We start from the raw sequence: 141,673 nt of genomic DNA, 5'->3' as shown, positions 1-141,673 counted from the left end.
CAGAAGTCATTAGTTTTACAGAGAACATTTTACAGAGAACATTGGCATTCATTCCCTAATTACAAATCATCAGAAGTCATTATTTAAAACAGGAGGTAGTCAATAACATAGTATTACAGAATCATCATCATCATCTTGGACAGTTTCCAGCCAATGGCTGGGTATGTCGGGAACACGAGCCTCTCCATCGTGTTCTGTCTTACCACCATTCCCCCTCTTCCACCTTCGTCCAGTTCTCTCCTCTTCTCGTCACACATTCCTTCACTCCCTTCACCCATCTATCTCTTGGTCTTCCTCTGGGCCTCTTCCCCTCCAGTTGCAGATCGAACATCCTCTTTGGAATTCTTCCCTCATCCATTCTCTTCATGTGTCCATACCACTGCAGTCTTGATTTTTCTATCCTGTCCTGTACTGGTTCCTCCTTTAGTCTTTCCCTCACATACACATTTCGCAATCTGTCTCATCTTGTTACACTCAACCTGCTCCTCTGGAACTTCATTTCACTAGCCTGTATTCTACTTTTGTCGCTTTTGTGCATTACCCATGTCTCACTTCCATATGCCAATATGGGGACAAAGTAGGTTTGGTATATAATTCCCTTGGATTTCTGTGGCACCTCCTTGCTCCAAATAAGCCCCCTAATGCATTTGTAGAACTGACCTGCTTTCCTGCACCTTTCATTTATTTCCATTGCGTTTCCCCCCTTACTTTCAATCATGCTTCCCAGGTACTTGAAGTTCTCTACCACTTGTAGTTTTTCCCCTCCACAAGTTATATCCACATTTGGCCTATTCTTCTTCCTTGTTGTGACAATTATTTCACTTTTCTTTGCAGAGAAATGCATTCCATATTGTGCTGCCGTTGCCTCCCATACATCTAACTGCTCTTGCACCTCCTTCTCGCAATTTCCCCATAACATCAGGTCATCGGCAAAAAGCACTGCCTTCATTTTATGATCTCCAATTGCATCTGATACTTGCTGTAGGATTTCATCCATAACAATAATAAACAATAAAGGCGAAAGTGCACTTCCCTGTCGCAGCCCATTTTCCAGCTTGAACCATGCAGTACGTTCCTTCCCCACTTTCACGCAACTCTCACTTCCCTCATACATTTTTCTGACTTTTCGTGTTATCTCTTCATCTATCCCTTTTGCGTTCAGCACATCCCAGAGCTTGTCCCTACAGATACTGTCATACGCCTTCTCAATATCTAAAAAGGCCATGATTAAGTCCTTCCCGTACTCATAGTGCCTTTCCTGCAGTTGCCTTACCGCAAATATGAGGTCCGTTGTTGATCTTCCCGGTCTGAAACCATACTGCTCCTCTTGCAGTCTACTTTCAATACTGCTTCTTATTCTCTTCTCCAGGATCTTTTCATAGATTTTTCCACAGTGGCATAGCAGGGTGATTCCTCTGTAGTTCTCACATCTCCTTTTATCCCCTTTCTTGAAGATCGGGACTATAATTCCTTTCTTCCAATCCTCAGGAATTCTGTTCTCCTTCCACACCACCCTCAGCACTCTGTATAGCCACTGGGTTCCTACTTCTCCTGCTGCTCGTATCATATCCACTGTTACTTCGTCCCAACCTGGTGCCTTGTCCCCTTTCATCCTCTTTATGGCTTCTTCCACTTCATTCCAAGTTAGATCATCAATTTCCCCACTATTATAATCGTCTGCTGCCTTAGGCTCTCCATCGCTGTTAGTTACCCGCTTGGCGGCATTCAACAGATCTTCAAAGTACTCCTTCCAAATCTTTTTGAGCTCATGCATTTCCTCCACAACTCTTCCATTATTATCCATGATCCTCAGGCACTCGCTTCTGTCGTTCCTCTTATTTCTTACCATGGTGTAAAGTACTTTTTTGTTCCCTTCACTGTCCTCTTCTAACATTCTTGTCCATTTTTCCATCCACTTCTTCTTCTCCGCCCTTACTATGGTCTGTGCCGCTTTCTTGCTTTCCTTATATTTTACCCTAGCTTCCTCTGTTCGGGTCTGGAACCATTCTCTGAAGGCTTTGTTCTTTCGAAGTACTGCCTCTTTGCATATGTTGTTCCACCATGGGGTTTCCTTACTTCTCCTCTTTGTGCTAGTTCTTCCGCACACAGTCTCAGCTGCCTCAACTAGAGCCCTCTTAAAATCTCCCCATTCTTCTTCCACTGTTCTCTGATCTTCCTTTGGCAGCTTCTTCCTGATCAGTGTCTGGTACTGGGTCCTCCGTTCATCCTCTTTCAGCATCCATGTCTTCAACCTTTCCTCCTGTATATCTGTTGCCCTCCTATCTTTTTCCTCTCTCAGGGTGGCTACCAACAGCCGACGGTCACTGTCTAAGGCCTCAGATGGAATGACCTTAACATCTGTGAGGCTGCTCATCATCTGCCTATCCACTAGTACATAGTCTACTACTGAAGTTTGGGACCAGTCTCCACTGTACCATTTTGTGGCTACTTCTCTTCTTGTACCAGGAATTTGCGATCGCCAGCCCATTCCTCTTGCAGAATTCCAGCAACAATTTTCCTTCTCTATTTCGGTTCCCCCAGCCCTCTGGTCCCATTATCTCCTCGAATCCTTTCCTGTCTGTGCCAACATGTGCATTGAGGTCCCCTATTATAATCTGATTACCTCCATTTAGCTGCTTTTGCATGTCATCTTCAAATTCCTCCTTCTCCTTTTTTGTACACCCCACCTGTGGGGCATATGCTTGGATGATTTCAATGCTTTTTCCTTTCACTCGTACTCTGGCTTTTATCATTCGATCATTGATACCTTCCACCTCCTCCTGCAGACCCTCTCTGACCACTATTGCCACTCCATTTCTTCCCCTCTCATTCCCTATCCAGTACAGTTTACATCCTTTACTTAGTGGTTTTTCACCAACTCCTCTCCACCTAGTCTCAGCAAGTCCCAAGATGTCCAATTTCCTCCTTTCCATCATTTCTACAATTTCTTCTAACTTCCCAGTTAGAGTCCTTACGTTTAAGGTGCCCAGTCGTAAACCATCTCGTAATCCTTTTCCATTGCTTGGTCGGTTTCCTTTAAATCCGTTCCGTGATCCGAGGCATGTTCCCTTTTTAAGTATTACAGAATAATGTTGATAATTAATCATTGGTCATCCCAATACAGTAATCAGTAGCATTCATTTCCCAGTTACAAAGCATTATTAATTAATCATTGGTCCTCTCAATACAGTAATCAGTAGCATTGATTTCCCAGTTACAAAGCATTATTAATTAATCATTGGTCATCTCAATACAGTAATCAGTAGCATTCATTTCCCAGTTACAAAGCATTATTAATTAATCATTGGTCATCCCAATACAGTAATTAGTAGCATTAGCATTCATTTCTGTTACAAAGCATTATTAATTAATCATTGGTCATCTCAATACAGTAATCAGTAGCATTCATTTCCCAGTTACAAAGCATTATTAATTAATCATTGGTCATCTCAATACAGTAATCAGTAGCATTAGCATTCATTTCTCAGTTACAAAACATTATTAATTAATCATTGGTCATCTCAATACAGTAATCAGTAGCATTAGCATTCATTTCTCAGTTACAAAACATTATTAATTAATCATTGGTCATCCCAATACAGTAATCAGTAGCATTCATTTCCCAGTTACAAAGCATTATTAATTAACCATTGGTCATCTCAATACAGTAATCAGTAGCATTCATTTCCCAGTTACAAAGCATTATTAATTAATCATTGGTCATCTCAATACAGTAATTAGTAGCATTCGTTATTCAAGTGACACACTATTCAGAGCTAATCAGAATTACTCAGAACTCTCTTAAACTGGTATCATTATTTGGGACTGGTAATACATTTTTTGTTAGCAATGCATTGCTTTGGGTAATTATAGGGGAAAGCAAGAAGAGAAAAAAAATTTGCTTCTGGGTTGTTCCTGTAAATGAAAATGTGTAACGTCATTCGTCATGAGTCAGCTGTAGCAAGGTTATGAAACAAATAGAGTATATGTAATCACATTCATAAACGACATACATTTAATGAACAATTGCTTATAGCACATTAATTTCATAAATAATTTCTCCTGCAAAAATATATATAAAAAATGGATTATTAAGCTGAAAGAAGAAACGCATTTTATGCTGAAAAGTAGTGAACTTCGAATTAACAGGTAGTGAAATGTGTATAAAGATGTGTTCCATAGCTGTCCTTTCCAAAACCTTCAGTCATTATACTATGCAATATAACACCTGCTGTCAAAGCGAACTGCAACAAATACTTAAATAACTACATAGCATGAATACATAACTTCCACATTATCCTCATCTGTAAAGAAAAAAACTTCATTATCCATCACTTCATTATCTATATTATCATAACTCCATTATTATCATCACCTGCAAAGAAAAACTTCATTATCCATAGTAGCATATTCTTCATCATTATTAATCAGCATTCATTATCATCTGCAAAAAAATCACTTCATTATTCATTATACAACTATCCCTTATCTCTAGTATATTCCATCACTAAAACTAAGATGTGTAGTTCTGTCTGACAGCCTGCATCAATCGCCTCGTATTCTGAAAGAAAAAATTAGTTGAGACTGCTATTCTACGATGTGTATAGTATATTCTTGTTAATGCTTGTTAATTCTGATCCATTTACTCTTCATCACGAGGTATTGCATTCTCTTTCGTTCATTCCGAAGGTGAAATTCCCTTTTTGTTTAATTTATTTCTTTCACGCATCATTTCTTTCTGAAATTGATGAACAGAGATTAATGTCTTGCATTTAAATCATATACTCACTAAATAATGAATGGTTTATGGTAACATAATTAAGCATACAGCATAACATGACAGAAAACGTAATATGTCAAAAAAAAAATAGACAGTGTTCAAATGCAAAAATGTACACAGAATATCACAATGCAGCAGCAAAAAAAAAATGTGAAACAGTCACGATGTTGAGATATCATAGGGTAAAAATGTCAAAGTCAACTGGAGTGTGTTATATCTTAACTATTTCACAGTGCATACAAACAAAACATGAAACAATCCTATATATCTAAGAAAGACAAAAAATGTGACGTTCGTTGTGTTCAGCTTGTATGTTATGTAGTAAATAGAGGCGAGAATTAAAGACTTTAATGGAGAGAAAATTTAATAAAATTAATATGTCACTAGATAACGTTGCATAATTATTCATAAGATACATAAGTTTCTCTGGAAAAAATGTGCACAGTCTGATATGTAACGACAAGAAGAGCGACCTGTTCACCTTACCTTGCCGGGCACTTGCCAAGAAAAAATACGATAATCATTGGTAATTAGTCACGTGAATATAATTGCATAAGTGATCATAAAACTAGCAAAATGGCATTATAGCATGTTAAATCATAAAGTGTCTTCATTCAATAAAAGGTTTGATGTTTGACCAATGGTGGTTGCCTTTGGATTTTCTGGTTCTCAAAGTTTCGACGTGTACAACATTGGGGTGAGGAATGCTGCGAATCCGATATGGACCTGCGTATAGAAGTTCAAATTTACTGCACCTACCTTTTCCTTTGTTGGATAAATAGTGTGTACGTACTAATATTTTCTGTCCAATATGAAAGTCACGGCGTGTACAAACCTGTTTTTGCTGTCTTCTCCGGCGCTCTGCGGCACGTTTGATGTTGTTCAGGCAATGTCAATTATTTCATGGTGTTGTAGTCGACGAGATATAGGAAATGTTACTAATTCTTTAATTTTGTTGTGTGTTTCAACGTTTTTCAGTATAACAGACGGAATGGGATAATGCTTTGCTTAAAATGTGTCGTGCTGTTTGACTTGAAATTCATACATAAAACCGGACATAGTACCAGGAATGTTGTCGAAAACTGGAGCTTGCTGTAAAAGAATTTTGTGTAGTTGAGTGCGTTCTTCGTCTGTATTTGCACTGCTTTGTTTAACTTTATCAGAAATCATCTGCATTACGTCGTAGTCAGCTTCATCTGGAGTGTTATGTACGTACGTATCTGTGAACAATGTGGAATTACAGTCTATGTTACGTGATACGGAAATGACCTCTGTGCGATTAATTGTTTGTTCTTCCGCAGATAGTGAGTGCTGAAATTCTAAAGCCAGTTGTACATTTTCATCCTTTAACATTAAATAGGAATTCTGAAAATCAATAACTGCGTCGTGTTGTACTAGAAAATTCGTACCTAAAATAACGTCTGTTGTCAATAAAGGAACAATCCAAAAGTTTGAGTGAAATGTGTGACCTGCAATACAAAATGATAAATGTGTCTGTAATTTAACGTCTACTCCTTTACTCGATACTGCTCCTTTCACTTTCGTTTTGCCTAATGGTAATGTAGGATAGGTATTCTCTTTGTTACACTCGTTGAAAGTTTCTTCATTTATAACTGACATAGGTGATCCAGAATCGATTACTGCTGAAAATTTCGATGAACCAATTTTAATTTCGATGACAGGATGTGAAATAGTTTTTTGAACAACTGGTCTTTCCTGTAAAAGAGTGTCTCGAATGTCGTCAAAAGTAATAACATTTTCGTGAACAACATTCTGCGTGTCTAAAGTAGTGCTTGTGTTACTGGAAGATGCGACCTGTACTGTATCTAGTCAGATTCTATCTGACGTGTTATTATTTTCAGGAGGATGTTGTGGCATTTCGATTATTTGAACTGTTCTGTTATTTCTTCCTGACGTCTTACGCTATGGATGACACCTATTGTCTGGTTCATTCATGATAATATGTTGTTGCTGATGTTCTTGCTGCTGAAAAGATCGACTGTTATTAAACGTATGTTGATAATTGTGCTCATCGTTTTTACGTCTGTCATGATAGTCATTTCTATACGGCGCAGTGCGATAGGAATTGAAAAAGTGTGTTTTCTGTACGTAGTTATTTCCTTGTTGCTGTGCGCTACCATTTGTTGTACCTGGGACTATACGTGCACGCGGCGAAACATTAAAGTTTGTTTGACCTTGTAGACTACATTGTTGGTTGGGTATACTAACCGGTTGACTTTCATGCTGTTGCGGTGAAAAATGTCTATTGTTACCAAAATGTGGTTCCTGTTGCTGATAATTTTGACGACTGCTGAAAATGCTATACATACTGATGATTACAATTTTCTCTGATATTAAAGTCCTCGTGGTTGTCATTTCTGGAGTGTCTAAAGATAAATGTCACTTTCGGTATAATTTGTCTTATCGGGTTTTCTTGACTCATTTCTTAATCCTAGGTAGAGCAATAGTTAAAGAGCTGTTTTGATAGATGTAAAGGATAGTAGAAGAGAAGGCAGCAGTGCAGAAAACTAAAGATGAAACAGCACTACTACAGCTCGGGGCCCAATGCACGCTACGGCACATATTCATTAAAGTGTAATGAATCCCCTGAGGTCTATTACGCGCTGCAATTAAATTTTAGCTTTTGCGTTACAGGAAATGGCGGTAAAAATTCAAAAGAAAATTGCTGTATCCATGCTAATTCCAGTTTCTGCATTATAGGCAATGTTGATGAAAATACAATAGCAAATTGTCGTATCCAGTTTAAAGCTTGTTTCTGCATTACAGGTAATAACGGTGAAAGTACAAAAATAAATTGTCGTATACAGTGCAAATCGTGTGTCTGTGCTCTGTCATTATTAAATTCCTTAGATTTTCTTACAGATAATATTTTCTCGTAACCAACGTTCTCCTCACTGAATTTAAGAACACGTTCAGGTTTGTGTGAGAAACTGTTTGTCTGTGTCATTTCGGATTTCAAGTTGCGTAGCTTTTCAGATTTTAGGTCGCGTAGTCTCTGTAAATTACTTAAGTTACACTGACTACGTGAGTGTGACAAATGCTCGCAACGTGCGAATTCTATGACGTATCATCAACTGAAATAGTTTTCAATTCTGTTACTTTAATACTTTCGTCAATTTGGTTGTTGTGTCGTTCACTTTTATTATCGACTTCCGTATTCAGAGTGTGTGAAACTTCCAGTGACTCTAAATTAAACTCGTCGCGTATCTGTGTTGCGTTTGCTGAACATTGTTCAGTGACTGCATTAATTTCGTGTATCTGTGTTGCGTTTGCTAAACATTTTTCAGTAACTGCATTAATTTCGTCTTTATGTGATTCTGTTGTGCCTACACGTGTACTACTTAATTCTTGTGTAACAGTTCCAACTTCTTCATTACTGTTATTAGCACAAGCCTTAGTATCCTCACATAATTGTTCTTTAGTGTCCTGACATTGCACGGTAACGGCTGTAATCTGTTCACTAACTTGTTAGTTCTGTTCTTTAAGGTCGTCTTGTTTTTCGTTCGTCAGTTTGAAACTTTCATCAATTTGTTCATTAAGTTGTTTGAAATGGTTGTCGAAACTTTCATTAATTTGTTTGTAATGGTTGTCGAAACTTTCATCAAGTTGTTTGCAATGGTTGTCGAAACTTTCATTAATTATTTCGCTAAGTTGTTTGAAACATTTGTCTTGTCTTTCATTCTGTTGTTTGAAATAGTTATCTATCATTTTTTTAAGTTCGTTCTCTAACTGTAGCAATGCTGCTATAATTTGATCCGTAGTAACATTACCTACTCTTTTCTCTGTGCTGTTTAATGGCGTACCTGCAATTGTCACGTTTTGTGTATCCATTTGGATATTCCGTGATTCTTGAAAATGTTTACCAATCGGATGTGCACTATTGGTCAGTAAATCGGAATTAAATAAATCTGTCCTACTTTGAGTATCCTGTTCATTTTCATTACAAAAATTCGTCTGTTCGTTACGTGAATTTTGCAAACCGGTTGTGTTAAGCTGGGCAGCGCTCATTGCAACGGAACGCCCCGCGTCATCAATTGTCGTAAAATTAACAGAGGACGCAATTGAATTTATCTGTTCATCAATAAGATCAAAATCAACATTGGTGGTCGGTACGTACTGATTGTCACTAAATGGACGATTGTCATCATTACATTGCGTGTCACAATTACTATCGGTCAAGTTGTTTAATTCGGTTATTTCACTCATTATACTTCGCGATGCACTATTCACAGTCTTTCGCGGCATTTTTACAATAGTCACAATTATTCACAAATGAAATAAGCACAATGCAAAAAGCAACAAACACAAATACAACAGAGAGCAACGAATTGCCGATGATCTGTGGAAGAAAATCACAAAATTAGTAAAAGCGTTGCGCCAAATCCTAATTATATTTAAGTATATAAGAGCAGATATCTGACTACTTTCCAGAAGATTCTCAAAGAAATACGATCCTGGTCCGGATGTCGCCAAGTGTAACCTCCCCACAAAAATGAAAATGAACTATATTTGAATGTTCCCCGCAAATTATGTAAAAACAATAACCTCCCCGCAAAATATGTAAAAAGACTATAATTGAATGTTAATGGGAATAGAGCCAAATGTTGTTGAGCTCCCACAAAACATCGTTAAATTGAAATAAAAGCGACTGTACCTTCGCTACAAAAATATTGAAAAATAATGGCCCAATGTAAACTCGACACAAAAATTGAGAAATGAACATTAATCATTAAACCCACAATAATAGGGCAGCATCGCTGACCTTAGGCCCTGTGCAATAATTAATCTGATAAATTGATTGTGGGAGGAAAAGCATAGGAAATATTGTTTCAATTCGAATGATTCTTTTCTTAAAAACGATTGCTTTGAAAACATAATTATTATTGGGGCAATTCTTGAACAAATTAATTACAATTAACATACATTACATTATCAGATGTGCGCAATGCTGCTTCATTACCTTATTTTACAATATACCTCGTCCCGAACCGTGACCAGAGACCCATGTCGACGCCCGCCGACTCCTCACACACAACTCCGACCGAGTCCGACTCGCAACTGCGTTCAACTCGCAACTGAGCTGTTCCTGCCGACTCGCTACACGCAACTGAATTCTCGCGCAGTCAAGCGCGGACTACCAACGATAAATAACTCTCTAGTCAGAGATTCTGTCATGCCTCGCCATCGCTGTCAATGAATACACTGAATACATACGTGTTTCAAGGTGCAATTCAGTTACAACTGTGCAGCGTGATTTTCGTCGAGATTACTGCACAGTATCTCCTACAGCTCAAACTGTTCCATGACGATACCAGCAGCTTCAACGCTTATTGTTTATGTAAGGCGAATCCGCAGGTCGTTCCCATGCACTTGTTCAAGGCGCACAGCGCATTTAACATTTTTTGCATGTATTGTTTGTTCACTAGATGACGACTTCGTGGGGAGGGGGGAGGGGCGGCGAGGGGGGCAGAGGAAGCAAGCTCCGCCCACAGATTCGCCGAAAACAGGAAGGGGTGTGACGGAACAAGCCGTGCTTACGTCAGGCAGTGCTGACGCTAGAATAGTCCACCACATTATTACTGCACCTGGAAGTGAGACCACTTCGGCCTGCTTATAGTGAGTTTTTATCGCGATACTTCACGAGAACACGCGGAACCGCCTGAAAGCATTTACAGTGCGATGCTTTTTTGTTAGTCACCGCTGTACATGTTTACTGTAACGTCATTATATGTTTCCGATAACGGCCACAAGGGGCTAAGTGCAGTAATATTGTGGTCGGGTATTTCTCGCTTGTACTTAAAATGTTCATCAAAACTTGTGATTATTTTTCTAGCTTCACTACTTAGTGTACCCCTTGCACTTCTGCGAAAAAGGACCTGTGACGGGCCAGGAATCACTTTGTCACTCTCCAAGAGATGTACACTAATGGCCATTAAAATTGCTACACCACTAAGATGACGGCCTACAGATGCGTAATTTAACCGACAGGAAGAAGATGCTGTGATATGCCAATGCTTAGCTTTTCAGAGCATTCACACAAGGTTGAGCGCCAGTGGCGACACCTACAACGTGCTGACATGAGGAAAGTTTCCAACCGATTTCTCAAACACAGATAGCAGTTGACCGGCGTTGCCTGGTGAAACGATGTTGTGATGCCTCGTGTAAGGAGGAGAAATGCGTACCATCACGTTTCCGACTTTGATAAAGGTCGGATTGTAGCCTATCGCGATTGCGGTTTATCGTATCGCTTTGGTCGAGATCCAATGACTGTTAGCAGAATATGGAATCGGTGGGTTCAGGAGGGTAATACGGAACGCCGTGCTGGATCCCAACGACCTCGTATCACTAGCAGTCGAGATGACAGGCATCTTATCCACATGGCTGTAACGGATGGTGCAGCCACGTCTCGATCCCTGAGTCAACAGATGGGGACGTTTGCAAGACAACAACCATCTGCACGAACAGTTCGACGACGTTTGCAGCAGCATGGACTATCAGCTCGGAGACCATGGCTGCGGTTACCCTTGACGCTGCATCGCAGACAGGAGCGCCTGCGGTGGTGTACTCAACGACGAACCTGGGTGCGCAAATGACAAAACGTCATTTTTTTTCAGATGAGTCCAGGTTCTGTTTACGGCATCATGATGGTCGCATCCGTGTTTGGCGACTTCGCGGTGAACGCACATTGGAAGCGTGTATTTGTTATCGCCATACTGGCGTATCACCTGGCGTGATGGTATGGGGTGCCATTGGTTACACGCCTCGGTCACCTTTTGTTCGCATTGACGGCACTTTGAACACTGGACGTTACATTTCAGATGTGTTACGACCCGTGGCTCTACCCTTCATTCGATCCCTGCAAAACCCTACATTTTAGCAGGATACTGCACGACCACATGTTGCAGGTCCTGTACGGGCCTTTCTGGATACAGAAAATGTTCGACTGCTGCCCTGGCCTGCACATTCTCCAGATCTCTCACCAATTGAAAACGTCTGGTCAATGGTGACCGAGCAACTGGCTCGTCACAATACGCCAGTCACTACTCTTGATGAAGTGTGGTATTGTGTTGAAGCTGCATGGGCAGCTGTACCTGTACACGCTATCCAAGCTCTGTTTGACTCAATGCCCAGGCGTATCAAGGCCGTTATTACGGCCAGAGGTGGTTGTTCTGGGTACTGATTTCTCAGGGTCTATGCACCCAAATTGTGTGAAAATGTAATCACATGTCAGTTCTAGTATAATATATTTGTCCAATGAATACCCGTTTATCATCTGCATTTCTTCTTGGTGTTGCAATTTTAAGGGCCAGTAGTGTATTAACTTGCAACACAAGTGCCTGGACACAGTATATGAGTAGACCCATTGGCGACCAACTTGTACCGACTTCCGACGATCCACAACTAGGGAGCCCTCGTTCCATTCTTTGTGAACGGACTGTAGTCCATGAAGGACTACCCGTCGTACCAGATGAGAATTACCGCAATGAATTCGCACAGCGCTACTGACCCGTTCCATTACTGGCGTCCACGTGATTTCGCGGCATTCTTTTGAGGCGGTTTGTAAAAGACTCAATTTACGTGCCCCTCTATCCATGAACCCTGGCTAAAGCGCGACGTCGCTTGGCAACCGTTGTGAATGCAGTAATTCTAGAAGCCCTCGCAAAGTATGAGACACTTTTACCATATGTTTGTCGTTCGGCCGTTGGAGGGCACAGTGAACATTTGTGAAAAGTGAATGAAAACTCTGACGTTAAATGTAATAATAAAAAGTACCCCAAAGTTGTATGTGGATGAGTGTAAAAGATGAACGAAAATGATTTCATGTATGGCTATACATAGCGAAACCAGTGAACACTTTAGTTCCGTCGTTTTGTGAATGCCAAAGTCGTCTCTGAAATAATAGTTCTGCAACTGAAGGATTGCTCTACGTGAATCCTATGTCAATTTATAAAACTCCCCAGTCTTCTCTTCTATACTTAACACTTCTGAATATTCCACATTCTTGTGAACTCGACGCCAACCATCCTCTAGTTTCCCCATGCTCGCCTGTCTTAGTACTGTGCAGCGCCTGTACCACTATACTCCCGCAACACTAGACCCGCGCACCCTCGGCGACCTCTCCCAACGAGAGTACAGTCACGTTCTCTTAAGGACCTATTTACATGGGGATACTCAAATCACGTCTTCAGCTACTTAACACCCAAGAGACTGGGAGACTGGACGACTCGAGTAGCCGATCACATTCACACAGACACGAACGACTCTACCGTACTGCCAAGTCACTTGCGGTGTGAATAGAAAATTAAATCAGTTTCGTTGGTTGTGGGCAAAGAATGTATGTAGCGCGCTTTATTGTGAGCCGTGACCCCAGTAGCACAACGTCTTGTGACTCTGTTAGTGATAATGATACTATAATACAGTATTGTAACTAGTGCTGGTAGAGAAGGAGAAAGTTGTGGGTCCATCCCTACACTGAGAATAACATAAAATATAGGTTACAAGTTGCCTAACTGCTTGGGTGCATTGGCTGGGAAATATATCCGCATTCAAAAATTACGTGGGACGGGTTCACTTAATTTCAGTCATAAATAATACCACACCACAGTATTGTTGGATGCAGTGATGCTGATAGTTTGTTCATCAGCACTGAAACTGACTATGTAGGAAGGATATTTCATGCTTCAGGAACTAAACATTGGATTACAAATGAAAGATTAAACTTGCCGTTGCCTTCGAGATTACCAGATGATGAAAATGAATGTAATTCCCCATATTACTTTGTAGGAGATGAAGCGTTTCCATGACTCAACTTAATGCTACCGTACCCACACTCGATAATGTGAAGAGAATTTATTATCATAGATTAATTAGAGAAAGAAAATGTATGGAATGCGCATTTGGAAAGATGACACAAAAGTTCCAAGTTCTGAGCAGTCCTACTCGTTCTCTAACTACAGAAAGAGTGGTGACATAATAAAATCCGTGTACATACTGCATAATTTCATTCGAAAATATGAAAGTATTCAGTACAGTTGGGGTGATCAACAATGCAACAACTCCGCAACGCCAACAGTCAGATTACAGCCAAGGAAAGACTATTTAGCCAACTACTTTCTGACACCTCGTGCTTTCCGCCCGTGGTAGTGACAGTACTGCATCAAGAATAACCGGGATCTATTATAACTGTCTTTCTTTATAATTTTTTTATGTGTAATGTGTATTTTCGTAAAACTTATAGATGAATTTCTGTTAAGTTTTTATTTACGTATTAATACGTTATTAAAACCATTTTAGTTGCGTATTTATTACATTTATTGTATAGTGGGTGCTTAGTAATCGTTGATTAGCTTTTTAGTGGAGCGTATTTATTTTATGTTAAAAATTTTAATTACTGTTAATGAACTTATCTAATAATCGAGCTCCTTGGTTAGATCGTGCCATGCTCTCTCTGTCACCTCCTTCCTTGAATACTCTTTCAATTTGTAAATTTATAGTTCCGGATATTTCTCCACTTCTTCTACGAATTTCAAATTAAACATTTGTTCCTACATTGCGCAAGTCAGCGGTACGAATGCAACATGAGAGACTGTTAGACTCGGCGAGCAGCACGTCGGGTCGCATAGTACCCAAGTCGCGGCGACTCTGGGACGCCACTACTGTAGTATCCCCGTCTGCACGACCCCACCTAATTACACATGCCGGGTCTCTTGGTCGCAGAGTATCTCAGTCGCTCGGGGATCAAAGTATCCCCATGTGAATAGAGCCTACCCGACCTTGAAACCCGTCCTACCAGATCTAGCGAAACAAAAACTTCGTTTCCTTGTCTGGATCCTCGTCAACACCACTCCCCTCGATCCACATCCTAAGGCTTGGTTCGGGACCTCGTCCCCGTCACCCTCCTAAATTCCTCGAACAAATATCCAACCACTTAAAATCCATCCTAGACATCACACAAAACTTAAAAATCCCATGGTACCCTACTGGTGGCAATCTACACAAACTCATCACTTCACTCACCTGTGTAAATGTCTTAGACAATCAACACTTCAGGCTTTTATCTTTTAACTAACGCAACTTGCCATCTAGATTTTTTTATGATAAATTCCATTTTTAACACCACATAAAAATCGTTTGGCTAAATAGCGGCGAATTGTAACTGCTGACAGCCCATCCCCCCATCTCATCAAGGGTGTAATGGAGTTGTCGGAGTAGTTCGTTTACTACAAGTGGTTAAAGATACACTGTTGTGAAAAAATGAAAATTTTGCATTTCATTGGATGATTTCTTACGACTTCTGTTAAAGCCTAATTCAACAACTATTCTCATATCGGTTCCTGTGCTTCTGTCAGTGATGAATTTCGCGAAGGTACATTAAACTCAGTTGCTATTCCAAAACGTCTCACAAATGCGATTAGGACTTGCGCCCTGAGGACATAGTACGAACTTTATTGTTTACATAGATAATAATGATAACTTCGTGCGGCTCAATGACTTGGTCCAAATCTTTCTAGGGACTTATGGGCTTTGTAGTCTGGCCCCTTCAACCCCCACAAACCAACCAACCAAATCTATCTACTGGACTTACAGTTTAACGGTTAAATCCTGTTTCTTGCCAAATTTTATGATTCTAGGTCAACGGTTTTGATCATCGAGTTTGCGAGTAACAAAATGTGTAACACATACAAATGTATCTTTTGACTGCATTGACTTAGAACCTTAAATTTTTGACACCGCCAAGTACACTACTGGTCATTAACGTTGCTACACCAGAAGAAATGCAGATGATAAACGGGTATTCATTGGACAAATATATTATACTAGAACTGACATGTGATTACATTTCCACGCAATTTGGATGCATAGATCATGAGAAATCAGTACCCAGAACAACCACCTCTGGCCGTAATAACGGCCTTGATACGCCTGGGCATTGAGTCAAACACAGCTTGGATGGCGTGTACAGGTACAGCTGCCCACGCAGCTTCAACACGATACCACACTTCATCAAGAGTAGTGACTGGCGTATTGTGACGAGCCAGTTGCTTGGCCACCATTGACCAGGCGTTTTCAATTGGTGAGAGATCTGGTGAACGTGCTGGCCAGGGCAGCAGTCGAACATTTTCTGTATCCAGAAAGGCCCGTACAGGACCTGCAACATGTGGTCGTGCAGTATCCTGCTGAAATGTAGGGTTTCGCAGAGATCGAATGAAGGGTAGAGCGCCGGTCGGAGTGGCCTTGCGGTCCTAGGCGCTACAGTCTGGAGCCGAGCGACCGCTACGGTCGCAGGATCGAATCCTGCCTCAGGCATGGATGTGTGTGATGTCCTTAAGTTACTTAGGTTTAATTAGTTCTAAGTTCTAGGCGACTGATGACCTCAGAAGTTAAGTGGCATAGTGCTCAGAGCCATTTGCACCATTTGAAGGGTAGAGCCACGGGTCGTAACACATCTGAAATGTAACGTCCACTATTCAAAGTGCCGTCAATGCGAACAAGAGGTGACCGAGACATGTAACCAATGGCACAACATACCATCACGCCGGGTGATACGCCAGTATGGCGATGACGAATGTGCGTTCACCGCGATGTCGCCAAACACGGATGCGACCATCATGATGCTGTAAACAGAACATGGATTCATCCGAAAAAATGACGTTTTGCCATTCGTGCACCCAGGTTCGTCGTTGAGTACACCATCGCAGGCGCTCCTGTCTGTGATGCATCGTGAAGGGTGACCGCAGCCATGGTCTCCGAGCTGATAGTCCGTGCTGCTGCAAACGTCGTCGAACTGTTCGTGCAGATGGTTGTTGTCTTGCAAACGCGATAGACTACAATCCGACCTTTATCAAAGTCGGAAACGTGATGGTACGCATTTCTCCTCATTACACGAGGCATCACAACAACGTTTCACCAGGCAACGCCGGTGAACTGCCATTTGTGTATAAGAAATCGGTTGGAAACTTTCCTCATGTTAGCACGTTGTGTGAATGATCTGAAAAGCTAATCATTTGCATATCACAGCATCTTCTTCCTGTCGGCTAAATTTCCCGTCTGTAGTACGCCATCTTCAAAAATGTTCAAATGTGTGTGAAATCTTATGGGACTTAACTGCTAAGGTCATGAGTCCCTAAACTTACACACAACTGAGCCTAAATCATCCTAAGGACAATCACACACCCCGATGCCCGAGGGAGGAGTCGAACCTCCGCCGGAATCAGCCGCACAGTCCATGACTGCAGCGCCTTAGCCAGCTCGGCTAATCCCGTGCGGCACGTCATCTTCGTGGTGTAGCAATTTTAATGGTCAGTATTGTATGTGATGCAAATTTCAACTTGAGATCGCGAACTGTTCATGAGAAAAAGGGTCTTAGAAGGCCGACTGATAGACTACAGACAGATGGACAACAAAGTTATCCTCTCCTACAATGGTGTTCCGATACGATACGACATTGCAGTGCCTGCATTATTCTAAATTAAGACCTCAATTTCCTTTCGACATGCATCCATGTCCAGAAATACATTAAATGTATTCGCAATCTAGTTTCGTCGCGCAAACTGGTGTTTAATGTTAAAATAATGGCAACTCAGAAGTTGCCGGAGTAGCTTGTTCCTACAGGCGTTTAAAAAAAGATTTTTGTGAAAAAATGAAAATTTTGTTTATCAAATGGCTCTGAGTACTATGGGACTCAACTTCTAAGGTCATTAGTCCCCTAGAACTTAGAACTAGTTAAACCTAACTAACCTAAGGACATCCCACACATCCATGCCCGAGGCTGGATTCGAACCTGCGACCGTAGCGGTCTCGCGGCTCCAGACTGCAGCGCCTAGAACCGCACAGCCACTTCTGCCGGCTGTTTATCGTTGGATGATTTTTTACGACTTTTTTAAGGTCTAATTCAACAACTATGCCTCACATAGCTCCCTTCAGTTTTTTTGCAATGCACTGAAATATCGTATTTATCTGCCGACACCGGGCAAGCAACTTGCAAGTAAAATGCCTCACCTGTACGAGAATATACATAAAGAATGTACGAGTACCGATTGTTGGTGCATGGTTGACGACGTATGGAAGTTTGGGGCCAGACAGGAGTCGTGCAAGAATAGCTAAATGTTCATACGACCGCACGCGATAAGCAGGAAATTCTGGTTCGAATCCCGCTCCCGCACAAATTTTCACTGTCGTGACTCCATTCTACAGCTGATGGTTGTCCATATTCGCAACTGCGAATACATTTAATGTGTTATGGTTCCGTTTTTATCGATTGAGGCACTGGACCCCTAAAACATCGATGTTTTGTACAGCATGATCGGCGTGAGACTATACTTAGAAAAAACTTGCGATGGTCAAATCATGTTAACTTTGTACGTGGGAAGATTAGTAGTGGATTACATGTACTCAGTCACCTAGCAAAAATACTACTTTAAAAACTGCTTACTATGGAACATTACTAAACTGTGGCATTGAATTATGGGGCAGTGCTGCAGATACAGACGTCAATAGATTAATATTGCTGCAGAAGAAGGCAATTAAAATAACGCATGGTTTAGGTCATCATGATTCTTGTAGAGAGGTTTTTGTGCAACGTAAGTACCTTACAGTATATTCCTAGTATTTATATAAGGTAATTTTATTTCTTTACATTATCAAAAAGATTTTTTAGGCAAAGAATTAATCTAAAAATAACAGACCACAGCCCACACATCAGTGGTCACATATGGTTTAACAAATTTCCAAGAGACTTATGTGCGCATGATGGAAATATCTTCAAAAGGAAATTCATGATAAAGAAATTTGTATTCTTTCTGAATTTTCAGTTGAAAACATGTGATCTTACAGTGTTTGTTGGAAATTAGACATACCTTAATCGTATACCTACTTTTGTGGCTTTGTATTCTCTTTTGTGCGCTTGTATTGTAGTTTTGTTAATTTATATCAACTATCTGTTTTGTTCGTATTTTTAAAGAAACTCTCAAAATAAAACAAAACGAGGTACTGGCGGAAATGAAGCTGTTAGTCGTGCTTGACTAGCTCAGACGGGACAGCCGGCACGGTAGCTCAGCGTGTTCGGTCAGTGTTGGCTACTTTCTGTAGTAAAGAAACTGAGTGAAGGGATTAATAACGAACTCACAACGCATGTCATGTGACGTCCGCTCCGACCCAACACAACGAACAATAACGAACAGAATTTAACAACAACAAAAAAAGGAAGGAAGGACGGTAGAGCACTTGCCCGCGAAAGGCAAAGCCCCGAGTTCGAGTCTCGGTCCGGCACACAGTTTTAATCTGCCAGGAAGTTCCATATCAACGCACACTCCGCTGCAGAGTGAAAATTTCATTCTGGAAATTCTCAAAATATTGTATAACAACAACGACGTTTGCAAAAGTATTTGTTCACTCTATGCAATATAAATAAAGTAGAAAGTTAATTAGTTAGTTAGTTACATGTTCCTTGGACCATTTTGCACCGTAGATCGTAGTGACGTGGAACGAGTGATTTTACAGTCATATCGCAAATTAATTTGTGCATATTGTTATTTCTATATATATTTCTAAGCTGCTTTTTTCATATTTATACCTTTTATACATAACAAAAATAGAAATTATTCTACGGAATAAGAAACTTTCTCAGTTTGTTTCCAAATTTTACTTTGTTGTCTGTCAGACATTTCATATCACTGTGTAAGTAATCAAAACTTTTAGTTGCGGCATTATGCACCCCTTTTTGTGCTAATGACAACCTTAATATAGAGTAATGAATGTCATATTTCATTCTGGAATTGTAATTATGTACATAACTGTTCCTATTGAACTGTAGTGATTATTTACAACCAGCTACATGAGGGAATTAATGTACTGTGAAGTAGTACTCAGGAAACCCAACTCCTTAAAGAGATGTCTCGAAGGTGATAAACCGTTTGTTCCATAGATCCACAATGAGGAGATCCTCAAGGGTTATAGTTCATTTGGAAAGGTCAGACAGATTCCATATCTGCCTCATTCTTGTTCAGTCCTAGCTTTTCCTTTTTATATAATTATTTCGCCGTCTATGATTCGTTGAATTTTAATGTGTTTCAAATATTATAGAAAACTTCCTGGCAGATTAAAACTGGAAATATTACAGAGTTTGTTACCGTTCATAGAACCCTTTTCTCTTTGTTTAAGTCCCGTATCAAGGTGCTATGATATACGGTGAGACAGAAGTTTTTTTTTTTTTTTTTGTAATTTATTGTTGTTATATTTCTCGCCTTATGTGTACAGAGGTGCCGGATGTTCAGTGGAAGTTTTCAATGCCAGCAAAATACTCCAGACATTTCGGAACATTTTTCAGATGCAATCCGATGACTCAGATGACACTTAGCGTGAAAAGTGCACAGTGCGTGAAACTGGATTAGTAAAAGAGCAAATTGAAATTTTGACTGGGTTGTTTGTACATTTAAGATAAGCGCTCTAACCAACCGATTACGAAACCTCTGCTATCTAGCGTCAGTTGTTCGAAGTTGTTTGTGTAGTAACTTGTTAATAAATATGGCTGCTAAAACCCATGTGGATAGTAGTGTTGGTGAACGAAGACTTCGTCCAATATATGGTAATGTACGAAGACATATATAAATGTCGCATTGTTCCGCATTGATATAAATATCAGTTTTTTGGTGGATAATGGTAGTTTTGTATCGTGGTTCATCTGTAGAAAGTAATCGTGTGATATCACTAGACACAGAATGTAAACATAAATTTTCATATCTGAAAATAATGAATCTGCTGCCTCTAAATAATAGTAAAGTCATAATCATATACGCAGTTTAAATATTTGTCTCTAGTCGTATTATAATATCAGAGGATATATGCGTCTAATGTTTTCACAACTTAACATAGAAGTTGGCGGTTGGAAATGTTGCCATATACACAATTATTATTTCCGTTTACAGATTGGCTGGATATTGGCAATAGTAAGAAGGCACTGCAGGAAGCAGACAAAGTTCTGAAGAAGCAGCCAAATTTTCAATGTGCAAAGGTGAAGCCAGGAAATAGTTACATACTTTTCTTATGTTACATGGAAGTAATGAAAATGCCTACTAAATTTTGTATTGATGCTAGATAGACTCATCATTGCAGGTACTGAAAGCACTTGCCCTTCTGCGTATGGGCAAAAAAGAAGAATGCATCGAGCTTCTGGAGGCAGTTCGGGCAGAAGTTCCATGCGACGATTCTACTCTACAGGCTATGACAATATGTTACCGAGAAATCCACAGGCGTATGCATTTGTTTCTTACTGTGTTTCTGTGTGACACACTGCAGCTATCAGTCATACTGCACTTCACAGTAACTAGGCCTAAGTATTATTATTTTCCAGTGTCATTGTTTTAATGTAAAATTCCGGTGCTAGAAATTAACTTAATTATTTTCTGATAGACACATTTTAGATTAGTTTCTGTTGCCTATCAGTGTTTCAACAGGAAATTTTGTGACTGAATAAGTATTTTATAACAATTTCCGAACTCTTACAGCGGAGAGAATATGCGAAATTTACGAAGCAGCTACAAAGAAAGACCCTACCAACGAAGAGCTGCTTACACATCTCTTCATGGCATATGTACGTGTTGCCGATTACAAAAGACAACATCAAACTGCCCTTATGCTTTACAAATTGAAACCGAAGAACCCATATTACTTTTGGGCTGTTATGAGTGTGGTGATGCAGGTATGATGGCCTTAAGCCCTGTTTATATTTTGTTAATATTCGGTTATTTTAAACCATTTCTGCCTTTCTGTAATCAGGTTGAAAATACATACTGCATTTTTTTTCGTGTAAGCGTTATATGAAATGTTGAAGTTGAACCATATGAAGAAAAACTTGTTATGAATTATATATGTATGATGATATGTTGTACAGTACATCAGTAAACATTTTTTTTAAGTTGATGTTAATAAGTGCAGAGATCTTTGGCGCTTATTAACAAGTATAAATTATTGTATTTTAAAAGTATAATTCTATCAATTACTTTCAAAATACAAATTTACATGTTCATTTTATAAATAACACATTAAATTACAAGCAGCAGAATTCTTTAATTGGTATTCACATTTGTTACCTAATAATGTTTCTTTGTATCTCTTCAAGTCTTTGTTGGATAAGTTTTCACCAGCTGTTATAATACACTATGGAGCATCACAGCTTCAAAGCTGCCTTGATGTTTATTCACCGTGTTATATTCTATCATTGGATTGTTGTTATTCTTGTTTATTTTCTTGACATGGGCTTCTGTTTTTTACTTGGAAAGAGACTGCCTGTAAAGACACTATTAATGTTGATATATGGTATTGCCATTTGTATACATATTTTGTCACATTGAAGTAATTGCTCTTTGGAACTGTTAGTTCTTGGCAGTTCAGCGACACTATATTTACCATTCGGTAATTTAGTGTTTCAGAGGTAATCTGAAAATGTAATATTACTCTCGCTTACAAATGATTTTTCTCCTCACAAATGACAACATTACAGTGACATAATATATTTCAAATCTTACTCCCACAATGTGAACTGGTGTGCTAATATAACGTGTGTAGTTAATTTCACACCCTATTACAGGCCTACCTGGAAGTACTTCCAAAATTTTATTTATTTTCTGTTTTAGGCATACAAGGCAGATGACAAACTATCAAAGAGCATTGTTTTACCATTAGCTGAGAGAATGGTTGAAAAATTTGTGAATGAAGATAAAATTGAGGCAGAACAAGAAGTTCAGTTGTATCTTATGATTCTGGAAATGCAGGTGAGCTGTATGAGGTATAATTAATTATCAGTTAAGAACTTAAGCACAAGTCTTTGAATATTTTCAGGGCATAGACCTGTTAATTACTACTATAGATCACAAGTGATATCTGCTACTTGAAATCATTTTATTTACTGTACAGTACTCTACAAAGAAAGATATAGTATAGCTGATGACAGTGGGTTAAGTGAAATTGTTGAATGAATATGATAATGTCATCATTACAGTACTGATATGATGATACGAAACTGCAGCAAATTTGCAACTACAAAATCTGTAAAATTTGCACTGTAACAAGAAATATTATTCTTCCCGTAACCTCATTGTCGTGGCAAAACTGCAACCAAATTCTAACCTTTCAACTCTACCTTGGGGTACTCTACAGATCACTCTGTCACCACAACCTTCACTAAAAATAAAGAAGCAAAATAAAATGTGGTTTTTTTTCTGTTCTATAGATCAGTTTACTTTTTGAGTATTAGCTCGCATCCAGCCAAAAGCATCTTGTATGTACTGTATGTACCAGTTTGTACATTTCTCAGAAGGCGCACTGCCATTATCTTTTGATATAGGTCAGCTTTCCTTAGGACCAGACTAATACTAAAGTTTGTCATGTAATTTAATGTTCTGACCAGTCTCCTAAAATTTTCATAATATTATTCATTTATTAAAGTTGTGATTCATTTTACTTATACAGATATAAAAACTGAGATGATAGTCCATTAACTCCTTAATGGGAGCAGCATATACTCATCCTATGACCTTTTTTCATTGCTTAATTTTCTTACTTGTAAACTGTGGTTAGTTGATTCTCATACAGAGCATTAGAGCGTACTGACAGTTACAGCTTATTTATTGTCCTTTCTTATATACGTTAAATTTCTGATCCGTGTGTGTGTTTTTTGTTTTTGTTTTTTACAGAGAGGTAAAGTAAAAAACCTTGTTGTGACATTTTGAATTTTCATTGTGGAGAGCATTTAATACTGTGTGCAAAGTCATAGTCTTAACAGGCATAAAAGTCATTTATGAAACTGTCTGGCAGATTAAAACTGAGTACCAGAACAGGACTTGAGCCCATAAGGGGTACTGGCAGAAGCGAAGTGGTGGGGGCGACTGAGATTCGTCCCTGAGCAGCTCGATTAGTAAGAACATTGCCCAAGAAAGGCGAGGTATTGGTTTTTGAGTCCTGGTCCAGCACACAGTTTTAATCCTTCAAAAACCGCACACTCGCCTGCAGAATGGAAGATTCAGACTGTTAGCGAATTTGTAGTGATGAAAGAACAGAAGTATAACTTATGTAGAATTTTCTGAGCTATAAAGTACCTGTGTGGGGTTAACAAAGTTCAGTGTATTGTATCAGTTATTGATCATATCCGAAAGATTTGAAAACTTTGACATTTGTTTGCAGGGAAAATACAGTGAAGCACTCGATGTTGTGACTGGCCCACTAGGTGAAAAACTGGTATCATATGTGCATGTCCCGTACAAGAAAGCTACTCTCCTCATGAAGTTGAAGCGTTGGCGACAGGCCAATCTCCTTTTCAAGCTAATGCTGAAGGAAGAGTAAGTTTTAGTGCATACTGTATCAGCCGCAAATGGCATTGTTATCTACAGTTTCCTATCTGAAATTTTTAAGTTGGTGGAAATGTTACAATACAATAATTAGGCGTTATGTAATCTGTATACAATTGTAGTCATCAAGAATCGCATCTGTTTCATAAACCAGCACCTAACATAGTGTGATTCAAGGACAGTAGAAGGGGGATAGCGCTTAACTGTAGAACTTTAACCAGTTGGCAGGCCAGGGAAGTTAAAGAAAAGGGAATCGATAACAGTTTCCACCCAGATCCACTGCAGGCCAGTAGCATGTGCATTACCGTGTCACCCACAATTTAGTCAGATTCTTTGATGTCTCTGTTTGTTGCTCCTTGAGACAAGAAGCTAGAACTGCACTAAGAAGTTACTCGTCAGTTTCTGATGGTTTTTTACACACCAACATATTTTATGTTGCCCTGTAGAAAAATATCCATAGGTTTAAGATCCTGCAGTCGCATTGGCATTGGGATAGGCTCACCCTTTTGAGTGCAACAATGAGTGTAACTACTATTCAGGCATTAAGATCTGAGTGGGATTGCGCACCTTCAGTCTCTTTTTACCTTCCATCTGAATGACCTGCATCTCCTTTCCAACATTCCCATCCAGGTGCTGTTTCCTTCCTGAGGGAGGAATTTAAAGGTTCCAAAAGCTAGGAATAGTATTTTCTACTTTAACGTATTTTGGTTTGTAGTACTTGGAATTTTGCCATTCTGTCTTCATATATATTATCTACCATTAAAGGAATAGAACAGTCATAATTATAATCAGTATTAAACCATTAACCAAATTCATTAAAAGTTTTTCAAATTTTGCACATCCGAAAGTGGTGTTTGGCTATTACGTAGTGTATGATTTACACCTGGGTTTTAGATGTAGATACAAAATTATGTGTAGATATATTTGCATATGTTCTCTAAATTTTCTTATGTGTCCTGATAGCTGTTGAAGTATAAGAATTGTTTTAAATGAAATTATTGTAATTTAGTATTTTCATTGTACCTGTACAAAAATAGCAAATGAAAGACATTGTGCAGCATTCTAAACTATCTGCTTCACACACACAAAAATGTTTTGAACACCATTTAATACTGTGTTTTTAAACCTATATATTGTCACATGCCAACTATAATTCATTGTATCTTTTTGTGTTGGCAGCATGGACAGGTGGTCATACATTACTGAGTACTTATCATCAGCATTGAAACTAATTGATTCGGGCCAAGCAGACCCCAGTGAAGGGATACCGGGTGCAGATTCCACGCCAGAAGCAGTTCGGGACTTCCTTGCACGTCTGGTTCGAGACAATGAAACAAAACTACCACGTCGGTTACGGGGCCCTTACCTTGCACGTTTGGAAATGTATCGACTTATGGCAGAGCGAGGTGATCATCCTGAGGCTCTATTAGGTAGGCGACATAGCACTATAATAAGGGATAATGAATATTACATTATTTTTATTTTTGGCGGGTGGCTGGTGATCTGTCAATATATATACAACATTAGTCACCAAAGTGATAACACCCCTAATAATACTGAGGCAAAGGCTGTAACCCTCGCTTCAGGTCAGATAATTTGTTGTACATAAAATAACTCCTGTAACAACAGCATAAATTGTCGGTTAATCCTTGAACCAAACAGTGATAATTCTTGGAGAAATATTTGTCTAAGCAACAAATAAATTGTTCTGATATCATTCCAAAATAGTAGAATAAGACCCAAGTATGATTCAGCCAGATAATTTATTTCACAATCAAAGTTCCTTATAGGCAGCCAGTAGTGGAAACCACAAGTTCATCATTTGTAGCACTACCAGTTTTACTAAGTGACTAACCCAGAACCTGGTCCCAGTTGCTGCTTGTCTATCTAATGGATTTCAGGGGCAACAAAAATTTGATTTTCAGTATTTACATAATTATTGTCCAAATTTAAAATGGCATCATATTCTCATAATCTTATGTTAAAAAGTTTAACACAATAAGACAAGTATTACAATTAGAAATTGTGTGCTTGTCTTGAAACACTGTAACTGGTGGTGCACAAATATCTGGAGTACATTCATCCAGTATTTGAAAAGGAGAGGACTTCACAACTTCCAACAAACTTTATGCATAATTTCAAACCTTTTGTAAACTTTCTCTCGCTTACATGCTTAAAATCAAATATTTAACACAATAACTCATTCGTAAAGTTATCAGATGTTTCAAGCTCTTTTATTCATGGGAGCTTGATTCTTTAAAGAATCGAGGGTTTACTAGGACCCCACAGTAAACACTCATAGTATTGCAGAGTCCACATGTAGAGACGAGGTGGAATACCAAACTCTGAAGAGACCGCCACTGAATGGTCTTATATTTGTCAACTATGGAAGCTCATGTGACCAGCCTGCGACAGAAGCTGCTTTTCTGTCATAGGCACCTTTGCTGATATTACACCTATTGACATGTCTATACCATCTATTTGCACATCCAGCGGGTTTATTAAACTCCTCCCACATCAAGCCACTGACACACACGTTTGGTACCTGCCACGCCAGTGCGAGGGAGAACACAGCAGAAACAGCCCAGGCTGGGTGACATCTTTTCAGGAGTCTCGGAAACATCTGGGGCTGCCGGCAGTGCTGTGGAGCAAGAGCTTCTGGCATATGACTGAAGATATGTGGGAGATGAGGAGTCCCTGCATGACTCTGAGGATCTGTTGATGATGGGGCATGTCCCACGGTTTGTGGAAAGGAAGGGCCAGGCAGCCATTCTCTGTAACTCCAGAGTGGACAGAACTATGAAGTGGTGACGATGGCGGACTGCCTGAGAGAGGAAGGCCACTGACTCGGGTGCTGCAACTGGAGTTGTGTTGTAGCTACCAGTATATGTGGCTGCCCTGCTGTTCTGTCAAAGAGTCGTCCCAAATGTGCATATCCCTAATTAAGCATCTGCATGGAATGATGGGTCTGTCAGCTTCGTGTTTTGGGGTGGAAAGTCCAAAAGTATCCTTCGACAGTGCCCTTGAAGGAACTTCAACCCAACTTTGACCATTGACGGGTATGAACATTAAAAAAACTAGGATGAAGTTTAGTTCTGAAGCCAATTTTTGCTGACCCTAAGGCTTGAAACATTAAGTTCTACAGACTTCTGTGCCAGCCCATTTGAGGCTGTACGGGGAGTAGTTGTGATAAGATATTTAATTAATTGGGCCGTAGGTGCAAAATCTTTTGAAATTGGCTTCTGTGATTTGGGGACTGTTGTCAGTCACCAGTGTAGAGGACACATCTTTTATTGTAAAGATTCACTCCAGGGCTCCTATCATGGCTGCTTTTGTTTTCTGCTGGAGGTGGATGACACATGGTAATAGGGGGAAGGAGTCCATGGCAATTAATGACATGGATTCCAAGAAAGGAGCCCTGAAATATACCCGAACTTGGTCCCAGGCTCTGTTGGCACTGATCATGGTGAGGCTGAGTGAACTGGGTCTGTTTGGTTTGCCTGGCAAATGGCACACTGTCACACCACTTGTGAAACATTGTCATTGATACAAGGCCAGTAGACATGTGTGCCAGTTGCTTCATACTGGAAATTCCCAAGTTGGCTGAAGCATGCGACGTTGCAGGGATAATGGTACCACCACTCGGTACCATTCCTCGTCTTCAGAGAACCACACCTTGCTGAACTTGAAGTTAGTGCTGCCAAGAGAAAAAGTGGATCTGCCCCTTGAGAGCTTGGGAGACCAGCCAGCCAGGATATATATTGCAGGACCCATAGAAGAAGCTGGTCACACCAAGGTGCACTTCCAGCAGCGTGGGCAAAAACATCTTGAACTAACTGTTGGCTGTAAGACATTGTAAGACTGAAAGTCATCTGCTTTCCACAAACCAGAATCAGACAGTGGAAAAAATTGTGGAAACAGTGTGTACTGTTACAAGCAATGCCCAGCACTAGCCCAGAACTGTGAAAACATGACTGGGTGGCCGTTGCTGGATGGAATGTGTTTACCACTTTAGAGCCTATGATGAAATCTCGCTGCTCTGTATCATAATAGTTCTAGGTCACATGTGAAATGTCAGAATCTGCCCATAAGGTCTGTTGCACCAATTGAGATGCATCAAATGCAGACACAGTTCACAGTACTCCACCTAGGGAGGGGCCTGACTGTCTTAACCCTTTCAGATCCACTGTCTAACTACGTCTGACACGATTTGCCGCTACGTCTCTGATGTTGGACAGTGATAAATAAGGGTTAGAGAGAATGCAGTTAACAGAAAAATTAGATTGGAAAGGGTTAAAGCCTGCACATGGATCTCCTTATCTGGACATAAGCAGACCATTTTCCACATGTGATTGATACTTTCAAATATGAATTTACATTTTCAGTTCGACTTCTGCAAATCCACAATACAGGATGCTTAAACTACAGCGTCTGATGTTGGGTGCTGTAAGTATCCTAACTTAACTGCTACTATGTACATTTTTCTTGGAAAAACGTTGAGACAGTAAGGAAAATATGCCGGCCAGCTGTAACACTGATACATCAAACAACAAAGCAAACTTTTGAACCAATTAATGTAACTGAGGAAAAAGGCTTATTGGCAATCCAGACATTTAATCTGACTTGCCTGAAAATGCAGAATGAGGCGTTTTTGACATACTTTATTTACTCTAGTATAAGACAACCTTTAATATAAGATTGTCCCCACTTTTTTTAAGAGGCTCCTTGAGAAGAATTTATGTTTTAAGATACTCTGACTAATCAAAATTACAAACTTTTATTCATCTTAGGGCTCTATCTAAAATGTTTACATTACACCTATTCTATTATTGATTGTTTACAGTTTGATAATACAAGAAGAAATAAAAGAAATTAAAACAGATGATTTACATTAATTTTTATCTTCACTGCGTTTTTTGCTTACTTGTCCTCCTCCTGTAGTTTCACTAGTTTCACTATTTTTAATCATCATTGTCCAAGATAGTTGTTAGACTTATATCTCCATTGCCACAAATATTTGGCTGTTTCTTCCAGATATGTTGCATTTTCTGAGGTGTTGGTTACAGTGGAACCTGAGAACACAGTTTTTTTCTGAACACACAGCGTATTTCACTTCCATCATGACATGAGAATGTTACAATGTCTCTTGCTTCCAAAAAATATCATCTGCCCGCTGCTTTCCAATTGGCTGTGTAGAACCACCGGCTGACACACCCCCAGTCGCTCCCATCATACCTCACAGTGAGTGTCGACAACATTGCTGCACAAAATGCATAAGTATGCTTCTGGTATCTATCAAGACTCATACGTCTCCTGCAGAAATGTATGCTGTTGTTTTTGTTGTTGTTGTTGTTGTCTTCAGTCCAAAGACTGGTTTGATGTAGCCTTCCGTGCTACTCTATCCTGGCCTTCCGTGCTACTCTATCCTGTTTAAGCCTCATCATCATCAAATAGCTACTGTAGTCTACGTCCCCCTGAATCTGCTTACTGTATTCATCTTTTGGCCACTGTCTACAATTACCCCCCCCCCTCCCCCCTTCCCCGCACTTCCCTCCATTACTAAACTGGTGATCCCTTGATGCCTCAGAAGGTGTCCTACCAACAGATCCCTTCTTTTAGTCAGGTTGTACCACAGATTTCTCTTCTCCCCAATTGTACTCACTACCACCTCATTAGAAATGTGATCCACACATCTAATCTTCAGCATTCTTCTGTAGTCCCACATTTCAAAAGCTTCTATTCTCTTTTTGTCTAAACTGTTTATCATCCGTGTTTCGCTTCCATACATGGTTATACTCCTACAAATACTTTCATAAAAAGAGTCCCCAACTCTCAAATCTATGCTGGATGTTAAAAAATTTCTCTTTTTCAGAAATACTTTCCTTGCCATCACCAGTCTGCATTTTATATCCACTTTACTTCAACCGTCATCAGTTATTTTGCTGCCCAAATTGCAGCTCATCTGCTACTTTAAGTGTCTCATTTGCAGATCTAATTCCTCAGCATGACTTGATGTAATTCAACTACATTCCATTGTCCTCATTGTGCTTTTGTTGATGTTCATTATATATGTCCTCCTTTCGAGATAACGTCCATTCCATTCAGCTGCCGTTCCAAGTGCTTTGTTGTCTCTGACAGAATTACAGTGCCATTGGCAAACCTTAAATTTTTTTTATATCTCCTCCCTGGACTGTAATTCCTACTCCGTGTTTTTCTTTTGTTTCCTTTACTACTTGCTCAGTAAACAGGCTTAATAACATGAGGGATAGGCTACAGCCCTGCCTCACTCCCTTCTCAACCACTGTTTCCCTTTTGTGCAGCTCGACTCTTACAACTGCCGTCTGGTTTTTGTACAAATTGTAAATAGCCTTTTGCTCCCTGTATTTTACCCCTGCCATCTTGGGAATTTGAAATAGTGTTTCAATCAACATTGCTAAAAGCTTTCTCTAAATCTACAAATGCTGTAAACGTAGGTTTGGCTTCCCTTAACCTATTTTCTATGAGAAATCTTAGGGTCAGTATTGCCTCGTGTGTTCCTACATTCTCCACAATCCAAACTGTGATCTTCTCCAAGGTCAGCTTCTACGAGTTTTTCCATTCTTCTGTAAAGCATTCGTGTTGGTATTTTGTAACAATTAATTATTAAACTGACAGTTTAGTAATTTTCACATGTCAGCACCTGTTTTCTTTGGAATCGGGATTATTACATTCTTCTTGAAGTGTGAGGGTCTTACACCTGTCTCCTACATCTTGCTCACCAGATGGGAAGAGTGTTGTCATAGCTGGCTCTCCCAAGGCTATCAATAGCTCTAATGGAATGTTGTCTACTCCTGGGGCCTTGTTTTGACATAGGTCTTTCAGTGCTCTGTCAAATTATTCTCACAGCATCATATCTCCCTTCTCATTTTCCTCTACATCCTCTTCCATTTCCAAAATATTGCCCTCAAGTACATCTCCCTTTGTATACTCATTCCACCTTTCTGCTTTCCCTTCTTTGGGTAGGACTGGTTTTCCAACTAAACTCATAATATTCATACAGGTGGTTCTGTTTTCTCCAAAGATCTCTTTAATTTTCCTGTTGGCAGTATCTATCTTACTCTAGTGATACATGCTTCTACATTCTTACATTTGTCCTCTAGCCATTCCTGCTTAGCCATTTTGTGCATCCCTGTCGATCTCATTTTTTAAAGATATTTTTATTCCCTTTCTCCTGCTCCGTTTATTGCATTTTTATATTTTGTCCTTTCATCGATTAAATTCAACATCTCAAGTATTACCAAAGAATTTCTACTAGCCCCTGTCTTTTTACTTACTTGATCCTCTGCTGCCTTCACTATTTCATCTCTCAGAGCTACTCATTCTTCTTCTACTGTATTCCTTTCCCCTATTCTTGTCAATCGTTTCCTAACACTCCCTTTGAAACCTCTGGTTCTGTCAGTTTATCTGGTCCCATGTCTTTAAATTTCCACCTTTTTGCAGTTTTTTTCAGTTTTAATCCACAGTTCATTATCAATAAATTGTGGTCAGTCCCCATCTGCCCATGGAAATGTCTTACAATTTAAAACCTGATTTCTATATCTGTCTTACCATTATATAATCTATCTGAAACCTTCCAGTGTCTCGAGGCCTGTTGCACTTACACAGCCTTCTTTCGTGATTCTTAAACTAAGTGTTAGCTATGATTAAGTTATGCTTTGTGCAAAATTCTACCAGGCAGCTTCCTCTTTCATTCTTTTGCCCCAGTCTATATTCATCCATTACTTTTCCTTCTCTTCCTTTTCCTACTATCAAATTCCAGCCCCCCATGACTGTTAAATTTTCATCTCCCTTAACTATCTGAATAATTTCTTTTATCTCATCATACATTTCATCAATTTCTTCATCATCTGCGAAGCTAGTTGACATATAAACCTGTACTACTGTGGCGGGTGTGGATTTCGTGGCTATCTTGGCTACATTTATGCTTTCATTGTGCTGTTCATAGTAGCTTATCCGCCTTCTTATTTCCTCGTTATTATATTTGATTTTATGTTTATATCTCTGTATTCACCTTATCAGAAGTCCTGTTCTTCCTGACACCAAACTTCACTGATTTCCACTATATCTAATTTTAACATATCCATTTCCCTTTTTAAGTTTTCTAACTCATGAACCATGGACCTTGCCGTTGGCCCTGTAACAATAACGAAAACGGCCTTGCTGTTGTGGTACTCCGACGGCTGAAAGCAAGGGGAAACTACAGCCGTAATTTTTCCCAAGGGCATGCAGCTTTACTGTATGATTAAATGATGATGGCGTCCTCTTGGGTAAAATATTCCGGCGGTAAAATAGTCCCCCATTCGGATCTCCAGATGGGGACTACTCAAGAGGTCGTCGTTATCAAGAGAAAGAAAACTGGCGTTCTACGGATCGGAGCATGGAATGTCAGATCCCTTAATTGGGCAGGTAGGTTAGAAAATTTAAAAAGGGAAATGGATAGGTTAAAGTTGGATATAGTGGGAATTAGTGAAGTTCGGTGACGGGAGGAACAAGACTTTTGGTCAGGTGAATACAGGGTTATAAATACAAAATCAAATAGGGGTAATGCAGGAGTAGGTTTAATAATGAATAAAAAAAATAGGAGTGCGGGTAAGCTACTACAAACAGCATAGTGAACATATTATTGTGGCCAAGATAGACACAAAGCCCACGCCCACTACAGTAGTACAAGTTTATATGCCAACTAGCTCTGCAGATGATGAAGAAATCGATGAAATGTATGATGAGATAAGAGAAATTATTCAGATAGTGAAGGGAGGCGAAAATTTAATAGTCATGGGTGACTGGAATTCGAGAGTAGGAAAAGGGAGAGAAGGAAACGTAGTAGGTGAATATGGATTGGGGCTAAGAAATGAAAGAGGAAGCCGCCTGGTAGAATTTTGCACAGAGCATAACTTAATCATAGCTAACACTTGGTTCAAGGATCATAAAAGAAGGCTATATACCTGGAGGACACCTGGAGATACTAGAAGGTATCAGATAGATTATATAATGGTAAGACAGAGATTTAGGAACCAGGTTTTAAATTGTAAGACATTTCCAAGGGCAGATGTGGATTCTGACCACAATCTATTGGTTATGAACTGTAGATTAAAACTGAAGAAACTGCAAAAAGGTGGGAATTTAAGGAGATGGGACCTGGATAAACTGAAAGAACCAGAGGTTGTACAGTGTTTCAGGGAGAGCATAAGGGAACAATTGACAGGAATGGGGGAAAGAAATACAGTAGAAGAAGAATGGATAGCTTTGAGGAATGAAATAGTGAAGGCAGCAGAGGATCAAGTAGGTAAAAAGACGAGGGCTAGTAGAAATACTTGGGTAACAGAAGAGATACTGAATATAATTGATGAAAGGAGAAAATACAAAAATGCAGTAAGTGAAGCAGGCAGAAAGGAATACAAACGTCTCAAAAATGAGATCGACAGGAAGTGCAAAATGGCTAAGCAGGGATGGCTAGAGGATAAATGTAAGGATGTAGAGGCTTATCTCACGAGGGGTTAGATCGATACTGCCTACAGGAAAATTAAAGAGGCCTTTGGAGAAAAGAGAACCACTTGCATGAATATCAAGAGCTCAGATGGAAACCCAGTTCTAAGAAAAGAAGGGAAAGCAGAAAGGTGGAAGGAGTATATAGAAGGTATATACAATGGCGATGTACTTGAGGATAATATTATGGAAATGGAAGAGGAGGTAGATGAAGATGAAATGGGAGATATGATACTGTGTGAAGAGTTTGACAGAGCACTGGAAGACCTGAGTCGAAACAAGGTCCCCGGAGTAGACAATATTCCATTAGAACTACTGACAGCCTTGGCAGAGCCAGTCCTGACAAAACTCTATCATCTCGTGAGCAAGATGTATGAGACAGGCTACATTCCCTCAGACTTCAAGAAGAATATAGTAATTCCAATCCTAAAGATTGCAGGTGTTGACAGATGTGAAAATTACCGAACTATCAGTTTAATAAGTCACAGCTGCAAAATACTAATGCGAATTCTTTACAGGTGAATGGAAAAGTTGGTAGAAGCCGACCTCGGGGAAGATCAGTTTGGATTCCGTAGAAATGTTGGAACACGTGAGGCAATACTGACCCTACGACTTATCTTAGAAGAAAGATTAAGGAAAGGCAAGCCTACATTTCTAGCATTTGTAGACTTAGAGAAAGCTTTTGACAGTGTTGACTGGAATACTCTCTTTCAAATTCTGAAGGTGGCAGGGGTAAAATACAGGTATCGAAAGGCTATTTACTATTTGTACAGAAACCAGATGGCAGTTATAAGAGTCGAGGGACATGAAAGGGAAGCAGTGGTTGGGAGGGAGTGACACAGGGTTGTAGCCTCTCCCGTATGCTATTCAATCTGTATTTTGTGCAAGCAGTAAAGGAAACAAAAGAGAAGTTCGGAGTAGGTATTAAAATCCATGGAGAAGAAATAAAAACTTTGAGGTTCGCCGATGACATTGTAATTCTGTCAGAGACAGCAAAGGACTTGGAAGAGCAGTTGAACGGAATGGACAGTGTCTTGAAAGGAGGGTATAAGATGAACATTAACAAAAGCAAAACAAGGATAATGGAATGTAGTCAAATTAAGTCGGGTGATGCTGAGGGAATTAGATTAGGAAATGAGACATTTAAAATAGTAAAAGAGTTTTGCTATTTGGGGAGCAAAATAACTGATGATGGCCGAAGTAGAGAGGATATAAAATGTAGACTGGCAGTAGCAAGGAAAGCGTTTCTGAAGAAGAAAAATTTGTTAACATCGAATATTGATTTAAGTGTCAGGAAGTCGTTTCTGAAAGTATTTGTATGGAGTGTAGCCATGTATGGAAGTGAAACATGGACGATAAATAGTTTAGACAAGAAGAGAATAGGAGCTTTCGAAATGTGGTGCTACAGAAGAATGCTGAAGATTAGATGGGAGGAGGTATTGAATAGAATTGGGGAGAAGAGGAGTTTATGGCACAACTTGACTAGAAGAAGGGATTGGTTGGTAGGACATGTTCTGAGGCATCAAGGGATCACCAATTTGGTACTGGAGGGCAGTGTGGAGGGTAAAAATCATAGAGGGAGACCAAGAGATGAATACACTAAGCAGATTCAGAAGGATGTAGGCTGCAGTAGGTACTGGGAGATGAAGAAGCTTGCACAGGATAGAGTAGCATGGAGAGCTGCATCAAACCAGTCTCAGGACTGAAGACCACAACAACTACAACATTCAAAAAGTACCGTTACCTGTCTCAATTTTTTTTTACAATTCATCAGCAGATAGGTTTTTTTCCCATCAATACAGATTATACATTGGTTTCCTGTATGCTTTCCTAGGATAAACAACAATTTACAAATTACAAGTAGTCTGGTCCCTTCAACCCCCCACAAACCAACCAACCAACCAACAAATTACAAATGTGTAACCTAAATGGTTGCATTACATATTTGTGTTGGAATGCAACGTGAAATGTCCATCTTGTGCATTTGTATTAGCAGTTTTCATGCCAAGAAATACATTCTCAAGGATGTTTGTATTTTAACAGTCAAAAATGTTGCACTGCATTGAAACCACTTTTGTTCGGTCACAAAACAAATGTACGTTGTGCACCACATGTTTTGATTTACAATATACAATAACAAATACACTTGAAATCTTTCCCATACACTATTCTCTTGAAGATGATATACTGATTATGCAATCTGAATAGATATCTAGTACTGAGCTGGAAACCTGTTGCTCAAGTTTACCACCTCCTCTTTCTGCTATAGGGTGCAGCTCGACTCCATTTCCAGGAACTCCAAAAGAGTTTTGTTTGTACAAACTGTACAGAGTACCAGTGATGGTGGTCAGTTTTAATGCAGTTGTCAGTTTTCATTTTCCAGTTATTTCATGTTACTTTAAGGCCTTGTACAAAATTTTATTGCGATTTTTCTTATACTATCAAAAGTTGGCTTAGCAAATCCAAACTCTTCTCATTACACTCTGTACAAAAACCCAGCTTGGATTTTGTCAAGAAATCTCATTTTATCTTCTAAACTTAAGTATTTGTATATACTCCTAACACGCATATTGGTGTCTGTATTGTACTGAATGACGCTACAATACACTTTTAAGCAATTACAAACATGGGATTTTACGTAAGTCATTGTGTGAGCTTGAGCAACTGAGTAGGCTTTGATTTTGTTGTGTGCTTGTGACTGACGATAATAGACACATTACTTGTTATTGGCCACATGTGAAGTGAACTAGAAGAGAGGTGATGCATGCAACGTTTTACAATTGGCCGAAATTATTTCTGGTACAGTGTGGCCATATTTTAGTTCACGACAAAAGACCCGTCTGATCGGTCACAGATTTCAAATTAGCGAGGATTTACTGTATATGCAATCATTCACAGGTTGCATGTAAAATAGTTTATACCTTTTCAAAACAACAGCCTATGAACTGTTTTTATGTGCGTTCATTATCAACTGTATTAATGTTTCATCCACAATGATTGTGTCTCGTATTGCACTGAGAGTAAAAAAAAAAAATAAATAAATAAAAAAAAGAAAAATCCAACAACTTCTGCATGTAATTACATTCAATACATTTATTACAACATAATTAGTTATGAGCACGATTTAACAGCAGCCATTCCAGTATATGTATTCCACACCCACCAGGGTAGCCGAGAGCGCTAATGCGCTGCTTCGTGGACTCTGGTAGGCGCGCCGGCCCTGGATCAAATCCGCCCGATGAATTGATGACAAGGGTCGGTGTGCCGGCCATCCTGGATGTAGTTTTTAGGCAGTTTTCCACATCCTACTAGGTGAATACCGGGCTGGTCCCTGTGTTCCCCCTCAATTACACAGCTCGCAGACATCTGAAAACATTCACACTATTTCATGGATTCCACTGGACACAGACAGTTGAGGTAAACTAATTCCATCCTATGGGGTACAGGGTGGCGGCAGGAAGGGCATCCGGCCACCCCTTAAAATTAACATGCCAAATCCAGTTAACCATGGCCAACCCTGCGTAACCGCGAGACAAGGCGCAAGCGATAATTCCGGTATATGTATCCCACATCTCTTTCTCCCTTTTATTTATTTATCTGTTACATTTCTTGCTCATTTTATTTGTTCAAAGTTTGTAGCTTATCACATTCTCTTATGCACCTTTCCTGCTGGTAGTACGAATACAGAATCTGGTCTGTATGATCGTTTGTAAAAAAGACATTTGACTAAGCAGAGGTGGCGCTGAAACAGAAGTTTCACAATTTAGAATACTATATATGGTGACTGATGTGAAGATTAAAACTTAAAATATGTTACTGCTATAATTAAAAAAAAGAAACAGTTTCGTAGGAGCATTACATTGTTAATAGAGGAAAGTTAATCGAACTTTATATGTTCCATTTTCATCTTATTTATTTTAAACTTTTATTAAAGTATTGAATATTGTGTATCCTTGTGTTTGACCCTGTTAGCATCTCTCAGTTTGGAATTTTTGAATAGGTGACATTGTGGACTTGATGATGGCGTACTTCAGGAATTTCAGCGATAAACCTTGTTGTGTGTCTGACTTAAAGAGGTTTGTTTCCCTTCTGCCCGAGAATCGCCACCAGGAATTTGTATCTCAAGTGGAACAGACTGTTGGACTGCAGGGTAGAGAAATGCCAGCAACGGTATGTTGCTACAATATATAATGACTTACTCGACAGCAGTAATTGTTCACATTACTGCATTTGTTTTGTGTATATTTATTAATTAATAAACATACGCTAACTTGATCATTACTTTCATTTTTGTTTGTGGCTATATACCTACATTAGCTGCCTCTTTTGGTTTGTCACCTGAGCAAAATGATACCAAGTTATGTGCTGCCTAGATTGATTGAAGAATATACAATTTAATAGAACAAATCATTCTCACTTCTGTGGTAAACCAGTTTGTAGCTGTATTGTAAGTGATAATGTTGTTGCTCTCCACAAGCTACAAAAATATGCCAGATAACTTATTATTATGAAATATTCTTTTTGAGATGTGTATTATGGTGTGAAAATGCGAAACACATCCAGTATTTCTGTAGAGTTGTGAGTGCAAGTGACACTGGGAGGATATACATGGGGAAAGAAATGATGCATATTAAAAGATGTAAGATTTTTTACATAAGCATGTTCCGGCCTATAAAACCTTAATTTTTATGGGCAACAGGAGCATTTATCATTACGAGTTGAGGTACTGTTAATTCTAGTAAAACAATATGTATCCAATACTTTATTAATGGTGATGCTGCCTGTACCTGAGAGTATTTCCATCTTCATATGTACTTTCAAACAATGGAAAATCCAGGATGAAATGTAACAATATTATTAAAAGGAAAGTTGCGACTCGCCATATAGCAGAGATTCTGAGATAGGCCCAACATTAAGACTATCACAAATTAGATTTCGGTCTATATGACCTTCGTCACGCACATGCACGCGCGTGCACACACACACACGCACACACACACACACACACACACACACACACACACCATTTAGTGCTCTTCAGTGCCTTGTGTTTCTCGACTTAAATGTGAACATTTTGTTTATGTACATGTGACAACCAAAATACACCAGGAAGTGCCGTAACTAAATGAATTTTACTGCAGTAGCTTGAAAAACCACTGTTTCTGAATCTCCAGAAAAATTTAATCATAAAATACTTGTAGTTTATGGAACACTGATGATAATTTAGTTCAATAAAATATAATGTGACGGGGGGAAAATGCATTTTGTATAATGTGGACCCTTGTTTACCAAATTCCGTGTTATTGGTAGTTTCTGAGGCTGACTGTAAAATAAAATTTTACTAGCCGCCTCCATTCTTCGTAATTCCACTGAGATGCTGAAATGTTGTGAGCCAGGCCAGCCATGCCGGATTAGGTGCATGATGCTGATTTTAGCTTTTGCACATTGTCTAGTTGTGGTGGTGGTTTTTTTATTTTTTCTGTCTCTTGTTTTTGCAGAGTGTGCAAAATGTTGATTATGTGTGACTAGTTAGAAGTGCCACCTGGGTGGCAGCTGATCATTCATTACTGTCTTCTCATATAAATAGCATGCTGAAGGAACACATCTCTAGTGGAAAGAATTTTAGAAGATTCATTAAGGAGATGTGGAAAAACTCGTGTTACAATATCATTTGCAGTTGCTGAAGATCTATTGGGAGTATATGTTTTAAAAAATTGTAAAATTAGTATTTATTGCAAAAATATATAGTTATCTTTTCATGTAATTGAAACTGGATGGAGATGCTGAATGATGTGAGGTGGGACAATGATTAAGACACAAGAATCTCATTTGTAGCAGGGGGTGGGGGGAGACAAGGTTCATATCCTCACCTGATAACCCACATTGTCTCAAGTAATTTTCCTAAATCACTTCAGGCAAATACTACCACTGTTCATTTGCATATGTCACTACCTCAGCATTGACTGCTCATTAAACTGTTCACTTATTTCTGTTAAAAGAAGAAATAACAGAACAGAGAGAAACTGTCAGAGTGAGAGATCAAAATGTGTTAAGATAAATAAAATAGTATCTTCCATCTAAGCAACAAGAGACATTGGCACTGATATATACACAAAGAGAATAAGAGAAAAAATTTATGTTGAAAGTTATTGAAAAACAATACATGGATAGTTTGCCAGAATATTTATTGGAGACTTTGACAGAAAGGACAGTCAGAATGTTGTATGCCATACAGTCATCCTGCTTCAGATTCCAAAGCCTGATGCTTTATATAATTCGTTCAGTAGGCTAATGGTGAACATAAAATTCAGCAGCACATCATCCACAGATAAAGTTTTTCTCGTGTTTTCCTAAATATTGTACAGTCAGTCTTGAGGGTGACATAAATTTTATTGTAAGCAGGAAGCTCATCACATACACTCATCAATATACACTCATGACTACCCGAAGCAAAAAATAGTTTATCAATTATGTTGTTGCCACTAACTCGTCAAGTTTGGTCTCCCCCCTACCCACCGCCTGCTACCTGCCAACCATCTCCTCTCCCCCTACTCACCCAATAATGATCTGTTCATACACTCTTTTTCATGGAGAGATTAAAACTGTAACTATCTTGTTACAACTACATCACCATCTCTGATTTCTCAACTCCAGATTTCTAGAATGCCAATACCATCCCTGTTGGTTATTTAGTCATTTGTTTTATACCCTATTGGGTTTGTCAGTGACACAAGGTAATAGAATGTTACAATATATCCTTATTAAAAGAAAAAAGGCCCATGGAGTTGACAATGTTTCCTCAGAGTTATTGAAGTCTTTCGGAGAGCCATCCATTACAAAACAATTCCACCTGATATTCAAGATTTGCCGGACAGGTGAAGTACGTTATGGTTGCAATTTAGTAGCAAGCATTGTTTGTAGAAGAATCAAAAGGCTGGTAGAAGCCGATCCTGAGGGAGATTAGTTTTGGCTTCCAGAGAAATGTGGGAACACATGAGGCAATACTGACCCTAAAACTTATCTCAGAAGATAGGTGTGTATTGTGTATTATTGTCCTTGCCTAAGTCTGTTGTTGTGAACCTAGAGATTGTTCTCTTGACTATTTGATTATCTGCTGCATTATTCAGGGTAATGGAATTTATCAGAATAAATCAGTCAGTGATGAACGAGTTAGATTAGAAAATGAGCCACAAAAAGCGGTAGAGATGTTTTACTACTTGGGCAACAAAATAAGTGATGACGACTTGGGGAAGGCTCATGTGTGTATGTGGGGGGAAAAAGGAAAGTGGCTTCTCACCGTATAGCGGAGATGCTGAGTCACGGTAGGCACAACAAAAAGATTCACACAATTATAGCTTTCGGCCATTAAGGCCTTTGTCAGCAGTAGACACACACACACACACACACACACACACACACACACACACACACACACACACACGCACGCACACGCACACGCAAACGCAACTTGCACACACGTCTGAAGTCTCAGCGAGTTGAAACCGCACCGTGGTTCACATTTGTGTGTGTGTGTGTGTGTGTGTGTGTGTGTGTGTGTGTGTGTGTCTACTGCTGACAAAGGCTTTAATGGCTATAATTGTGTGAATCTTTTTGTTGTGCCTATCGCGACTCAGCATCTCAGCTAAATGGTGAGTAGCAACTTTCCTTCTCTGGTGGTGTTACATTCCATCCTGGATTTTCCATTGTTTGGTTTTTGTACGAAAAAGGAGTCGTTTGAAAGCTAATGAAGTTTGCAGTCTTGTTACATGCCTTCCAACATCTCAGAATCTCTCGTGTTGCGCGAGTTGTTACCTTTGCTCCTGATTTATTGCATCCTACTATAACTTTCCATTACCATGTGTGTGGCAGTGACAGAGGTAAAGGATTTAGCATGCTGACTGACTGTAGCAAGAAAAGCATTTTTGAAGAGGAGAAATATGTAAACATCAAATATGAATTTAAATGTAAGGAAGTATTTTCTGAAGGTATTCATCTGTAACTTGAACATACACAGTCAGCAGTAAGGAAAGGAGGAGAGTAGAAGCTTTTGAAATATGTTGCTACAGAAGAATGCTGAAGATTAGGTGAGTAGATCAGATAACTAATGAAGAGATACTGAATCAAAGTAGGAAGAACAGAAAACAACGGCACAACTAAATGAACAAAACCAACCACCAGCGGCTAAAGCATGTTTCCAGGTTGCTGTTGAGGAGACAGAATATGACAAACATCTAGCGGAGGAAAAATTCAGAAGGTAGGGACATTCAAATGCCTTGGAGAAAGGATAAAAACTGCTCTGACGGAAAAAGGATCTATGGGTTCACAAACAAACAAGATAAATCTAGCAAGCTAACTTCCTATGTACATATACAATAAGAAGAATGAAATTTTATCATATGTAGACATGGTAGGAGACCATGGCTGTTATATAAAATAAATTGTTGATGGTGTCCAGCCACCAGCCACAAATTGGTTTCATTGTTCAAAAAGTACTGTTAAAAGTTTCAAATTTTTTACCATTCATCATCACACAGTTTTTTCATTCTTTCGTCAGTATGTATTATAAATTGGTTTCCTGTTAAGTGCCCGAGGATAAACAATAATTTACAAATTACAAATGTGTAACCAAAATGGCTGTGCTACATATTTGTGTTGGAATGCAACTTAAGTGAAATGTCCATCTGGCACATTTGTATTAACAGTTTTCTTGCACTTAAATACATTCTCAAGGAAGTTTGTTTTTCCACAGTCACAAATGATGCACTGCATTTTAAATCATTTTCCTTCAGCCACAAAACAAATTTTCGATGTTCACCACATGTTTTGATTTATAGTATACAGAAACAAATACACAGCTTTACCAACAATATAATGGTTTGGCAATGGGAAGTAGCTTAGCTGGGATATTAGCAGAAATTTACATCAACCACATAGAACAAAAATATTTCTCAACAAATCACAACCAAAAGATTTGTTGATGATACGATCTTTATCTTTGATGGTGCAAACAGTGAAATGGATACATTGGCAACAGACCTCTGCGAAAAGCATAAAAATATTAAATTCATAGTTCAGCATGAAACAAATAAGAACATAAATTTTCTTAATCTTAAAATCTGTAACATTTAACTATAAACATCAACTTAGTATCTACAAGAAACCCACCACCACAGATGTCAGCATTGACAACTCCTCATGTCATACCAGCCAACACAAAATGTCATAATTCAGAGCCATGGAACACCGGATGCAAAAAGTACCTATGAATCACACAGATCGGCAAAATTAAATTGGTATAATTAAAACAGTTGCCCACAATAATGGTTATGATCCTATAATAATAGAAAACTCCACAACAAAATAAAAACAAAAGCCACAGCTCTACAGCGCAGCAGTGTATCATACCAAATTGCAAATTTCTTTTAAGAAGAAAAATATTAGCTTCTCTACCATCAATAAATTACAGCAAAAAGTGATCCACAATTAAATCTTTCCAAGGTCCCCTGCAGTAAATCAGCCTACACTGGAGAAGAAAACCATTCAGTGAAGAACACTGAAAGAATATGAAAATACTATATTCAGCAGAAAAAGGAGCCACTATGAATATATTAGAGGAAATAGAAATACATACACAAAAACACTTCCCCCTGATAACATCCTTAATGAGCAGACTGAATTTGGTAACACACCTTTCTGAAAACTTCCAGAAAGTACTTTCTGTGCTCAAGTACAATAATTGTACACCTATCTGTGTATCCAGTAACAAATCTCATAATATTGTGTGTTCCTAGAATAGTTAGTATTATTTATGGTGCTAAGTGCGAATAAATTCTAATGTGTTATCATCATTGATGTTCATATAGACTGTAAGAATTCACACACTTCTTGCCCACACTTGTATGTCTGTTATTCTATCAGATAACATGGAAAATGATCAGTTATTGACAGCATAATGTAACTAGAAAGATAACAAGTCTGCTCACCAAAGAACGGCAGGGGAACACACGCACAAAAGGGATTAACTTTTATAAGCTATCTACATCTACATCCGTACTTCGCAAGCCACCTGACGGTGTGTGGCGGAAGGTACCTTGAGTACCTCTATCGGTTCTCCGTCCTATTCCAGTCTCGTATTGTTCGTGGAAAGAAAGATTGTCGGTATACTTCTGTGAGTGCTCTCATCTCTCTGATTTTATCCTCATGGTCTCTTCATGAGATATACGTAGGAGGGAGCAATATACTGCTTGACTCCTCGGTGAACTTCAACAAAAGCCCGTACCGAACTACTGAGCGTCCCTCTTGCAGAGTCTTCCACTGGAGTTTATCTATCATCTCCGTAACGCTTTCGTGATTACTAAATGATCCTGTAATGAAGCGCACTGCTCTCCGTTGGATCTTCTATATCTCTTCTATCAACCCTATCTGGTACGGATCCCACACCGGTGAGCAGTATACAAGCAGTGGGCGAACAAGTGTACTGTAACCACTTCCTTTGTTTTCGGACTGCATTTCCTTAGGATTCTTCTAATGAATCTCAGTGTGGCACCTGCTTTACCGACGATTAATTTTATATGGTCATTCCATTTTAAATCACTCCTAAAGCCTACTCCCAGATAATTTATGGAATTAGCTGCTTCCAGTTGCTGACCTGCTATATTGTAGCTAAATGATAAAGAATCTTTCTTTCTATGTATTCGCAGTACATAACACTTGTCTACATTGATATTCAATTTGCCATTCGCTGCACCGTGTGTCAATTCGTTGCAGATCCTCCTGCATTTCAGTACAATTTTCCACTGTTACAACCTCTCGATATACTGCAGCATCATCCGCAAAAAGCCTCAGTGAACTTCCAATGTTATCAACAAGGTCATTTGTATATATAGTGAATAGCAACGGTTCTAAGACACTCCCCTGCGGCACACCTGAAATAGCTCTTACTTCAGAAGACTTCTCTCCATTGAGAATGACATGCTGCGTTCTGTTATCTAGGAACTCTTCACTCCAATCACACAATTGGTCTGATAGTCCAGTGACTCCTTCTTCTGGTAGAAGAGTTGAAGGGGAAGGAGGAGGGGTGAAGGAAAAGGACTGGAGAGGTTTGGGAAAATAGATATGGTTCAGAAAAGTCACCCGGAAACCCAGGTCAGGAGAGACTTAATAGGCGGCATGAGAAGGAAAGACTGATTGTTGGGAACTGCACTGGACGAGATTTTAAAACCTGAGATCTTAAAGGCGTAAGACAGAGTAAATATGCAAGACAAAGATTAGTACTAAAACATTGTGCATGAGTTAATAAGAGAGAAGAGCTAAGTGCATTGTATGTAACAGAGGTGGGAGGAGGGATGACGAAAAATAGACAGGTTAGAAAATGAAATATGTAGGAAACTAAAGTGGAGTGAAGAAAGTAGTAGTTACAGTGAAGAAATGCTGAGACAGAAGGAATTAACATAAATTAAGGCCATGTTGTAATGGTAGTTCCCATCAGTGGAGTTCTGAAAAACTGGTGTCTTAGGGAAAAATCCAGGTGGTGCATACGGTGAAACAGGCACTGAAGTCTTGACTGTCATGTTGTACAGTTTGCTCTGCACCATGATATTGTGTGTTGCCTGTATATACCCTCTGCCTATACCCATTCATTCTTACCAAGAACTGTGTGGTGATCATGCCAACACAAAAGGCATGTACAAGTGTTTACATAATAGCTGGTATATGATGTGTACCATTTCACAGGTGACTACACCACTCTCACTTCAGCCTTCACTGGTAATAAAAATGCACCACATGGACATTTCACATACGTTACATTCCAAAACAAATATGCAGCGCAACCATTTTGGTTACATGTTTGTAATTTGCAAATTATTGTTTATCCTAGGGCAATTAACAAGAAACCAATGTATAATATGTATTGATGGAAGCATGAAAAACAGTGTGATGATGAAGTGTAAAAAATTCAAATCCGATGACAGTACTTTTTGAATAAAAAACCTGAAACCAATTTGTGGACGGTTATTGTACACCATCAACAATTTATGTTATAATAAGAAGAATCTTTTGAGCAATACAAAATTAAGACTTTACTAGACAGTTACCCACTCTGGTCTTGTACACATAAGAGAACATGTTACTTGTAAGAACAGGATTACTTAAGAGGCTAGAATTTTCGGAACAAAGGCTTTATGGGAAGGTGCTAGGAATTTAGCAACAGGAGGCTGTCAATATAGAAGGCAAGCAAACCAAGAACTGTATGCCCAGGTTGAGAAGGTCTCGGACATACATCAAGAAAAGGATTATGTTCTCTGGACACCAATAGAATTGCCTAAAGAAGGGTTACACTTAAGATATTGGAGTATCTTGTCAACAAGAGTAGTAAAATATGCTGGATTCGAGGAGCTCAAAGGGATCAAGAAGATAGGGGAGTAAAGGAACAAGAGGTTTCAAGCTGAGTAACTTTCAGACAGAAAGTTATGGATGCCATAGATATCCAGGGCAGAATAGATCCAGCACAAAAACATTGTGGGCAGGTGAATCAAGATTATTTCAAAGTACATGAATGAAAGACTATTGGACGAGAATAAAGACCAAAAGGAAAGAAGCTGATCCAAATTAGTGTGGTTCTCAGACGACCAAAAACAAGACGAAGAACAATGTGCAAGAAGTAATATATTTCCTGGGCCACTGACATGCTATACCAATAACCAAACAGCAATTTTTTAATAGATGTGCTGAGAAATAAGAAATTATTTGTTAGTGCAGCGCCTTTCGGAACTGCATATAACAGTGTGGTTAGCCTGTACATTTATACTCTGCATATTGCTGTGATGTGCATGGCAGAGAGTATGTCCCACTGTACAGTTATTAGGGCTTGTTCCAGTTCGATTCACATATGGAACACAGAAGGAATAACTATTTAAATGCAGCTATGTACATTATAATTAATCTAATCTTGTTCCAATGATCCCTACAGGAGTGATAAATTTCGACTTGAAGTAAATTCCTAGATATATCATTTCAAGTTGGTTCTTGCAACTCAGTAAGGAAGCTTTCACAGGATAGTTTGTCTATCTTCAAGAGTCTTCCAGTTCAGTTTCTTCACCATCCCTGTGATATTCTCCCATGGATCAAACAAACGTGATACCATGTGTGCTGCCCTTCTCGGTATATGTTCAGTGCCTGCTGTTAGTCCTGTTTGATACGGGTGCCACACACTTGAGCAATATTCCTGAATGGGTCACACGAGTGATTCACAAGCTATCTCCTTTGTAGAATGATTGCATTTTCTGAGTATTCTACCAATACACCAAAGCCTATCACCTGTTTTACCATGACTGAGTCTAAGTGATAAGTCCATTTCATCTACAAAGTGTTACACCAAGGTATTTGTAGAAGCTAACTGATTCAAACAGTTACCCATTGATATTACAGTAGAATACTATGTTTTTTTGTTTGTTTTGTAAAGTGCACAATTACCTATTTCTGAACATTTAAAGCAAATTACAAGTTTTTGCACCACTGTGGAATCTTATCAAGATCTGATCAAATATTTATGCAAGTTCTTTCAGACAGCACTTTGTTATAGATAATTGCACATCTGCAAAAAGTCTTAGTTTATTTTTAATTTTGACTGCAAGGTCATTAACGCACAATATGAACAGCAAGGGTTCCAATACACTTCCCTGGGGCATACCCGAAGTTACTTCTACATCTATTGATTACTCTCAATCCAAGATAACATATTGCTTCCTCCTTACCAAAAAATCCTCAATCTAGTCACAAATTTCACTTGGAACTTTATGCAATTGTATTTGTTGTCTTTTTTTCATTTATTGTGTAGAGACCTCATAATTAAAAATTTAAGTGTATGGGAAAAGACAAAAATGTGTTACTATCCTAGGTCATCTGTATTCAGCCCGCCTTCATTCATGGTTCAAACTATAAAAAATATGATTATATTAGTACACCATGTATTATTAAAATGAATTTTGCTAATTCGACAGCAGTACATGATATTTTGCATATTTGCATTCTATTTTGAGTGTCAATAGAAAACCTGTCAAACATCATACTACTACCACCCCCTCCCACCCCTACCCCCATATATATCCTTTCATCTTTCCCTCTCCTTCCCTCTTTCCTGACGAGGCAACCGTTGGTTGCGAAAGCTAGAATTATGTGGGTATGTTTGTGTTTGTTTGTGTGTCTATCGACCTGCCAGCGCTTTGGTTTGGTAAGTCACATCATCTTTGTTTTTATATATATTTTTCCCACCTGGAATGTTTCCCTCTATTATATTCATATCATTAATTTGAACCCAACAATTACGTTTGTTATTGTCACTGTTGCATTTCGAAATCTTTTCTGTCGTCTTATTTTCTCTTTCTGCTTTTGCCAGTAGTTTCACTTTGTATTCACCTTCTCCTTTTTACCGTAATCTACTATACAATTTTATCCCGCCTATATATACTCAATAATACGTAACCCACTTCCAAACCATAACCAAAAAAAATTTTTTGCCGCTTTCAACACTACCGCTGCTATAAAATCCACCGTTTCTAGTTCACAAACAGTTCCTTTCACCTATTAAACAACCATTTCGGCTAGTTCTAATAACTTTCACTTTATTTCCATTTCCGTTTTTCCCACATCACTGATAATTTTTAACCGCTTCCCACAGGTTTTAACGTCATTAATTCTTCGTCAGACAATTGTTAGCCTCATTTTCATAATCTGCCACCACAAAACCACTCCTTTTAATACATTTACACGCAGTTTTTTCGAAATTTTCCCGAATTTCTCCGTCCTTTAACGTGTTTTGGCAGCAACACAACCACCTAACCTTTGTGCACATCATTGTCTACCAACCCAAGTCCAACATAGCCCAGCTGTAACCAACACTTTTTCGCCTTTTTTCACACCAGATCTCCAGTTACTTTCCAGTTCACTTTTATCACTCCCCATATATTTTTATTTTCATTTTCATTTCAGCCTCATGTTACACTTTCCACCTGCTAATACCATGTCACCCTCACAACACTCCCATAACGACCCCATTAAGTTTTATTTACATTCCCTCCGCAAACATGCCTTCACCCTAGCCAGATTACGCTCCCATATTCTATTTTCTCAGGCTTGTCTGACATTTGGCATTACCCCCAAAGGCCTCACACGGATAGCCTGGGCTTCAGCAGTGGTGATGTTGGGAGTAGGATTAAGGTTTTTTAAGAAGGACTGAGAGGCAAGGCTGGAAGTCAGAAATTCCTGGAAGGTTTGGAGAGGGTGATTTTTAGGAAGAGGAGGTGGGTCCCGCTGTGACGGAGGACGGAACTGTTCAAGGCAGGGTTCAATTTGGATAGTGTCTTGGGGAGTTGGATGATCCTAATCCTACCCCTAATGATCCAACTCCCCAAGACACTATCCAAATTGAACCCTGCCTTGAACAGTTCCGTCCTCCGTCACAGCGGGACCCACCTACTCTTCCTCAAAATCACCCTCTCCAAACCTTCCAGGAATTTCTGACTTCCAGCCTTGCCTCTTAAAAAACCTTAATCCTACTCCCAACATCACCACTGCTGAAGCCCAGGCTATCCGTGATCTGAAGGCTGACCGTTCCATCGTCATTCTTCCGGCGGACAAGGGTTCCACGACCGTGGTACTTGATCGTCGGGAGTATGTGGCTGAGGGACTGCGTCAGCTTTCAGACAACACCACATACAAAGTTTGCCAAGGTAATCCCATTCCTGATGTCCAGGCGGAGCTTCAAGGAATCCTCAGAACCTTAGGCCCCCTACAAAACCTTTCACCTGACTCCATCAACCTCCTGACCCCACTGACACCCCGCACCCCTACCTTCTTCCTAAAATTCACAAACCCAATCATCCCAGCTGCCCCATTGTAGCTGGTTACCAAGCCCCCACAGAACGTATCTCTGCCTACGTAGATCAACACCTTCAACCCATTACGTGCAGTCTCCCATCCTTCATCAAAGACACCAACCACTTTCTCGAACGCCTGGAATCCTTACCCAATCTGTTACCCCCAGAAACCATCCTTGTAACCATTGATGCCACTTCCTTATACACAAATATCCCGCACGTCCAGGGCCTCGCTGCGATGGAGCACTTCCTTTCACGCCGATCACCTGCCACCCTACCTAAAACCTCTTTCCTCATTACCTTAGCCAGCTTCATCCTGACCCACAACTTCTTCACTTTTGAAGGCTAGACATACCAACAATCAAAGGGAACAGCCATGGGTACCAGGATGGCCCCTTCGTATGCCAACCTATTCATGGGTCGCTTAGAGGAAGCCTTCTTGGTTACCCAGGCCTGCCAACCCAAAGTTTGGTACAGATTTATTGATGACATCTTCATGATCTGGACTCACAGTGAAGAAGAACTCCAGAATTTCCTCTCCAACCTCAACTCCTTTGGTTCCATCAGATTCACGTGGTCCTACTCCAAATCCCATGCCACTTTCCTTGATGTTGACCTCCACCTGTCCAATGGCCAGCTTCACACGTCCGTCCACATCAAACCCACCAACAAGCAACAGTACCTCCATTACGACAGCTGCCACCCATTCCACATCAAACGGTCCCTTCCCTACAGCCTAGGTCTTCGTGGCAAACGAATCTGCTCCAGTCCGGAATCCCTGAAGCATTACACCAACAACCTGACAACAGCTTTCGCATCCCGCAACTACCCTCCCGACCTGGTAGAGAAACAAATAACCAGAGCCACTTCCTCATCCTCTCAAACCCAGAACCTCCCACAGAAGAACCACAAAAGTGCCCCACTTGTGACAGGATACTTTCCGGGACTGGATCAGATTCTGAATGTGGCTCTCCAGCAGGGATACGACTTCCTCAAATCCTGCCCTGAAATGAGACCCATCCTTCATGAAATCCTCCCCACTCCACCAAGAGTGTCTTTCCGCCGTCCACCTAACCTTCGTAACCTCTTAGTTCATCCCTATGAGATCCCCAAACCACCTTCCCTACCCTCTGGCTCCTACCCTTGTAACCGCCCCCTGTGTAAAACCTGTCCCATGCACCCTCCCACCACCACCTACTCCAGTCCTGTAACCCGGAAGGTGTACACGATCAAAGGCAGAGCCACGTGTGAAAGCACCCACGTGATCTACCAACTGACCTGCCTACACTGTGATGCATTCTATGTGGGAATGACTAGCAACAAACTGTCCATTCGCATGAATGGACACAGGCAGACAGTGTTTGTTGGTAATGAGGATCACCCTGTGGCTAAACTTGCCTTGGTGCACGGCCAGCACATCTTGGCACAGTGTTACACCGTCCGGGTTATCTGGATACTTCCCACTAACACCAACCTATCCGAACTCCGGAGATGGGAACTTGCTCTTCAATATATCCTCTCTTCCCGTTATCCACCAGGCCTCAATCTCCGCTAATTTCAAGTTGCCGCCACTCACACCTCACCTGTCATTCAACAACATCTTCGCCTCTGCACTTCTGCCTCGACTGACATCTCTGCCCAAACTCTTTGTCTCTAAATATGTCTGCTTGTGTGTGTATATGTGTGGATGGATATGTGTGTGTGTGCGAGAGTATACCCGTCCTTTTTTCCCCCTAAGGTAAGTCTTTCCGCTCCCGGGATTGGAATGACTCCTTACCCTCTCCCTTAAAACCCACATCCTTTCATCTTTCCGTCTCCTTCCCTCTTTCCTGATGAGGCAACAGTTTGTTGCGAAAGCTTGAATTTTGTGTGTATGTTTGTGTTTGTTTGTGTGTGTGTCTGTCGACCTGCCAGCACTTTCATTTGGTAAGTCACATCATCTCTGTTTTATATATATATATATATATATATATATATATATATATATATATATATATATATACACACACCAAATGAAAGTGCTGGCAGGTCGACATGGAATATTTTTCCTACGTGGAATGTTTCCCTTTATATATATATATATATATATATATATATATATATATATATATATATATATATATATGCTGTCATTCGTTACCTTGTAGTCACATCCCATGAAAGGAACATGATAAGCAGTGACTTTTAGAGGAAATGAAATAAGTAAAGATAAATGGGTACCAAAGGTGTACAGAAGCAAATGACTTGTGAGCAGTATATATATATATATATGACTGAATATAATAGAGGGAAACATTCCACCTGGGAAAGATTTACCTTACATCTCTGCCCAAACTCTTTGCCTTTACAAATGTCTGCTTGTGTCTGTGTATGTGCGGATGGATATGTGTGTGTGTGTGCGAATGTATACCTGTCCTTTTTCCTTTTTTCCCCCTAAGTTAAGTCTTTCCGCTCCTGGGATTGGAATGACTCCTTACCCTCTCCCTTAAAACCCACATCCTTTCGTCTTTCCCTCTCCTTCCCTCTTTCCTGATGAGGCAACAGTTTGTTGCGAAAGCTTTAATTTTGTGTGTATGTTTGTGTTTGTTTGTGTGTCTGTCGACCTGCCAGCACTTTCATTTGGTAAGTCACATCATCTTTGTTATGGAGGGAAACATTCCACGTGGGAAAAATATATCTAAAAACAAAGATGATGTGACTTACCGAACGAAAGCGCTGGTAGGTCGATAGACACACAAACACACACACAAAATTCAAGCTTTCGCAACAAACTGTTGCCTCATCAGGAAAGAGGTGAAGGAGAGGGAAAGACGAAAGGATGTGGGTTTTAAGGGAGAGGGTAAGGAGTCATTCCAATCCCGGGAGCGGAAAGACTTACCTTAGGGGGAAAAAAGGACAGGTATACACATGCGCGCGCATTTAAATATGTCTGCTTGTGTCTGTATATGTGTGGATGGATATGTGTGTGTGTGTGTGTGTGTGTGTGTGTGTGTGTGTGTGTGTGTGTGTGTGTGTGTGTGTGTGCGTGCGTGCGTGTGTGAGTGTATACCTGTCCTTTTTTCCCCCTAAGGTAAGTCTTTCCGCTCCCGGGATTGGAATGACTCCTTACCCTCTCCCTTAAAACCCACATCCTTTCGTCTTTCCCTCTTCTTCCCCTCTTTCCTGATGAGGCAACAGTTTGTTGCGAAAGCTTGAATTTTGTGTGTGTGTTTGTGTTTGTTTGTGTGTCTTATCGACCTACCAGCGCTTTCGTTCGGTAAGTCACATCATCTTTGTGAAACATTCCACCTGGGAAAAATGTTCTAAAACAAAAAAACCATATCCTTTCGTCTTTCCCTCTCCTTCCCTCTTTCCTGACGAAGCAACCGTTGGTTGCGAAAGATAGAATTTTGTGTGTGTGTTTGTGTATCGACCTGCCAGCACTTTCGTTTGGTAAGTCACATCATCTTATGAGAAACATTCCACATGGGAAAAATATAAAAATATATCTAAAAACAGAGATGATGTAACTTACCAAACGAAAGTGTTGATAGACACACACACACAAAATTCAAGCTTTCGCAACTCACGGTTGCTTCATCAGGAAAGAGGGAAGGAGAGGGAAAGAGGAAAGGATGTGGGTTTTAAGGGAGAGAGTAAGGAGTCATTCCAATCCCCGGGAGCGGGAAGACTTACACACACACACACACACACACCTGCGTGACAATTCACATACACATGAGCACAGCCTCTGGCAGCTAGAGCCAGACTTTAGACATGTCTCACGAGCTGTGCGGCCACGGTTGTAACTTTCGCCAGCTGTCCCACTGCTCACAAGTCATTTGCTTCTGTACACCTTTGGTACCCATTTATCTTTACTTATTTCATTTCCTCTAAAAGTCACTGCTTATCATGTTCCTTTCATGGGATGTGACTACAAGGTAACGAATGACAGCACATGTATATTAAATGCCACCCATTGCTGAATTTTCAACTTTTGTGTTGGGTTTCATTAGCAAATCAAATTTTCCCTTTCCCTTTAGGTTGTTGTAAAACCTTTAGTGTTTTTACATGTCCACCCAACTGGCTCACATCTTTTCAGTAAGTAGACCTATTGTACCTATTCATAGTGAGTTGCAAACAAAAAATTAATTTTGTAGAATAATTATAAAGATACAAGGTTGAGTGGCTGTGGTTAATTGTTTTGAAAATGCTCAGTTTTTTTATCAATGTCTTTGTTTTAAATGTTTTCCATTTTCAACTGCATTCAATAAATAAAATCCTTAAACTAAAAATGATGGTGTTGGTTTTGGAATAAGTAGCAAGAAAACAAACTTAAAAAATTAAAACAACAACAAATGTTATTGGTTACAATTAAAAATTAAGTTACACAGTGATTGCTGTCTCACTTGTTTTAAAAAAAATTTAAAAAGAAGAACCTTAATTTGTAGGTACGTCAAATGCAACAACATATAAGTAGCATACAGTTGGTGCGTACTATGGGCCTACATTCACAACTGACTGATGGTGAAAGACTAGAATTGGTAACACACTTACTCAGGTGTTACGAACATGGAAAGTGTTTCAACGCCGGCAGCCTGCAGACTGAATTTGGGTAAGAAATTAAATAAGTTCATGAGATCAGTGGTTTCTTGGTGAATGTTGTAATTTGAGAATGTGTGTTGACTGCCAGTTGCAATCACTGCTGCTCTGCTGTTGTAGTTTTGTACTGTTGCATTGTGGAATTGCACAACTTTTGCATCATTGTATCATTATGAGGAGTATCTGTTGATATGTAAAATGACTGAATTATTTAGGTCAAAGTGTGTTACTCTGCTTCAGACAAATTACTAAAGAAGTGTCTGGATTGGCATGATGAAGCTGCAACATTTCTGCCTCTGCCGAAAATTAATTACTGCACAATTCTCCAGTATGTCACTGGGCTGTGTCATTTTGTTTTGTCATCTCTAGTGGTGTACTGTGGTATTGTTGTCCGGGATTTTAGTGTATACCAAGAACATAGACCTGTGTCTGCAAACAAACAAAAAATTAATTACATAATTTTATTAATTTTTTGAGTTGATAATTAAAATGTTAACTGCCCCTCATATAGCTACATTTCTAATAAATGCAAATTTTTCTGAGGGCTTATTATTGCATAATAAATAGTACCCTGAAACTTCCTGCAAGATTAAAACAGTGTGCTGGAGTGACAGTCCAACTCAGGACCTTTGCCTTTCATGAACAAGTGCCCTACCACTACTGACTGAGGTACCCAAGCATGACTCGCAACCTATCCTCACAACGTTATTTCTGCCATTATCTCCTATCAACCCAGGTATGATGCACGACCCATCCTCAAAGCTTTGCTTCTGGCAGTACCTCATCTCCTACAAAGGAAGGAGATGCGGTACTGGCAGAAGTAAAACTTCTAGGAAAGGTCATGAGTTGTACTTGGGTTGCTCAGTCAGTTGAGCACTTGCTCATGAAAAGCAACGGTCCAAAGTTTGTGTCTTGCTCTTTCACAGAGTTTTAATCTGCCAAGATATTACATATCGGCACACACTCTGCTACAGAATGGAAAATTCGCTTTGGAAACTGTACTCTGTTTCGAAACTTCCTGGCAGATTAAAACTGTGTGCCCGACCGAGATTCGAATTCGGGACCTTCGCCTTTCGCGGGCAAGTGCTCTACCAACTGAGCTACCGAAGCACGACTCACGCCCGGTACTCACAGCTTTACTTCTGCCAGTACCTCGTCTCCTACCTTCCAAACTTTACAGAAGCTCTCCCGCGAACCCTGCAGAACTAGCACTCCTGAAAGAAAGGATATTGCGGAGACATGGCTTAGCCACAGCCTGGGGGATGTTTCCAGAATGAGATTTTCACTCTGCAGCGGAGTGTGCGCTGATATGAAACTTCCTGGCAGATTAAAACTGTGTGCCCGACCGAGATTCGAACTCGGGACCTTTGCCTTTCGTGGGCAAGTGCTCTACCAACTGAGCTACCGAAGCACGACTCACGCCCGGTACTCACAGCTTCACTTCTGCCAGTACCTCGTCTCCTACCTTCCAAACTTTACAGAAGGTTCGCAGGAGAGCTTCTGTAAAGTTTGGAAGGTAGGGGACGAGGTACAGGCAGAAGTAAAGCTGTGAGTACCGGGCGTGAGTCGTGCTTCGGTAGCTCAGTTGGTAGAGCACTTGCCCGCGAAAGGCAAAGGTCCCGAGTTCGAATCTCGGTCGGGCACACAGTTTTAATCTGCCAGGAAGTTTCATATCAGCGCACACTCCGCTGCAGAGTGAAAATCTCATTCTGTACTCTGTTTCCTTTTGTCAGAAGAGCTGGCAGTGATTGCTATTCAAATGTCATTGTGAGTGGTGGTATGTGCAGACATGTTCTGCAAGGTGTGGTATCACTAGAATTGCTCATTAGTGATAATACTATTAGCAAGAACTTTGTACAGTTAGAAAATTTTATCAATAAACAAAATTATAGTCACACAATTTCTGATTTGTTTCTGTTTGCAGCCTAGTCATGTTCGCAGAGAAAAGAAATTTACCTTTCATAAAAATTATTTACATTTGTAATTTTAGGAGTGATGTCAGCTGTGGTATCTTGCCAAGGTTAAGTCATAATGCTTTTGTATGATTCTCAAAATGTTTGTGTACATATTGTATGCAGAATTTGTATTGTTTTTCTTAGGAGTAATGATTCATACGCACTGTTGGCTGCACATGTGCTGTATGAAGCGTGGACTGTGACAAATGACTGCTCTCATCTCAGGGAAGCATTAGACTTATTGGAGTGTGTCCTTGCCTCAAGCCCATCAAACTTTCATGTCAAACTGTTGCTAGTCAAGCTTTATAATATGTTAGGTGAGTTCTGATAATATTACAGCAAACTTGCGTTCCTTTAAGTGTATGATACAACAGTATTAAAGTGTTCTCTTCTGGCTAAATATAAGGAACTGGAAAGGTAAATATATAAATCAGATTTAAAATAATGTGCCAGCTAATTTTAGCTTTTGCATTTAGAAATTGTCTACAAAAGAATATTGACATGACTAAGTTAGAAGCATTAAAAACACACCAAACTTATTTTCATTAAAAATATCTTTTTACACAGTAGTTCACACTTGATACAAGACACTCACTTCAGATTCTTTCATATTCATTAAGCTTATGTGCAACTGTTTGCCAGAACTTGGAGCCAACTCTGTAATACTCTTGCAGAGAAACCTCTTCCAATATCCTCTTTTTTCCAATGTTTCATATCTGATGAATCTATTGGCTGTAGCACACTTACTATGTATTCTGTGGTGTAAAACTTGATTTCACTCAATTGTGCACTCATGCTGGAGTTTTGGAAGGCTGGCTTGTGTGTGTGTGTGTGTGTGTGTGTTGTGTCTGTCCAGTTCTAGATTTAGTGCAGTTTAAACAGTTACATATTACTTTTATTTGCAGAAAATATGCACATTGTGAACAGTACATTATTATTTCATAAGTGCCACAAAATTATTCCACTAAGAAAAGTTCTGAACTCAGTATAATCTTTTGTAAATGCAAGTGTTTACTTGTCTTTAATTAACATCTGTGTTTCTAGGTGCAGGAGCAGCTGCACAGCAAATATATGATCTATTGGATATCAAGCATATGCAGCTGGATTCCCTGGGTTATCTACACTGCAGCCACCTCTACACTGCTGGTCAGTTAACAGCTGCCAGCACCTTGTATGAAAATACACTGAAATTTTTCAGCGGTAATTACAAAGATGTAAGTTAAAATGTTCACAAAACATTACTTGTATGAATTAAAAAAGGTGACAGAAGTTTTCTTATAACTGCAGTCATTACTTCTGGGATTTTATTCTGTTGATGTGGCAGTCTTCAGTCTAAAGATTGGTTTGATGAAGCTAACCATGCTACTGTGTCTTGTGCAAGCCTGCTCATCTCTGAATAACTATTGCAACCTCCATCCTTCTGAATCTGCTTACTATATTAATTTCTCGATCTTCCTCTAAAATTTTTACATCCCCCATTTCCCTCCAGTACTAAATTGATGTTCTATTGATGTATCAGACTGTGTCCTATCAACTGATCCCTTCTTCTAGTCAGGTTGTACCCCAAATTTTTCTCCCCAATTCTGTTCAGTGCCTCTTCATTAGTTATGTGATCTACCCATCTGTTCTTCAGCATTCTTCTGTAGAACCACATTTCAAAAGCTTCTATTCTCTTCTTGTCTGAACTGTGTATCACCCATGTTTCACTTCCATAATGGCTACAGTCCAGACAAAAACCTTCAGAAGAGACCTCCTTAAATTTATATCCAATGTTAACAAATATTTTCAGAAAATCTTTTCATGCCATTAGCAGTCTACATTTTACATACTCTCAACTTCAGCCATTATCAGTTATTTTGCTGCTCAAATAGCAAATTTCATCTACTACTTTCAGTGTCTCATTACATAATCTTATTCCCTCAGCATCACCTGATTTAATTCGACTGCATTCCATTACTTTCGTTTTGCTTATGTTGATGTTCATCTTATATCCTCCTTTCAACACACTGTTCATTCTGTTCAGCTGCTCTTCCAGATCCTTTGCTGTCTCTGACAGAATTACAATGTCTTCGGCAAACCTCAAAGTTTTTATTTCTTCTTCATGGATTTTAATTTCTACTTCAAATTTTTCTTTCTTTTCCTTTACTACTTGCTCAATCTATGAGATTAATGACACGTATAGGCTACAACCTGTCTCACTCCCATCTCAGCCATTGCCCCTCTGTCATGCCCCTCGATTGTTATAACTGCCATCTCATTTCTGTACAAGTTGTAAATAGCCTTTCACTCTCTGCATTTTACCCTTACTACCATCAGAATTTCAAAGAGCGTAGTCCAGTCAACATTATCAAAAACTTTATCTCTACAAATGCTATAAACATACGTTTGTCTTTTCTTAATGTATCTTCTAAGGTAAGTCATAGGGTCAGTATTGTCATGTGTTCCTACATTTCTTCAAAATTCAAACTGGTCTTCCCTTAGGTTGGGTTCTACCAGTTTTTCCAGTCTTATGTAAAGAATTTGTGTTAGTTATTGGCAACCATGACTTATTGAACTGATAGTTTGGTAATTTTCATACATGTCAGCAACTACTTTCTTTGAAATTGGAATTATTACATTCTTCTTAAAGTCGGAGAATATTTCGCATGTCTCATATGTCTTGCACACCAGATGGAGTAGCTTTATCATAACTTGCTCTCCCAAGGCTATAAGTAGTTCTAACAGACTGTTGTGCACTCCTGGGGCCTTGTTTCTACTTAGGTCTTTCAGTACTCTGTCAAATTATTCTCGCAGTATCATATCTCCCTTGTCATCTTTATTTACATTGTCTTCCATTTCTGTAATATTGCTTTCAAGTTCATCTCCCTTGTACAGACCCTCTGTATACTCCTTCCACCTTTCTACTTTCCCTTCTTTGCTTAAGGCAGGTTTTCCATATGAGCTCTTGATATTTATATAGCTGTTTCTCTTTTCTCCAAAGACCTCTTTAATTTTATTGTAGGCAGTATTTATCTTTCCTTTAGTGAAATATACTTCTAAATCCTTGTGTATGTCCTCTTTCCGTTCCTGTTTAGCCATTTTGCACTTCCTGTCAGTCTCATTTTTAACTGTTTGAATTCCCTTTCACCTGCTTCAGTTCCTGGATTTTTATATTTTCTTCTTTCCTCAGTTACATTCAGTATCACCTGTAACACCTTATGATATCTGCTGGACCTTATCTTTTTACTTATTTGATCTGCTGCCTTCACTATTTCAGCTCTTACAGGTACCCATTTATCTTCTACTGTATTCCTTTTCCCAGTTCTAGTCAACCGGTGGCAAATGCTCCGTCTGGAACTCTCAACAACCTTTGGTTCTTTCAACTTATCCAGGTCCCATCTCCTTAATTTTCTACATTTGGCAATTTCTTCAGTTTTAATCTGCAGTTTATTAAGCAATAAATTGTGGTCAAGAGTCCACATCTGCCCCTGGAAATGCCTTACAATTTAAAATCTAGTTCCAAAATTTTTGTCTTTCCATTAGATAATCAGTCAAACATTTCGGTGTCTCCAGGTACAAAATTCTAGCAGGTGGCTTCCTCTTTCATTTTTTTCCCCCAGGCCATATTCACCGACTATTTTTCCTTTCTTTCTGTTCTTCCTTTTACTATTATTGAATTCCAGTCCACCAACACAATTAAATTTTTGTCTCCATTAAATGTTTGAATAATTTCTTTTCTTTCATCATCTTCACCATCTGCAGAGCTAGTTGATGTATAAGTTTGTACTAGTGTCGTAGGTATTGGCTTTGTGTCTGTCGTGGCTACAATAATGTAATCACTATGCTGTTCATAGTAGCTTACCAGTATTTTTATTTTCCTGTTCATTATTAAACCATCTCCTGCGTTACCCCTGTTTGACCTTGTATCCATAACCGTCAATTCACCTGGCTGGAAGTCATGTTTCTCTTGCCACCAAACTTCACTAATCTCCTCTGTATCTAACTCCAACCTGTCCATTTCCCTTTTTAAATTTTCTAACCTTCTTGCGTGATTAAGGACTCTAACATCCCATGCTACGATCTGTAGGACGTCAGTTTTGTTTCTCTTGATGACTACATCCCCTGAGTAGACCTCACCTGGGGATCCAAATGGAATATTTTACCCAAGAGGACACCATCAGTTAATCATACAGCAGAGCTGCTTGCCCTTGGGAAAAATCACAGCTGTGGTTTCCTCTTGCTTCCAGCGATTCACACTACCAGAACACTAAGATCATTTTGGTTATGTTACTAGGCCAGATTAGTCAGTTATCCAGACCGTTGCCCCTGCAACTACTCAAAAGGACATTGACCCTCTTCAGGAACCACATGTTTGTCTGGTCACTCAACAGATATAACCACCACCATCACGCCCCCCCCCCCCCCCACTCCCGGTTGTGGCAGCACTGCAGTATGACTATCTGTATTTCTGAAGCTTGCAAGTCACCCCATTGGCCGTGAGTGCCATGGTTCATCAGGGTAGGGGATTTGTATTCTGAACCTATAATTACTTTATCCACCATCCACATCCACACTCAGCAAGCCACCTTGTAGTGTGTGGTGAAGGATACTCTGTGTACCATTGTCACTTTCCCCTTCTCTTGTCCTAGTCACAATTTATTCATGGTAAGAACAATTGCTGGTAAGCCTCTCTGTTAGCTCAAATATCTGTAATTTTACCTTTGTGGTTGTTTTGCGAAATATACACAGGGGAAAGCAATATGTTGTTTGACTCTTCTAGGAACATATGCTCCCAGAATTTTAATAGTAAGCCCCATCATGATGAAGAACTCCTCTCCTGCAGTGTCTCTCACTGGAGTTTGATGAGCATTTCCATGAGGCTTTTGCACTTACTACAAGAATCTGTAACAAAATGTGCTGCTCTTCCCTGGATCTTCTCTACTTCCTATATCAGTTCTGTCTGGTACAGACTCCAGACTAATGAACAGTATTAAACTATTTGTCAAACTATGGTTTTGTAAGCTACCTCCTATATGGGAGGACTACACTGCCTGAAGATTCTTCTAGGGAGTATCAGTCTGGCTTCTGCCTTACATGCAATTACTTTTATGTTGTTGTTCCATTTTAAATCACTTTGTTCACATACTCGCAGATATTTTATGGATATGACTGCTCCCCCCCCCCCCCCCCCCCCCCATTAACCATGGACCTTGCCGTTGGTGGGGAGGCTTGCGTGCCTCAGCGATACAGATAGCCGTACCGTAGGTACAACCACAACGGAGGGCTATCTGTTGAGAGGCCAGACAAACGTGTGGTTCCTGAAGAGGGGCAGCAGCCTTTTCAGTAGTTGCAAGGGCAACAGTCTGGATGATTGACTGATCTGGCCTTGTAACAATAACCAAAACGGCCTTGCTGTGCTGGTACTGCGAACGGCTGAAAGCAAGGGGAAACTACGGCCGTAATTTTTCCCGAGGGCATGCAGCTTTACTGTATGATTAAATGATGATGGTGTCCTCTTGGATAAAATATTCCTGAGGTAAAATAGTCCCCCATTCGGATCTCCAGGCGGGGACTACTCAAGAGGATGCCGTTATCAGGAAAAAGAAAACTGGTGTTCTACGGATCGGAGCGTGGAATGTCAGGTCCCTTAATCGGGCAGGTAGGTTAGAAAATTTGAAAAGGGAAATGGATAGGTTAAAGTTAGATATAGTGGGAATTAGTGAAGTTCGGTGTCAGGAGGAACAAGACTTCTGGTCAGGTGACTACAGGGTTATCAACACAAAGTCAAATAGGGGTAATGCAGGAGTAGGTTTAATAATGAATAGGAAAATAGGAATGAGGGTAAGCTATTACAAACAGCACAGTGAACGCATTATTGTGGCCAATATAGATACGAAGCCCACACCTACTACAGTAGTACAAGTTTATATGCCAACTAGCTCTGCAGATGACGAAGAAATTGAAGAAATGTGTGATGAAATAAAAGAAATTATTCAGATAGTGAAGGGAGACGAAAATTTAATAGTCATGGGTGACTGGAATTCGAGTGTAGGAAAAGGGAGAGAAGGAAACGTAGTAGGTGAATATGGATTGGGGCTAAGAAATGAAAGAGGAAGCCGTCTGGTAGAATTTTGCACAGAGCACAACTTAATCATAGCTAACACTTGGTTTAAGAATCATGAAAGAAGGTTGTATACATGGAAGAACCCTGGAGATACTAAAAGGTATCAGATAGATTATATAATGGTAAGACAGAGATTTAGGAACCAGGTTTTAAATTGTAAGACATTTCCAGGGGCAGATGTGGACTCTGACCACAATCTATTGGTTATGACCTGTAGATTAAAACTGAAGAAACTGCAAAAAGGTGGGAATTTAAGGAGATGGGACCTGGATAAACTGAAAGAACCAGAGGTTGTGCAGAGTTTCAGGGAGAGCATAAGGGAACAATTGACAGGAATGTGGGAAAGAAATACAGTAGAAGAAGAATGGGTAGCTTTGAGGGATGAAATAGTGAAGGCAGCAGAGGCTCAAATAGGTAAAAAGACGGGGGCTAGTAGAAATCCTTGGATAAAAGAAGAAATATTGAATTTAATTGATGAAAGGAGAAAATATAAAAATGCAGTAAATGAAGCAGGCAAAAAGGAATACAAACGTCTCAAAAATGAGATCGACAGGAAGTGCAAAATGGCTAAGCAGGGATGGCTAGAGGACAAATGTAAGGATGTAGAGGCTTATCTTACTAGGGGTAAGATAGATACTGCCTACAGGAAAATTAAAGAGACCTTTGGAGATAAGAGAACCACTTGTATGAACATCAAGAGCGCAGATGGAAACCCAGTTCTAAGCAAAGAAGGGAAAGCAGAAAGGTGGAAGGAGTATATAGAGGGTCTATACAAGGGCGATGTTCTTGAGGACAATATTATGGAAATTGAAGAGGAGGTAGAGGAAGATGAAATGGGAGATACGATACTGCGTGAAGAGTTTGACAGAGCACTGAAAGACCTGAATCGAAACAAGGCCCCCGGAGTAGACAACATTCCATTAGAACTACTGGTGGCCTTGGGAGAGCCAGTCCTGACAAAACTCTACCATCTGGTGAGCAAGATGTATGAAACAGGCGAAATACCCTCAGACTTCAAGAAGAATATAATAATTCCAATCCCAAAGAAAGCAGGTGTTGACAGATGTGAAAATTACCGAACAATCAGTTTAATAAGCCACGGCTGCAAAATACCAACGTGAATTCTTTACAGACGAATGGAAAAACTACACTCCTGGAAATTGAAATAAGAACACCGTGAATTCATTGTCCCAGGAAGGGGAAACTTTATTGACACATTCCTGGGGTCAGATACATCACATGATCACACTGACAGAACCACAGGCACATAGACACAGGCAACAGAGCATGCACAATGTCGGCACTTGTACAGTGTATATCCACCTTTCGCAGCAATGCAGGCTGCTATTCTCCCATGGAGACGATCGTAGAGATGCTGGATGTAGTCCTGTGGAACGGCTTGCCATGCCATTTCCACCTGGCGCCTCAGTTGGACCAGCATTCGTGCTGGACGTGCAGACCGCGTGAGACGACGCTTCATCCAGTCCCAAACATGCTCAATGGGGGACAGATCCGGAGATCTTGCTGGCCAGGGTAGTTGACGTACACCTTCTAGAGCACGTTGGGTGGTACGGGATACATGCGGACGTGCATTGTCCTGTTGGAACAGCAAGTTCCCTTGCCGGTCTAGGAATGGTAGAACGATGGGTTCGATGAAGGTTTGGATGTACCGTGCACTATTCAGTGTCCCCTCGACGATCACCAGTGGTGTACGGCCAGTGTAGGAGATCGCTCCCCACACCATGATGCCGGGTGTTGGCCCTGTGTGCCTCGGTCGTATGCAGTCCTGATTGTGGCGCTCACCTGCACGGCGCCAAACACGCATACGACCATCATTGGCACCAAGGCAGAAGCGACTCTCATCGTTGAAGACGACAAGTCTCCATTCGTCCCTCCATTCACGCCTGTCGCGACACCACTGGAGGCGGGCTGCACGATGTTGGGGCGTGAGCGGAAGACGGCCTAACGGTGTGCGGGACCGTAGCCCAGCTTCATGGAGACGGTTGTGAATGGTCCTCGCGGATACCCCAGGAGCAACAGTGTCCCTAATTTGCTGGGAAGTGGCGATGCGGTCCCCTACGGCACTGCGTAGGATCCTACGGTCTTGGCGTGCATCCGTGCGTCGCTGCGGTCCGGTCCCAGGTCGACGGGCATGTGCACCTTCCGCTGACCACTGGCGACAACATCGATGTACTGTGGAGACCTCACGCCCCACGTGTTGAGCAATTCGGCGGTACGTCCACCCGGCCTCCCGCATGCCCACTATACGCCCTCGCTCAAAGTCCGTCAGCTGCACATACGGTTCACGTCCACGCTGTCGCGGCATGCTACCAGTGTTAAAGACTGCGATGGAGCTCCGTATGCCACGGCAAACTGGCTGACACTGACGGCGGCGGTGCACAAATGCTGCGCAGCTAGCGCCATTCGACGGCCAACACCGCGGTTCCTGGTGTGTCCGCTGTGCCGTGCGTGTGATCATTGCTTGTACAGCCCTCTTGCAGTGTCCGGAGCAAGTATGGTGGGTCTGACACACCGGTGTCAATGTGTTCTTTTTTCCATTTCCAGGAGTGTAGTAGAAGCCGACCTAGGGGAAGATCAGTTTGGATTCCGTAGAAATACTGGAACAAGTGAGGCAATACTGACCTTACGACTTATCTTAGAAGAAAGATTAAGGAAAGGCAAACTTACGTTTCTGGCATTTGTAGACTTAGAGAAAGCTTTTGACAATGTTAACTGGAATACTCTCTTTCAAATTCTAAAGGTGGCAGGGGTAAAATACAGGGAGCGAAAGGCTATTTACAATTTGTACAGAAACCAGATGGCAGTTATAAGAGTCGAGGGGCATGAAAGGGAAGCAGTGGTTGGGAAGGGAGTCAGACAGGGTTGTAGCCTCTCCCGTATGCTATTCAATCTGTATTTTGTGCAAGCAGTAAAGGAAACAAAAGAGAAGTTCGGAGTAGGTATTAAAATCCATGGAGAAGAAATAAAAACTTTGAGGTTCGCCGATGACATTGTAATTCTGTCAGAGACAGCAAAGGACTTGGAAGAGCAGTTGAACGGAATGGACAGTGTCTTGAAAGGAGGGTATAAGATGAACATTAACAAAAGCAAAACAAGGATAATGGAATGTAGTCGAATTAAGTCGGGTGATGTTGAGGGTATTAGATTAGGAAACGAGACACTTAAAGTAGTAAAGGAGTTTTGCTATTTGGGGAGCAAAATAACTGATGATGGTCGAAGTAGAGAGGATATAAAATGTAGACTGGCAATGGCAAGGAAAGCGTTTCTGAAGAAGAGAAATTTGTTAACATCGAGTATAGATTTAAGTGTCAGGAAGTCATTTCTGAAAGTATTTGTATGGAGTGTAGCCATGTATGGAAGTGAAACATGGACGGTAAATAGTTTGGACAAGAAGAGAATAGAAACTTTCGAAATGTGGTGCTACAGAAGAATGCTGAAGATTAGATGGGTAGATCACATAACTAATGAGGAGGTACTAAATAGGATTGGGGAGAAGAGGAGTTTGTGGCACAACTTGACCAGAAGAAGGGATCGGTTGGTAGGACATGTTCTGAGGCATCAAGGGATCACCAATTTAGTATTGGAGGGCAGCGTGGAGGATAAAAATCGTAGGGGGAGACCAAGAGATGAATACAGAAAGCAGATTCAGAAGGATGTCGGTTGCAGTAGGTACTGGGAGATGAAGAAGCTTGCACAGGATAGATTAGCATGGAGAGCTGCATCAAACCAGTCTCAGGACTGAAGACCACAACAACAACATGACTGCTTTTGTTGATGACAGTGAATAGATTAGGAGGAGGACAGTTGAGGGCCTGCAGCCAACTTGTCTGCATGCTAGACACACTGGACCTACAATTATCTCATGCAACCTAACTGGAAATTTGTAAGTCAGGCAGGTGATTCGACCTGTTATGCTACCATTCATGAACAGCATTTCAGGGGTGTTTCCTAATAGGATAATGCTCTCCCACATATCTCTGTTGTAACCGACATGCTCTACAGTGTCAACATATTGACTGGATGTGCTCAATCACCAGATCTGTCTTCGATTGAAAACATATGGGACATCATCAGATGATAACTCCAACGTCACAAATGGCATTAACCATCTCTGTATTGACTGACAAGGTGCAACAGGCATGGAACTCCATTCAACAAACTGTACAACACAAAGCATGCAAGTTTGCATGCTTGCATTCAACATTTCACATTTGCAGTGGCTAATCTCATGCTTACATTAACCTGTGATCTTGCAAATGTTAATCACCTAAATATGTTACCAAGACAAATGTATTCCCGAAATTTCATTACTCTTCATTAATTATTTTTTTGTTGTTGCGATTTTCTTCCATCAGTGTGTATTACTAGTTCCAGCGTACTGTTCAGTTTGCATTGAAACAATTAATGGATTTTGGAACCTTTTATCTGGTTGTAGCTAGAACAACTTATTACTTGTAATTCATAGTTTAATCCAGCCCTAATTTTAAGTAATAATTAAGGTGAAAGGAATTCTAGTTGTTATGGGTAAGATGAAAAGTGCAGCAATGTGTGATGAACCATAACATAGTTATTTCCAAGTGGATGTAGTCTACATAGCCTCATATTATATAATGTTTTCAAATATTTGTTTAAGCAACTATTGGGAAAAATAATACTGGTTGTTTTGATTATTTACAAGAGAACTTTTTTTTCTGGTAACAGTATTAACTGCATTTAAAATGCTATGTTGTATCATCTGCTCTAGCCTTTTATGACACATTGATTTCTTTCAGAGTGTGGACCACCTAACCTTCTCTTACAAGTTTGGCTCATTCTTAAAGATTGAGGAGTTCGTTGAGTTTAGGGAACGACTGAACAATTCAATTCACTATGCAATTATCTCAGTGGAACAAAAGCTACTTGAGCTTATGAGTTGTAGATCACATGCTCAGACATCAGTTGTAAGTATACAATAAAACAAAATGTGTTATTTAATGAAAATATTAATTAATTTGTTTTCCTTCAAATATTTATAAAAGAATGGAGTTGTGGTGAGATATAGGGGTCAGTATAGAAGAGCAAATAATTATATCCTCTGGTGTTTAATGTACAGTTATTTGAGAGAAGAAGGTTGTGCTGATGGTCAGAGAGGACATACTCATTTATGGCTGTGGTAAGTGCCTCACCAGACACAAATGTAATGGTGATTTGTATGAGAATTTGGAAATTCAGTCTGAATAACTTGAAGGAGGAGGGTGAAAGATTGTTTAGGCTTGAGCATATAGGAAGTAATGGATCAAAGGACTTTTTAAGAACAGAGAGTACAGGGAGGATGTTGACATTATCCTTTTCTTCTTTGTTTTTTCTTAAATTTGTATAATTTTTGTCATCTTTTGCTTCCAGTACCAGTCCACAAAGCATTTTTGCTCATGTGCGATTTTCTGCACTCTTCTGAAGATCAGTTATATCGATAGTAATAACTGTTAGTTTAGTACAAATTACTCTTCAAATATGTGTATTAGTGTATTTCTACGCTTTTTATTAAAGGTATCAGTTTCTGTTGTCTTATTCCAGAAAACCCAAAAAGACCATAATGTCAAGTTGTAGTCGTATTTTTGTTTGCATTTTGACACTGGTAACTTAGAGAATACAATTTGGTAGTTGTGTTTTTCCTTCCAGCAATTTAAGTAGATCGTGTCTATTCATTATGAAGTGTGTATTTCTGGAAAATAGTGTAACTCTTAAGCTGTTTCATTTAGAAACTTTTGCATTAATACTTTGTTTATATACAGTTTGCATGTGTTAAAGTTACATTCTATTTGAATACATTGAGGTGACAACAGTCATAGGATACCTCCTAATATTGTCCTGGACCTCCCTTTGCCTGGTGTAGTACAGCAGCTCAGTGTATCATGGACTGAACAAGTTGTTGGAAGTCCTTCACATAAATATTAGAAATATTGAGCCATGCTGTCCCTATAGCCATCTATAATTGCGGAAATCTAGCCTGTGCAGGATTTTGTGTCCGAACTGAACTGCCAATTATGTCTCATAAACGTTCAATAGGATTCACGTCAGGCAATCTGGGTTGCCAAATTGCTTGAATTATCCAGAATATTCTTCAAACATGTCATGAATAGTTGTCATCCATTGATGTGGCACACTGTCATCCATAAAAATTCCATTGTTGTTTGGAAATGTGGCCTCCATGAAGAATGGCTGCAAATGGTCTCAAAGCAGCCAAACTTTATGGAGGACCCTGTCCACTCCATGTAAACACAGCCCACACCATTATGGAGCCACCACCAGTTTTCACAGAGCTTTGTTGACAACCTGAGTCCATGGCTTCATTGGGACTGCACCCCACTCTGTCCTTACTGTCAGATCTTACCAACTAAAATCAGGACTCATCTGATTAGGCCATGATCTTCCAGTTGTCTATGGTCCAAGCCCAGGAGAGGCACATCATGCGATGACATGCTGTTTGCAAAGGCACTCGCGTTGTTCATATGCTGCCATAGCCCGTTGATACCAAGTTTCACCGCACAGTCCTAACAGCTACATTCATCGCATGTCCCACATTGCTTTCAGCAGTTATTTCGTGGAGTGTTACTTGTCTGTTAACACTGACAACACTATGCAAACACTAATTCTGTTGATCGTTAGGTGAAAGCCATTGGCCACTGCTTTGTCCTTGGTGAGAGGTAATGCCCGAAATTTGGCATTCATGGCACATTCTTGATACTGTAGATCTCAGAATATTGAATTCCCTAATGATTTCTGGAATAGAATATCCCATTGCCTAGCTCCAACTCTCATTCCATGTTCAAAGTCTTTAATTACTATTGTGCGGCCATAATCACATCAGAAACCTTTTCACATGAATCACCTGAGTACAAATGATAGCTCCACCAATGCACTGGCCTTTTATACGTTGTGTACACAATATTACTGCAATCTGTATATGTGCATATTGCTATCCCATGAGTTTTGTCACCTCATTGTAAGTTAATTAACAGATACTGCAGTTAAGTGAGAGCTGAATTCTTCTTGTAAGTGGAAATAATTGACTTTTTACATTATATCATAAACCTGAAGCAATAACCTGTAGGCCTAAATTTTGTGGCCTGTAAATAACGAAAATTGGTGTAATGTAAAGTGTGATTTGATTTTGTTTTTAAGTGTGTAATCTGTGTTGCAGTGTGCGATAAGTGAGGATGTTGCCCTAGGATAGTCAAAGAGGGAGTGGTATATGTAGACTGCGGGTTGGAATTTCGCTTCAGTAACTAGTGGGGAACTAAGCAGGGAACTCAGTGAAACTCACCCATAGCGCTTCACAGTATATTTAAATCCATGTGAAGTTTGTCGTAAGTAATCCACTGTAGTTCAAAGGGAATGACGACACATGTACTTCTTACAAAACTACAAGAAAATACTACATTTATTACTTCACATTAAGGTTGTCTTTAGCACAAGAAGGGGTGCACAGTGCCCCAACTAAAATTTTTGGTAACTTACCCGGTGATATAAAATGCCAGTCTGACTACAAAGTAAAATTTGAAAACAAACTGAAAAACTTCGTCCTTGACAAATCCTACTATTCCTAAGAAGAATATCTATTATTACGCAGCATAAAGGGCGGTGGGTGGGAATTACTAACTCACATATCTGTATATTTAATAGTAGTAATAATAATAATAATAATAATAATAAGGCCCGGGAAAAGAATAGGCCTCCGGTATGTTCTGCCAGTCGTAAAGGCGACGAAAAGAACAAACCATTAATAGGGCTAACCCCCCTTTTAGTGTGATTAGTTGGTTCAGGACAGAACTAAAGAAGCCTCGGACAAGTGCCGTCATGGTCGGGAACGACGCTTGAACCCTATGCCCGCCCACAATGGTAACGACAGTGCTAGCCAACTGGAAAAAGATTTAAATCCAAATAGAGGTGTTTCGCAGGATATGCTTCCAGCAATCACCCTAGAAGGAAAACAAAGACAGAGGATGAGATGGTCAGATGAAGTTAATCGACACCTCATGTTCTGTTATTACCAAGCAACAAACCTAGGAACGAACACAACTGGATATAGATCACAAGTATACACAACATTTATTACCAGATACCCAGAATTAAAATTTTTAACAGAACAACGACTAGCTGATCAGATCCGTGTAATAATCAAAAATAACAGGATACCCCAGTCAGAATTAGAAAACATCAAACAACAAGTACAACAAATACTGGAACAAAACAATGTGCAATCAGAAGAAGAAGAAAATACAGTAACGGACTCGAACATCCCAGAGCAAACAAACAAAGAACAACACGCATCAATTAAACAATCAGAGGAAAACGAAATCTTAAGACAGCCACCAGAACAATCACAAATAGAACACGAAGTGACACACATGTTAGATATAGAAGGAAAATTTCAGCTGACATATATAGAATACAAAGACACAAATACAGACATTAGACCATTCTTGCATAGACCACCAAATAACCCACAAGTCAAAACAACAATATAAACTATCAACACAATCATACACAACAAAATAAATGAAAACACAACTATGGAAGAGTTACAACTACTGGTTTATATAGGAGCACTCACTACACTAAATATACACACTAGGCAGAGATCACCACCAACCAACACACAGAAGAAACCCACAAAACCAGCATGGCAACACAGGCTACAGATCAGAATAGAAAAACTGAGAAAAGACATCGGACAGCTAACACAATTTATAAGAAATGAAATGTCAGAAAAAAGCCGAAAAAGGTTAGGTAAAATCTCACAACAAGAAGCGATAGAGCAATTAGATGAAAAGAAGCAGATATTACAAGCATTGGCCAAACGACTTAGAAGATACAAAAAAAGTGAAAATAGAAGGAAACAAAACCAAACATTCAACACAAACCAAAAGAAATTTTATCAGACAATAGATAACACACACATTAAAATAGACAATCCACCAAACATAACAGACATGAAAAACTTCTGGAGCAACATATGGTCAAAACCGGTACAACATAACAGGCGTGCACGGTGGATACTAGCAGAAACAGACACATACAAGATGATACCACAAATGCCTGAAGTGATAATTTTGCAACATGAAGTCACCCAAGCAATTAATTCTACTCACAATTGGAAAGCCCGTGGAAAAGATAAAATAGCAAATTACTGGCTAAAGAAGTTCACCTCAACACATTCACATCTAACTAAATTATTTAACAATATAATAGAGGGAAACATTCCACGTGGGAAAAAAATATCTAAAAACAAAGATGATGTGACTTACTGAACGAAAGCGCTGGCAGGTCGATAGACACACAAACACACACACAAAATTCAAGCTTTCGCAACAAACTGTTGCCTCATCAGGAAAGAGGGGAAGGAGAGGGAAAGACGAAAGGATGTGGGTTTTAAGGGAGAGGGTAAGGAGTCATTCCAATCCCGGGAGCGGAAAGACTTACCTTGGGGGAAAAAAGGACAGGTATACCCTCGAACACACGCGCAAGCGCGCGCGCGCACACACACACACACACACACACACACACACACACACACACACACACACACACACACACACACACACACATCCATCCACACATATACATATATCCATACATATGTGTGGATGGATGTGTGTGTGTGTGTGTGTGTGTGTGTGTGTGAGTGAGTGTTATACCTGCCCTTCTTTCCCCCAAGGTAAGTCTTTCCACTCCCGGGATTGGAATGACTCCTTACCCTCTCCCTTAAAACCCACATCCTTTCGTCTTTCCCTCTCCTTCCCCACTTTCCTGATGAGGCAACAGTTTGTTGCGAAAGCTTTAATTTTGTGTGTGTGTTTGTGTTTGTGTGTCTATCGACCTGCCAGCACTTTCGTTTGGTAAGTCACATCATCTTTGTTTTTAGATATAAATTATTTAACAGTTACATTGCTGACCCATACACATTCCCTGATACACTTACACAAGGAATAACTTATCTGAAACCTAAAGATCAAGCAGACACAGCAAACCCAGCTAAATATCGCCCCATAACATGCCTACCAACAATATACAAAATATTAACTTCAGTCATTACACAGAAATTAATGACACATACAACACAGAACAAAATTATAAATGAAGAACAAAACTCTGTTGCAAAGGAGCACGAGGATGTAAAGAGCAGCTGATAATAGATGCAGAGGTGACATATCAAGCTAAAACTAAACAAAGGTCGCTACACTACGCATACATTGATTACCAAAAAGCTTTTGATAGCGTACCCCACTCATGATTACTACAAATATTGGAAATATACAAAGTAGATCCTAAATTAATACAGTTCCTAAACATAGTAATGAAAAACTGGAAAACCACACTTAATATCCAAACAAATTCAAATAATATCACAACACAGCCAATACAGATTAAGCGTGGTATATACCAAGGAGACTCATTAAGTCCTTTCTGGTTCTGCCTTGCTCTGAACCCACTATCCAACATGCTAAATAATACAAATTATGGATACAATATTACTGGAACATACCCACACAAAATCACACATTTGCTATACATGGATGATCTAAAACTACTGGCAGCAACAAATCAACAACTAAACCAATTACTAAAGATAACAGAAGTATTCAGCAATGATATAAATATGGCTTTTGGAACAGACAAATGTAAGAAAAATAGCATGGTCAAGGGAAAACACACTAAACAAGAAGATTACATATTGGATAACCATAGCGACTGCATAGAAGTGATGGAGAAAACAGATGCCTATAAATATCTAGGATACAAACAAAAAATAGGAATAGATAATACAAACATTAAAGAAGAACTAAAAGAAAAATATAGACAAAGACCAACAACAATACTGAAAACAGAATTGACAGCAAGAAACAAGACAAAAGCTATAAATACTTATGCCATACCAATATTGACCTACTCATTTGGAGTAGTGAAATGGAGTATCTGTTATAATGGTTCTGTTCCAGTATAATTTGTATTCATCATTCTCCAGTACATTTTGTGGTGCATACTTGTATGTGGGAACGTGTTGTTTTATAAGTTTATGTTGTAAGGCAAGCTGCTGATGTATTATTTTTGCTACATTGTCATGTCTTCTTGGGTATTCTGTATTTGCTAGTATTGTACATCCGCTTGTGATGTGATCTACTGTTTCTATTTGTTGTTTGCATTTATCTGTTGTGGTATTGGGATCTTTAATAATATGCTTGCTGTAATATCAGGTGTTTATTGTTTGATCCTGTTTTGCAATCATGAATCCTTCCGTCTCACTGTATATATTACCTTTTCTTAGCCATGTGTTGGATGCGTCTTGATCGATGTGTGGCTTTGTTAGGTGATACGGGTGCTTGCCATTTAGTGTTTTCTTTTTTCCATTTACTTTCTTCGTATCTGTTGATGTTATGTGATCTAAAGGGTTGTAGAAGTGGTTATGAAATTTCAGTGGTGTAGCCGATGTATTTATATGAGTGACTGCTTTGTGTATTTTGCTAGTTTCTGCTCATTCTAGAAAGAATTTTCTTAAACTGTCTACCTGTCCATAATGTAGGTTTTTTATATCGATAAATCCCCTTCCTCCTTCCTTTCTGCTGAATGTGAATCTTTCTGTTGCTGAATGTATGTGATGTATTCTATATTTGTGGCATTGCGATCGTGTAAGTGTACTGAGTACTACTAGGTCTGTGTTACTCCATTTCACTACTCCAAATGAGTAGGTCAATATTGGTATGGCATAAGTATTTATAGCTTTTGTCTTGTTTCTTGCTGTCAATTCTGTTTTCAGTATTGTTGTTGGTCTTTGTCTATATTTTTCTTTTAGTTCTTCTTTAATGTTTGTATTATCTATTCCTATTTTTTGTCTGTATCCTAGATATTTATAGGCATCTGTTTTTTCCATCGCTTCTATGCAGTCTCTGTGGTTATCCAATATGTAATCTTCTTGCTTAGTGTGTTTTCCCTTGACCATGCTATTTTTCTTACATTTGTCTGTTCCAAAAGCCATATTTATATCATTGCTGAATACTTCTGTTATCTTTAGTAATTGGTTTAGTTGTTGATTTGTTGCTGCCAGTAGTTTTAGATCATCCATGTATAGCAAATGTGTGATTTTGTGTGGGTATGTTCCAGTAATATTGTATCCATAATTTGTATTATTTAGCATGTTGGATAGTGGGTTCAGAGCAAGGCAGAACCAGAAAGGACTTAATGAGTCTCCTTGGTATATACCACGCTTAATCTGTATTGGCTGTGATGTGATATTATTTGAATTTGTTTGGATATTAAGTGTGGTTTTCCAGTTTTTCATTACTATGTTTAGGAATTGTATCAGTTTAGCATCTACTTTGTGTATTTCCAATATTTGTAGTAACCATGAGTGGGGTACGCTATCAAAAGCTTTTTGGTAATCAATGTATGCGTAGTGTAGTGACCTTTGTTTAGTTTTAGCTTGATATGTCACCTCTGCATCTATTATCAGCTGCTCTTTACATCCTCGTGCTCCTTTGCAACAGAGTTTTTGTTCTTCATTTATAATTTTGTTCTGTGTTGTGTCATTAATTTCTGTGTAATGACTGAAGTTAATATTTTGTATATTGTTGGTAGGCATGTTATGGGGCGATATTTAGCTGGGTTTGCTGTGTCTGCTTTATCTTTAGGTTTCAGATAAGTTATTCCTTGTGTAAGTGTATCAGGGAATGTGTATGGGTCTGCAATGTAACTGTTAAATAATTTAGTTAGATGTGAATGTGTTGAGGTGAACTTCTTTAGCCAGAAATTTGCTATTTTATCTTTTCCAGGGGCTTTCCAATTGTGAGTAGAATTAATTGCTTGGGTGACTTCATCTTGCAAAATTATCACTTCAGGCATTTGTGGTATCATCTTGTATGTGTCTGTTTCTGTTTTTATCCTCTGTGCATGCCTGTTATGTTGTACTGGGTTTGACCATATGTTGCTCCAGAAGTGTTTCATGTCTGTTATGTTTGGTGGATTGTCTATTTTAATGTGTGTGTTATCTATTGTCTGATAAAATTTCTTTTGGTTTGTGTTGAATGTTTGGTTTTGTTTCCTTCTATTTTCACTTTTTTTGTATCTTCTAAGTCGTTTGGCCAATGCTTGTAATATCTGCTTCTTTTCATCTAATTGCTCTATCGCTTCTTGTTGTGAGATTTTACCTAACCTTTTTCGGTTTTTTTCTGACATTTCATTTCTTATAAATTGTGTTAGCTGTCCGATGTCTTTTCTCAGTTTTTCTATTCTGATCTGTAGCCTGTGTTGCCATGCTGGTTTTGTGGGTTTCTTCTGTGTGTTGGTTGGTGGTGATCTCTGCCTAGTGTGTATATTTAGTGTAGTGAGTGCTCCTATATAAACCAGTAGTTGTAACTCTTCCATAGTTGTGTTTTCATTTATTTTGTTGTGTATGATTGTGTTGATAGTTTTTATTGTTTTGTTCGACTTGTGGGTTATTTGGTGGTCTATGCAAGAATGGTCTAATGTCTGTATTTGTGTCTTTGTATTCTATATATGTCAGCTGAAATTTTCCTTCTATATCTAACATGTGTGTCACTTCGTGTTCTATTTGTGCTTGTTCTGGTGGCTGTCTTAAGATTTCGTTTTCCTCTGATTGTTTAATTGATGCGTGTTGTTCTTTGTTTGTTTGCTCTGGGATGTTTGAGTCCGTTACTGTATTTTCTTCTTCTTCTGATTGCACATTGTTTTGTTCCAGTATTTGTTGTACTTGTTGTTTGATGTTTTCTAATTCTGACTGGGGTATCCTGTTATTTTTTAATATTACACGGATCTGATCAGCTAGTCATTGTTCTGTTAAAAATTTTAATTCTGGGTATCTGGTAATAAATGTTGTGTATACTTGTGATCTGTATACAGTTGTGTTGGTTCCTAGGTTTGTTGCTTGGTAATAACAGAACATGAGGTGTCGATTAACTTCATCTGACCACCTCATCCTCTGTCTTTGTTTTCCTTCTAGTGTGGTTGCAGGAAGCATATCCTGCAAAACACCTCTATTTGGATTTAAATCATTTTCCATTGTGGGCGGGCATAGGGTTCAAGCGTCGTCCCCGACCATGACGGCGCTTGTCCGAGGCTTCTTTAGTTCTGTCCTGAACCAACTAATCTCACTAAAAGGGGATTTAGCCCTATTAGTGGTTTGTTCTTTTCGTCGCCTTTTACGACTGTCAGAACATACCGGAGGCCTATTCTTTTCCCGGGCCTCCACGGGGTTTATTATTATTATTATTATTATTATTATTGTTGTTGTTGTTCAGCGTGTAGTCATATTTATGAATTAATTTGCAATGTGAATGAAAATGGCTTGTTCCCCATCGTTACAATTTATCAAGCAATGATCTGTGGAATTGACTAACTTCTTTCACTTTGCTTGTGATGACCAGTGTGTTTACTGTGATCATTCTTCATTATCCTATGGTTTGTTGTACTGTGATGTAGTCATAACAATAATGATAAGTTGCTGCATATCTCTTTATGTGTGTGGATCCCTCCTGTCACAAATGTATCTGCAGACTTCATCTGAATCCAGTTGTTCTCTATTTGAAGAAATACCAAGTGTACCACAACAATAGAATGCAGGGAGCTTATTTGGGATGGTGGTTTTTGGCCATTCTGACTCGAGATTGGTATTGTTTTCGTGAATCCTAGCTACCATATGCTGGGATGTTCCTTCTCCACAGGGGACTCTTGATATCGTGCTATATATTTTTCAAAACTGAATTACAAGCCAGTGTCTAATAATTTCAGTATTGATGTCATGTCCCTCACCCTAGCACAAAAATAAAAGAATACTGGAAACATATTTAATTAGAATTTTTGTATGTCAAGCTGTTTTCATTAAGCAGGTAGTATTGATTTCATCTACAAATATTATTTTGAAAGAATAACATAAGGGCTTTTTTCCCACAAATTTGTTGTTTCTTCTGTATGGCTTAGCAATTTGTGCATGACATTGATATGTGTTTTAGGTCAAAATATAACTTCACAGAATCTCTATTTTTAAACTGTTTAGTAGCTGTCAGGTGTCATGATCCCCTTCTTCATGCAGAGAGATTCTGTGAACCTTTCAAAGAACTAACATTTACAGAGCTAGAAAAGAAAGCTGCAAGTAGGTGTTACTTTGAGTCCCATTTTGTTGATCAAGGAGTTTGGCAGGTAAGGGGTCTCACATTGTCATGCTGTAGTGAAACCTGTACCCCCTGATAAGATCAAATTCATATTGCTGGGCTTTAAATTTATTCAGAGTTGCCATGGTTTCTTGTAGTATGATGCTGTTTAGCAGATGCTTTATTTCTGCATAAAATGTTTTCAAAACTAAAAAAATAAAATAAGAACAAAAACTGTGGTATTTTCCACTTATCACACACTTGCTACACCTATTCTCAGTACAGCTGGCAATTCTTTGACAGTCATTTTTATCTTCCAAACCATATCGTCATGTTGTACATGTTACGTGTAGTGCTGTCTGTGGTATTCTGGTACACACAGAATCCTGACTGCAGCTGTGCTTATCTTCACCAGATAATCTGTGCATCCATTGACTGTCTTGCTGTATTATAGCTGGCCACATTATTCCCACAAACATTATTCGCCCTTTGCTGATGATTATATCCCCACTATTTATTTCCTAGATCACCAGAACTCTTGCCACCTGATGATGTATTGAAATTTAGTGCGGCAGCTGTTTTGATGAACTGCTGCGACAATTCTTGCATAGGGAAATGAAGTAAATTGGGATACACACACATCAAAAAAAGTTTTGCATCGCCCCGGTTCCCAGAACTCCTAAAGATACATGTTATCTGTGAATATTGTATCACAGAAACAGTCCCTTTGACTGTCCAGAGAGGTCACTGAGCCCACCCAAATGACTCTGAGCACTATGGGACTTAACTTCCGAGGTCGTCAGTCCCAAACCCACCCAAAGATGTAAACAACCATGCATGAGCTATGCCTATTAGACAGAGGGGTCTGACAGCTGATCTGTTCCAGTCATTCCACCAGGAAGGAGGTACACGACTCATTTTGTCTGTAGTTCAACCATGCCTAGACGGTCACTACTACAGTTCGATCGCGTCCGAATTGTTTCTTTGTGCCAGGCAGGGCTCTCAACAAGGGAAGTGTCCAGGCATCTGCAGTGAACCAAAGTTTTGTTGTTCAGACTTGGAGGAGATACAGAGAGACAGGAACTGTCAATGACATGCCTCGCTCAGGCCGCCCAAGGGTTACTACTGCAGTGGATGATCGCTACCTGTGGATTATGGTTCCGAGGAATCCTGACAGCAACGCCACCATGTTGAATAGTGCTTTTGTGCAGCCACAGGACGTCGTGTTATGACTCAAACTGTGCACAATAGGCTGCATGATGCGCAACATCACTCCCGACTTCCATGGCGAGGTCCGTCTTTGCAACCATGACACCGTGCAGCATGGTACAGATGGGCCCAACAAAATGCTGAATGGACCGCTCAGGATTGGCATCATGTTCTCTTCATCAATTACTGTCACACATGCCTTCAACCAGACAATCGTCGGAGATGTGTTTGGAGGCAACCCGGTCAGGCTGAACGCCTTAGACACACTGTCCAGCGGGTGCAGCAAGGTGAGGATTCCATGCTATTTTGGGCTGGCATTACGTGGGACCGACGTACATCACTGGTGGTAATGGAAGGTGCCGTAACAGTTGTGTGATACGTGATAATGCAACCATATCAGCAGCATATTGGCAAGGAATTTGTCCTCATGGATGACATTTCAAACCCCTATATTGCACATCTTGTGAATGACTTCCTTCAGGATAACGACATCGCTCAACTATAGTGACCAGCATGTTCTCCTAACATGAACCCTATCAAACATGCCTGGAATAGATTGAAAAGGGCTGTTTATGGATGACATTACCCGCCAACCACTCTGAGGGCTGATCTACTGGATCCGCAAGCATATAGGAAGCTGAATAAGGACGCCACTAACAACGTTCTTAGAATTGTGTCGTGGTTAATAAAAAAAGTCCTCCATTGAAGAGAATGTACAGAATGGTCTCTGCAGTTCGGTTGCGCTACCACCGAGGCTTTATGGATTGCCCAAAATTCATAAAGAAAATGTGCCGTTAAGACCGATACCAAGTGCCATTGGTTCGCCCACCTACTCGTTAGCCAAGTTTTTGAGTATGCTGTTAAAACCACATGTGGACCGTATGGCCTCTTATATAAAGAATTCGACACATTTCATCAGCAGATTGAATAGCATAGTGGTCCAGCCGGAGGACATATTGGTCAGCTTCTATGTGGTATCGCTGTTTACCATGGTTCCACTTAATGATGTATTGGAACAACTGGATCGAATTTTTCCTGACGATATTTCAGAACTGTTTAAGTGTTGTTTGATGACCTCATACTTCAAGTGGAATGAACAGTTTTATGAACAAGCGGATGGCGTGGCTGTGGGAAGCCCCCTAAGTCCCGTAATTGCAAACTTCTTTATGGAGGAATTCGAAGAACAGGCCTCAGGTACTGCCAGCAAAAAAACCAAATGTATGATTCCGCTACATGGATGACATGTTTGTGCTGTGGAGACATAGCAGGGAGGAACAAAGGCGGTTCCACGAACATCTGAATAGTATAACTCAAGAATTCAGTTAACAATGGAGGAGGAGGTAGACGGCAAATTACATTTACTCGATGTGCTTGTCTTTAGAAATGAAAATGGTAGTTTGGGCCACTCAGTATACCGCAAACCCGCACACACCGACTGTTACTTGCACCGGAATTCAAACCACCACCAACAACAGAAGCAGGATGTTATCAAGACGTTAGCGGACAGAGATAGAAATATTTGTGAACCTGAGTTGCTCGACACTGAGATGGAACATCTCCACAATGCACTAATGAAGAATGGATATTCGTCCGCCGAAATAAAACGTGCGTTGAGACAGCCACGCAGAAATCATAGTGACATACAGGCTACTGCAAAATCTAAGGTTTTCCTGCTGTTTGTTAAAAATGTAACAGAAAGAATAGGGAGGATCTTGACGAAGCGGAATATTATCGTAATTTACAAGCCCACCAGGAAGATACAGGAATACCTTAAGCCTGCCAAGGACGCTCGCAAAACATTGGAAAAAGCTGGAGTGTATAGGATCCCATGCAGCTGTGAAGATGTTTAAGTGAGTACCACTAAAAGAACTGTTTCAAAACGTTTGGAAGAGCACAAGGGCAATTGTAGAAGAGGAGTAACAGAACGATCAGCTGTTGGGGAGCATTCTTTCCAGCCAGGTAACCATCATATTTGTTTTGAGGAGACGCAAGTACTAGTGGCCACAAGTGGATATTAAGAAAGGCTCTACAGGGAGGCAGTCGAAATCGCCAAACACCCTAATAATTTCAATAGAGAGGAGGAGGGCGTGAAATTAAATGGTGTATGGATACCGGTGTTGAAGATGTGTACCACCCGTCCACTACTGGGTGATGGCAATGGCGGTCGACGGCAGCGGACAGTGTCCAATTGCACTGACGTTTTCAAAACACGTGACATCACACCTCGGTGCGGGAGTGCACGGATACGAAATTTAGCGGCAGTCAGTAGCGAGCCAGTGGGTGTGTTGGACCTTCCATCGATCTACAGACCCCCTTGAAGATGTCCTCCGCAGACGGGGACGAAATGTTGGGAATTGACACAGAATTCATCAACCGACCACAGCATAACAGCCTGGATAATTATAATGGACATGATGTTTCCGGCAGTGAAAGTGTACATTTTAGTATGTAAACCTCTGAAGGTCTGGCTGTATTGTGGTAGGACGTGCAATGTGTGGTTTTCATTAGCAACAGAAAGGGCAGAAATGGTGTTTATATTGATCTCTATTCTAATTTTCTGTACAGGTTCTGGACTCTTGGAACTGAGGTGATGCAATACTTTTTTTGGTATGTGTATATGGAAATATGCTTCTATTCATACTACATCTGAAATAGAAATGTGTAGTCCTTTTGTAATGATCCTCACATGTAATGCAAGAAAGTTGTGTGTGTGTGTGTGTGTGTGTGTGTGTGTGTGTGTTCGTGTGCGTGTTGGACATTACAGTTGTGCCAACCCAGTATGTTTATTACTGTATTTTGCTATTGTTTTTTCACAGTACTCATGCCAGATTATGTAAATATAGTCAACAGATGAAGGCTATAATGAATGTTTATAATGAATTTGTTTCATTTACTAATAGTCAACACTTTATGCTTTTCATGTGTGTCCGTTTGCAGTTTGTAACAGCAATGGAGATAAATCCAGCAAAAGACAAAATAGATTGGAACAGTTTACAAGATAATCGTGACTTGACTGTGATGCTATCATGGGAGCCTGTTTCAAGGTTTGTATTTTGTAGCAGCTGTCTTAGTTTTTATGGTTAAGTTAAGTGAGAGTTTCATTGCTCATTATGTGGATAATTCTCAAGTTTGTAAACATGTAGTTCAAGTACATAAGTGTTGAGTACTTACAATTTTATTCTGTATCCAATGCTTCTAGTTTCTTAATTTATTCTATTTGTAAAAGTATTTGAATAAGTTGTATACTTCTATTGTCACACCATTGTGTACCAGCAGCTACAGTTTCTTATTCTGTGTAACAGGCAGATGTCTCCAGAAATTGTGCAGCAGACATTTGCTGATGAAAAGGCTTTCTTAAAATTTCGTAGTCTGATTTTGCGGTGCCTGGGTGCTGCATTTTCAACAGTTCCTCAGTCTGCTGATGTTTGCTGCCAAGGTCACCATGGAAATTCTCACCATAAAAGCAACAGTCAAAAAGCTCATGTGAACAACAATAACAACATTGGTGGTAGCAACAGCAACAACAATGCTGACATCATGAATGGAGAACTGGACTGTGATTCAAGGACCCTGTTATCTTCTCTCACAGATGAGCTAATGGAGCTGCAAGCAGAACTTGAACACAGAAGTTCAGTGAAAACACTTATGGTCAGTTTTATAGATTTTTCTGTTAAACACTGCCAGCATTTCTTGTGGCAGTGCTTATGATCTATCATTGTTATGTAAATTTCAGATAGTGGAAATGACTGCAGTGAATGCTAGTGGAAATGACTGCAGTGAATGCTGTGGTAACTTCGTAAACTTATATGCATGATCTGCAACATGAATGCTAAAATTGATGCAGTGTGTATGTAATGGTAATATAATTTGCATTAGAGAAGAGTTGGCTATTACTTGTAGGGCAGAGAGGCATACAGTTTGTTGAGGTACATTCTGAAGGACTGCTGTATTCCTTTCAGCTGTCATGAAAGGCTAACCATAGCCTTATTACTGCTTCATTTAGTTTGGCAACTTGTCTAGGATATATTCAAGCTTCCTGTGGAGAGAAAACAATTTATCCTGATATACAAGGGCTATCCAGAAAGTAGTTTGTGTATTGGTATTAAAAAGAAAGAAAGAAAAATACTTTATACATTTGAAAGCAACCCTTAAAGTACTATTTTGCAACATAGTCTCCACACAAATTTACAAACTTACCAAAGCAGTGAACAAGTTTTCAAATTCCAATGTTGTAGAATTCTGTTGCTTGAGACTTTACACCCTCCCACAGTTTCCTGGCATCAAAATTCTGCGTTGCAGGCCAGGTTGTCATTGTTGGAAACAGATGGTAAGTCACTGGGTGCAAGATCTGGACAGTGGTGTATGAGAAAACACCTCCCACTTGCAAGCATCGAATACTTCTCCAGTGTGATATGCCTTATGTGGTCAAGTGTTGTCATGCAAGAACAAAATTTTTGAGCTCAGCTTTCCTCCGTGGTTATTTTGAACTGCTCTTCTAAAGTTTTCCAAAATTTGACAATACCTTATTCAGTGTATTGTTATGTCACAGCTTCCTTGAATCTTCTCACCAACTTTTGCAACTAGTTCATCAGTCACTGTGCTTGTTTGGCTAGTGCTTTCCTTATTTCCATATACTTCACTCAATTTCTGATAAATTTCAATTAGTTTGTGGTTTTTGTGAACAAAAATCTTATTACTGACTGTGCTTCACAACTTGCGGGTTTTTCAATTGCTGCACATATTTATAACTGGAAACGGCATGAACTTCACATTGGCACCACTGCATACTGACCAAATGGACAAATGCTCAGACAACAGTATGGCCTCACTAGCTCTGTCCATTGTTGCTGCAGTTGGAAACATAATCTGATTTCTAGATAGCCCTCTTTTCGCTTAATTTAAGATCAAGATGGAATTGGACCAGCGGAATTTTGGATGGAAAGTTTCATTAATTGTAATTCGATAGTTAGAAAACTTTTTCAGATGAGGAACAAGAGAATCATTATGAGGAAAGAAAATTATAAAGTTTAAATTTGATGTAGTAACTGTACCAAGCTAAAAATTGAGATAGCATCTTCGTGCAAACAAAAGGACAAGAAGTATTTTGAAAAGGTAAATTATGAATCGTGCATGCTTGTGATGTTGTGCTTTGCCTTTGGAAATTAAGGGGATAAAGTAATTGAAATATTGTTAAACAGATAACTAAGATTTCGAAAATGAAGGAGAATATAGAAACCCACTAATCATCTAAAATGGCAGAAAGAAACAAATTGTACAGAACCCTAATGTAGTATTGAAAATTGTTGCAGAGAAAGTAATTAACTGCTTAAGGCTAGGTTTGTGGTCAAAACTAAGTTGCACTGTGGAGAAATGCAGTGAGAGGATGTATATAGAATGATAAATCATCAGACAAAACCACTTGCTAGTACTTTTCTTCAGCAGGTGACATGTAGTACTGCCAATAAAGCTATCCTATCTTTCACAACTGTTAGTTCCTTCCTTGAGGAGGAAAGAGGGTTAGCTTGAGGAAGGTTTAAAAGGAATAACTGGTCATTCAGATTGCAGGCTGAGAGGAACCCACCAGCTGTGATCGGAAGAGGAGACAAAGATGAAAGGAAGGTTCCAGTGAGGGTAATAATGGAAGGAAGAATAAGAAAAAAATAAAAAAAAAAATTCCTCGCGTCTATGGATTGAGAGAGAATATTAGGTGGTGAAAAACAGATTTTGCGAGGACTCAATTAGTGACCTGGGAATCAAGATTACACCACATGTCCACAGAAAGGTGGAGACATAAGCAGATTGGTCCAGGCAAAGAAAAATTTGCTTGAGAGGCAGATTTTTTAGTCCCATATATTAATGAAACAGTGAAGTAGCTTATAAAACTTTGTGTTGAGCAAAGAAGTGAAATACAGACCATGGAAAATGTTGTGGTTGGCAAGAGCGCCAACACCGTTTTACTAAAGGAGGCCGAAATGCACGTGTTTTAGCTCACGCAGGCTGGGGTGAGGTCTGGAACAGGACAAGGAAATTAGAATTTAGAAAAACGGTCGTAGCTGGTGGAATACTTAACTTTAATCCATTAATGATGAACGTTGGTCTTGACAGTACATGATTCATAATATCAATAGTAACTTATAATGGCACCTTGCTAGGTCGTAGCAAATGACGTAGCCGAAGGCTATGCTAAACTATCGTCTCTGCAAATGAGAATGTAAGTAGGCAGCGAACCATCGCTAGCAAAGTCGGCTGTACAACTGGGGCGAGTGCTAGGAAGTCTCTCTAGACCTGTCGTGTGGCAGCACTCGGTCTGCAATCACTGATAGTGGCGACACGCGGGTCCAACGTATACTAATTGACCGCGGCCGATTTAAAAGTTACCACCTAGCAAGTGTGGTGTCTGGCGGTGACACCACATTCCTCCCTCGCAAATTGGCGTACGGTTGTGGCATAAGGCTTCCGCCTGCCGTGGGGAGGACCCCATGTTGACGTATGCGACGAGGTGGGGAGGCCTAACAACAGGCGAGGCTGTGCCACCCACACCCTGCCATTCGGAACGCGGGGAGCTGACCGGACAGCACCGTCGCTGAAAGCAGACGACGAGCGGCAGATCCCGTGCGACGATAGAAGCGCAGCTGGTTGAGATGCCAGCGCACCTCACCAGAGGCCCACAAAACCAAATACATAGTGCGTCCGAGGCAGTGAAGAATGCGCCCTTCAAGCAAACGCCGTGAACCTTGGTAGTGGCGGTAGTAGACAACGTCGCCTGGGGGCAAAAGCAGGTGTCTGACGCTGCACAGGAACCTGATGCGGCGGATGTAGCAAAGACATCAAGGTTCGATGATGGCGACCGTAGAGCAACTCAGCTGGCGAGCGACCATCTCGGGGCTGAGAGCGATACGAGGACAAAAAGAGCAATAACGCGTCCTCCCGAGAATGCGAATCTTTTAACTTCAACATCTGTGACTTGAAAGTCCTGACCAATCGTTCAGCGGCACCGTTTGACTGCGGCGAAAACCGGCACCGTTTGACAGTGGCGAAAACGGCCCAGACGTCAGATGTTGAATACCATTGGCCTTGCAGAATGACTGAAATTCTGCGGACATGAATTGTGGGCCATTGTCGGAAACAATAGTCTGTGGAAGACCTTCAATGCAAAAGATAGCAGATAACGCTTGTATGGTGGCAGATGACGTCGTGGTAGACATCCGGACAACAAAATGAAAATTACTGAATGAATCTGCCACAACCGACCATCGAGCATTCTAGAATGGACCAGCACGACCCTGGACTGATCATTATCCGAACGCAACAGCAAAACACCACGTCGAACAAAAAGTCTCTCCTTGTGAGCAAAAAATCGGCGAACCAACGGATCCCTGATCCGTGACTTTGACAAGGGCCATTGCGTAGCAACAAAACGCAGAACGGTAGCAAGGACTGGGTCGGCAGCTGTGGCTGTAGCTACACGACGAAAATCAATCGGAAACGATTTGACCATGTCATCGGTTTCCGCATCAATGAACATGCAAGCAAGTTCAGAAGAATCGAATGCCCTATCCTCAGCAACAGGCAAGCGGGACAATGCATCAGTGTTTCCGTGCTTAGCAGTGGACCGATACAAGATATCGTAGCGGTACTGCAAGAGGGAAATAGACCAGCGAATGAATTTCTGCGCTGTACGTGGAGGTACAGGCTTGGTTGGATGAAAAAGCGATGTCAAAGGTTTGTGGTCTGTGATTATGGTAAAGTGACGACCATACAAGAAATCATGAAACTTTGTAACACCAAATATGAGAGCCAATGCTTCTTTCTCGATCTGTGAATAATTTCTTTGCGCAGACGAGGGCAATTTGGACGCAAAGGCAATAGGGCGGTCGTGTGATCCATCTTTGTGCGCAATCACAGCACCGATCCCGAAATCCGATGCATCCACCATCAACAAAAGGGGCTTCTGGGGATCGAATGGCATAAGGCAAGTATTGGAAAGCAACGCCAATTTCAACTGGCGAAAGGCGCGTTCGCATTCCGTCGTCCAGACGAACGGAACACCTCTACGGCGTAAGCGATGAAGCGGAGCTGAAATGGAAGAGGCGTGTGGAACATATCTGTTATAGTAATTTATTTTTCCCAGCACACTCTGTAGCTGCTTCAAATTCTGCGACGAAGGCAAGATTTGTATGGCACGAAGGTGCTCTGGACTGGGATGTATGCCTTGAGCATTGATTACATGTCCCAGGTATGGCAAATCACGAGCAAAAAACACACATTTGTCCTTCTGCAAGCGAAGACCATTTTGTCGCAAGACCTGAAATAATGTTCAGAGATTGGCCAAATGTTCTTCTTCCGTCTTTCCGGAGATCACAATATCGTCCAGATAATTTGCTGCAGTAGGGACCGACGCACAAACAGTTTGTAGATATTGCTGAAACAATGCAGGGGCAGATGCACACCTGAATGGCAGTCGTTTGAATTGATACAACCGAAGATGCGTGTTAACCACCAAACCGCACTGGGGTTCTTCGTCCACTGGTATTTGCAAGTACGCATCTGCGAGATCCAACTTTGAAAAATATTTACCTGGGCACAGTTTGTCAAAAAGATCTTCCGGGCGGGGTAAAGGAAAAGTTGCAAACACTAGTTGTGGATTCACTGTTGCCTTGAAGTCCACACAAAGTCTCAATTTTCCGGAAGGTTTTGGCAAAATTACTAAGGGTGATGCCCAGAGAGAAGCCTGCACACGTTCAATTACACCTTGTGATTCCAAATCGTGTAGTGTTTTTGCAACCTCATCACGCAATGCGTGGGGAACATTGCGCGCTCTGAAAAATTTCGTTTGCGCATTTACTTTCAGTTTCAAATGTGCTTTATAGTTCTTAGCGCAACCGAGGCCCGGTGCAAAAATGTCTGCAAATTCTTCACATAGACGAGAAACACTGTCGGAAGGCACAGTCTGGTTCACTGATAGGACCTGATTTACTATAGACACGTTAAACAACTGAAATAAATCGAAACCAAACAAGTTCACTGCAGAAGAAGAACGAAGGGCATAAAATGACACAAGTTTTGTTTGTCCTTTGTATGTTGCAAGAAGGCTGCACTGTCCCAACACAGGGATATCTTGACCTGAATAACTAGTTAACTTAACATTTGCGGCACGCAACGGAGGTGTGCCCAGCTGTTTGTACGTGTCTTGATTGATCAGTGAAACTGCAGCTCCGGTATGGAGCTGGAATGGTATCACTTTGCCATTAATGTCCAAGTCTACAAAAAGTTTATTGTCCTGCTGACGACAAGAGCGACTGTCTCGTGCAACGTGAACTGACACTGATACATAATTACTTGCGACTTAACGGGATTTCTGGCGATGTCGACGCACACTATTTGTGGGACGAACACAGTCACAGTTAGAGAGAGTGGCACTGAGCGGAGTGGAATGAACTACATGAATTTCCATGGGTGAAGTTTCACGAGCCTGAGTATCCTTGGTTCGAATCCGGCGTAAAGCAAAGGGCCTGGAATGTTTGTGAGTTCTTGATCTGAGCTTTTTCTGGCAAACACTCTTAACATGTCTTTTTTTATTACAATAAAAGCAAATAGCTTGGCGTGACGGGCAATTCTCACGCGAATGTCTAGTAGCGCACCGTGGGCAGGATTTGAACACTGCATTTGCTTGCCGGCACGGCACACGTGCCTGAGAGCCTGGCAGCAGCGGCGCGGCCGGGCGCGAGGGCTGTTTACTGCTCCGTGCAGCTCGCTCGGCGGGCCGGTTAACGTGACACACGGCTCGTGAAGTTTCAAATGATTCCTGAGCAAAGTCAAGTGTGTCCTGCCGATCCAATATGTCCATCACTTGTTGAAGGGAGGGATTAACTAGTTTCAAAATCTGTTCCCTTATACGAACATCAGAAACGTTCTGTGCAATTGCATCACGTACCATAGTATCTGAATAAGGGAGTCCACATAGACACTCAAAAGCACAATCCCTAGTAAGGCCTTGCAAGGTTGCAACCCACTCCCGATTAGTTTGACCTGCCGTACGTTTTGTACGAAAGAAGGTATACCTTTTCGCAACTACATTGACTGATTCTTTGAAATATGCATCTAATGCAGACAAAATTTCGTCGTAGGACAGAGTTGCTACGTCGCGTCGGGGAAATAATTTGACTATCACACGGTACGTGTTCACCCCGAGTGATGATAACAAAAAAGGCTGCCGCTCGTTACCTTGAATTCTGTAGGCGGCAAGATGGAATCCAAATTGGCGTGACCACTCCGTCCAGCTTTCCAGTGCAGCATCAAAAGGTCAAAAAGTTGGTGCAACTGCGTGTTGTGGCTGCGTTAGCGGTGGAGCGGCGGCTGCCGCATCGTTTTGCATCGCACGTTGACCCTGGACGAGCTGTCCAAGGGCATCCAGTAAGTCCTGCGTCTGCTGATTCTGTAAGCGATAAAATTCGGACAGTACATCTGGAGATTTTGGCGAAGCCATTACATAAGTAAATCAGGGCAATATCAATAAGAACGCGGTTTTTCCTCGTCGCCAATGTTGTGGTTGGCAAGAGAGCCAACACCGTTTTACTAAAGAAGGCCGAAATGCACACGTTTTAGCTCACGCAGGCTGGCGTGAGGTCTGGAACAGGACAAGGAAATTAGAATTTAGAAAAACGGACGTAGCTGGTGGAATAGGCTACTTAACTTTAATCAATTAATGATGAACGTCGGTCTTGACGGTACATGATTCACAATATCAATAGTAACTGATAATGGTGCCTTGCTAGGTCGTAGCAAATGACGTAGCTGAAGGCTATGCTAAACTCTCGTCTCGGCAAATGAGAACGTAAGTAGGCAGTGAACCATCGCTAGCAAAGTCGGCTGTACAACTGGGGCGAGTGCTAGGACGTGTCTCTAGACCTGCCGTGTGGCGGCGCTCGGTCTGCAATCACTGATAGTGGCGACACGCGGGTCTGACGCATACTAACGGACCGCGGCCGATTTCAAGGCTACCACCTAGCAAGTGTGGTGTCTGGCGGTGACACCACAGAAAAAATGGGAGGAGAAAAACACAAAGTGTGTGAAATATCAAATGCATTTATTTTATTTTTGTACAGAGTGGGTGATTTCAAAGTTTAATAACTCTGTGACTCTTTACTTGTTCTCTTCCAGGTCTTAAAGGAGGACATCTCCAGTTGACTTGTATCTCAGATGTGTTTTTTACTTCATGTTGATATTGTCATTGGGCCTCACCTAAGCTATTTCAGAAGCACTACAGAAGCTCAAAATACTTTACACACTACCACAAGGAACGTACAGCAAAGAGAAATGAAGTCTCTACCAAATCACCAGAATAAGTATTTGTGAAGTCATTGTGAAGCAAATAGACGTGGATATAGCAAAATCTCTCTTGATGGGTCCCAATGAATAAGTCCTTGAACTTTAAAGTGCAAAATAGAGGAATTAGTGCCTGGACATCATTCAGTAGATGTTAACGAAAAAAGTCTAAAGTAAAATTTAGATAAACTAAGAAGTGAACAACAGACATGGGTTACAGCTACTTTAAATGAATTGACAATGACAGTAAGAAGTGTGGGGTGTTTTTTTTACACACACACACACACAAACACAAACACAAAATCGTTGGTATGAAGAGAGATCTCTGACTGTGTGCCTTTGACAGTGTGTTCTCTTTTGCAAAATGTGTGCCCGCATCTTGTGGTCGTGCGGTAGCGTTCTCGCGTCCCACGCCCGGGTTCCCGGGTTCGATTCCCGGCGGGGTCAGGGATTTTCTCTGCCTCGTGATGGCTGGGTGTTGTGTGCTGTCCTTAGGTTAGTTAGGTTTAAGTAGTTCTAAGTTCTAGGGGACTTATGACCACAGCAGTTGAGTCCCATAGTGCTCAGAGCCATTTGAACCATTTTTTTGCAAAATGTGTTGAGAAATAGATGGATCTTGATAATATGGTGTTCTCCAAGGACAAGAGAGTTCAATGAAGCCCACTCTTAAAGAATGATGTCAATCATAACAAAATAAGATTAGTATTAACTCTTAACTTGTGAGGTGACTTTCCTGTAATGTATACCGCGACGGGGTCTCTGGGACACCTATGTTTAAACCGAGATTTAAGGCAAAACTCATTTGAAATTTTTAATTTATGCTATATAACATTTATTTGTACAATTATTTAAGTGTTGTTTCAATGCTTCTAGTTTATTTTATTGCACTAAACAAAGCCTGCAGCTTTTTACATAATTTTGTGTGGTTCTTTTAAATGGTACACAAAAATAGATTGTTAGAGTACTGACTTTTACATTCTGAAAAATTATACTATCTCTGAAGCAACTAAATTTCCAAATAAAACTAAATTCCAGGGTTTAAATTTGTGCATAAAAATTCCACCCGATAGTACAAAGAGTCTGTCAAATTGACATTCATTGCTGAGAACACATTTTTCTTATCACCACTCACAACACATTCGATTTTAACAGACATTTTAAGCGTTTCAATGAAGAAATAGACAGATCCCCATCACAGCTTTCTAGAAGTTTTCCTTTGAATGTTTGTTTAATAGCAGAACTGTGATCATTGGCTTACGTAAAATCATTGTCGTTTTCATTTATTTCTTGATATATATTACTGACACTTTCCTCCATAAACTGATTAACAATTTCATCAAACTCAGGAAAGTTAAAAGGACACATTCGTGCCAACACATTTTGAGCTGTACGGCACCGTACTGAAGAAAACAGGTACGAAGTTCACGAGGTGCAGTCTAGGAGACTCAACACCTATCAGTAACACATGTCAGCAATAAACGCAGAAGGCGATAATGCAATCAACAACAAAACATTGTAGGCTTGGCAATTTAAGGAAGGTAGGGGGAGTATAGAAGCATTCCACCACAACTGGCCTTGGAGAGCAAGTTCGAAAATTTTCACTTGGTCTGAGAGACCACACCTCGTGAGTTAAGGGTTAAGGGAAATAGGAAAGAGATACCAAAGAAATATGAGGGTAATCCCAAAAGTAAGGTCTCCTATTTTTTTTATAAGTACATAGACCTGTTTATTTCTACAATGGTTTACGTCAGTTTACAGCTTGAACATTTAGCCGAATACTGGGATACCCATTCTGCATGCGCCCTCCATAGCTATATCAGTAGGCTACTTCTATAGTCGAAAGTGTTACTAATTGTGTGCCAACCTTTCAAAATGTAATTCTGTACAGATTTTAAAATATTCCGACTATGTCGGTATACTTATTTTATGTGTATCATGTAAATATTGTTTCCTTTTAATTACACTTTACTAAGTTATTAATAAATATTGTTTCCTTTTAATTACACTTTACTAAGTTATCAACATAACATTACATACTGTAACTGGCACAAACAGAAACAGCAGTTGCTAGTCAAGTGAGCTCCTTTCAAGACCCTTGATAGTTCTGTACTACATTACGCAAAACAATTTTACTTCAAATAATAGTGTACAAATTCCTCATTTAACAAATTATAGACAGTTAAAATATTATTATAAGGGACAGTCAAATGAAAATGAGACAGACTATGCAATAAGCACGGTACAGCCATTTGTAATGCAGGTAGGTGTGTATAATGTATAGAAGTACCCTCTCTGGAATCAGGAAGGAACAGCGTAAAAGTTCATCCCTGTGACATTTGTCTGTTAGACATGTTCAGTGTAGATCGATGTGTTGTGTGTGTCCAGTTTCTCTGTGGAGGCTGGGAAAGAGAGATGCAAGGTGTAGTATGTGTGTCAGGAAGTGAAATTCATGCCCAAATGTCTTGTGTGTATGAACACACAGTATGTCATGTGCAAACATGCTTGTATCAACTAAACGATTTCAAGATCAGGTATCATTGAAGGCCGGCAGCCAGCCAGGACAGGCTTATCATGTGATGCTGCAATGGATGCTGCCATCAGAAATGCCTTTTTCCAGTGCCTTCTCCTTTAAATTAAAATTACAGATATCGAAATAAGTGGCTGTGGGATTGAAAAGCAACTAAAATCACTGAGCAGAAGAAGGGCCACAGGACTTGATGGGATACTTATACAATTCTACATTGTTGTTGTTGTTGTTGTTGTTGTGGTCTTCAGTCCTGAGACTGGTTTGATGCAGCTCTCCATGCTACTCTATCCTGTGCAAGCTTCTTCATCTCCCAGTACCTACTGCAACTTACATCCTTCTGAATCTGCTTAGTGTATTCATCTATTGATCTCCCTCTATGATTTTTACCCTCCACGCTGCCCTCCAATACCAAATTGGTGATCCCTTGGTGCCTCAGAACATGTCCTACCAACCGATCCCTTCTTCTAGTCAAGTTGTGCCACAAACTCCTCTTCTCCCCAATTCTATGCAATACCTCCTCATTACATGTAAAAAGAAAGAAAAAAAAACTATAGGGTATATCTCTGATGTCAGCCTATCGCAGAATTTTGGAACGTATTTTGTGCACACATATCATGATATTTCTGTAAATTAGATATCTTCTCTTTAGGAATCAACATGGGTTCTGAAAACATTGATCATGTAAAAACGCAACTCACTCTGTTCAGTTACAAGACCCAGAAACCATTAGGTACTGGGGGCCAGGTTGGTGCCATGCTGCTGACTTCCAGAAGGCATTCGATACATTTCCGCGCTACCACCTAATGAGCAAAATAAGTATGTACAGGATATCAGACAAGTTGTGTGACTGGATTGAAGAGTCTGTAGCAAACAAAACACAGCATGTCATTCCTGAGGGAAAGAAATCTTCAGATGTACAAGTAACTTTGTTTGTACCCCAATGGGTGTTAAAGAAGCATTACTCTTCACATCATATATAAACGACCTAGTGGATAACATCAGAAGTTCCATAAGGATTTTTGTGGATGATGCTGTTATACGCAGAGAATTCACAGTATGAGTAAACTGTATCAAAATGCAAGGAGGCCTGCGAAGGATTGACAATGGTTCTGGTAGTCGGTCCTTGTCATAAACAAATATAGTGCATTGCACATAAATATATAAAATGACCCATTATTGTTCAATTATTCAATTGCAGAACAGTCACTGAAAGCAGACATGGCCATAAAATATGTGGAGTATGCATGTAGAGTGATATAAAGTAGAAGGACGACATAAAACTTCTCACAAGTGAGGCACATGCCAGACAAGAGACTCACTGGAAGTGTAGGCCACTCACAAAAGAGATAGTGTACAAAACCATTGTTCATATTACTTGTCAGTCTGATTTCTGTACCAAATAAGATTGATTGAGGAAGCTAAGAAGAGGGCACATTTCGGTACAGGCAGCACTTGATTTATAAGAAAAGAAGGTCCAATACTGTGACCTTCTGGGGGACTTGGAAATTTGTACTTCTTAAAACATTATTTTGATACTTTTCTGAGCATCTAAGTGTGAACTCAACACTCATACTGGTAAAAAGTAAAGTTCTGTCATGCCACAATTCAAATTTTGTGGTTGTGATTTTTCTTTGTCAGAGGTATCAGTATGGGGTATCGGTGCGTACCGTTACAAATGAAGCACTGGTTACAGGTTCATTGAGTAAGTGTACAAGCATCACAGAGATACTTGGCCAACTACAGTGACAGATGCTAAAAAAAGAGGCATTCTGCATCACTGTTAAAATTCCTACGTGTACATTCCTAGAAGGTCAACCAATGTATTGCTTCTTCGTACGTATAGCTCAGGAAAAGACCATGAACGTGGAGTTATTAGAGTTATTCAAGCTCCCATGGAGGCTTACCAGGAATCATTCTTCTTGCAAACCATCCACAACTGGAGCGAGAAACGCGGGAATTGAAATTGATACACAGAGTACCCATCCACCTGCCTGCATATTTCTCTTCCTTCTATCCTTTCCCATCTGTAAACACTTTATCACTAAAATTCACAAGTCATTTGCAAAATTATAGTGAGACCATATCTAGCTGTACCAGAAAGATCAGTAACAGTTGTTGCAGACAGTTTTTCTCACATATTTGCAGGAAACAAAGTAACAATAAAAAATACTTTTTTAACAAAAGATTACTTCAGTTCCAGAAAATAAATCTCATCCACCTCACATAGTAAATTGTTTTGCATATAGTTGCTTAAATCTTATCACTTTTTGCTGTTCATGAACATGCATGTACTTGCTTAAAATTTACAAAACAGTATGGCTCTCCTTAAAATTGTTTGTTATATGACCAGATACATTTTTACTCAGTTCATTTCCTAACAGTATAATAGAAGTGACAAAGGCAACATTCTGGTTGAATCCTCGTGACAGTTAAGTTGGACCACCAAATCATCAATAAGAGAAAATAAATGCCCAAGTTACAGAATGAAAACTAACATTTACAGTTCGAAAGACATCATCAGTTCTTCATAGAAACCAAACTAAAACATAATGTAGTTTCATGCAGCTTACTATGCTCTTCCATAAAGTACAGAAGGCAGTAGATGCAGTGTGTGTTATTCCTTAATTAATGAAAAGCATTTGGTTCAAGTCTGAGTTCTCATGCAGCAAACAAAATGTGGGCTTATAAAATATCAGATTAGCATCATGGTTAGATTGAAGACTTCGTAGGAAATAGAAGACAGCCTTGTTTACTCAAGAGAGATATATCGACAGATGTGAGAGTAGCTTGAGGAATACCTTAAGGGAGTGTTATAGCACTGTCGCTGTTCATGATGTACATAAATGCCTTCAGTGGTATTTTTTTTTCCACCTTCAGTGATCTTTCTTCCATACTTAGCAATTCTTCTTCTTCTTCACACCTGTTTAGTGATCCATTATCTTTGTTTGCCAATGCCTCCCCTCCCACCTTTTTTCTTTATTGAATAACCTTTTTTCTTCAGTTACTAACCTCTTTCTTTAGTGAGTGACTTTTTTCCCCTTAGAGCATCATTTTTTCTTTATTCCTAGTTTAGCCTTCTCCTCGTATTTCCTTACAATCTTCTCTGCTTTTCAGCAGCCTTTATGGTGTAGTAAACTGTTATTGAACCATTACAGGAATTGGTGACTACAGTACAAATTTTGTATGTTTGTAGAGTGATTTAAGGTGCAACAGTAATGTGCCCATGAAAGGCAATGTTTGGGCACTGTCTTTTTAGCCATCGCCATTTGTTAATTAGTGCTTTCCCACCACTTTGTCCTCATTGCCCTCAACCTTTGACGGTTCGCCATTTCCGGACACAATGCCTTTTTTTTAAACAGTTACATCCTCTGGCCGTTTTAGCGAACGATGCGCGGGCTCTTTATGTGTCGTAACTTTACGGCGAAGGAATTTAATCTTTAATTCAGGATCTTCATTTCTCTATGGCTTTTTTTATGAACCTTTCTCCAAGTCCCTGTTTTTAGCTGTCTTTCCTTCCATCAATTGGGCTTAACGTATAGTTGTTTTTAACTCCTATCCTGTCCTCGTGTTCTCCAGTTCTGACATGGGTGCGTATGACCCTAGTTGTTTTTGTGCCCTAAAACAAAGCAAAACAAACAAACCATAGCTTCAACACTGAATTGGTCACAAAGTTTGAATTTGTGTGTGTTTCAAAACAAGTGGAATATTCACGTCGCCATATAAAATTAGTTGTAGAAAAAGCAGATTCTGGACTGACATTCTTTGAAGAGTCCTAAAGGAATGTTATGTACCCACGAAAAATCTTTGTTCAATCAATTCTCGAGTCCTGCTTGTCACACTGGAATCTTTGCTTTGTAGGATTAATAAAGGATAGAGAAGACCCAAACTAGAGTAGCCACTTCTTCAGGAGTTTATTTAATAAGCATGGGAGCATCACAAAGGTGTTCATGCAACTTATGACAGAAACTATAAGAGGAACATTGTGCAGCACAGTGGGGTTTGCTGTTAAAATTCTAAGCATTTATTTTGCAAGAATACTCGAGCAACATACTAGTACCTGTCATATATATCTCGTGAGGAAATTTTTTGTCATAATAAACCAGCATAAAATTCATTTCACAATTCTACAATAGCTTCATGTCAGCAATATGAGCCTATAGTTGTGTTAAACTGTCCAACAAACCGACTTAAAAAAAGGCCTTTGCCTGTTTCCTGTAATAAACTGCTGCTAAAAGGGAGCTAGTTAAGTTGCATAATCTATATAGAACCCTACAGATAGCTCATCAAGCCTATTTTCCTTTTCCTCCGTTAGGTGTTCATGGAATAGAAAATCAACCAAAATTGCTTTTCTCCTTATCAGTCATTTCAGCATTTGAACAATTTCCAACAAATTTTATTGTCCTCTTGTAGATTTGCATATATTTTAATGTACTAATGTTACAAACGGTTTCAGTTCCATCAAACTACTTCCGACATGTAGAAAAACAGTAAAATTTGTGGTAAAAACATTGACTGTGGATTTTTTTTCTAAAACAGAGGCTATATGTTCATTTTTGCAAAATTTGTGTAATGATTGAAAAGATTAAATATCATGAAATCTTCTTGGTGAGATCATTTCATATGACGGAGTTCAGTTTTCATCTTCCTCTATATCACCATTCATTTTGGGACCAGTGAAGTCACTAAGCAGATAGATAGGTGACTCTAATCTGTTTGCCAGCAGTGTAAGCTCCTTGTCAAGCTGCCAATCGTAGATACTTCATCTTGGTTATCTGTTAGAAGTGACTGTTGTATTGCAATAAATATTAGCGTGAAAAATTAATGCTTAACTGTTACCAGGGCAGATTCTTAGGATGAGTAGAATTTGGGTACCAACTGATTTATGAGTAAAAGTACAATTCGGATAGCTACTAGTTTTTGTGTGGTTCATCAGTTCATATCTAAATTTATCCTGCCAGAGAATGCTTTGTTGGTCATGTGTAAAATTTGAACATTTATCTTTGGCATCCTTTTCTGGTACTCTATCACAGAGTCTAATGCACGAAAAGCATAACATGATATCATATTCTAATACATAGTAATTCAGAGCTGATCACTTCTTGTGATTGTTGTCAGTTTGGAGTCATTTTAATTAGCTCTGATATACCACTCTGTCAAAGGATTGTGAAAAGGGAACACTGTGACTTTTTTAGACATTGTAAGCTGATGTTACATCCTTTGGTTCCTTTTCATATGTTTCAGTATTTCATGCACTGTCTACCTTCCTGTTGTTGACTGGGCATTAAGAACTACAAGGGCAAAAAGAAAAATGTGTGACTAAATAAAATTTTTGATGCTCCAATATGCAAGTTTATTAGACAACTTGTCAATTTTGTGATGTTTTTCTAGCCTGTTTTATTCATAATACATCCCCATTTTGTGACATGTAAAAACAAATTTTAAATAACTTCGCATTAGTCAGGGGACTTCCCAGGTATATTTGATAAACAGTAATATAATGTGATTAATGTGATCTGATTGCTATTGACTGTTACAAAGCAATATATTAAAACTGTTTCTGTGGCTTTAGTTGATTTTTTTAGATTAAGTTTTTTGCATGGATGCTGTGTAAAGATGATGGTGTCTTTCAGAATGCATGAATTAGTTTCATTTTTTTAACTTATATATTTGTTGTCTTATTGTTGATTTGATGGTTCAGTTGAATTATCAAGAACCTCCATACCAGAATTCTTTTGGAAAAGAACAGAAAATTCAAATGAACTAGACAAAAACCTGACTGGCCAGAGAAATGTAATGTCATAAAATAAAGCCACTTTGGCTTTTAGATAAGGCCAGTTACCTTGATATCTAAATAAATTATAATATTCATGGCCTCTGGTCACATTTTATTTTATTTGAATAGGTAATTGGTTTTGACTTTAGAGCTGCCATCATATTGTATAAGGCAGCAATGCAGAGAATTTGCAACCATATGAGTATCTTCTGCTATGTAGCAGTCTACACATTGACAATCTTAATATCGTAACACTTGTATCTGATTTCTGGAAAGCTTAAACTAGTTATCCATAAAAATAAAATAAAATGTGACTAAGACTGTGAATTCAATTTTTATTTAGGAAGGTGGCAAATTTGATTGCACCATTTTTTTTTAACTTGTAAGCATAATCAAGTTAAAGGACAGCAAAAAATAATAAGATCTAAGAGAAAATATAATAAACAACTTCCTATTGAGTGATGAGAAAAATTTGATTTATTTTCTGTAACTAAAATATTTTTCTATTCTCCTGCATGTGTGAGAAAAGTCGACAGTTTCCTCTGATGTTTCCAGTACAACTGGATATTTTCTCACCAAACTTTTACAAAGGATTTGTTAGTTGCAGTGGTTATGGATTTGTAGATGGGGAAAGGGTAGAAAGAAAAGAAATAATCAAGCAATACACACACATCAAAAAAAGTTTTGCATCACGTCGGTTCCTAGAGTTCCGGAACCTGTACAGAAAACTGGAGTAGACATCAACATAAAAATCATTTCTGCCCTTTTTATTGCTCATGAAAACCACACATTGCATGTTGTACCATAATACAGCCAGATCTTCAGATGTGGTGGTCCAGATTGCTGTACACGTCGGTACCTCTAATAGCTAGTAGCACATCCTCTTGCATTGATGCATGCCTGTATTTTTTGTGACATACTATCCACAAGTTCATCAAGGCACTGTTGGTCCAAATTGTCCCACTCCTCAGTGGCGATTCGATGTAGATCCCCCAGTGTGGTTGGTGGATCATGTTGTCCATAAACAGCCGTTTTCAATCTACCCCAGGCATGTTCGATAGGGTTCATGTCTGGAGAACATGCTGGCCCCTCTAGTCGAGTGATTTCTTTATCCTGAAGGGGGGTCATTCACAAGATGTGCTCGATGGTGGCGTGAATTGTCGTCTTTGAAGACGAATGCATCGCCAATATGCTGCCGATATGGTTGCACTATCGCTCGGAGGATGGTATTCGTGTATCATACAGCCATTACAGCACCTTCCATGACTACATAATGCCACCCCAAAACAGGAGGGAAGCTCCATCTTGCTGCTGTACTCGCTGGACGGTGTGTCTAAGGCATTCAGCCTGACCGAGTTGCCTCCAAACACGTCTCCAGTGATTGTCTGGTTGAAGGCATATGTGACACTCATTGATGAAGAGAACATGATGCCAATCCTGAGCGGTCCATTCGGCGTGTTGTTGGGCCCATTTGTACCGCGCTGCATGGTGTTGTGGTTGCAAAGGTGGACCCTGCCATAGACATCGGGTGTGAAGTTGTGCATCATGCAACCTATTGCACAAAGTTTGAATCATGACATCCTGTGGCTGCCCGAAAAGCATTATTGAACATGTTGGCATTGCTGTCAGGGTTCCTCTGAGTCATAATCCACTGCAGTAGTAGCCCTTGGGCAGCCTGAGGGAGGCATGTCATCGACACTTCCTGTCTCTCTGTATCACCTCCATGTCTGAACAACATCGCTTTGGTTCACTCCGAGACAGCTGGACACTTTCCTTGTTGAGAGCCCTTCCTGGCACAATGTGGACACGATCGAACCATGGTATTGACCTTCTAGGCATGGTTGAACTACAGACAACACGACCAATGTACCTCCTTCCTGGTGGAATGACTGGAACAGATCGTCTGTCAGACCCCCTCTGTCCAATAGGTGCCGCTCATGCACGGTTGTTTACATCTTTGGGCTGGTTTAGTGACATCTCTGAACAGTCAAAATGACCGTGTCTGTGATACGGTATTCACACTCAACATCTATGTATGGGAGTTCTGGGAACCAGAGTGATGCAAAACTTTTTTTTATGTGTGTGTTTTTTAATTTTCGTTTACAAGTGCCTTGTAAAAGTCCAGAATGAAACAGTTGTAAGATCATTACACTCATTACCTGACAAATGTGATTAGAGCAGTGTATAAAATATTGTGCACAGAAACGGGATCATCTCAGCTGGGCAGTTATGGATGTTCTTTAGTATCAGTGAATAATACCAGGAATACATGGGTTAGCAAAAGAAAATAATATTATTTTAAATCTAAGTGGAGGAAAAGCCACAATAAAAAAGCTCATTCTTGCTGCCCTTTATCAGCCATTTGTTGTTGTTGCACAGGATGTGGTCAGTGCGCCTTTGCCATCACGATTACATGGCTACCTGAGCTGCCCATTGTACATACAACTCTTGGTGGAGATGTTGCGGTTAGTATCTTCGATATCTCGTGGAGATGATGCAAGTGGTCAAGCCACAATGTTTCTTTGTGGTAAAGCTGCTGGATTAGCAGAAGCTGCTGCCATGCGAGTTTCCTCAAGAATACGTTCTGAAGAATCCCTTTCAGCAATGGAGCAACTTGGCAACCGTCACAGTTTGTTGGAGACTGCAGTCATAACTATTGAGGTTAGAATATTTCAAATTAAAACATTTAAATAACCATACTGAGTGATAACCTCTTAGTTGTTTTACTGTCAATAAGGGCATTGTGTATGTTATGTGTACACATTACTCCATCATTAACAAAATTAATATTTACTACTGACTCTCTCTCTCTCTCTCTCTCTCTCTCTCTCTCTCTCTCTCTCTCTGTGTGTGTGTGTGTGTGTGTGTGTGTGTGTGTGTGTTTAGCTTTTACTTTGCATTTTATTACTTAGACTTCTGACATCTTTCTACGAAGATGATACATAATGTACCTAGAATTTAGGTTTCTTTGTTCAGAAGATTGATTTGTTCCACAGTAATCCATATTACATGAAACATTATTTACTATATAAGAAACAGGCTTGGACTTACTCGGCTAATGTAATCTGCTGAAGAATTACGTTGAGGTGGAATGCTAATTGAACTAGTGTCCTATCTGTTCTTTCAACTAACTGTCGCTGGTTCTTTATATTTCTCATTCTACATATGAGTTTGGTGCTGTTTTCCACAGTTATTTTGTTCGACACTAGAACAGTTTCTCATTTTTACTTAAATTGTACACACATTTTAAATATGAAATCTAACAATATAGAAATGAAATGCGCATGTGGCTTATTTTAGTCAGGAGTCCCCTTTTGGGGATTTTGATGGCCTGGTGCTAGTCTTTTTATTCGACACTGCTTCAGTGACTAGCCTGTTGATGAAGGTGAAATGGTGAGGAGGATAACACAACATCTAGTCCCCAAGTGGACAAAATCTCCAAACTGGCCAGGAATCAAACTGTGGCCTATCAATTGGCATTGATCCATGCTGACCACTCAGCTATGGAGGCTAACTGTACAACACAGAGATTGCAGTGCACAAACAAATTGTGCATATGATGTTCACTAACACAGGAGTTCCTCCAAAGAAGCTGTTTACCCACAGAAAACTTTTAACTTTAAGAGAAAATTCATTCAACTTAAGATGAACAGGAACAAATGGTACTCACAAAGAGAACAGAAAAGGCTGCCATCTCTGGTTCTTAACTTCACTGCTCTGCCATTAAAACTGCAACTCTGTGGAGACAGTATACAACGAATGTCAAAAGTCGTGAAATGTACATGTTTGGGTTTGCAAATTATTTGCATTTGATCGCAATCGCACAAAGTAAGGACGAGTAGCACCATCAACTTTATATATGTAAGGAAACGACAAAGTCAGTCGCACTGCTGGGGACCTCTCCTTAAGTTTATGAGCTGTCCCCACCAGACATATAAGTGCTCTCTTCAAGTAATCCAAGATAGTGGCATGAGTCACAAAGAACATACAACAAGAAGTTGAACCCCAACTGACTTACCTGTTGCTAATGGGCTGACTGGCCAGACATTTAGAGCTTTAAATGTATTATTACGAATTTACACAGTTTATGTATCGAGGGAACTCAATACATCATCTGATAGTTAACAGGACAGGAATGTAATCAATTTATTTTTGGAACTGTGTTCATGGCCCTCTATAGGAACATGAGAATCAATGAATATATGCGATTAAGTTTTATTTTTTGATCAATTCATTGGAAATTCTACATTTAATGTAATGTATACTAGATGGTTGAAAGACGTGGTACAGCATTTTATAGGTGATCTGAACCAATTACATCATTTAATGGTATTGAAATAAAGTCAATTTAATAAATGAAAAGCACCAGTTTGCTTTTGTTCTACAATATTACTTTTATTGTTAACCGGTTTCAGACATTTACTGAGTCAATTTACTTTATTAGATGTTACATCTGTTGTTTTTTATGGCTATAAATATGTATGATTGTCATTAAATGTGTGTTCATAATGTTATGTACGTACAAATTTACCTCCCTTTGCTCCCTTATCTTGTTTGTAAAGCAATTTATGCATGAAGAATGTTCCTCTTGCATTACAGTCTATTAGCCTGGCAGTCCTACTTTGTGGTGTTTGTCATAGTCACCTAAAACCATTAGTTACACCTGTTCCAAAGAAAGGAAAGAAGAAAAAAGATGCAACAGTAAATCAACAGGTAATTCTTTCTTTGTTATAACTATGATTATTGTAGCCTAAATTGTATTACTGAAAGTGTATGGATAAAAAATTGTCATCAATTTAATGAAAAGTTGATGGAAAAGGAAATATTCAAATGTGAAATTAAGTGATAGAGACAGTCATCACTCACCTTACTGTTATCTGTAAAGAATAGAAAGAGGGTTGATAAGTTATTACAAATACAAGAATCCCTCTGAAAGTTTGAGGAATGTTTTGGTCCATTATTGCAGTTACAATACAGGCAAATGATAGCAACAAGCAATCTGATGTTGGATAGGATTACCATCTTCCATAGTGGCTTTTATATATTGGAAGGTGACCCACACCAAACCAGGTTGTGCAGTGGTTAGCACACTGGACTCGCATTCGGGAGGACGACGGCTCTAACCCATGTTCGGCCATCCAGATTTTAAGTTTTTCTGTGATTTCCGTAAATCACTCTGGATAGATGCTGGGATGGCTCCTTTCAAAGAGCACATCCAATTTCCTTCCCCATCCGTGATACAATCCAAGCTTATGCTCCATCTCTAATGACCTCAATGTTGATGGGATGTTAAACCCAATCTTCCTTACTTTCTTAAGGTGACTCACCTGATTTCTACAGTCTCTTCTCCATTGCCTTTTCTGTAGCATCTCAGTTTGTAGTTCCAAAACTGAAAATCTTAATAAGTAGTGGATGATGTTTACTTAATAATGTACACAACACTACAGTTTTGGTTTCACTTTTTCACACATTTATTGCCCTTGATGTCCTGTTGTTGGGACAGTGACCAGCTTCTCAGCTCCGTAAGATGAATAGCACAAAAGCCATGTTCTCCGTACAAAGCCAAACAAGAGTCCAGTTGCAGAATTCATCTGATGAATTACGGCGTTATTTGGAGCACAGTTTTTTGAAACACTGTCCAAGAATCGGTAGTGGGTGCAATAAGTCATCAAAAGTGAAATTATTAACTTTTGCACAAGACACTATTCTTATTTACACCATACAACACAGAAAAATACTCTTGCAGAAATTTCTCAAAGAAAGATACGTAGCAATATTTAATTAATGGAAGTCACTATACCCACAACAGTCATTCCAATGGCAATGGTGGTCCAAACCTTCTACCAACCACAACAAAGTCTGATCAGAATATTGACAAACTTGTGTTATAGAAGCTTCATGCAAGTTCTTAGGCACTGACCTGACTGAGATGCATACTGCCGCATACAGGTTGCATGTAGCTGTGGTATGAGTAATTGTTGGGCCATTGAAAATCATGATATATTATGCAAAGATCTGAATTAATTGTTTAATTAATGAATGAAGTATGTGACATTGTGGATAAAAACCAGTTCAAGAAAAGTATAATGGAAAAGGTTGGAATCTAACAAGTACAGCAGAAAAATTTGCTAGCAACACTTTCATGAGAAGTACATATGTTGCAAGAATCAGCACATTAAAAATAAGAAATTAATCCAAGATAAATTCAGCGTAGTTAATTTTTGAAATATTTATATATGTGTCACATTGAAGTTACATAAGTAAGTTTAATGAACTAGATTTGAGTGCAAGTTGGCACCTTGACCAATCAAATTTGAATTCGGATATCCTTTTTCTGCCATGCCCATAGAATTGAATAGGGAAGTTACATAAGTAAGTTTAATGAACTAGATTTGAGTGCAAATTGTTACCTTGACCAATCAAATTTTGAATAATCTGGATATCCTGTTTCTGCCATGCCCATAGAACTGAATAGTTCTGTGGTTTCGGACATAAAAGAAGATGAAGTTATAGGGCTGCACCATCTTCAATACTTTTCCTTTCAATGTTTTGTCACCATTAAAAGACACATATAGCTTTCAGCTGCAGCCTTCATCAGTAAAGGGAGAGAGAGAGACACGAGCGCGCGCGCGCACACACACACACACACACACACACACACACACACACACACACACACACACGAAGCAAGCAAGTACACTTCACATGCATATAACCACCAACTCCAGTATCTCGGGCCAGAATGCAACATCACGTGGGATGCAAGCAGCAATCTGGAGGGGGTGGGGAAGGGGAAGGGATAGTAGTGCACAGGTGGGGAGCGAGACAAATGCTGTCTCGTGGAGTGTGCAGGGGCTAGACTGCCAATAGGTGCAGTGTCAAGAGTTACTTTTTTCACTTCCTCACTGCCCCACAACCTCCTGACAGAGCACCTGTTGGTAGTCTAGTCCCTGTACACTCCACCAGACAGCATTTGTCTCTCTTTCCACCCATACACTACTATCCCTCCCCCTCCAGAATGCTGCTTGCATCCCACGTAATGTTGCATTCCGGCCCAAGATACTGGAGTTAGTGGTAGTGTGTGTGTGTGTGTGTGTGTGTGTGTGTGTGTGTGTGTGTGTGTGTGTTTGTTTTTATACTGTTGAAGACTGTGGCCGAAAGCTATATGTGAGCATCTTTTTTTAATCATGCCTGTCTGCAACTAGATGTGTCTTCTATTGTTTGGTGTTTGTCACCATTCATAGAACTGTCTTTCACAGTATTCCTCACTTCTGTGTACATAAAGCACGATAGACAGCTTATGGGCAGTTTCAAAAATGAGGGAAGGAAAATATTGAAGATAGTGCATTATTATAACCTAAGTAGTTTTTACCTTAGTAGTGTTAATTGCTGTGAAAGCCTTATATAATTACACGAAAAAAAAAATTCTCTTGTATGTGGCAACTGCCAATGAAGACACATCTTACATTCAGAAAATGATTGAAGAGAACATTTCATTTGTTGGCACACTCATTGAGCTCTTTAGTGTAGACTACAACTCACATCTAAAATTCTGCTTGATTTTTCATGTCAGATGATGGATATCATGGACACAAAGCAATTCAAAATTTGCACAGTTTTCAAGATGAGGTCTAATTTACAGTTTCACTTTCTTTGTTGTAGTAATAGGGTGCCATACACAACTTGTATTTATCTGACACAGGTGTGAAATTAATTTTAAATGATCATGAGATAAGACACTTGGTTTTGAAAGTATGAAGGCAAGCCACGAATGGTGAACTGGCCATCAAGTGTGACTTATGTGTGAGATCACTAGCACTGCTTCTCATTTATGATCAGCAATAACTGACAGCCAGCACCGTTTTAGCACAGATTATGTTTTTATGGTTGATTTGTTGTTCATGTGGTTATTGCTTGTAACACAAACAATTCCAGCTATATCACATAGCTTTGTGTGTGAATCATCATCATGAGCAGCAGTAACAATTTGACACATATTGGATAAAGTGTTCTTCTTTACTTTTTTCACTGATTACAATCTTCATTAATATATGTTTATACTTCTACTACATATCAAGTAGTGATGTCTACTCACCTACATTAGCTCGTCATATTGATCTTTCATCAGTTCTTTAGACCCAACAAAGCACTTCCTGCCCATTTACCATCCACTTTCATGGCTACATATCCTCCTCCACCTCTATTTCATTACTGTCATAATGTATCTTTAACAGTAATTGTGTTCTAACCCATTTATTTTCGTGTCTCTCAGTAATTTTCAGCTTGCATCTCACTAAGGCCTATTGAGAAATGCTTTTTAATTGTTGTAATATTTAAAATTCATAAATATGTTACTGCCATAGGTCATAACAGATAATGCTCGTTAACTTCCCATGCCAGATTCCTTGGAATCAATGTTTTGAAAACTATATTTGATTTACCACAATGAAGCCAGGTCATTTTTACTCTTTTGGTATATATATACATTTCCTGGTCATATCCAGACTACACCGTTTCAACTACACTTTTCCTTTTCCGCCGGCCGCGGTGGTCTCGCCGTTCTAGGCGCGCAGTCCGGAACCGTGCGACTGCTACGGTCGCAGGTTCGAATCCTGCCTCGGGCATGGATGTGTGTGATGTCCTTAGGTTAGTTAGGTTTAAGTAGTTCTAAGTTCTAGGGGACTAATGACCACAGTAGTTGAGTCCCATAGTGCTCAGAGCCATTTTTCCTTTTCCTTGCACCTGAGCTATAACTCCAGGTTAGTATTCCTGCATTTGTTTCCTGTACTATTCTTTCGTCACTTCAGTCCACGTTTTGCCAATTTTTAGTTCTGGCATTTTTTGGAAACCAAAGTGTGCTTAATGTTTGTTCTTAGGCTGAATGCGTCTATGGATATTCTCCAGTGTTATCACCACTTCTTACAGATCTTTTTTCTATATCAGTGAACCATGCTTCTTTGGTTTTCTTATTGAGAAGCTAATGGAATATCTGACTGCTCAACCTTTTAGTAATCAAATGAGCAGTGTAGCCATAGAAAACAATCATTGTCCTATGAATGAATGATTTCTGTGATCTCTACATGCTTTTATAGAGAGTATTATTGTGTTATCTCCTGAATTCCCCATTTTTGTTGGCAGGGTCTAGGATTTTCCACATGATCTGTCTCCCTTTTATTTCTAATTTCTCTATCAGATTTTCTTCTCCTCCTCCCTCCCTCCCTCCCTCCCTCCCTCCCTCCCTCCCTCCCTCCATCTCCCCCTCCCTCCATCTCCCCCTCCCTCCATCTCCACCTCCCTCCATCTCCACCTCCCTCCATCTCCCCCTTCCTCCTCCCTCCCTGTCTCCCTCTCCCCCCTTCCCCATTCCTCCCTCTCCCCTCACCCTCCCTCTCCCCTCACCCTCCCTCTCCTCTCACCCTCCCTCTCCCCTCACCCTCCCTCTCCTCTCACTCTCCCTCTCCCCTCACCCTCCCTCTCCCCCCTCCCTCCCTCCCCCCTCCCTCTCCCACCACCCTTCCTCTCCCACCACACTCCCCCTCTCTCTTCCCCCTCCCCCTCTCTCTTCCCCCCTCCCCCTCTCTCTTCCCCCCTCCCCCTCTCTCTTCCCCCCTCCCCCTCTCTCTTCCCCCCTCCCCCTCTCTCTTCCATCCCTCCCCCTCTCTCTTCCATCCCTCTCCCTCTCTCTTCCATCCCTCTCCCTCCACCATTTTGTGTGTGTGTGTGTGTGTGTGTGTGTGTGTGTGTGTGTGTGTGTGTGTGTGTGTGTGTGCCACTGGTAGTTTGGGTTGTGACTTGACATTTCTAATAAATTCAGTTTTCTCATAGGAGACCAGGAGTCCCCACTGCTTGCATCTTCAGTTCATTGATTTGTGTTCTGCAACTGTATCCAGTGAATCAGAAAAACAATTGTAAGGTTATCTCCAAAAGCTAGCTGGCTGATTCGTCTTTCTATAGCAAGCATGACTCCACTCAGCCCTTTTTGTCCAGTCTCAGTTCAGTTTCTCAAATGCCCAATTGAAAAGTAGAGGCCACAGTCCATCTTCTTGCCAGTCCATCTTGAATTCGAAACCATCGGAGACCTTGCCCATAAACTTCACATTGGAGGTAGTGTCAGTAAGAGTCTGTCAGATAAAAACACTTGTTTCGTTATCTAAGCCAGATACTTTGAGGATTTAAAGAAGCAATATTTGGTCAAGTGAATCTTAAACCTTTTTGAAATCTATGGAGGTCTCTATGAATGTCTTACTTCTTCATTTCAGGTAAGAGAGAACACATTTAAGATTCATTATGTATTTGGCACATGATCACCCTTCTGGAACTGTCTTCAGTGTTCCCCCAAATGAGAGTCCAACCCTCCCCCTTTTTTTTCCTCCTAGAGTGAAGGTGCCTTTGAAAGAATCTTGTATGTTATTTGGAGAAGAGAAATGTCATGATAATTGTCTATGCTCATTCTGTCACCTCTCTTGTGAAATCGGTGAATCAGTGTAGAGGACAAGGCACATGGAAGATCCCCAGTTCCCCAAATGTTGCAGTAGTTTAGTTTAGTTTAATATTTTCTCTTCTAGGAGATGATGAATCAGAATGGGTGAGTGTGCTGCTTTCAAACTAGAAACTTGATTTAGGAGCCTTACAATTGAGGGTGAAATCAAAGTAATTTGCCAGTAGAGGACAGTTATCCTTATTGTTGTAGATAACTTAACCTTTGGGACCTTTGAAGTGTAATTTGAGGGATTATACTTGCTGCGATTTCATTATAAAGTCTTATAGAAGTCTAAAATGTTGTTACTGAAGTCTTGCTCAATCCTTAGCAGTTGGTTCTTGTGGAAAGCACATTTTACTACACAGATAGTTCCAGCAGTGTATTTTCTCACATCAAGGAATTTCATCCAGTTACCTTTATTCTGTGAGTTCCATTGCTGCCACACAAGCTGCCTTCTTCTCAAAACCATCTCTCATTTGCGGGTCCACCATGGATGTTTCTTCGGTTTTCTTAGTGGAGCCATTTTGTTAGCTGTCTTCACTAGTGCTTCTGGCACTTGCTTTCAATTATCTGGCTCTTGGGACTCCAGCTTCTGGGTGAATTCTTTTGCTGGATCTGATCTTCTCTATTTAATGTGCTGATTTATTTTCTCTTCAGGGCTTCCACTGCCCTTATTATTTTATATAACTTGATTAAATTTATTTTCTTTATTATTTGATTAAGTATTTTCAGTTTTACTTCTGGTTACGTTTGGCCTTTGCGTAATCTCTTTGTTGTTTGTTTCATACAGGAACAATATGCTGCCAACAAATGAGTTATTCCTTTTGGCAGATTCTGCTAACAGGTGACTTCTGTATTTTGGGAATGGAAATTCCAGGATAGAATACAAATATCATTAGGACAAACTTCTTCTGAGATCCAAAACAATGCCCAAAGCCTGTACGCACACATCCTCTTACTCGCTCTTCCAGAAGTGCACCCCAGCTTAATCATCTATCAATCATTGAGCGCTTAATGAATGTGTGTACCTGTGTGTGTGTGTGTGTGTGTGTGTGTGTGTGTGTGTGTGTGAGAGAGAGAGAGAGAGAGAGAGAGAGAGAGAGAGAGAGACTAAAATAAGAGTAGATGCTAGTGAGATTATCTCATCTGTCATACACCATACATCTGCGCGTGTACTCATTGGGGGTATGTAGTATCTATCTCAGATTTTCCGTGAGTCTACTATTGTATTAGTAAATGGAAGAAAGGAATGTGCCAGAGCTTCTACTTAATCTTCTCCACTGCAAAGCCGAAGTAGTATTTGAATTTTGAGCATTGACCACTGTATGGTCAAAGCAGGATGCATCAGCAATTCTAGTGTGCTTTGATTTATAGTATTTGATTCACTCCTGTTGTTTATAAACCAGTAGTGTATTATTTTGAATGTTCGTAATACACATAAAGTTAATCAATCATTTAAATTGTGCCATAGAATATCTTTCAGTTGTTTAATTAGATACCCTTTTTGGGGAAAACAAGATGTACACACTAAGACCAAAAAAATATGATCACCATGATGGAGTTATCCAAATGGGATGGAAATCAGTAGATGTGATGTACATATACAGGCAAACAAATGATCACAGTTTCAGAAAAACTGGATGATTTGTTTAAGAGAGTGAGCTTCACAAATTGAGCAAGTCAGTAATATGCTGGTCTACTTCCCGTCTTTATGCAAACAATTATTCAGCTTGGTATTGGTTATAAAAATTGTTGGATGTGCGCCTGAGGGATATCGCACCAAATTCTGTCCAATTGGCACATTCTATCATAAAAATCCCAAGCTGGTTGGAGGGCCCTGCCCATAATGGTCCAAACTTTCTCAATTGTAGAGAGATCCAGAAACCTTGCTGACCAAGGTAGGGTTTGGCAAGCATAAAGACAAGCAGTAGAAACTCTCACTGTTTGTGAGCCAGTATTATCTCATTGAAATGTAAGCCCAAGAGGGTTTGCATGAAGAGCAATTAAATGGGACATGTGTTGTAAGCATGTCACAGATGACCCCAAAAGGATTCTCCTATGGCACCCCAGATCATCACACCTGTTGTTGGGCCGTATGGCAGATGACAGTTAGGTTAGTATCCCAGTGCTGTTCACAGCATCTCCAGACAAGATGTCTTCACTGGTCATCAGAGCTTAGTTCGATGCGAGACTCACCACTGAAGGCAATTCTACTCGTCAATGAAATTCCAGGCCAAAGACTCTGCCATTTATTCTTATAGCAGGACCCCTTTGGCTGTCATTTGTGGCACCATTACAGCACAGTCGTGTGTCGACGATATTCTATGCCCCGTTTTGTTGCCCTCCATGGCAAGCCATCCGGGTCTTACATTTCAGCAAGATAATGCCTCCTACATATGTGGAGTTTCTTCTCGTTACCTTCATGCTTGCTGAACCCTGTCTTCACCAGCAAGGTCTCCCCCCCCCCCCTCACGTGAGAACATTTGGAACATTATGGGAAGGGTCATCCAATCGGTTGGGGATTTTAATAAACTAACACGCCATTGGATTACGGGTCAGAGGTCAATTAACATGTTATTGACTCACTCAGTTTGTGAAGCTCTTTCTCTTGAATAAGTCATCCAGTTTTTTTCCAAAATTGTAATCATTTGTTTGTCTTTACATGCACATCACATCATCCCCCCCCCCCTTTTTCCCCTACATTTCATAATTTCAAACAGACAGTTGTTACTCACAGTTCCACAGTTGATACTAGGAAATTACTTATATTCTACATGTTGGCAGGCGCAAGCACCACCAGTGCCAACGAGGCAGCTGATAGCATTCGGTCAACTGGTGCGACTTCTGGGTGAGGCAACTGATGAGTTATCAGGTGCTCTGGAATATTGGCGTACACAACAGCTGGCACCAGAATTGAATGCTGTGGTGACAATCTCAGAAGAAGCTAAACAACATAAGAATGTTGTCAATACTCGCATTTCTGATAGTCATCGTGGTTCTCTTTCAGAGCTTTTGCATGTACTTGACATTAAGAGGAAATATCTTGCCTCCTTTGGTATTGGCACCGTCTGACTCAAGTCACAGTCCGCGTGAGACCTATTTGCGCGGATGTCAGATGCCTGTAATGCCTAAATCTGTAGGGTGGTAGATCTCTCCGGACATGACATCGAGAGTGTTGGAAGCTGACACAGTTTCCAAGATTAAGAACTTGACATGTATGACGTTGTCTGGGTGTACATTGCCCTGTGAGTATCTGGTTACAGTATCCATTTCTGTTCATATTCACATTCTGCATTATTGTAATGTGATCTCATTCAAAGAATTTTGATTTTAACATGTGGCATGCCAGACATTTTACAAGTGATTAGATTTAATCTCTGCAAAATGTGAAACATAATGGAAATGCCAAGCTGTGTTTTGCAAATGAATCAGATTTGAACACATTTCCTTCTGAATGTATAGGTACCAAGAGGACACACATTGTTTGTCACAGAATCAGATTAGATGTGATAAATGGTCCATAATAATGGTGAAATAAGGGATAAAACTATGAGAATCAGTGCATATATAATTCTGTCAACAGATGGTGCAAAAAAACTAATTGGCAAATTGTGTTTGTGTTTAACACAAAATGAAAGCTTGTTCATGCTCAGAAGAAAGGCACTTATTATATGTACACTGTTGTAAACTATTTATTTTAAATAGAAGTCAGACATTGTAATTGTCTGCTCATTATAGATATTTTTCTTCTTCACAGAGCTGTAATAAACATTTATATTTTTTTCTAAAATCTCAATTCCTTTTTTGCTTTATTTATTCTAGCATTCGTTTTCATTTGTAACATGTATATGTGTTGTCAGTAAAGACTGTGTAAGTGTGGAAACATGGAGATGAACATTTAGGAACTTTATAATATTTTGTACACATAATCGTGCTAATTTTGTATATTTATCTTCGCAAGTCTGTGTACAAATGTCACTGGAAGTTGACTTCATAGTATTCTTAAATTTCTTATGCGGTACACTTTAGTCTATTTTAAATATTCTGCTGTTGGTTATTGTGTTACCACAAATTTCACAATACTGCATTTTTAAGAAAGTATAATTCTATATTGCCTAGTTCTGAAAGTTTCGTTGCTGCCAACTTATTAATATTTGAAATTCAATGTCTGTAATGAAGTCTTGCAAATAATTTAACAGTATTTCATTCAAATCATTAATTTGGTTAGCAGTTACAAATTAGTCATTCATATGATTGGTAATATTGTGAGTGGCAACATTTCTCCTCTTACAATTAACATTGCGGGGAAGGAGTGAACTAAATAATAAAATATATTTTTTGTATAGATGTGGGAAGAGATCTACAATTTGGATTTTACGAGCTACTTACTTAAGTGAGTTGCTAATCTTTCCATGTGTGAGATGTGATCAAAATATGTATGGTCTTTTACTTCAGTCTTCACTGTATGTTGTATAAAAGCAACAGCTACTATGCATACGTATAAGAATTTTTCATTCTGTATGAAATGAGTTTCATAGTTCTGGAATTTTCATAATGTTAATTATTAATAATATGTGTCTGTTCCTGAAAATGTTGTACAAAAACAAATAATGAATAGCAAGAATCTTGCTCAGTAAGGCAGAATTATTTGCATTTTCTTGCACTGTCGGTGAAAAAAATAGTTTTTACGTGCAATTTGAACTTTTTTAACATTTTTAAACCTAACACTTTGGAGACCGGTTACTTAGAAGAGCCTAGGAAACTGGCAGTTTTTATGCTGTTATTTTATGCATTACTGGCACATATATAATTGATGTAACTTAAAGATTTGTTTTCGTTTTTATTTTAGTTCTTTGATAGGCTACAAACTTTGAAATCATGATGACAGAAAGTATAATTGTCCTCCCAAAAAAAAGTGTGAAGTGAGCTATTGAGCAATTTCTTCCTCTTGAGCTTCCAACATTTCTTGCTCACTCAGCAAATGTAACATGTTTATAGCAGTATTATGACAAACAGCTAGATCTAACAACTAGAAGCATGAAATTACATCAATGTGATCATATTGCCTCAGCAGTTGACGACAGCAGCTCATATGTTCACTAATGTTTCTTCAGAATAACTCTAGAAATTGATGACAGAAGGCAATACCAGTCAGGGGGCAGGTCACGAGACATCCGTATATCGTTTCACACAAAATGAGTCCAGTTTTCAAATGAATGATGGTTCAACCATTGACAAAATTGCAGCCCGATTTCTACTCAGGCACAGCCTTTTTAACACAAAGCTACGATCCAAATTATGCTTGGGCTTGGTCTCCAAAGTATTAAGTTCAATATAGGAGGCAAAAAGTGTAAGAAGCCAGTCTTGTAATACATAATGATTTAGTCTTCCTTTATTTGCCTTACGATCATTATTCTTTAACCAGTGTCATCAGTACAGTATGTAAGTAGGAATCAGTTCATGGCACTCTTGAGAACTGGCTGTGTAAATAAGTTACTTCAAAGTGTGTGTGTGTGTGTGTGTGTGTGTGTGTGTGTGTGTGTGTGTGTGTAGAGGAGGTTAGGTGGACAGTTGTTTGAATGTTAATTACACTAGTATCCTACTGTTGTTCATGCTTTTATAATGTGTCTTATTGTATTATTAGTCATTATTTAAAAAAGAAATATTAGACAAAATTGCTGGCAAGTACTTACTTTCAGGAGACAAAATGTATAGTACTGCCAATAGGTGTGTGTGTGTGTTTTGGAACTATTACTTCCATCCTTAGTAAGTAGAAAAAGATATGTGGGTCACAACAGGTGGGGGTCCCTTTCATTCTGGCGTCTGAGTAACCTGTCCTTCCTTTTTAACTATCCATAGTATATCCATCCCTCCCTCCCTCCTCTCTTTGGCAAAGGTACTAATAAAGCTAGAATTTTGTGTGTGTGTGTGTGTGTGTGTGTGTGTGTGTGTATGTTTGCCACTCTGTCTGTCTGTTTTCGCCTCCTGAAGGAAAGTACATGCCAACAAATCTGTTTCATAACTTTTTTTTTAAATTCTCTATAGTAAATTTTCTTGTGACACAATTTGTCATCATTTATCAAAGTTTAAGATTCTGAGGGAAATGATTTTCATGATTAATGACATTTGATGTGGTTAGATTAATTATAATGCACCATAAGAAATGATAGGTTGTGTTCAATTTGCTTATTTAGGCTAGATAAAAGAGAAGTACATAATTTTCAAAATAATATTTTCTACTACTGAAAAAGTGGTGCTAAGATTCACAAAATAATTATCCTTAAGTGAAATATAAGTTGTTTTTCCCTCCAACTCGAGTAACACAATAGCAACAGTTTAAAACTTAAATGTTCAAGTGTGCTGTAGACAATTATGTGGTGTTAGATACATGTTTTGTCATTAATTGGTGATAGTATTCAACAGCAGGAATGAACGGAGTCTGTTGTACATGTGTGAAACAAATTCTAGTGGAAAAATTCACATTTGGAAGATAAGTTACTGGATTCTATGCATCTCAGTTCTGTGAAATGCCACAGCTATATTAAGTGTGATAATTGTGAAAATAACATAAAAATCATATTTTCTGTATGTTAAAAGCTTTCAGAGCTCACAGATGTTAATACCTTTCCCTTGGCTATGTTATTGTCAGTAAATTGTGAATGACTTTTATGTCTTGGCACTTGTGGTCTTCCCATCCATTCCATAAAGAGAACATACTTGGGCTTTGTTTGGTAGTCATGTTTATGTTTACATCCTACCTTTGGATCATGTTTATAGTACAGTAGGAACTAGAATAATAGGAAGACCAACAATTTCTTGTGGAAGTAGTAGTCTGGTGCAACATTACATCCACCTCATCAACAAAACTGTGCTGAAGATGATGGATAGAGTTTATAAGTCTTTTTAATTTACAATTCATTTGAAAATTCATTGGCTTAGAGAACCTTTTCTTTGAAAATATTTTGCATCTAGTTTCCTTGTCACCACATATTTCTACAGATGATAGCACTGTTTATACCATATTTAAAATAGCAGTGCTATTGCTGACGTATCTTTGTATTACTTGTGATTCACAATGCCCTATAAAAAAAAATCTTTGGTTTTATGTGAGTTTACATGCCACTTCTACAGTTGTATATGTCATCATGTAACATGTTAATTTTTTGTATCACTAGCTTTGCCTTATGAGTATGTGTTGGGAATATATATTGTATCATCCATGCTAGTAAAAAAAAATTTCTTGAAGTGAAGGGCACTTGGGCCTTTGCAGGAGACTAGTGACCTTGATATCTAAACAAACTGAAGAATTGTCAGGCTTAGTAACATTTGGTTTTATGTAAACAGATTGTAGGTGTCAGCTTCACAGCCACCTTTGAATAAAAGAAAAAGTGACAGACAGGACAAATAGCCAAAACCCTATGACACTTCGTGTGTTATGGTTCTTCTTAAGCTCTGATAATGGGCGTAAAGCTGAGTCGGTATGTGGTTTAAATAAAACAAAATTTGACAGAAACTGTAGCTGCTTCGGTTTTAAAAAGAAGGTGGTTATGTGGTGCAAGCAGAGGGTCTTTTTCAGTGATAACAATAGGAAAATATTAAAAACATTCTCAGACTTGCTGCATCAGTTCAGGGTAAAACTTCGAGCTTTCATTGATTACCTGCATCATCAGGAGCAACTGATTATCAAAACAGCTGCTGTGGTGGTCTTATACAGCCCAAAATCGGCTTCTGATTGGTTGGTAATTACATAATGTCATTTCAGATGATGTCAACTTCTGCATTGATGGCACCACCACTCTGGCAGTAGTGTAAACATTGCAACAAACCTCTGTTGCTCTTTTCTGCATCAAGAGCTCGCTTCCATGCCCCTCTAAGATTATAGCTGCTGTCACGGTTGAAGATCTTCTCTCACATTCTTATTTCTACAGCCTCTGTACTTAGAGACTCTAAGCATATAAAAGCCTGGGAAAAACTTTTGTTTTGTCAAATTGTATTTTATGTTTGTTTGTGAGGCTGTGCGCAGCAACTGCAGATTTCTCCAGTTCTCAATTTTGTAAAGTACCGTTGATGTCCTGCACAGTGGTCAGAAATCGTGCAAATGGTCTGATTGATGTAATTGCTTCTGCGCTCACAACCTATGTAATTGCTTCTGCGCTCACAGTAGATGTTGTAAATTCCAGGGATCCTGAGGTCGAGACTACCCTTAACAAGTTATAGCATCTCCTTTATCTTCTTAGAAGGTCAGAAAATAGATCTTGTACCTTGTCTTCCAAGGCTCTTCGTATTTTGCTAGATAGAGTACCACAGAAAGGAAGGAATGCAATTGGTGCATCATCATGTGAATACTCAAGATTTTCATGTACCCTTTTCTTGGAGAATGCTGACTTCATAGCCATTGTGTCTGTACACATACTTCAGATGAATAATTTCAGAATCCAGGTAGTCCTTGTCAGAAATAGTTTTCGCTCTGTGTACCGGAGTATGTATTTAAAATGATCTCTCTTCATCTTGAAGTATGTGCATTAAATTTGGCTCTTCTTGTCGATCTTAATTTTCTTGTTATTTTGACAACACATTTATGGTCCAGCCACACAGTGTAGCAGCTCTTGAACATATGGACAGTATGCACGCAAGCTGTTCACTTTTGAGACAGAGAAACAAGGAAGGCTGCCATTGTTAGATTTTTTGGTACATTGGAAGTCAGATGGGTATCTTGGTCAAAGGAAACGTGAAAAATTTGAGTATTCTCATGATGAAGCACCGATCACACTCCTTCCTATCTGTGGCACTCTATCCAGCAAAGTAGGAAGAATCCTGGGAAGAGGAGTTACAAGATGTATTTTCCAACCTCCTAAGAAAATAGAGGAGTTGTTACACACTGTTAAGGACAGTCTCAGCTTCAGGATCCCTGAGATTTACAACATCCCTTATGAGTGCAGATACAATCACATATGTCAGTCCATCCACATCGTTTCCGAACACTGTCAAGGAAATCAAAGGCATATTAGAAATCGAGGACTGCAGAGATCTGCAGTTGCTGAGTGCAGCCTCACAAACAAACATAAAATACTATTTGACAAAATGAAAGTCTTGTTCCACGCTTCTGCATATTGGGACTCTGTAATAATGAAGCTGTATAAGTAAGAATGTGTCCGAAGATCTTCAACCTTAACAGTGGCTATAATCTTAGTGGTACATGGAAGCGTCTCAATGCAGAGAAGAACTGGAGATGTTCATTGCAATATTTATGCAAAGGTGCCACCAATGCAGGTGTTGCCACCATCAGCAACAGCATTATGTAATTACTGACCAATCAGAAGCCTTCTGTCGGCTATATAAGGCCACTACAGCAGCAGGTTTGACAGTCAGTTGCTCCTAACGATAGAGGTAATCACCAAAATCTGAAGGTTTTACCTTGAATTGATGCAGCAAGAAGTTTGAGAATGTTTTATACAACAGTGCCACTGCAAAAGACTTCGTTCTCAAGGGGAAACTGGCTAAATAAAAATGAGTCTAAAAGATAGATTGTTGTCACTTTTTCTTCTTTCTCTGCTTCTTTCCTTCTGTCTTGTCTTCATCCACTGCTTACTTGTCGAGTCACATACCTTGTCTTCTTTCAGAGCAGTCCCTTTCTTTCTCTGATGGCTCTCAGTTACTGTTGCCCAGTTAGTGTTCTGATTTTTTCATCATTTTGCTTTTTCACTCTTTCATCCCTTAGCCCCACCAGGAGCATTATCTGGAATTTTTCCTTTCCATATATAATTTTTTTGGGGTTGTGAGTGAGTTCTTTGTCTGTATCTTGTCTGCTGATGCGTGTTTTGACATTACCATTTAACAGTGATTTCCCCTATGTATGTCATACCTTGTAGTGCAGATTTCATGTGAAAGAGCCCACAGATGCATGTATTATTCATGTCGCTGAAGTGAAAATCATTTTTGTGCAGTGAAAGATTGCATTTGAGTCATACACAGGAGTCATAATTGATTGCAATCAGTTGGGTATCGCTGTACCTGGCTGAAGAGGCAATCGGTAACACATGCCAATTTTTAGTAAACTTTGTATGTTTTTGTACAGTCCTGCAATATTAACTTTGGTTATTTAATTTTACAGCCATCATTTGTTGAATTTTATTACTGTTACTTTGTGTGGTTGTGAACGTGCATGTTTGTGTTCATAATTTTTATGAGCAGTTTTGTACTAAATATTGTACAGTGTGTGAAAAAAGTCCTATTAAATGAAGTTTCAGCGTGTATTGTTTATTGATTAAATGCCATAAAAATATACTTCATGTAGCACATTTCTCACTGAATTACCAACATGTATATCTGAACTTTTTGTCTGTTCAAGTGGCCTAAAAATGTTTCCAGATGAAATCAGTCTTTTAAAATCATCAGTTCCAAGTGTCATGGTAAAAAGAAATTGTTTCTCTTCGTAGTCTGTCAGTCATTGCTGATGAGGTATCATCAGCTGTGCAGCCTTAAAGAGTAATTTTAATGTAAGTTCTTGTAAAGATCCAAGGATTTTAATGCTTTAAAAAAGTTAAATGTTATATTTTTGCAATGTGTAATAGAGCATTTGACAGAACTTCATACCAACTGAGCCTGTGTGCTGGTGCCCACATTGGTGTGCACGCAACAACAACAATAATAATAAGATCAACAACAAGATGATGATCTGCAGTAAAATCAGTTCATAAAATGCAGACCTTTCCTCTCCACACAAGATCCTCAGAACAGGTTATTCTCTAGCTGAAGCCTAAAAGATAAGTCTAACAACCAGAGGGAAAGGAATTTTCATTCATTTGTACAAAACGCCTTTGGTCAGTGGCCTTGTCAATATCCTCCAAAATAGGCTATAAACATTTACCGTGTGTAGCTTTTCTTCATACAAACTCATCACCACACACTGATGATTCTTCTTCTTCTTCTTCTTCTTCTTCTTCTTTGAGCAATCCTGCTTGTGCAGGCCATTGACAGAGCCTCTTCCAAGCTTCTCTTTCCTCCCATAGTCTGTCATTTAGCATCTCCTCCCATTGCAGTCCTCTTCAGTTCATATCATCCTTTACCTGGTCTCTCCATTTTGTTCATGGTCTTCCAGTTGGTCTTCATCCGGATTCTGTCCATTCTAGGGCTCTTCTCAGAAGTCTTTCTGGTCCCGTTCTTCCGATGTGGCCATATCATTTAAGCCTGTTACTCTCCATAGTTGATCTGCAGGGTGTTTCATATTATTTCATGCCTTATCCTGTCACTTCTTGTCTTACTAAAATCCCTCATTGGAAGCACATCTCTGTTGCTTATATTCTGCTCAGATCTTCATTATTCAATTGCAACAGTCCGGTCCATAGAAGAAAATTGGCAGATAATAGTACTTGTGCATCATGATTTTTGCTTTGGCAGATATTCTCCAATTTCTAACTATGTCCAATACATAATAATAAAATTCTCAACAATTTTCTATTCTCTCCAAAATTTAATGCATGATGTTTCCTTTCTTGGTTAATTTGCTACCTAGATACTTGAAAGCATCTACTTCTTTAATAATTTTCCCTTTTCAAGCAACATCCTTCATTTTCCTGCTGATTTTCATTACTTCATGTTTTATCTCCATGCTTGTATCTTAAATTTATTCTTTGCCAGATATTTAGTTGTTCTTCCAATTTCTGCTCATTTTTTTTCCAAATTATCACATCATCTGCTTATGCTATGGTTTTCATATCATCTGCTGTTGACCTTCAGCATACTTTCTTTGTCCGGAACTATATTAAAGAGCACTGGTGGGAACATACTTCCCTGCTGAACCCTTCTGTCCATTGTAAACACTTTTTTTGCCATCTATTATAACATATTTCAGGCATTGTTTGTGCATGTTTCTGATTCTCAGTTGCATTCCTTTTGACAGTTCCAGTCTATTCAGACCTCGCCATATCTCTTCCCTTCTAACAGATCATAAGACTTTTTTATTATTACGAATGCAACTGCGATGTTTTTCCCAAATTCCCATTTTATTCTACAACCTGTCTGGCTACAAATATGTCATCTAAAGTTGACCTTCCAGATTGAAATCCTTGTTGTTTCTTTCTTGATTGTAGTTCTATCTTACTCCTGATTGTCTGCAAAATTATCTTTTCATAAATCTTCATGTAGTGGCAAAGTAGTGCTATTTCTTTGTGATCTCACAGAGCACCCTGTTACCTTTCTTAAAGATAGATACAATAATTGCCTTTGTCCATATGTCCATACTCTCCTCTGTATTCCATACAACCACTGAATTCCGATAGGTCATGTGGCTTTGATCATGTCTACAGTGATGTGATCTACTCCAGAAGCTTTGCCATTTTTCATTTCTAATACAGCTTTCTCTGCAGCATCATCTGCAGATCTATTTCTGTTTCCTTTGTGATACTGATATTTCTTTTGTCTCCCCCTTTCTCATCATGTGTATTTGTTTATGAACCCTTCCTTAAAATAGATTTTGGAATTATTCTTTCCATACTTTCAAAATTACTACTTCCTCTCAAACAGATTTTCCTTCTTTGTTGATGACTTTTGAAGTATTTTCTTTTTGTTTTGTTCTGTTATGTAATGTGTGGTATAGTATCATCCTTAAAATTGTCTTCTGTTTCTTTTGTGAATTTTTCCCAAGACATCCTGTTAGCCAGGGCTATCATTTTTCTTGCTGCTCTGTTTAGTCATTTTATTTGTCTGCGTTATGTTCCATTATGTTTTTGAACCATTCTTCCCATGTGATATTTATTTTCTTGACAGTTTCTGCAATTCTCTGTTCCCACCATGAAGTTTCTTTTTGTCTGACTTTTGTTGATGTCCTTCCACATGTTTCTTCTGCTGCCTTGGTTAGGGTCCGTTATAATCTCTTCCTCTCATCTGTAGGAAGCTGTGTCTTAATCTTCTCTCTGTATATCTCTTGGGTTTCTCCATCTTTCAGTTTCCAGCACTTGATTTTTGCCTGTCTTTTTTTCTCCTGTATGTACCTTTCCTGAATTTTTTCAGTGTCCCTCCCAACAGTCGGTGGTATCTGTTGAGGTTGAGATTAGTACTTGTTATTGCTTTCACTTCTGTCAGGCATCTTCTGATTTTTTCAGTTATTGTAATGTAGTCTATTATGGATTTCTGTTCCAAGTTCCAACTGTATCTGCTAAACCTGTGACTGTCTCTTTCCTTATACCATCCACTGACTAGTATTCCCTTTCGAATATCATGAGAAACTTGTCACAGCCTTTATCATGCCTTGACATGGCTATCCTCCCCTGCTTCTCCACAGATAGAATTTTATGACCCACCTAGTTCATACAATAACTTAGACCTACACCCCTCCCTCACACACACACACACACACACACACACACACACACACACACACACACACACAAACCTCTCTGCACATTTTTCCCATGTAGTTCCGACATGCGAGACCTGTCCCATGTCTTTATTTCTGTACTATATGCATTTATTGTGTCCTACTTGCAACTTGTGCTGCAACTACAGTGCAGTGTTCTCTGTGGGTATGGCAACCGGCAATTAATCACCAACAGCACACATGATTAGCCAATTGGTAGTTGAACATGCAGCACACCGTAGCACTGACGACTCAATTGCTGCTTCAATACATGTTCAATTCAAATCCCACTACCTACTCATCATAACTTCGCATATGAGAACTGTCTCACACATGTACTTGCCATCACCCTGGTCTGAACTGCCACTATACCCCATCCTCAACCATCCGTTTTGCATTCTGATGGACTCACACAGTATTAGCCCCCATTATGAAATCATTGACTTCCCCAGCCATTTCCCCTAAAAATTCTCTTCACTGACCATGTTGCTCTTGCAAATCTTCCTCCCCTTCCTGCTGCCACAATCCTTTCTTAAGCCCCTCCCTAACACCTCTATGCCCATACAAATACTCATAATGAGACAAACAATGAAGACTTATTCACACTGCCTAGTTGAATACTTACGTTGTTTGAAATTCGTATTCTTTGTTTTGTCCAAATATCAGTTTGTTTTAGTGGTTGAGCATTGCCAGTCATAGTAACAAAAATCAGCTAGTATATAACCTGTTATTGTTTGGTGAGTGGTGTTGGTATGGTAAGAATGATTCCAGCCATGTTATATGCAGACATATTTTTCTGATGAAGTGGAAGGTGGTAGACTGTGCTCCCCAGACTGGGTAAGTTAATATTTTTCAAGAGACTTACACGAATGTTCTGGCTGTGTGCCTTGGATGATTATGTTTTGCATATAGTGAAGTTAATTTTTCTTGTTGACTGAGTGCCTGGATTTCAACTGAATTTGTCAAGTGTGTATTACTTCAACAAAACAAGGAAGTAAGAACAACTTAACTGCAGGCTGGGTTTTGGTTCCGTACTGAAACTAGAACTGTACAAATGCAGAATGAAAGTTTTTTAGTGTCAATTACTAGCCCATTGTTAATTACCACGAGATATTCTCTCTTGTTGCTGCTAGCCATGAAATTATTTTGGTGAGCCTTATTGGAGGGTGGAAAACAAAGGAAGATATACTTACAGACCAATTAACTTTCAGAATTAGGCTATTGGGACTTGCTCTGGCAGTTCAAGGAAGGAATATTAGGATATAATGATGTCATTAGAAAGGCACAAGCTCAGATTCAGTAAGCCAGGCACTGTGCCTTTTCAAACAAATCATCTCTGCAGTTGCCTCAAGTGGTTAGAGAAAAATAAAAAGTCTGAATGGCCAGATTGAATTTGAACCACCACCATCCTGAAATCATCCTTATCATAACATCACAGAAGTATGAGCTAACAAAACTCTGCAGCGGAGTGTGCGCTGATGTGAAACTTCCTGGCAGATTAAAACTGTGTGCCGGACTGAGTCAAAACTCGAGACCTTTGCAAAGGTCCCGAGTTCGAGTCTCGGTCCAGCACACAGTTTTAATCTGCCAGAAAGTTTCAGTCCTTCTGACAATTCTTTCCATCCACCATGCACAGACAGAGTAGGAAATTTGGGGGGAATGAATGTAGTATATTTAGCTTATGTCAACACTCCTTCAGGCAAAATATGAAGTATCCTGTACAGTAGGGGAGCGAGGGGCTTGTTGTAACAGATTTCATGAAAACTGATATATCTTGAGATCCATTGATGAAATTGCTACTAAATAAAGATTGATGGATGCTGTAACTCTTCCTCTACCAAATCAAGTAAAAATAATACCATAACTATTGGTCATTATTTTACAATCAATTATTTGCTAGAAGAAGTGCAGTGTTACAACTTACCTCATGTTTGGGGCAAGTTGTAACATCTACCGTGGCAAGTAGTAACGACAAAAAATACCTCTAATCATTTATTCTTTGTTTATTGTTATCAAAATTCACATTTTTCTAAAGTAGGTATTATGTAATTATTATAAAAAATCAACTTAAATACACTTTTTAAGTTATCAACACCTAAAAATTAAGTAATTAACAGTTTTATTTAGTTTAACACTACTTATAATCATCATGGCAATTTTCAATCACAGTAAGTAATTAAATTATTTATATCTAAGGTATGTTTTGTAATTACCTCTCTTTAATATCCATCTAATAAAGTATTGCACTTATATACGAATCAACATTTGGTGGGTTTCATTATAATTAAATTCAGTCTTCATCTGAGCTACAGTTAATACAAATAAAAGATATAGTGTCTCCTGTAACACATCCTACATGTGCCCACATCTTACAAATGCAACACTCGACCCAATCTTCTTTATTTGAATCTGTATAAGCGTCACCACGTACCAGACAATACCACTCTCCTGATTCAGATTCTGAATCTGACTTTCTTTTATACACCCTCATTCTAGAAGAAAGGAAAAAAATAAGTAGGAATTACATCATAATGTGGGGCTTGTTGTAACACGTTACAACAAGCCCCGGGATTTTGTTACAACTAACCCATGCTATGATTTTTAACGTTTATCAAGATGAAAAACTGTTACACATTATCAGAGATAGATAAATTTGAATGGAAATAAGATATAGGAAGTGTGCAATTGGTCGATAATAGTAATGCAAACCAAAATGTTACGACAGTTCAATTTTATATTACCTGGCAAAAGTGAAGCGCATGCACACTTCCGCTCACTGCATTGGCCAGCGGGACACTGGCTATGGTAACATGATGCAGCTCGATTTATAGGTCAAATCGAGTCAAAGAAATACGCTAATAAAGTTTAAGATCCTAGTGAAAAGAGCCTGTTACTACTTACCCCTGTTACAACAAGCCCCTCACTCCCCTAGTGGAGCATTGAGTGCCATTCCATATTAAGAGTGTTAAATAAGCCACTCTGCATAAATTCAAGAACTAGCCAACTGCAGAGTACCTCACAGCAGGTGGTGGATCCAGAATGTTGAATTATTAACCACAACCTGTTTGCTTCTGTCTCGGGTTATTTGGTAAACCTATTTTTTTTTTCATGATTTTACTGACATTTCACCAGCACAAGTGGCCAACAACACCAGCCACTCATTCTGGTGAAACGTCAGAAAAATCATCAAACTAAGATGGGCCGAAGAACCTGAGACAGAAGACAACAGGCAGTTTGTCATCAAGTAGCCACAAAGGCCTTAACAAATTTGTGCAGTAACCAAAGATCATGTTCCTAAACACCATTAACCAGGCCACAGGTTGCTAGCTACTGTCCCTTGCTGACTGGATCTAGCTTTCCGATCCCAGAGTTATCACTGAAGTGGGAGGGGAGCATCTGGGTACTGCAGTCTAGCACGTGACACCTGGTTGTGAGAGGGTCCAATACTGTACACCGAAGGGAGGAGTAAAGCAATCCTTATCTTTTTTGATTTCATGGCATACATTGGCATGCATGGCAACTCTGCACCCAATGACGGCAGTCACGCTTGATGTTGGGCCACACAAACCAGTCTGTCACTAATCATACCAATGCTTTGATACCCAGATGGCTACAGTTGTGTAGTTTCTCAAAAAATTTTCAGCTCATGGTGAGCAGAACTATGGACTATGGTCTGTCTTGAGAAAATTCACAACATAATGTCATATTAGTGGAAGGCAGAGTGCTACGTTTGATCTGCAGGTCTGTAGTGTATTGTTGAGAAAATCCATTATGATGGAGTCTTGCTTGCTCATCTGCCATAAGTTCATAATTGTACTGCAGGGATATCGCACAGATTAGGGACAGATAATAGATGATGATGTTATCTGTGATGTATATGTGGTGCATGTCAGTAGCATACTTCGCAATGAGTCTAAGTGTGTGTACCACCAAGGGCTGGAATCTTGGGAGAGATTTATAATGGCACTGATCAGTGACTTGTGGTTGGTGTTTATAGTCACCTGACGCCATTCAGTAACTTCCCAAGAATGTCTGACAGCCATGTACACTGTGAAAAGCAGACAGTCGAAAGCCGACGATTTAGACTGAGACTATAAAAGTTTCTTGTTTGAGGTACTCAGCAACCTGCTGAAGTATCGCGCCCCCCCCCCCCCCCCCCACACACACACACACAGAGAGAGAGAGAGAGAGAGAGATGGTTTCTCGTAAGCTATTCTTTGCTTTATGGAATACCTCAGACATCTCCTCTGCCTAGTCGATTTTCCTCTTACCCTGCTTGTCCTTGCCTGATAAACTGAAGCTTGGCAGCATGTGGGAGATATCTGCAATAAAAAGTGGGAATCCCAAGTGAAAGATGTAAGCCATGGTAAGTTTTGTGTGGTTGGCTTAATGCCAGATGCATTAAGTGTGTGACCAAGAAATGTTACTTCCAACTGATATATAGATGTGACTCAGCATCATTGATGATAACGCCACACTGCTGCAGTGCAGCTAGAACTTGTTCTAAGTTAAGCACGTGTTCCTCTAAGGAATGTGAGAAAACCAAAATATAGCCAAGATATGTATCGCAAAACAAAAACGCTGGAGGAGGCCCTCAACAAACCGCTGCCATGTTCGTGCAGAATTTTTTTAAGTCACATGGCGTAAAGAAGTATTAGCAAAGTCCAAATGGTGCTATGATGGCAGTTTGTTGTATGCCACCAGAGTGCATCAGAATCTGTAGATATATGTACTTGCAGTCGATGACACTAAAGATTGTTGCACCTATGAATGCATGCATAAAGTCTTGGAGATTTTGGACTGGGTAGTTGTCATGGATTGTTCTACAGTTAAGAACTAGGTGGTCGCCACAGAGTCGTGTTGTATGGTCTTTCCTGGGAACAAGTTTAATTCTTTATGCTCAGGGGCTGTAAGATCGGTGGATAGAACCTGCTTATACAAGTTCATAAATGGTGGTTTTAGCTGTCTGTAAATCTGTGGGACACAGGCAACGAGGCTTGTGTCTGATGGTGGACCATCTGTTGTCACAGTCATTTGGATCGTACTGCCGCATACTGCACATGCCTAAGCTTGAGTATTGACAGTGGCTGGGGCTTGATGCACCATTTACTAACACTGCAGGTAGCGGCGTGCTGACCTTGAAGTGTGTGTTGTTGTCAGATGGCAGTAGCTGAGGCAAGCACTGCAATGAGGCTGGTGTGGAAGCAGATGGCAAGGAGGAGGGAGATATCTTGATACAGTGGCCAGTTTGAAGTGATTGTTGACATCTGGCATTTGCTTGTGGTGCAGAGAATGCCTAATAAGTCCAGAGGGGTTTGCGGTGCACGGTGCCATCCCGTACATCAAAGCTGGCTGTTGTGAAGTGAGCTTAATTACATGTGTGTATGCTGTTAAAAGTTCAGCTTCCGCAGTGTTGATGTAGTAGCGGAGGTCGGAAGTTTTGTTGTGAAGTAATCGTGCTTCCATGATGCAGTCAATGTACTGCTCTGAGAGGAGAAAATGCTTTGAATCATGGAGATGTACTAGTGGGCTGTTTCTATAATAGACTCATGAATATAAATGCACCCGACAGAACAAGGTGTATTGGGGATAGTCTTAAAGAATTGTCCTTGAACCTGAACCCCCATAATATGGTGTGCTAATGCCAAATGCAGTATGTTGGGCGAAAGTTTGTAGTGGCATAGGAAATCCATATCGATAATAGGCTTGCACACGCCCATGACAAAAATTGCCCAGGTGCATTCTAAATCTGGTGTAAATTGAACGCCATGTGAAGGGGTGCCGTAGATGTAGGTTTCCAAGTCATCTGCTGGGTGTAGACTAATAGCGCACAACATTTTGATAGCAGGCATGCTGTCGTTGGGCTGGAAACTGATACCAGAACCCAACCCACAAGAAAGAATTGCTTTTTAGTTAGGTCCTGAATGAAGAGAGACCCATCCACAGATGCCGTAGAAATGGCGTGAGCATGTGCAACATGTGAATGTGATAGGCAACTATATATAAATATCCCATTGCTCTTCAGAAATCTGTGTGTTGCTATCCAGAAATTCATGAGATGCTATGAACAATGCAACAAGATACCAACTTTGGAAAAACTTCACGGCTTATTTCTATCTGTGGGATTCAAGTTTGAAAAGGAACTAGAACAAACAAATTGTCATATGCAAATTGTATTCAGTTCATTTTGCTGGGTAAAAAGTTATAACTGAGAAATCTCTTTGTTTCTTCCTTAACATGCTGGCTGCCACATGCATAGCAATGGATGCTTCATTGCCAGGCCATAGCATCAGATGTAACACTCTACTGTGGTTGCCAGCAGTCTTGTGGCAGTTACCATGTCAAGTGGGGGCATGTTTCCAAACACCACTTAATAATTCTTTGAAAAATATTATTAACTATTTTGTTGCTGTCTCTCCAACAGGACTGTTTATAATACTTGCATCGTCTATAAAAAGAACCAGTCTGTGAGCTGCATAAGTGGAAGGGCTTCAAACATAAAAGGAATAAGAGTGAGACCAGGTTTGAAACTTGAAGGACTACATTTGTGATTTCTCTCCTTCTCCCCAGTCATTAAAATGTTCAACTTCCTGTACTGTTTAAATTATTTAGCAGTCCTTTTTGCATTCTTTTTCTCAAGTATGGTTAAAACCAGTTATTTATGAAGCTATTGATCCCACAATAGAGACTAATAAAATGGAATTGTGGTATAGTATGGGAAAGACATAGAGGTCAATGTGTCCACCTGCAGGTATACAATCTGATACATGTACAGGGTGTGGAGGTACCATTTTCACAGAAACTAAATCGAAAGTAATGGCTCCTTGCATTTTGTCATATCAAAACTTATGTATGTTTCAAGTAAACCAAGATCCATTCATGAAAAGGGAGTTCTGTATTAATCTGCAGTTTAGAGTACATATTGGTGTGCCCAGTGGAAACACTCTTCAGTGCCAAGCAGTTGGGGTTGCTTGTACTGCACATATTCTGTTGACATAAGCCTTATGGGTGCAGCTTCCAATGATATCACACTTCATCATTCTCTAAAATGTGCACAGCAGGGCTATTACAAATGATTGAAGCGATTTCATAAATTCCCCTGTAGCTCCATTCATTGACATATGGTCACGACACACTACAGATAAGTAGAAAAACTCATAAAGTTTTGTTCGGCTGAAGTCGCACTTCAGGTTTCTGCCTCCAGAGCGCTCGAGAGCGCAGTGAGACAAAATGGCGACAGGAGCCGAGAAAGCGTATGTCGTGCTTGAAATGCACTCACATCAGTCAGTCATAACAGTGCAACGACACTTCAGGACGAAGTTCAACAAAGATCCACCAACTGCTAACTCCATTTGGCGATGGTATGCGCAGTTTAAAGCTTCTGGATGCCTCTGTAAGGGGAAATCAACGGGTCGGCCTGCAGTGAGCGAAGAAACGGTTGAACGCGTGCGGGCAAGTTTCACGCGTAGCCCGCGGAAGTCGACGAATAAAGCAAGCAGGGAGCTAAACGTACCACAGCCGACGGTTTGGAAAATCTTATGGAAAAGGCTAAAGCAGAAGCCTTACCGTTTACAATTGCTACAATCCCTGACACCCGATGACAAAGTCAAACGCTTTGAATTTTCGGCGCGGTTGCAACAGCTCATGGAAGAGGATGCGTTCAGTGCGAAACTTGTTTTCAGTGATGAAGCAACATTTTTTCTTAATGGTGAAGTGAACAGACACAATGTGCGAATCTGGGTGGTAGAGAATCCTCACGCATTCGTGTAGCAAATTGGCAATTCACCAAAAGTTCACGTGTTTTGTGCAGTCTCACGGTTTAAAGTTTACGGCCCCTTTTTCTTCTGCGAAAAAAACGTTACAGGACACGTGTATCTGGACATGCTAGAAAATTGGCTCATGCCACAACTGGAGACCGACAGCGCCGACTTCATCTTTCAACAGGATGGTGCTCCACCGCACTTCCATCATGATGTTCGGCATTTCTTAAACAGGAGATTGGAAAACCGATGAATCGGTCGTGGTGGAGATCATGATCAGCAATTCATGTCATGGCCTCCACGCTCTTCCGACTTAACTCCATGCGATTTCTTTCTGTGTGGTTATGTGAAAGATTCAGCGTTTAAACCTCCTCTACCAAGAAACGTGCCAGAACTGCGAGCTCGCATCAACGATGCTTTCGAACTCATTGAAGGGGGCATGCTGCGCCGAGTGTGGGAGGAACTTGATTATCGGCTTGATGTCTGCCGAATCACTAAAGGGGCACATATCAAACATTTGTGAATGCGTAAAAAAGCATTGTGAAAATATCTCAAATAATAAAGTTATTGTAGAGCTGTGAAATCGCTTCAATCATTTGTAATAACCCTGTATATCAATTGTAGCAGCCTGATTGTGTACATGTTAATAATTTGTGTTCAATGCTTTAAATAAAAAGTTATTTAATGTCAATTGCAATTAATTCTCTTCATTATTTACCACTCCTTTATAGACACCATTAATGCTTGCATTAATTTTCCTTGTTAATTACAATCTCTTTGCTGACAGAATTACTGTTTGAATTATGGTAATTACGAAGATTTGGCTGACGTGCAGAAAGGTGAAAGAACATTGTGTGATTCCAAGTTTCAACCACATCTTCATAATTACCACTGTAAAGTAATGACGAAGAGTCAACTGAAATGGAAACCAATGATCACTTGCACAACATATCGGTCCGTGTTTCAACCGCATCTTTATAATCACCTAATTTTGTCCTTGATTTTCGTACTTGGATTATGGCAACCCTATCTTTGTGCCAGCTATACTTGCTCCACACAGTCAGAGAAGAAGACTGGAGGGATGAAAGCTCAAAATCTACACTACTGGCCATTAAAATTGCTACACCAAGAAGAAATGCAGATGATAAACGGGTATTCATTAGACAAATATATTATACTAGAACTGACATGTGATTACATTTTCACGCAATTTGGGTGCATAGAAATCAGTACCCATAATAGCGGCCTCAATTCGCCTGGGCATTGAGTCAAACAGAGCTTGGATGGCGTGTACAGATACAGCTGCCCGTGCAGCTTCAACACGTTACTACAGTTCATCAAGAGTAGTGACTGGCGTATTGTGACGAGCCAGTCGCTCGGCCACCATTGACCAGACGTTTTCAATTGGTGAGAGATCTGGAGAATGTGCTGGCCAGGGCAGCAGTCGAACATTTCCTGTATCCAGAAAGGCCCATACAGGACCTGCAACATGCGGTCTTGCATTATCCTGCTGAAATGTATGGTTTCGCAGGGATCGAATGAAGGGTAGAGCCACGGGTCGTAACACATCTGAAATGTAACGTCCACTGTTCAAAGTGCCGCCAATTCGAACAAGAGGTGACCGAGACGTGTTACCGATGGCACCCCGTACCATCACGCCGGCTGGTACGCCAGTATGGCGATGACCAGTACATGCTTCCAATGTGCGTTCACCGTGATGTCGCCAAACACAGATGCGGCCACCGTGATGCTGTAAACAGAAGCTGGATTCATCCGAAAAAATGACGTTTTGCCATTCGTGCACCCAGGTTCGTCGTCGAGTACACCATCGCAGGCGCTCCTGTCTGATGCGAAGTCAAAGGTAACCGCAGCCATGGTCTCCGAGCTGTTAGTCCGTGCTGCTGCAAACGTCGCCGAACTGTTCGTGCAGATGGTTGTTGTCTTGCAAACGTCACCATCTGTTGACTCGGGGATCGGGACGTGGCTGCACGATCCGTTACAGCCATGCGGATAAGATGCCTGTCATCTCGACTGCTAGTGATACGAGGCCACTGGGATCCAGCACGGCGTTCCGTATTACCCTCCTGAACCAACCGATTCCATATTCTGCTAACAGTCATGGGATCTCGACGAACGCGAGCAGCAATGTCGTGATACGATAAACCGCAATCGCGACAGGCTACAATCTGGCTTTTAATCAAAGTCGGAAACGTGATGGCACGCATTTCTCCTCCTTACACGAGGCATCACAACAACGTTTCACCAGGCAACGCCGGTCAACTGTTGTTCGTGTATGAGAAATCGGTTGGAAACTTTCGTCATGTCAGGAAGTTGTAGTTGTCGCCACCGGCGCCAACCTTGTGTGAATGCTCTGGAAAGCTAATCATTTGCATATCACAGCATCTTCTTCTTCCTGTCGGTTAAATTTCGCGTCTGTAGCACGTCATCTTCGTGGTGTAGCAATTTTAATAGCCATTAGTGCAGTAAGACTCCTTCACACATTTAAAGTAAAAGTAGTTTCCACTACAATATTTCGAAAAAATGTTATGTAAAATAAAAATATCGGCACTCGATACTGCCATTTCGTTATCGATGTATCGATGACAAAAATACCCCCTATATATCGATGTTTTGGCCAAATTATTGAATTATTTATATTTTTTCAACAGCTCTAGTAGAAATGCTCCTTCCAGCCTGCCTATCCCTATCTCCGCCGCAACCATTGCAGCAGCTCAACCTGCCGCAATGGAGCGAACGAGAGCGCGCGTGTGCTGAAGGACGGCGGTCAAAGCGGGCCACCTGGGGTTTCCACGGGGCCCGTTCAACCACTGCACCTGCGCTCTCAATCAAAAGTGACTATAGAATAGCCAGGTACACGTTTTCGTAGGCAGTTTCACTGCAGCTCATTTATCACAAAGTCGGGAGCGGCAAAATGAACAAACCAAACTTAAAGGCGACTGAGGACAAATTAAGAATTGAGGAATGTATACTATAGTTCAATTCTTTTATCTTGGCGGTTCGCGCATGCCCGCCCAGATGCGGGAGATTGCTGCGTTGCCACCAGTTGTACGCGCCAAGAGAAGCAGCGCCATAGTATAGTCCGCAAACTTACGTTTAGGGGGGAGCGCGCAGTTTATGAAGTAAAGCCACCACGGCCGCATTAACCCTTTCGCTGCTACAGAAACGTGCTCCCCGCATTCTGCGCTGTGCGCGATTTTGTCATCACTGCACTGCTCGCCTGTACAGACACATGGTGTTCCCACTGCTTTGACACACTTGTCATTTGATTTCACAAAAACTATTTGACCCAAAAATTTGATTTTTACACATCTTCTTGACTGATACCTTCCCCCATAAATGACTTAATTTTGTTTCGATGTTCAACGCAGTTATTGTGCAGCATTAGATGTAGTAAACCATTGCACGAAATTTTGAAGAGTTTGCAGAGGTAGCGTATACTTTTCATATGGTCGATTTTAGTTGCCACTAGAAATTTCAAAAAATTACATTCAAACGAATAAAATTCATGAAGTAAGACACTTCGATATTGTTTTTAAATAAAGAAAATATTAAGCACCGAACAAGGTTTGAACTCAGAACTTCTCGCGTAGCAGCCATATGCTTTAATCATTACGCTAACACAGCTCATCAACCGATGCATCTAACGGAGGACTTTAAAATATCACGCAAAATACCGACAAACACTGTTGGTGTGACTATGAACAATTCACGTTTCGTCGAAGTACGATAGGAAATAATAATTACCGCTGTTCTTTATTGCGAAAAAGCAGTTAGTGAGAATGATATAAACACCTTTCCTTGCTATCGCCTGAATTAGGAAGTTTATTGCTTGTTTTGGTTTAATTAATTAATAGAATATGAAGCAATTGGTATAAAGAATGCTTTTTCCAAACTTTCTGTAAAAGAAAGTCTGCTATCAAGACATTGTTTTCGTTCAATCACTTTATTTATGACTGAACGTTTCTAAAACTGAAGACACTCGTCCGTGCTCTACACTGCAGTCGAGCTCTGCCAACGTCGTTCTCTGTTCATTGGCTGACTGTGTTATGTGACGTCAGATGCGCAGAACGAACCTAAACTCGGCCGCCGTCATAAATGACACGCACTTGAGTAACGAAAAAGAGCCCAGCTCCGACAAGCGAAACCTTTTAGTCTGTTTATGAGGCAGCTTCAAAAACATCAGTAGGTGTCTCGCAACGCGAACTAGTTAAAAAGTTACTGAACACTCATTCCGGGTCCTGGAGTATGTTACTACATGTTTGTAAATCTGACCAGCAGCTTCCTCACTCCATTAACATTTTGAGAGAGGACAAAGACTTAACTGGCTAACAATTGCCTGGAAACGAGTGCTAATGACTTGAGATCACTTACAAGGGAACCTCTCCATCGCAACCTCCTCAGATTTAGTTATAAGTTGGCACAGTGGATAGGCCTTGAAAAACTGAACACAGATCAATCGAGAATACAGGAAGAAGTTGTGTGGAACCATGAAAAAAATAAACAAAATATACAAACTGAGTAGTCCATGGCATGATATGCAACATCAAGGAAATTCTGAGCTTCGTAGCGCTGTGGGCCCGTGGTTAGCGTGAGCAGCTGCGGAATGGGAGGTCCTTGGTTCAAGTCTTCCCTCGAGTGGAAATTTTACTTTCTTTATTTTCGCAAAGTTATGATCTGTCCGTTCGTTCATTAACGTCTCTTTTCACTGTAATAAGTTTAGTGTCTGTGTTTTGCGACCGTACCACAGAACCGTGCGACTAGTAGACGAAAGGACGTGTCTCTCCAATGGGAACCAAAAACATTTGATCGCAAGGTCATAGGTCAACCGATTCCTCCACAGGAAAACACGTCTGATATATTCTATAAGACACTGGTGACGGAATGTGCGTCACATGACAGGAATATGTTGTCGACCCACCTAACTTGTACACTTGGCGAATGGGTAAAAAGATTCTTCTATCTTGGCCGATTTAGGTTTTCTTGTGGATTTGATAATCTCTTCCGAAAAAGTGATGAAGACATAAGAGTTTGTCATATAAACTGCAACAAATGAATGCAAGTTTCACAGTCGCACAGTTTTCCCTGTGCTCTGTCAAAACATGTTTTTAACGTTTTCAAATTTTTCCGTGTGTAGACCGTCAAATCTTGCATATGTCCAAGCAAATCTGAACATGTCCTGGAATTCTGGAGAGCGAAGTTGATTATGTGTGAGTGCCTGAACTTTGATAATTATCTCAAAATAAAATATTAAACTTAGATTTTTTTTTGGTTGATCTCAATTTGTTCTATTTTGTTCGTTGTATATGTTCGGGGCGGACGTCATAGCACCCATTCAGGTTGTTCGTTTCACTCAGTTTTTTTTTATTACAGAGTGTAGCTATCCCTCTGACCGAACACGCTGAGCTACCGTGCCGGTCGATGGGGAGGTTCCCTTGTTAGGCTTCCTAAATTTAGGGCAAACATTAAATGAAATAGGAAAAAAATATGGCTCTGTGGATTTCGAAAATCAGATTCTGATGGTATGCAGTATGAAACAGAAACTTCTTATTGGCTCTAAATGGCTCTGAGCACTATGGGACTTAACATCTGAGGTCATCAGTCGCCTAGAACTTAGAACTACTTAAACCTAACTAACCTAAGGACATCACAGACATTCATGCCCGAGGCAGGATTCGAACCTGCGACTGTAGCAGAAGCGTGGTTCCAGACTGAAGTGCCTAGAACCGCTCGGCCACAGCGGCCAGCTAAACTTCTTATTTCAGCAATGCACTTCTTAGATTATCATAATAAGGAGAACGAACTGCGCGTTTGCTAAAATATTTTCGAGGAATTTAGAATCAGTTACACTGGAGCGCCAAAGATACTGGTATAGGCATGCGAATTCAAATACAGAGGTATGTAGACAGGTTGAATACGGCGGTGCGGTCGGAAACGCCTATAGAAGACAAGTGCCTGGGGCAGTTGTTAGATCGATTGCCACTGCTACAATAGCAGGTTATCAAGATTTAAGTGAGTTTGAACGTGGCGTTATAGTCGGCGCATGAGCGATGGGATACAGCATCGCCGAGGTAGCGATGAAGTGGGGATTTTTCAGTACGGTCATTTCACGAGTGTACCGTGAATATCAGGAATACGGTAAAACATCAAATCTCCGTCATCGCTGCGGCCGCAAAATCTTCCTGCAAGAACGAGACCAACGACGACTGAAGAAAATCCTTCAATGTGACAGAGGTGCAGGCCTTCCACAAACTGCTGCAGATTTCAATGCTGGGCCATCAACAAGTGTCAGCGTGCGAACTAGTCAATGAAATATCATCAATACAGGCTTTCGGAGCCGAAGGCCCAGTCATGTACCCTTTATGACTGCATGACACAACGCTTCACGCATCCCCTGGGCCCGTCAACACTTTGGACTGTTGACGACTGGAAACAGGTTGCCTGGTGGGACGAGTCTCGTTTGAAATTGTATCTAGTGGATGGATGTGTACGAGTATGGAGACAGCCTCATGAATCCGTGGACCCTGCATGCCATCAGGGGAATGTTGAAGCTGGTGAAGGCTCTGTAATGGTGTGGTGCGGGTGCAGTTGGAGTGATATGGGACCACTGATACTTCGAGATACGACTGACAGGTGACACGTACATAAGCTTCCTGTCTGATCATCTGCATCCATGCATGTCCGTTGTGCATTCCGACGGACTGGAACAGATCGAGCAGGACAATGCGACATCCCACATATCCTGAACTGCTACAGAGTGGCTCCACGAACACTCTTCCGAGTTTAAACACTTCTGCTGGCCACCAAACTCCCTATTGGTGAACATTATTGAGCATATCTGGGATGCCTTACAACGTGCTGTTCAGAAGAGATCTCCACCCCCTCTTACAGATTTAAGGACAGACTTGCAGGATCCATGGTGTCAGCTCCCTCCAGCACTACTTCAGACATTAGTCCAGTCCATGCCACGACGTGTTGCGGCACTTTTGCATGGTCGCGGGGGCGCTACACCATATTTGGCAGGTGTAGCAGTTTCTTTGGTTTTACAGTGTACATGTATGAAATGTTAGCCTTGTTATTATTGAAAGTAACCTTCCGATCTCTGGTATCAATGTTTTCAATGTTAAAACAATTTCTAGCAATTTGTAGCTGCCGCGCCGCCAGGAAACAGAACACTGCTGGCGTGCAACAATTATCCGCTATTACGCGGCGATTTCTAACATAACAAAATATTTCATGTCTTTTTCCACAGTAGCACCCACAAACCGGTTCAAAGTATCTTATTTAATAATAGCTTGCATACCAAATAGTTTATTTTACTACAGTGTCAGTATTTACAAAATATTAGATCGAAGGCAGAAATAGTAGTTTTGGCATTGACTAGGAATAACAGAATCTTAAAATATATAACCTGTTTAGACGCCTTGTACACTACTGGCCATTAAAATTGCTACACCACGAATATGACGTCCTACAGACGCGAAATTTAACCGACAGGGAGAAGATGCTTGATTCGCAAATGATTAGCTTTTCAGAGCATTCACACAAGGTTGACGCCGGTGGCGACACCTACAACGTGCTCACATAAGGAAAGTTTCCAACCGATTTCTCATACACAAACAGCAGTTGACCGGCGTTGCCTGGTGAAACGTTGTTGTAATGCCTCGTGTAAGGAGGAGAAATGCGTACCATCACGTTGCCGACTTTGATAAAGGTCGGATTGTTAGCAGAATATGGAATCGGTGGGTTCAGGAGCGTAATACGGCTCGCCGTGCTGGATCCCAACGGCCTCGTATCACTAGCAGTCGAGATGACAGGCATCTTATCCCTGTGGCTGTAACGGATCGAGCAGCCACGTCTCGATCCCTGAGTCAACAGATGGGGACGTTTGCAAGACAACAACCATCTGCACTAACAGTTCGACGACGTTTGCAGCAGCACGGACTATCAGCTAGGAGACTGTGGCTGCGGTTACCCTTAACGCCTCATCACAGACAGGAGCGCCTGCGATGGTGTACTCGACGTCGAACCTGACGCACGAATGGCTAAAGGTCATTTTTTCGTATGAATCCAGCTTCTGTTTACAGCATCATGATGCTCGCATCCGTGTTTGGCGACATCGCGGTGAACGCACATTGGAAGCGTGTATTCGTCATCGCCATACTGGTGTATTACCTGGCGTGATGGTATGATGGGGTGCCATTGGTTACACATCTCGGTCATCTCTTGTTCGCATTGACGGCACTGTGAACAGTGGACGTTATATTTTTGATGTGTTACGACCCGTGGCTCTACCCTTCATTCGATCCCTGCGAAACCATACATTTCAGCAGGATAATGCACGATCGCACGTTGCAGGTCCTGTACGGGCCTTTCTGGATACAGAAAATGTTCGACTGCTGCCCTGGCCAGCACATTCTCCAAATGTCTCACCAATTGAAAACGTGTGGTCAATGGTGGCCGAGCAACTGGCTCGTCCCAATACGCCAGTCACTACTCTTGATGAACTGTGGTATGGTGTTGAAGCTGCATGGGCAGCTGTACCTGTACACGCCATCCAAGCTCTGTTTGACTAAAAGCCCAGGCGTATCAAGACCGTTATTACCGCCAGAGGTGATTGTTCTGGGTACTGATTTGTCAGGATCTATGCCCCCAAATTGCGTGAAAATGTTATCACATGTCAGTTCTAGTATATTTGTCCAATGAATACCCGTTTATCGTCTGCATTTTTTCTTGGTGTATCAATTTTAATGCCCAGTAGTGTATAATAAAAGTGAACCCATCAACAGAAGGTAATTGCAGACCCAGTATTTTATTCTATTTACATATTCTTGTTTCACTGACTTGCCTACGGAAGTCTGACCTGTATTACATGCATGTTTACGTAATTTAGAGGCAGGCTTGGTGTCGGAATATCAATTAATGCATCCGTAAGCAAGAATAAAATGAAATATCATCTGGGTTGCCTGTGGAGCTATGATTGTAAGCAAGCGTGCCCCTCTTCGTTTGAAGCAAACTGATGGCCGCTAATGTCTTTCTTCAACGTTCCAAAAATATGGAAATCGCATGCGCATAGGTCGGCACTGTGTGGAGTACACCTAAGGACTTCGAAATTTCTTCAGCGTAGTCTAAACAACCTTGACAACATATGGGCGGGCACTAACAAGGGAACCTCCCCATCGCACCCCCCTCAGATTTAGTTATAAGTTGGCACAGTGGATAGGCCTTGAAAAACTGAACACAGATCAATCGAGAAAACAGAAAGAAGTTGTGTAGAACTATGAAAAAAATAAGCAAAATATACAAACTGAGTAGTCCATGCGCAAGATAGGCAACATCAAGGATAGTATGAGTTCAGGAGCGCCGTGGTCCCGTGGTTAGCGTAAGCAGCTGCGGAACGAGAGGTCCTTGGTTAAAATCTTCCCTCAAGTGGAAAGTTTATTTTCGCAAAGTTATGATCTGTCCTTTCGTTCATTGACGTCTCTGTTCATATAATCATACAAATGTTCGACAATCATTCGATTCCTTACAGTTCGGAAGATATTCATTGACTTTGTTATTGAAGTCGCGAGCTATATTTGCTGGATTCCTCTTGCCCACGGAATACATCTCACGTGTTTAATGCACTCTCGTCCAAAGTAGCGAACAGTCAACTGCCAGCCAGGGAGCCTCATTAGCCGGAATACTCTCTCTTCCGTGCGCGGTAGTCGACTGTCATCGTGTGTTTCGATGTTTGTTTAGGTGTAGCGTCCCCATACTACGGCATATTACCTCGCATCGGACGGACGGACGTACAGATCATAATTGCCTGAAAATAAAAAATTAAACTTTTCACTCGAGGGAAGACTTGAAACCAAGACCTCTCATTCCGCAGCTGCTCACGCTAACCACGGGACCACGGCTCTCCGGAGCTCACACTCTCCTTGATGTTGCCTACCTTGCCGATGGACTACTCAGTTTGTATATTTTGCTTCTTTTTTTCATAGTTCCACACAACTTCTTCCTGTTTTTTCGATTGATCCGTGTTCAGTTTTTCAAAGCGTATCCACTGTGCCAACATAACTAAATCTGAGGGGGGTGCGATGGGGAGGTTCCATTGTAAGAAGCAGTAGAACGAAGGTGCCTTCAACACGCTGCTCTTTGACTTTCTGGTACACACCCAGATAGCACAGTAATCCGGTTTCAAACTTGTTTCCAGATGTAAAGTTCAAGTATATAAGCTTGATCAAAGCTGGAATATTCAGGCCTGTTAGTTGGATTCAAGCTTGAAACAAACATCAAAGTTGGCAGAGTTCAAGATATATTTCAAGCTTGACTTATCAAGTTTAGCTCCAGCTGTATCTACACACGTGGAATACAGCCTGGTATTTACAGCTTCTTTTAAGCTACATAATTATTAATCTGAATTTATTGAACCTAATTAATTAAATAAATATCAGAATGGAAATGGTGTGAAAAAAATTATCAAGACATGTATGTTTAAAAAATTTTATTTTCAAAGTGTTTAAAATTGTTTTATTTTAAAATTTAATTATTCTGAAGCCCCTCCGGCCCCAGCACACAGACCAGAGCAGGATCAAATATCGCTGACTTCTGCTGGGTTAATGATCCTGTAACAGGTAAAAGAAAATGTTGGCCATACCTAAACATAAAAAATGTAAAAAGTTTAAACTGATCAACCTAAATATAATTTATGCCCCAGATTAGCAAAATAACTTCAAACTCACTGATGTAGTAAGAATCATTAACTAGTATAAACGTCACTCAGTAAGCAGCTGCTTCTGGTGACTTCATTCCAAAGAGTTTTTAAAGTAATTTGAAATAACTTTTTGTTTGAAATTTTGAAAGTAAAGATGACATTTGGGTAATTTTGCGATGACTTCATGAAGAAGCCACACATCACTATTTCTAACAATTTCAGGGCCATTTAATCTGAATTATAAAGAAACAATTACTTGAAATCTTATACACCTCATACTGTAAGCTTATAAGGAAACTACCGTTTAGAAAAATGTAGACATTTTATTCTATCCACAATTATATTTTGGTGAGTAAAACTGAATCAAAATGAAATAAAAGATGAAATCGAAATGAATTTAAGAAATTACCAGTTCAGTGGAAATGAAATGTAAAAGAACAAAAAATGTTCTCCTTGTCATATTTTAATATTGCCTTTTATTAGATTTTTTCAGCCACATTACAAATAACAATAAAAGTAAGAAGTACCAGTAGGCCTTGCAGTATTATTTCACCTAGGGAACAACAAAATTAAGAGCAATTGAAGACCAGTCAAAGCTACGTAAATAAAAAAGACTGACACCTATGTAGTGATTGGTTCTTGATGCACGTTTCCCGTTCACCATGTCATTACTATTTGTATTAGCAAAGAAACTTTTCACACTTCACGATTATTCATTCATGGTGTGACACACGCGAGTATTTACAAGTAAACAAATGTAATAGGGCGATATATAAAAAGGTGAGATTTTAAAAAGGTAAAATAACATTAAGTTTTAATTTATTGGTGCCATGTACTAGAGAGCTAGTTTAAAATGACCTCTTTTTGCTGAATAACTTGTAATATGTTTTCTTAGCTGGTAATCCATTTCACTTTCATCCAGGTTCAATTTTTCTACGTAAAAGAATATGATATTTCTTTACGTTACGTAATAATATTTAACATTTGTAATATTAACGTACCACTAGAGAAAAAATGCACCAGCGTACCTGTAATATACTATATATCTTCTTCAGACCCGGTGTAGCAGTAAGGCAGGGGATGCCACACACTTTCCGAACTATTTTCCAGTATAAAACAAATTTCACAACAGTCAACAATCATTAACGCATGTCACAAAAATAAAATGGCCGTAAACCTAGCAGAGT

The 141,673-nt window shown here is 39.9% G+C and overlaps 1 protein-coding gene across 1 annotated transcript; it reads left to right on the top strand.

Moving 5' to 3' along the window:
* Positions 1 to 20,303: 20,303 nt before the first annotated feature.
* LOC126203071 (N-alpha-acetyltransferase 25, NatB auxiliary subunit) lies at positions 20,304 to 112,339 on the top strand. The gene is made up of 17 exons (XM_049937310.1): positions 20,304 to 20,384; positions 20,725 to 20,810; positions 20,912 to 21,050; positions 21,304 to 21,497; positions 22,432 to 22,569; positions 23,978 to 24,132; positions 25,321 to 25,571; positions 37,667 to 37,836; positions 53,972 to 54,135; positions 56,222 to 56,394; positions 57,122 to 57,291; positions 66,974 to 67,141; positions 81,488 to 81,594; positions 81,853 to 82,198; positions 100,555 to 100,836; positions 102,775 to 102,888; positions 111,440 to 112,339. The coding sequence occupies exons 1-17, from the start codon at positions 20,324 to 20,326 to the stop codon at positions 111,725 to 111,727; spliced, it is 3,006 nt and encodes a 1,001-aa protein (XP_049793267.1). The 5' UTR covers positions 20,304 to 20,323; the 3' UTR covers positions 111,728 to 112,339.
* The last annotated feature ends 29,334 nt before the right edge of the window (positions 112,340 to 141,673 follow it).

This window comes from Schistocerca nitens, chromosome 9, assembly GCF_023898315.1.
Source record: "Schistocerca nitens isolate TAMUIC-IGC-003100 chromosome 9, iqSchNite1.1, whole genome shotgun sequence".
NCBI classification, from domain to species: domain Eukaryota; kingdom Metazoa; phylum Arthropoda; class Insecta; order Orthoptera; family Acrididae; genus Schistocerca; species Schistocerca nitens.
Note: the sequence above shows the minus strand (reverse complement) of the source record. Positions and strands in the feature narration are given on the sequence as shown.

Excerpts from the sequence above, each read along its gene's own strand:
- LOC126203071 (XM_049937310.1), top strand. The coding sequence starts at position 20,324 with ATGGCTGCTAAAACCCATGTGGATAGTAGTGTTGGTGAACGAAGACTT. Across the intron at positions 56,395-57,121 it reads CAAGCTTTATAATATGTTAG|GTGCAGGAGCAGCTGCACAG; the intron begins GTGAGTTCTGAT and ends CTGTGTTTCTAG. Across the intron at positions 82,199-100,554 it reads GTTCAGTGAAAACACTTATG|GATGTGGTCAGTGCGCCTTT; the intron begins GTCAGTTTTATA and ends GTTGTTGCACAG.